General features: G+C 35.8%; 11 protein-coding genes, 1 long non-coding RNA gene and 1 pseudogene across 17 annotated transcripts; 7 read left to right on the forward strand and 6 right to left on the reverse strand.

Moving 5' to 3' along the window:
• Positions 1-3955: 3955 nt before the first annotated feature.
• On the reverse strand, positions 3956-5561 carry LOC148920097 (uncharacterized). The gene is made up of 3 exons (XR_016124492.1): positions 5291-5561; positions 4297-4476; positions 3956-4187 (listed from the first exon to the last, which is right to left on the reverse strand). It is a non-coding gene; the product is annotated as an uncharacterized LOC148920097 (long non-coding RNA).
• A 12068-nt stretch (positions 5562-17629) lies between these two features.
• LOC103323417 ((R)-mandelonitrile lyase 1-like) lies at positions 17630-20009 on the forward strand. The gene is made up of 4 exons (XM_008225413.3): positions 17630-17732; positions 18030-18689; positions 18867-19710; positions 19821-20009. The coding sequence occupies exons 1-4, from the start codon at positions 17630-17632 to the stop codon at positions 19852-19854; spliced, it is 1641 nt and encodes a 546-aa protein (XP_008223635.2). The 3' UTR covers positions 19855-20009.
• An 8560-nt stretch (positions 20010-28569) lies between these two features.
• Positions 28570-31094, forward strand: LOC103323418 ((R)-mandelonitrile lyase 1-like). Its single transcript, XM_089044358.1, has 4 exons — positions 28570-28715; positions 29004-29666; positions 29843-30686; positions 30806-31094. Exons 1-4 carry the CDS (start codon positions 28613-28615, stop codon positions 30837-30839), a joined length of 1644 nt encoding a protein of 547 aa, XP_088900484.1. The 5' UTR covers positions 28570-28612; the 3' UTR covers positions 30840-31094.
• A 13780-nt stretch (positions 31095-44874) lies between these two features.
• Positions 44875-48200, reverse strand: LOC148920098 (uncharacterized; annotated as a pseudogene).
• Positions 48201-51304: 3104 nt separating this feature from the next.
• LOC103323342 (large ribosomal subunit protein eL30) lies at positions 51305-53401 on the reverse strand. The gene is made up of 4 exons (XM_008225329.3): positions 53189-53401; positions 52956-53057; positions 51605-51673; positions 51305-51509 (listed from the first exon to the last, which is right to left on the reverse strand). The coding sequence occupies exons 1-4, from the start codon at positions 53250-53252 to the stop codon at positions 51469-51471; spliced, it is 276 nt and encodes a 91-aa protein (XP_008223551.2). The 5' UTR covers positions 53253-53401; the 3' UTR covers positions 51305-51468.
• Positions 53402-60752: 7351 nt separating this feature from the next.
• Positions 60753-62827, forward strand: LOC103323343 (EG45-like domain containing protein). Its single transcript, XM_008225330.2, has 3 exons — positions 60753-60969; positions 62246-62522; positions 62635-62827. Exons 1-3 carry the CDS (start codon positions 60861-60863, stop codon positions 62639-62641), a joined length of 393 nt encoding a protein of 130 aa, XP_008223552.2. The 5' UTR covers positions 60753-60860; the 3' UTR covers positions 62642-62827.
• Positions 62828-63933: 1106 nt separating this feature from the next.
• Positions 63934-65352, forward strand: LOC103323344 (EG45-like domain containing protein). The gene is made up of 3 exons (XM_008225331.3): positions 63934-64110; positions 64720-64999; positions 65151-65352. Exons 1-3 carry the CDS (start codon positions 63999-64001, stop codon positions 65155-65157), a joined length of 399 nt encoding a protein of 132 aa, XP_008223553.2. The 5' UTR covers positions 63934-63998; the 3' UTR covers positions 65158-65352.
• A 5400-nt stretch (positions 65353-70752) lies between these two features.
• LOC103323345 (RING/U-box superfamily protein) lies at positions 70753-73347 on the reverse strand. The gene has a single exon (XM_008225333.2). The coding sequence runs from the start codon at positions 72672-72674 to the stop codon at positions 71190-71192; it is 1485 nt and encodes a 494-aa protein (XP_008223555.2). The 5' UTR covers positions 72675-73347; the 3' UTR covers positions 70753-71189.
• Positions 73348-88257: 14910 nt separating this feature from the next.
• LOC103323346 (putative E3 ubiquitin-protein ligase XBOS32) lies at positions 88258-94372 on the forward strand. The gene is made up of 10 exons (XM_008225334.3): positions 88258-89452; positions 89559-89618; positions 89758-89829; positions 89923-90098; positions 90189-90349; positions 90717-90775; positions 90873-90919; positions 91834-91974; positions 92360-92451; positions 93689-94372. The coding sequence occupies exons 1-10, from the start codon at positions 89258-89260 to the stop codon at positions 94210-94212; spliced, it is 1527 nt and encodes a 508-aa protein (XP_008223556.1). The 5' UTR covers positions 88258-89257; the 3' UTR covers positions 94213-94372.
• Positions 94373-109017: 14645 nt separating this feature from the next.
• LOC103323347 (Acyl-CoA N-acyltransferases (NAT) superfamily protein) lies at positions 109018-111756 on the forward strand. Of its 2 annotated transcripts, XM_008225335.2 has the most exons (5): positions 109020-109329; positions 109421-109582; positions 109709-109804; positions 110288-110408; positions 111415-111756. In XM_008225335.2, the coding sequence occupies exons 1-5, from the start codon at positions 109087-109089 to the stop codon at positions 111582-111584; spliced, it is 792 nt and encodes a 263-aa protein (XP_008223557.2). In that variant the 5' UTR covers positions 109020-109086; the 3' UTR covers positions 111585-111756. The 2 variants fall into 2 exon arrangements, with proteins under 2 accessions (XP_088903562.1, XP_008223557.2); XM_089047436.1 differs by lacking the exon at positions 109709-109804 and having other exon boundaries at positions 109018-109329.
• Positions 111757-117138: 5382 nt separating this feature from the next.
• Positions 117139-121489, forward strand: LOC103323348 (Alg9-like mannosyltransferase family). Of its 5 annotated transcripts, none has more exons than XM_089046292.1 (10): positions 117139-117340; positions 117459-117763; positions 117884-118001; positions 118699-118803; positions 118966-119252; positions 119873-120154; positions 120250-120451; positions 120654-120805; positions 120901-121063; positions 121184-121489. In XM_089046292.1, the coding sequence occupies exons 2-10, from the start codon at positions 117519-117521 to the stop codon at positions 121265-121267; spliced, it is 1638 nt and encodes a 545-aa protein (XP_088902418.1). In that variant the 5' UTR covers positions 117139-117340; positions 117459-117518; the 3' UTR covers positions 121268-121489. The 5 variants fall into 5 exon arrangements, with proteins under 5 accessions (XP_088902418.1, XP_088902419.1, XP_088902420.1 ...); XM_089046293.1 differs by having other exon boundaries at positions 117462-117763; XM_089046294.1 differs by having other exon boundaries at positions 117474-117763.
• Positions 121490-122792: 1303 nt separating this feature from the next.
• Positions 122793-125605, reverse strand: LOC103323420 (auxin canalization protein (DUF828)). The gene is made up of 8 exons (XM_089046295.1): positions 125353-125605; positions 125210-125263; positions 124865-124933; positions 124425-124782; positions 124005-124172; positions 123810-123859; positions 123637-123685; positions 122793-123113 (listed from the first exon to the last, which is right to left on the reverse strand). The coding sequence occupies exons 1-8, from the start codon at positions 125530-125532 to the stop codon at positions 122893-122895; spliced, it is 1149 nt and encodes a 382-aa protein (XP_088902421.1). The 5' UTR covers positions 125533-125605; the 3' UTR covers positions 122793-122892.
• Positions 125606-138652: 13047 nt separating this feature from the next.
• P1R1 (transcription factor) lies at positions 138653-139883 on the reverse strand. Its single transcript, XM_008225337.2, has 2 exons — positions 139741-139883; positions 138653-139390 (listed from the first exon to the last, which is right to left on the reverse strand). Exon 2 carries the CDS (start codon positions 139387-139389, stop codon positions 138844-138846), a length of 546 nt encoding a protein of 181 aa, XP_008223559.2. The 5' UTR covers position 139390; positions 139741-139883; the 3' UTR covers positions 138653-138843.
• Between the last annotated feature and the right edge of the window lie 4296 nt (positions 139884-144179).

A 144179-nucleotide genomic window follows, 5' to 3' on the forward strand; every position in this document is an offset into this window, starting at 1 on the left:
ATTTTAAGCATGTTTTTAATTCATTACAATATGTTATGATGAGTTTGTATTATACAAAAGATCAGGGCCCGAAGTTCGTCGATCCTCATCATATAACTAGATTAGGACCTCGAGTCTTTTTGATTGAATCAGAACCTGAAGTTCTTTGATTTCAAATAATTGAGGGCGTGAAGTTCCGCAAATTTAAAGAGCAAATAAGGACATGAAACTCCTTGATTTTGTATTAATCAAAATTAGAATTCTATGAGGCCTACATATGTCAAAAACACGAACCACAAGTTTCGAGTGCATATACATCGATTTGAGTATGAAGTTCAAAGCACAACTATTAATTCAAATTATTTAGATCTACGTATTCAAACCTGTAGTTTTGAATATATGTTGATATGAACTTTAAGTTCACAGTTTTTCATGGATCCTAATACTATATATGAACCTGAAGTTTATTACTTATTTGTGCCTATATAAACCTGAATTGTTTGGAAATCCAATTCTTAAACTTGTAGTTTTATCTACATATTAAATCCACATTAATATTGGATTATCTTGGAATTTCATAGTCTTTAATTAATTTATTTTATTCCTCGTTTACACCCCACTTTACTCATTTTATTTTATTTTATTTTATTTATGTTGGGTTATTAGTTAATTTCGTTTTACAATGGTAATGTCTTATATTACCGCCCCAATATTGACAGCTAGAGGCGTCTATTGGAGAAACTTCCTACTTTCTTTTGTGGGTAGGAAGTTTATGATGTCATGAACCAGAAGTTCATGAGGCCCCAATATTGCACAACTATTACAGTAGTTGAAGATTATGATATCATGAACTAGAAGTTCATTGATTAGATAACTTTTATGTTGTGGCATGACTATCTTGGCAATCCATGTTCTACAATGATGCATAAGATTTTTATAAATTTGTAAGGACATCGTTTAAAGACTCAAAATATTGTCTTGTCCAACAAATATCATTACACATAATGCTCACAAATAAAAGTTGTCATAAGATCATCTCAGTCAAAAATTGACTTTGAGCCCTCTTTCCTTAAATAATTCAAGGGGATAGTTGTGAGCCTATAAAACATTTAATTATGGATCACTTCACCAGTTTTATTGAATGTCCCTACTAAAATGGTCAGATATTTGTCTCTTGTCAAGACGCTTACGAGCACAACTCCCATATTATCCAATCCAGTTAATTTGACTTGATAATGATGATGAGTTTATTTTCCTAAATTTTGAGACAATTTTCCCACCGTTAGGGGAAATAATGGCAGTTCCTAAAGAACGTCGTGAAATAGTGTTGAATCGGTCTGCTTTTGTCTCATCAAAGGATAATGCATATATAAGTTACGCATATGCTAACATGGATTGATATTCTCGTCTCACAATCCATTAACATGGTGACTATATATATAATGCATGCCTGAAGCATGACAAAAATATAGGTTCTAAAGACTTAACTCTCGGAAGTTGAGATTATTTGAAAAATTCATGCCCCATAAAAAATAACGCTCTATAGGAGTTTATGATCCACATATTCCACAAATCGATGATACATTTGGTTTATTAGTAGCTAGCTACTACAATCATCAAGGGCTATGATTATATTAAATCACGTTTCATGAATGTCGACAAGTTAAGTGATGGGCCAAAATGGAAATAGGCAATTCCATTTATCACTAAATATGAAGTGTGTGATATTCAACCTATAGCTCAAACACTGAATTACAAATATTAAGTATGAAGGTTACGAATTGGTGTTTGTGAACTGAAATAAGATCACTAATATGACATAAGGTTTCCTGGGAGAGACATGGTTTTAGTCTCCCATCTCATCATAGATACATTCACATTTCTATAAGTGCATTTGTTATTTTAACGCGAAACTTATAGCATGTGTTAAAAGCATATTTATTAAGACTGTATGGTACATGGAGATCCTCAAAGCTCATGAAATATTTGAGATATATCAAGTGAAGCAGCCCCTTGAAGGATATAAAGTGTCACGATATTTTTAATTAAGAGTTAACACTAAAAGTCTAAGTACTTTGAATTCAAATTTCATATTGTTGTAACATATTCTAACTATTAGAAAATTGTTGATGCTCCTAAAGAGTTCAATCATTTGAAAAGTGAAAAGCATGTTGAATACTGTGATAAACGATCATGTATGAAGGCAATGTTGCTTGTATTGCTCAAATCAAAGAAGGGTTAATCAAGGATGACATAGTTTCAAAAAAAGCCAGGAGATTGGAGTCAAACAAATTTGTTCACAAGATAATCTTGCGAACCTTTTTTTACCAAAGCTTTTCTGAAGCCTAAATTCTAGAAGTTAGTGAAAATCATAGGGATATATCAATCAGGGGGAGCATCCCAATTCTACTACATGCAGGACATATGCGCGTTGTACTCTCTTTCCCTTCAACTAGGTTTTTGTCCCACTAAGTTTTTCCTCGCAAGGTTTTAATGAGGCAACATAAGCGTGTCCAACACCAGATCAATGATCCAAAAGAAATTTGCACTCTTTTTCCCTTCTCTTCAGTTTTGTCCCACTAGGTTTTCCAAGCAAGGTTTTTAATGAGGCAACAATGTCATTGTGTGGTGGACATCCAAGGGGGAGTGTTATAAATCTATGGAATGTGGATGACCACCATAAACATCTATTACCTCCACCCCTTATTGCTTTCTAACCTATGCCCTTATTATTGTAATTAGTAGCTATAAATTGTGAATTAATACCTCTATTGTAAGCTTATAAATAGGCGCTTATCAAAGATGAATGGTTTAAGTTGATACAAGTTCATAGAACAAATTCTCTGTATTTCTCTTCCTCTTATTGCACTCTACAATTCCCCCTAGTTTTATAACAATATATATGTAAACCTAATCTTATTGCCATCAGTTTGCTGAAATTATACATACAAATTAACTTACCATATTGCAATGCTAGGAAAGAATATAAACTAAATAAGACCAAATTGAAAAAACTACCATGGTGCGTAGTCTTTTTGTTTAGAACAAGCGCTTCAACCCTTTTTGCATTGCAGAGAACTTCAAACAAGATTTTAACGTCATCCACTTCAGGCATCAGGAAAAGCTCAGCTTTTTCTAAACACCTAAATTTCCCAAAAATTACTTGGTGAATCGATACATCCCCTGACCATTTCAAATACTTCAGATTTGAGCAAAAATATTTAACAAATTCTTGCAAGTGGAAAGAAAATCCGAGTCGATAAGTATGTCTTCAAGTTTTTCACCTGAGATGCTAAGGATGAGGCCACAAGACATAGTGCTATGCACAAAACTAAAAGATTTCAAAGAGGAGCTTTCAATGGTGGCCTGTTTTATTCCAAAAACTCGTTCAAGATGTAATTCCTTGATGCACTTACATGAACACGAGATCCGTTTGAAAAACCCCTAATCATCTTCTATACGCATATATCTCAGCCTCAAGTATTCAAGATTAGAGGAAGAAGCAAGGGAGGTTGCTTTAAGAATCTGATAGCGATAGGGACCTCAAAGATCCACAAAGAAAGACAGACGACGGTAACAAATAAAGTCTCCCTACTGCTTCGGCATTAACCTCAAGAACTTCAACTTTACACCTCACAACATTGTGGATTCACGTAATAAATCGAAACCTCACATCTTCAGCGAAACATGGATTTTCTCTTGAAGGCAGGATGAATGAATAAGAACCTATCCAAAGAACTCATTAACTTTAATAGCTTTTCGCAGGTTAACAAATTTGCATAATACCCAACAAAATTCAGTGAGGGAGTTGACAGATAAACTCTCTGCATCTTTTGGAGACAGCTGAAACGAGTGAGGTCTTCTATAACAAGGAAGGCAAGAATGTTATGAGCAATTTCGTGTGAAAGGTTGCTGATTCTGTCTATCATTTTTCGGAAGATTAATTACTTCAATTTTTTGAAATTTGGGAAGTCAATCAAGTTCTAGTCACAGTGCAATGTTTCAAGATAAAATGGCCTAAACTAGAACAGACCAAAATAGAGTTTGGTGCCTACGTTACATGTCAAATACATATAGTTCAACATTGCAACATAAAATGCCTAAAAATTGCGGTTGTTGAGCTCAATGCAGGAGGAGAGATGCCCTTGTAAAGCTACATTATCGTAAATGTTTTGCAATCTGCAATATCTCATATTAAACCCAGAACACTGCAGGAAAGGCAACAATCAACAAGCAAATCAGTTGAAATTTCCGCACCCAAAAAAAAAAAAACTCATGAAAGAGAGGGGGAAAGAAATAGGCAACACTTTCACTTACATCAGTTTTAGGTTCAAAGAATTCTGGGTCAGACATTATTTCCAAAGTACTCAAATTACACATTCCTTGAAAAGTGGAGACAATTCCTGGGACTAGCATATCACGAAAACTTCCAACATGAAAAGACAAATAACAAACATTCTCTACTAGCAGTGGCATGAAATCTCCATAGAAGACAGCCTAAAAGTTATAAACACAAACATAAGGAAACTGAAAGACAAGAATTACGAACATTAATTAAGAAAAGAACGACCTGCAATATATTTGAGAGAATAAGTCGATGAAATAGTCATTACTAACTAAAAGTTGAAACTATCATGGTTTTTGAAGTACTTGATCTGTCAAAGTACTATTACAAAGTTTCAGACTGACAATTCTAAAACAAACAAGAAACATCAACATGAAATTTCATTCTAGCCAGTATAACCAAAATTAATGAAAAATATAACCAAATCTTATTGCCATCAGTTTTCTGAAATTAACTTACCCCTGTTGCCATGCTGGGAAAGAATATAACCTAAACAAGACAAAATTGAAAAAACAAAAACCATGAAATAAAAAGAACATCTTGAAGAATAGTGTCAAGTTACCATGGTGGTCTCTCTGTTTAGAACAAGAGTTTCAACCTTGTTTATACTGCAGAGAACCTCAGCTAATATTTTAAAGCAAAGGCGATTAGATTCCAGAAAAAACTTGGCTTTTTCTAAAGACGTAGATTTCCCCAAACTTTGGCCAATCCATACATCATCCCCTGACAATTTCAAATACTTAAGATCTGGAGCAAAAATATTGACCAAATTCTTGAGACAGTTATGATGATCCAAGTGAACAAGAACAAGTATGTCTTCAAGTTTTTCAGCTGAGATGCTAAGGATAGGGTCAATATACACAAGGGAATCAAGCACAAAACTAAAAGATTCCAAAAAGGAGATTTCATTGGTGATCTAATTTATTCCAAAAATATCTTCAAGATGTAACTCCTTGATGCACTTACATGAACATGAGATCCATTTGAAAAACCCCTCATCTTCTGTGAAAACATCATCCAACTTCAAGTATTTCAGTCTATCGCAGTGCTTGAAAAATCGGCCTAATAGGCGGCTAGGCGGTCACTAAGCGGGCGCTAAACGGGTGATAGGCTGGCGCTAGGCGGCTAGGCGATCGCTAGGCGGCTAGGCAGTAGCTAGGCGGGAGCTAGGGGGCTGGGCGGGCGCCTGGGCTGGTTGGGTCTTTTTCCGGTGCAGAACCTGGAGGACGAAGCAGTGGCTGCGAGTGCAAGTTCCGTCCTCTGCGAGTGGAAGCTGGAACATATTTAAAGAGTATAGCCGGTCGGCTATACCTTTCAAATGTATTTAGATTGAAGTATTGAAATATAACGCCGATCGACGTGCTATACAGTATTTAAAAAATTTCGGACATATTTGGAGAGTATAGCCGTACGGCTATACCCTTTAAATACACAATTTTGTCCTATTATTTTAGGGTTTAGGGCTAAAATACCAAAAACATGATAAGAAAGCTCCAATTGCACATCAAATCTCATTGAAAAATCTCCATTCCAAGCTGCACAAGTTAAGTAGCAACTAATAATCAATGGACACATGATTGAAAACAGAAATATATAGTGCTTGACTTCAAATTCCACAAGAAGCGTAACTTTTGTTCAAACTGGCTTTGATGCATCAAAGGGCATCAGCTAGTAAATAGCAATCACATATTCGTAGCATAAAGTCTTCCATACTTCAACCACCATCTCCTTCCCCTCTCTCTATATAACCTTCAAATATCAGTGAACCTCAATCCAAGAGCAGAGAGACATCGATTTCATCACTATCTTCCATTTGATGCAGCACAAAGTCATGAAGTAACAAGGAGTTGATCATAAGAAACATAAATATATAAGTTTAGAGGTATCATCTATAATAAGGTAACAAATCTTTAAGCAACAATAAATTTATTTTTATAAGTAACATTATATACAATGGTTTTGATGAAGTCTTACCTCCTCGGCAGTCTTCTGCTTATGAATGTGGTCGTTCTCAAACAAAATTATTAATGATTCATGATCCAGGGAATGGTGGTACACAAAGCATCAACCAGCTTTTGTAGCTTTGTACTTCTTTTGATCCTGGAGAAAACTTCACTTTCATCCTACAAGTGGAAACATAAAAATCACAAGACTAGAAATTGCAAGAAAAAGCATGATGCTAGATTGGCCCAAGAGCTTTGACATTATTAATGGAATTGCTCGGGGGCTCCTCTATCTTCATCATGTAGGTCTTTCAAGTGTGTAGCGTAACCCGGCAAATAGGCCAAGCATGCCAGCTGCAGTTGTAATGTTGAGTGGTGAAGGGTCATTGCCTCATCCTCAAAAACTTGGTTTTTATAGTGAAAGAGATCTCAATGAACTGGAAGTCGATTCTTCTTTTAAAGCATTTTCAGCTAATGAAGTCACAGTCCATTTACACTAATGGAGGCTCGATAAACAATATTTCATGTTGGTGTGTTAATCTGGTGCTTTTTAAGTCAGTTTGAAAAGTTAACTATAATTAAGAGATTCCCGACTCATGCGTTAGCAAATGCACCCTCTAATTTTTTTTTATTTTTCTTTGGAGTTGAGGTGGAGTTCACACTGCAGAAACACATATGCTGGTACAAGAACTAATACAAAAGCTTAAAGGAATTAGATTTTTCACTTGAGGTGGTGTAATATTTCAAAAATGTTTTCCTGTTCTTTGGTGGGTTGGTTTTGTGTTCTGATACAAGAGGAGGAGGAGAAAAATCTTTTTTTTTTTTTTTTTTTTTTTTTTTGTCTCTCATCAAATGTCAAAATCTATAACAGAAATGCAATATCCAAAGAATGAAAAGCAATCCAACCAAGAAGAACCATACATGGATGAATATTGAATGCATAAAGATTTATCAAGTTTCAAGCAAGAAGAACCAAACCAATCAATCTATTGCTTAACCAAATTAACCAGAAATAAATAGTCAGAATTTGAGATTGGGGCCTAAAAACCGAACCTTGCTATTGGCAAGACCATAGAAACTCCATGATTTCCTTCCACTGAAAACAGACACCAAGTCAGCAAATTTTGTATTTTGGGTTAATTATTTTATTAGTCCCTGAACTTAGACTCGATTTGCATTTGAGTACTTCAATTTTCAAAATGGTTCTCGTGGCCTTTTAACTTCACTTTCGTTAGGACAAATGGTCATGCCGTCAATTTTGTTTTTTTTCTATTAAATGCAGGAGCAAAATTGTATTTTTATATTTTTAAAAAAATGAATAAAAAATTATATCTTTCTGTGTCTCCTCTCGTTCAAAATAATACTTCAATAAAAAGTAAATCAAATATAAAAAGGGGTGGGAATAGCCACCAAAAAGAAATCAACTTATTGGGGGAGTAGTTAAATCGGGATTTTTAGGGTTTAATAGGGAAGGAGATCGGAGAGTTTGTGTCCACAATTTTAATTTTTTAATTCATATTTACTAATCAATTTTGAGCATACAAAAATAGGAAAGTAGGACCCGATTACTTGTCGGTTGATTGGGATAAAGTTGTATCCCTTACACATGCACCTTTTGATGCACAGAAAAGTTAACTAACGAATTAACTGCAAGATCATTTGTCCTAAATACCACGGTCTAATTATTTTTTTATTTTTTTACCGCGAAAGACAACATTATTCGGGATAGGAAGTTAAAGCTTGTTGAAGGTGAAGTTTTAAAATAACAATAAAAAAAATCAAATAAAAAACCACCAAAAAAAAAAGTTTTGGGGGAGTAGAAATCGGGATTGGGGGGGGAGAGAGAGTTTAATTTTAATTTTTTAATTCATATTTTAATCAATTTTGATACAAAAATATCATTTTGCCCCTACATTTAACGCAAGATCATTTGAAAAGTGAAGTTAAAGGATCACGGGAACCATTTTGAAAATTGAGGTACTCAAATGCAAATCGGGTCTAAGTTCAGAGACTAATAAAATGATTAACCCTTATTTCTTTTTCTTTTTTTATTCATTTTTTATAATTTTAATATGATTTAAAAATTATTTTTAACATGTACATAATTTTTTATTAGTTGTTTGTCCACGTGCAAGTCCACGTCATAAAAAAGGGGTCCCACTTTTGACACGTCAGATTTAACAGATTCACTAACAGTTTGGCTAACGGAGAGGGCAAATTGTAGGGTTTTCGCGACGTTGAGTATGTACTGGTAAATGTCCCCAAAATTGAGTATGAACTCTTAAATGACCCTATAGGTTGGGGGTTTATTGTAGTTTTTCCTTTGATATTTTTGTGTTCAAATTTTATTTTGTGTTAACGTTATAAGATTAATTTTTTGTGTATTAAGTTAATTTTATTTTTTTCAAACAAATAGACCTAAAAATATTTAAATTCGGAGAAGATATGACTTCATCCAAAAAAAAAAAATTAAAGCTGGCTATTTTTGAAAATTAAAGCTGTTGGTTCAGCAATGTAGCCGTTTTGGGGAGCATAAAAAGGGTCCCACTTTGACACGTCGCATTTAATGATTCATTAACAGTTTGGCTAACGGAGGGGGCAAATTATAGGGTTTCCGCGACGTTAAGTATGTTTTGATAAATGTTCCCAAAATCGGGTATGAACTCTTAAATTATAGGGTTTCCGCGACGTTGAGTATTTTTAAAATTTTATTCTTGTGAAGGTCCTCTTTTTAGTTAACTCATTTACTTAACAAGTTGTTTTATTTTTTATTCAGTTTGTTCATTCTCTCTGTCACGTCTTCATTCTTCTTCTTCTTCCTCTCTTCTTCTTCTCTTCCCTTCCTCCCTCTCTCTTATTCCTTTCTCTTCCTAGTCGTCTACAGCCCACAGTCCAAGCCGCAAAGCCGTCGTGTCCCTGTTCTCTCTGCACCTGAAAAACCGAAACAAGCCGATCCAAAGCGTTCGATCGGTTAATTGAGGGCTTCAGTGTTTCAAGTTGGTGGTTAGCGTCGGTGCCGAAAATGGATCCACCGACGTTTTGAATATATTTTGAATATAATTTTTCATGAGTTTGAATACATTAATGATATGCAGGGTGTCTTCAGAAAACTCCCAACCATGGCCTTCGAGATTATCCCAATCATCAACATTCCTGAATCTCGAAGGGCACCGAGTAGGGTATTAGATTCAGAATCATTAAGTTGCAGAACATTCAAGTTGAAGTTTTTATATGTCATATCTCAGCAGACAGTTAAAATGCTTGTAAACCTCCCAGTTTCAAACGCTTCTACAATTTTAGAATTCGGTTTAAAGTAATATATAAAATTTCAAGACACATTTTCTTTGTATGAAATATGAAAAATAATGTGTGTCACGAGACACAGCGAGATCACACACCTTGGTATTCATATTATGATTTTATTACGAATCTTTTTTTCTTTCTAAGAATCCAAGTACAATATGTCTGAGAGGTACACATTGAGATCAAATACAATGTTGTCTTGTTGCTCAAGTAGTTTGTGATTCTGAGTCTTTTTGAGCTATGAAGTCCTTCATATCATTATGTTCACAAGTCATTATATGAATTCAAGTACAAGGTATTACGCTTCTAACTTAATAGGGGTTTTCTTGATGGAAAATTGTACTGGGTCGACGCGTATATGTATTACGGTGCCACTAAAAGATATCAATGGATATGGGTATCCATGTCCACAAAAGGGATCTGTATTATTAAGAATTTTGGCTATAAAACACTCCTTTAATACCTTCGGCACCAAAAGTGCCAATTCAAACTCCTTTTGTGGACACCAATATTGTTGGAAATATGGCTTGGAGTTAAGCAAGTGGTGTAAATTTATGGATATTTCATTACCTTTTATGGTTAATCATAAGGGAAATTACGTCCATTTAGGTAATAGTCTCCTTAATACTTATTTACTAAAACGACACGTCCATGACATGCGGAGTGAGGAAAATCATCTAAAGAAGTTAGGTCTAGGATACCTTTCCCTATTGCTCACACCCTAAATAATTCCTAGTCATAGGTTCATTCAACTGAGCATGGACGATCCTTAAAGACTGAGATATACTATATATGCTCAATTTGGAGGATGACTGCTCTCAGGTCAATTGTGTAGGTGACACTACTGAACGTGATCAATCAAGAGACACACTATATAGGCCTATTAATGCGTCATTGATCTTACATTATGCCATACATTCCAACCCAATTTAGGATATTTCACTTAAGACATCGTCAGGGTCCTCGATTGATTCTTGAGGGCATGTAAGTGTATTACAACAAGGGACTCCACTCTCAGTAAAGAGAGAGAACATTTTAAGATATGATTTGAAATCGCATGCTAGGGTAGTGAGCTTGACTGACGGCGATGTATATAATCACACTCAAGTGAATCATATAAGTCCTGGATAATCACATAAGTTGACACGAATTATGTATCATATTATTGTGATAAAAAAAAAAGTATTGGAAAAAAGAGAAGGATCTTATTGCATTGTAATTTCAACTAAATAGGTTATCCGCCATTTATGCTTTAGCTTGGGTAGCCATGACATACTGCTAGATGTCCTTCATTGTTTGTGGAAACCCTAAGCATACCGTAACTAGGTCATCACAAAAGGGAAAATTAATAGGGGGTTTTTATATAGAGGTCCGATACCTCTTCATCCAACAGTTGTCATAATTGTTTAAAAAATAATTTGAATTGTCTGTTATATGGATTAAGCTTCAATCTAGGGTTAAGGCCCAATTTCCAATATACTAGGCTCACTTTCCATTTTGTGCTTCAAGTGTGTTAATGCTTATAAATCATGTAAGGAAGCTACTCCTTTCTAATGTGGGACAAAGTGAAAGTGAATTTTTATACAAATTCTAACAATTAAGTGCTTCAATCCTCAAGCTTGAAATTTCTTGAGAAATGATTTTTTTTAACCCATGTTTTAAATCCGAAGTTTTCGTTGCCATATTTATTTGTAAATTGCATTTTTGTTCAAATGATCATTCCAAAAACATAAGGTATTTCCATTGGTTTGTTTTTTTAGAAGTGAGGGTTCATGCTCTCCCAAACACACCTGACAAATCTTTAGCCCTTTGACAGAGTTGGTAATCAAGGTTTGAAGAGAGAGGAGAAGACTCCTTACTGTTAATTGCAATGTTCGTACACAACTGAATACTTCTGGTTGTCAATTGCACTTTCATGCTCATGCAACATGGAAGATTAGGAGGCCTCAATGTCAATACACACAAATGTGAAATGAACAGGGGATTCTCCAATAAGTATTAAAATTAAGGATTGATTATGTATTTTTAATCTCGGCCGTTGGATTGCATCTAATAGATTACCAACACATTTAATGAATGCATAAAAATCAAATTCAATCAAGAATATGTTATAAAAATTATAGTTTTCCTTTTCCATAAAGCCAAATACAAAACATTTATATTATAAATAACACATAAACAAATTGGAAAACTTTTAAGGTACAATGAAATTGAAGAAAAACAAATTAATAGGTAAGTAAAAGCAAAATAAATAATAAGTAAGAAGGTGAGTTTGGTACAATGAAGCACGTCAAAGACACTGTCCTAAAGCCTTTGTAGCTCCCTATGTGCAGGTATTGGCGTTCTACAAGACTCCAAGATACGACCCATTGTACACAAACTCAAGATCTACTATGAGCACGTTCATAGATGGATATAGGTATCCAAGTCACATAACCATTGTCGGTGCGTTTGGATGAGGGAAATAAACTTGGGATTTTGACAAAACTCAGAATTTCTAAATTGACAAGAACCAATTCCCGTGTTTGGATTAAAAAAATATAGAAATTTAGAAATTTCACGTGGGAAAAGACATGGAATTTGGAGATCATAAATCCCAACTTTAAATTCTATCTAAAAGTCGTCATTTCTAAAATCCCAAGAAAGATTGAGTTTTAAAAAAAGATAACTTTACAAATAAAGGTTAAATTCCGTGTTTTAAATCCGTCACTCAAACAAGAAACTTTACAAATTTTAGAACATTAATTTTCGTCATTTTAAATTCCGTCATTTAAGAAATTCTTTGTACTTTTAAATTTCTTGATCCAAACGCATTGTAAAAGTAGAAAAGGAGAGAATTAGTTTGTGGTGGTGATTGAGGTATGTGATATTCTAATGATGTATTGTGGTTGTTCAAATGTGAAGGAGGAGTGGCCTTTTATAGGCATCCAATAACATGTAACTTCACTAACTAGAAAATTAAGGCATTTAATATAGAAATAAAACCTGAATATTAAATATTTATAACCCCACAATAAATAAAATAAAACAACCAAAATAATAAATAAATAAAAACCGTTAAATTTTTAAAACCTTTTTTAAAAATTCCAACAGAATATTGATATAACTCATTAACAGAGTCAAAGGTTTGGAAAAGAGTATAAGAGTCCTTGTTGTTAATTGTAACACGTGGGGTCATTAACGCGTTGAGCTGAGTATGTGGATAGTTTGTTTTGATACTATATTAAAATTTGAGCATCTAACCCAAAATTAATTGACAATAAATAGAGAGGCACAAGATCTTTTTAACTATTGGACAAGACTTTAATTCCCCGATTTGGGATTTTCACAACTCACCGATAAAGAAGTTAAAGTACATATCCAAAAAACAGAACAAATAAAAATATGCTATAAAAGCTTACGTACAACATGAGGATTTTGTGACTGAAGTTAATGAGGATTTTGTGGCTGTAGTATCTAAAACCATATGGTTTATGATATTAAGGACTAGTGGATTGATACAAATGCTACTAGGCACATTTGTGGTGACAAAAAATTGTACACTGATTACAAACAGAATTCTAGTGGTGAGAAACTGTATATGGGAAATGCCTCTGCATCTACAATTAAAGACAAAGGCAGTGTGTTGCTGAAGTTCACTTCTGTGAAGGTCTTAAGGATTCCACAAGTCATAAGTAACACCATCAATATATCATGATTACCCAAACCAATATTAAGAGGTGGAGAACCTATTCAATTGGAGTTATAATATAATAAGGTCATTCTCTAAATTAATACTCTTGATAACATCATTCATAGTTGACCACTTGTATATAATATATTACATTGAGGTAATATGACCTTCTTAATATAACATGTATATAATATAATAATCATTATCAACTTTCACAATTTTAAGTGCTGTGTATCACATACCACTACTTAGGCCATGTTTGGGATCGCTTTTTGGCTAAAAATCAACTTCACTTCAAAGAAGCAATTTAAGGTATTTAATAATTGAATCACACTTAAAATCACACCACAATCAGCTTATTATTATTATTATTATCCTCTTCTCCCAGGTGTGGGTGGGATCTTAATCACACTCAAACACATTGGTTTCATACACCACGAGAACATGGTAGGAGCATATGTTGGGTGGACAAAATAAAATTAAGTGTGGTAGTGTCAACCATAATTACTTAGTTGGACTAAAATAATTATCTCCTCTTAGCTTTCTTTGTACTTTTTTCATAAATAAATAAAAATATTTTATTTGTACTGTTGTTTAATTGCACAACCAACTTGTTTGGTTTTTATTGTTTTTTAATATTTTTTTGGTTGTATGTATCTATATATATAAAGCAAAAGGCAGAGAATGGTGAAACATTCAAAATACTAAAAAATGCCCTTGGTTAATGCATTAAAAATTGGAATTATTAATTAAATGAGGATAATATGGTAAATTTACACTTTTTTATATTTAAAAAATGAAAATTAAAAGAAAATTCAGATAATGGATCCTATTTTTATGGAACACAGCTACCCATTATCTTTTTTAATTTTAAAATAAGTTTTAATTTTTTTTAAGCCTCTCACAGCGCGCGTGCAGAGAGGCTAGTAGATAGATAAGATCTGTTTGATTTTTTAGCTCAAATTCAGCTGAGTTGGATGTGACTTTTCAGAATCTCCCTGACCATTCTGTGTGGATTCTGATTTCAGCCACTTATTTGTATCTTCCTATACATGCTTGTTTTTGTAGTGCAAGTGGACATAGTAGATATATATGCAAGAGCACTACACTAACATAACTGTTTGCCCAGTTTTTTTTATTGCAAAACGTTCTTGAAATTCATGAAACTATTACGTTGTGCCTTTTTAATTTTTTTTGGTGTCATTTATGATCACCAAGGTTAACAAATGTGCTTACTATAATAGTCCATGCCATCATATTCCGTCTACAAGTCTGTTAAATTGATGACGTGACACACATGTGAGCTTCACATATCCAATAATATGATGCCACAAAAAATAAATAAATAAATAAAATTTTAAAAGTAATTTCAAACCGATAAACCACAAAAGAACACTTAAAAAAAGAAATAAAAGAAATAAAAGAAATAAAAACAAAATCACCACCTCCTCCATCGCACGCCAATCCCTCACCCACACCCAGCTCCCCCTCCAGCCCCTACATAAAAAATAATTATAAAAAATAAAAAAACAGCAGCACCAACCATGGCCCATTCAATACGAACCCATCACAACGTATGCCTCTCTTCCATCTCTTCGATGAATCAGTCAAGTGGATCTGCAATTGTATTCAAAGCATAGTTTCAGTATGTATGCCCGGTTCCCAAAATTCTCAAGTGGATCCTAATTTTTTGGTTAGCAATCATCCCATAGGGGGAGGCGAAAGGTGGGGGAGGTGGGTGGGGATGGGGGATTGAGGTGCGATAGAGGAGGAGGTGATTTTTTAAAAAACTTTTTTATTTAAAGTTTTCTTTTATGATTTATCATTTTTAAAAATATTTATTTATATTTAATTCACATAGCGTTATATCATTGGATATGTGAGGCATACATGTGTGCCGCGTCATCAATTTAACAGACTTATAGACAAAACAATATAGGGGACTACTTTATGAGCACATATATTAACCTTAAGAACCACAAATGATTAAAAAAAAAAATTGCAACATGATAATTTCGTAAACCTCATATACGTTTTGCAATAAAAAACATGGAGTTTCACTAAAACACCCAAAATGGAGGTTGAAATTATAAAAAAACCCAAGCACTATTTAAACATATAAACACACCCAAAACCCATCATTACACACACTCAAAATCCATTTATAAACACACCCAAAAAGTTGACTTTGTGGTTGATTTTGGGTGTATTTCTATGTTTAAATAGTGCTTGAATTTTTTTATAAATACATGTCTAGAATTGGGTTTATTTATAAATTTGTATAAATAAAAAAACCCCAAAAAAAATCGGAAACAAAACTGAAAGGAACTCACGAGCAGTCCCTACACGGATGCTCCCTCTACAAACCTTTCTTAAGTTTTATGTTCATTTTTTTATTTATTAAATTGCAGATCGTTTCTTCCACTCAATAACAAAGTAAAAAAGAGGAAAAAAATTGAGCAATTGGCTCTTGATATATTCATTTTTAAAGAATCACTTGCTTCAATTCATTTTTAAAGAATCACTTGCTTCAATTCATTTTTAAAGAATCACTTGCTTCAATTGTTTTATGAGTCGAGAGAGAGAGAGATTACAGAGTTCTGTGGAAAAAAGCATTATGTATGTTGGGAAAATGCTTCTAATGAGTGATTCTATTTGTACCACATTTATTGTCCACATAGAGAGGTGGTGTGCAATATGATCAATAAATATAAAATCCCACATCGAAAACTTGACAAATAAAAATACAAGATATATATGAATGGTTCCACTACTAATATCACGAGGTCTTTTGTGATAAAACCTCACACCTATTGGGCTTTGTAGGTGGTTAAGTTGAGTTTAATATCGATGTTGCTAATAGTGAGCCATTAGCCCAGGGGGAGTGAAAAGGAAATGAAGATATTGCCTATTTCTTGGCTCCGAAGACCCCTTCTCTTTAGGAGAAGAGGGGGAGTGAAAAGAAGTTGTGTTTGCATGAATTAGCTACAATTGATATGGAAGAATTTGTTAATTCCCATTTTCTGCTCATGTTGTCATTGCCACCGTTGATGTTACCTTTGCCCTTGCCTTTGCCTTCGCCTTTGCTTGCTTCTTTTTCCATTGATGTGGTCAATGTCGTTGCTATTGTTGTGACCGTGCCCTTTGTCTTTCCTTGTAGTTGCCTTGGCTTTGCCTTTATTTTTCTTTGCCTTGGCTTGCCTTTGCTCTTGCTCTTGCCTTGTTTTTCTTTTGTTTTGCCTCGCCTTGTTTTGTCTTGCTTTGCCTTGCATTTCCTTGTATTTGCCTTGCCTTACCCTATTTTTAGTGTTTGGTTTTGCCTTTGCCTTTGTCGTGCCTTACCCTATTTTTAGGGTTTAGGTTATCCTTTGTCGTGCCTAACCTTATTTTTAGGGTTTGGTTTTGCCTTACCTTCTGTCGTGTTGAGACGGTTTTTGTGTTCTATTGTGTTCACATAGTTTCTATGTTCTGCTGTGTTCATACGATTTATGTGTTCTACTGTGTATAGTGTTCTATTGTGTGCCCTATTTTTAGGGTTCATGTGTTTTGCCGTGTGCCTTATTGTTTAGGGTTTGCTCTTGTGTTTCCGCTGCAATCTTTGCTTTAGTTTGCATGTTGTTTCACTCACGGTTTACGATAAGACCTTCTCTACAGTTTTTTGATTGGTCAATGTCAAGTATGGTGCTCTATGACTTGCTTTATCAAGTTGGGCATGTGAAACATTTTTGAACTAACTTGAAGGGGAGTGTTGGTGAGTCCTTATTGAGTTAGGATTTTGGTTCCTTACTAAGTTAGGATTTTGATTACTTACCTATTTATTTAGTCCTAATGTAATTGAGATTTATTCTCTATTGTAATTTAAATTTATTTCCGATTGTATTTAGAATTAACACATTTTTGTACTTCTTTGTAAATATCTCCAAATTTGAGAAGAATATAATACACATTTAAAATATCTGAGCATATCTAAAAATTCCCATTTATAAAGAGCATACTGGCCATGGTATCAAAGCATACTGGCCATGTCAAACAACTAAGCTCTGATACTATGTTAAACAAAGTAAATTGGAATTTTCAAATATTTTCAGATATTTCAGATATGCTCAGATTTTTGGTTTTTATAAAGAAGTATAAATATATGTTAACCTAAAGAAATAAATCTCAATAACAATAAGACTAAATAAATAAGTAAGTAACAAAAATCCTAACTAAATAATATCTTGCCAACATAAATGTGGTAAAGAAATTATATTGGCTTCTGATTCATGCAATTCACTTTAGCTATATTCTTTGGATTGTGAAAAACATGACAATTCAACTCAACTTTACTGAGTCTGACCCTCTATAAATTCTTGAGGTGTGCGAGTGCTTTGAATATTCAAAGACATGGAGAAATCAACAATGTCAGTTATAGTATTGGTGTTGCCCCTTTTTGTCCTTCATCTTCAGTATTCAGAGGTTCACTCGCTTTCCAAGAATCATCCTCATGGTAAACTACTTCATTTGAAAATTTTTTTAAATAAAATAAATAAATAAATAAAAAGGGCACAGAAAAGGAAACGGAATTTGTCTCAGCTTCCGAGTTATCCTCATGCATTTTTTCTTTTCTTTTTTGAATGCGGTGTTATCCTCATGCTTACTTACGTTCGTTTTCAGCACTTTTATGAGGGGGCTTTTGTCTGTCTAGGTGTCAGTTGTTCGCTCCTTTGATAAATTTCCCGCCTACAAGTACATATATGTGTTCATGTATGTATACTATAAAGAAAGCTCTTCATACATTTTGCAGATTTTAGCTACCTGAAATTTGTTTACAACGCCAGTGATCCACAATTGGAAGGAACATATGACTACATTGTAGTTGGTGGAGGAACATCAGGGTGTTCATTGGCAGCAACTTTATCAGAAAAGTACTCGGTGCTTGTTCTGGAAAGGGGCGCTCTTGCTACAGAATATCCAAACCTGTTGACTACAGACGGGTTTGTATATAATCTCCAGCAAGAAGATAACGGACAGACACCAGTTCAAAGGTTTGTGTCCGGAGATGGTATCGATAATGTACGAGGAAGGGTCCTCGGCGGCACGAGCATGATCAATGCTGGCGTGTATGCCAGAGCTAACATTTCATTCTATAATCAGTCAGGAATTGAATGGGACATGGATTTGGTTAAAAAGGCATATAAGTGGATTGAAGACACCATTGTCTTCAGGCCGAAATGGCAACAGTGGCAAGATCTTGTAGGACATGGATTGTTCCAGGCTGGTCTTTCTCCACACAATCGATTCAGTTTGAATCACAAACCAGGAGTTAGACTCACCGCCTCAACTTTCGACAATCAGGGAACAAGACATGCAGCTGATGAACTGCTTAATAATGGAAACGCTAACAACTTGCGAGTTGGAGTTCATGCCACAGTAGAGAATATCATCTTCTTGAACAGTAGAAGAGGTAACGTTGTTGCATTTAATTCAGATATTGCACTCCAAAATTGATATTTTATATGTTTTTTTAAACACTAACAGAAGGAGCAATATAAGTTCAGGTATTGGCCCAAGTGTGATCTAAATTTCCATATTTCCGTTGGATTTGTATGTCATATTAATTCTAAGCTGTTCTCCGATGCAGGTTCGTCAGCCGTAGGAGTCATATACACTGATGCTAAAGGACAGCCTCATCAGGCATTTGTATACACTAAGGGAGAAGTTATATTGAGTGCAGGAACAATTGGGAGCCCTCAACTTCTACTACTCAATGGTGTTGGGCCAGAGTCTTACTTATCATCTCTGAACATCAAAGTTTATCATGACAATCCTTTTGTTGGCCAGTATGTGTATGACAATCCTCGTAATTTCGTTAACATTTTGCCGCCAAAGCCACCGAAACCCTCGTATGTAACGGAACTGGGCATTACAGACGATTTCTACCAATGTTCTATCTCGATGTCGAATTATTCCACTCCACCCTTTAGTCTTTTTCCTAGTCCATCTTATCCCTTGCCAACTTCGACTTTCGCTCACATTGTTAACAAAATTTCAGGACCTCTGTCATATGGTTATGTCACATTACGATCATCCATTGATGCGAGAGTTCACCCAAATGTCAAGTTCAACTACTTTTCAAATCCAACAGACCTATCTCATTGTGTTAGTGGTATGAAAAATATTGGAAATTTCCTAAGGACAAACAATTTAAAACCATATAGAGCTCATCCACATTTACCGGATATAGAAGGTTTCAATTTCTTCGGAAAACCTTTGCCGAAAAACCAATCAGATGATGCATCTTTCGAAAAATTTTGTCGGGATACTGTAGCCTCATATTGGCATTACCATGGTGGATGCCTTGTTGGGAAGGTTGTTGATGACCGTTTGCGTGTTATGGGGATCGACTCATTACGTGTTGTTGATGCCTCTACATTCCCTTCCATGCCAGCAAGCCACCCTCAAGGCTTCTATATGATGTTAGGCAGGTATGACCACTAGAAATTCTGAGGAATTATTTTGTTGAAATCACTTGCTTGAAATGAATTCTATGCCATATTTCCCTTTTTCACCCCTTTCAATTTTTGTGCTTTGGCAGGTATATGGGCATTAAAATTATGCAAGATAGATGAGCTTCAAGGGAGGCTATTTATAGTAGTTCCACATTCCAACCAAAAGTCCTGGACTTCCATATGGCAGCAAACTAATATGTAATCAATAAACCCATGAGTTTTGACTCAAATGGGATAAGGGTTTGGTTGGGAAAAAGGGTTTACGCACTTTTCAAACCCCCCCTGGGTACCTCTTTGTTTCATATTAAATAAATTTCCCTTGTAATGCCGAGTTATGTAAATAATAATAAAATAAAAACACTCATTCATACAGCTTGTCCTTCCAAAACCCAGTAGATACCTGAATTTTAATTTTTATCAAAAATAAACTTCAACAGTACAATCAAAAACATTGAAAATATCAATCCTTAAAGAGCAACAAACTAATATGTTAAAAATAAAACTAAAGCCATACTAAAACTACTATCTCACAACACCACAATTAACCATAAGCTCAAATAAAGCACACATACCCAAAATAACCAAAATCCTAAAGCAACCTATGAGCCTAAACGAACTCTATCACCACCACCTGAAGAAGTGCCGTCGTGGCCACACCCACCACCTGCGCATAAGAGCGAATAGATAAAGGAAAACAATTACCTTTTCAAAGAACAATTGGGTGATTTGCAACAATCTCCATAAAAAACGATGCATACCCAAATTTATAGAACATGAGTAGTGTTAGAGAACGGGTTTTGAGAGAAGGATTTGTTTGAGAAAGCCTAAAAGGAGTGTGGGGAACTTCAATATGAGCATAGCTCAGAAGAAATCACCACAAAAGAAGCTTTTTATTCAAAACACCTCAATGAACTTAATCACTAACCCCAAAAAAAAAAAAAAAAAAAAGGGTGGGAGAGAGGAGGGGAGGAGGGGCGATGACGCTTCTTCCTCCTCCCCCTATGTAGAGTTTTTCTTTGAGACTCACAGAATGAGAGAGCGGCTAGGGCAATCCACTGTACTCAAGAATGGAGAAAGTTCATACTATTGTACTCAAGTATGGAGAGAAAAAAACCCTAGCCGCTCTCTCCTTCTATGAGTCTCAACTTCAATTAGCGCTCCTGTTCACGCTCATCTAATTTGCATTGACGTTTTGTACGTTTTACGTGTTCTGGTCATCAACATCTTGTTCGTTTGGATGATTCACATTATGTTCATTCTGGTTGTTTTGCAAATCTTGTAACACTGCTGGATGAGTTCTCAGGATCCATATCTCTGGTTTTATGTTGTGCACGGATTGTTTACTAACAACTTGTCAACAAGAAAACGAACTGTCAAAAAAAAAAAAGACGAGTTCAATATCGAGTAGAAGGAATACTAAAGAGTATTAAAATCAGAAAAGATTTTAGATGAGACTCGAAAATTGAATACTTAGGCATTTTATATAATTGTATTTTTACTTCGGTCCTCCTAACTTTACAATTCTAGCTTCACCCCTGCATGCAGGTATTTTGACAGAAACTAGCTAGTGGCAAGATATCTATAGTCGAAGTGAGGGGCACAGCTGCGTAATTAATTAGTTTTGTATAAATTATGTTTCCCTCTTTTCGACCGAGGCGGCTAACGGAAGGAACTTTTGGTCCTTCTTCTTTTGAGTGCGGGGAGTGCCACCACCAAGCCACGAATTTGGATTTGAATGGAATATGAGTAGATGGATATGCTGCGCTTCTGACTTCTGATCAAGTAATTGATCGGCCAAGCAAGAAACCTCCTCTTGGCCTAGGTTCTTTCACTTCCTCGGGCTCGAGGATGCTTAGGCTTCATATGGATGTTTTTGTGATTTTTAGGTTTTTTAGTGAAAATGGTGCAATTAAATTAAATGTGCGTTTAAACGTAAATACAAGAATAAAAGTGTGATAAGATTGATCAAAGCAATAAATAAAGCAAGAACGAAATAAAATCGATAAGAATGATAAGAACGATAAACTAAATTATACTTGAAATTAAACTTAATGAAAATGCGATAATAATAAAATGTAAAGCAATTGAAATAAACTTGAATCTAAAAGACAAGAAAATGTTAATTGAACAAGAATTTAAACTTACACTAGGAAAAGAAAGAGCTTGCTACACTAGGTGTTTGAAAAGTAAAATCCTAAGTATAGGGAAAAAAAAGTGCAAGACGAAAAATAAGTTTGTGTGTCTCCTCTACCTTCGTTTGGTGAGGTTCATATAGGTGGCCCGTTGGCCCATGGGCTGGCCATTGAATGACCAAATGTCAAATCTTTAAAATTCTTTTCTTTCGAGGCCCCCTAAATCTATAGGATTTCATTGGTGTAGATATTCTGATTGCTTGATTCTCTCTTATTTTGGAATATTCTGAACTATCATCAATCTCCTTAATTTCTTTCCTTGTGAGCCCTCTTCCACGTGCATATATTCTTCTGGAAATCCTGGGCTCAAATCCATACCTTGGGCTTGGACCTCCGAGCTCCATTAAATAGCCATTCACTTTTATGATATATATATATATATATATTATATATATATATATATATATATATATATATACTCGCCCGCGTTGTTTCAAAACTCCAATAAACCGGCCGCATTTTTACAAGACCCCAGAGCTCCAAACCCGGCCTCCAAGTTCCTCCAATATGGCCACCTTCGAGTTTCCAACTACTGCAAGTTCGACTGCCAAGCTCCCTCGATCATCTTCAAGCTGTATTCGAGTCTTGGGTTTCGGTCGGCTTAGCTCCAAACATCCCGACCGCTTCAGTCTCAATTCCGGGCACAACTTCTCGAATCCGGCCGCCATTCTTCACGCCCAGCCATCAGACTCCTCCAACCCGACCATCTTCTCAAACCCGGCCGCTATTCTTCTCCAGCCCGGCCGGCTGCTATTCTTCACACCCCACCGTAACTCCTAAAGCCCAACTGCTTGTGTTTTCGAAAGGTGGCCAGGTTTGGTGAATTTTCACCACCCCCAAACAGTATATGAGAATAATTGTTATACAAAAATATTATGTTTAATTTCCATATTTATTCATAGAAAAATTCTAAAACAACTTATATACTTTTTTTGGGGTCAAAGTGGTTCTATTCATTGATTGTGGGAAGTATTACAAAAGTTGAAAGCCCAAACAACGTAGCCCACAAATAAGCAGAGCAAATAGGCTCAACATAAACGTACACAACAGAAATTCAAACCAGCTAAAGCCGAAGTGCATAAACCAAAACTCTTTTAAAGCTCAATTCAAAAACTAGAGACGACAACGGGCTGGTTCGAGACTGGTTATGGCAATATCATCTCCGTCTCCGTCTCCACCTCCATCCCCAATAATAATTTTCGGGGAATCCCCGTCCTCATTCCTGTTGTGGAGCTTTCTACCAAATCCGACCCAAATCCCCATTTTTTCCCTAAAGATTGCCCTTCTTCCTTTCCCTTTTCCCCACCTTCCCAACCATCTTGTCGTCTGCTTCACAGAGCCACCAACAACGCAAGCAAAAAATTGTTTTTCTAATCAAGAAAAAAAAAAAAAAACCACATTCAAAAGATGTTGATTAGTGTCATCAAATTGAAATACCATGGGAATATAGACACTACTAGGTTTGTTTATTGGGTTCAAACGAAGGACACTAATGGAAACATAAAAGCCAACAATAAATGTTGATGGGTCCTCAAGCATTGCTCAGATCAATCTTTCCTCTTTGTGTTCTATTGGGTCTTTGGTGTTCTTTTTGTTTTTGGGTTTAAATTAGGGCTGGACTCGGTTTGGGTTGGTTCGGTTTTGGGCTCAACCCGACACCGAATCGTAGGCTTTGGTTTGGCTATTTTGAAAACCGAAACCAAACCATAATTTATGAAAACCGACCACTTCGGTTAACCGGACTTGGTGGTTTGATTTGGTTCGGTTTTGGTTTTTTGGCTCTTAGAGAGAGAGAGAGAGAGAAGAAATAAAAGTGATGGAGAGAGAAGAAGAAAAAAGAAGAAGAGGGAGAGATGGAGAAGAAGAAGAAGAAGAGAAGGAGAAAAAGAAAAGAGAGAGAAGAAGAAGAAGAAGAAGAAGAAGAGGGAGTGAAGACAAATATAAGAAGAATGAGAAGAAAAAAATAGAGAGAGATGGACTGATGAAGACAAGACAAAGGGAGAGATTGAGAGAGAAGAAAAAGAAAATGTTGAAACTATGTATCATATATCTATATATACATATATTTCTTATAATTTTTTTTAATATCTTCAGTTTGGTTTGGTTAAACCGTGGTTTTGAATATTGCAAACCGTACACCGAACATATATTTCGGTTTGATTTGAGTTCAAACTGATAACCAAAAAAAAATTGAAAAAAAACCAAACCAACCCAACTCATAGGTTTGGTTTGGGCGGTTTGGCCGGATTTCAGGTCCAAATGCCCAACCCTAGTTTAAATCATGGGTGTTCGTCTTTTCTGGTTTCAAATTACAACATATGCATAGATATATTATATATATTATTAATTGACCTAAGAGCCAGTTTGAGATTGTTGTCTTTGAAAATAATTACTTTGGATTTACTGTAAGAGAAATCAGCTGTGAATGAAAGTAGTTTGGCGTTTGGTAAACTTTATATTGAAAGTGATTTTGATACAAGAATCAATTTAAAAGTGTTTGGTAAATATTTGTGTAAAACAGTTATGAAGCTGTGGAAATGACTAAAAAGGACATGATGTTGAAATAAATTTTTTATTCAAGTGTTTGGTATTATATATATTTAAAATAAAAAAATAGTCGCACTTCTTTTTTTCTTTTTCTTTTTTTGCCAAAACATTGTCACTTTCAAGTATGCAATTCTTTTATTAAATATTTTTGTTGAGAGGCACCTAAATAAAATAACATTACAAAATTAACTCACCCTCTCTGCACCCCTCTTCCTGCCAGCCCACCCTCCCACAGATCCACCCTGATCTTATCAATCAACACCCTGAAAAGCTCCCACACAGTCAACAATGTCAAAGTCAAGATCCAATACAAGGAGATTATTCTGCCAAACCAATAGAGGTCTATCTTTGCTCGCAAGCAGCTCCAGGATGGCTGCACCATCGCCGACTACAACATCCAAAAATAATCCACTCTCCACCTTGTGCTCTGACTTCGTGGCAGATAGAGAGAGTTACCTCTCTTTGGCTGATTGAAGCTTAAGGACGAAAATCCTTCTATTGCTCTATCAAATTATTCAAATATTTCAATTTGTTGTGTGCAATAATGCTTTGTCAATGAAAATGGAAGGAGTTGGAATGGGTTGCTTTATCAAAACATTCCTTGGAGGTTTGAGAGGTTTTCACCTTTGAAAAGTTGTGAGAAGAATGAGATGGTCTATGTGGGAAGAAGATGAGGGATAGTTGGAACGTGCTTGGGTGGAAGAAGATGAGGGACAGATGATGTAAATTAGAAAAGTTAACAAGGATATTATAGGCAATTCATTAAAATTCATTAAACAACCCGGTTCCTTGTTGAACTTTCAGCGAAAGCTGAAATAAAACCAGCCCTTAACCTGCTTTCTAAAATCATGGTCGCTGACAGCTATTTTATCTCAAAAGTGATTATCTCACGTTTTACCAAACAAGGTGAACTTCAAAAACTTTATCAGAAATCACTTTTTAATCTAAATAATCAATGCCAAACAGGCACTTAATCATCTTGATTAACTTTTCAAACTTTTTATTTTAGTTAGTGTGCAATCATTAGGTTCTAATTACAGTGGACGATTTCAACTCTTCCTTAATTAGTTGTGAATTAAAACTCATTTTTAATTCTTCCTTATATGAGGATTTCATTGGGTTTATTGTTAAGGCTTCTACAAATCATAAGTGACACCATCAATATATCATTCTCTAAATTGATGCTCTAGATAACATATCATTCATAGTGGTACATTACATTCAGCTGTGTGACCTTCTTAATATAACATGTGTATAATATAATCATCATTATCGACTTCACTATTTTAAGTGGTTTGTATCGTATACCACCTAACACTTACCACTTACCACTTAAGCCTTATTATTATTATTATTTTATCCTCTTCTCCCGGGTGTGGGTGGGATCTTAATCACACGCAAACACATTGGTTTCATACACCACGAAAACATATGGTTGGAGCATATACTTTGTTTTCCATTGGGGTTGGGTGGACAAAATAAAATCAAGTGTGGTAGTGTTAACCACAATTAATTAGTTGGAGTGTTGGACCTAAAATAATTATCTCCTCTTAGTTTTATTTGTATTTTTTTCATAAATAAATAAAAATAATATTTTATTTGTACTGTTGTCTAATTGCACAACCAACTTATTTGGTTTTCATTATTATTTAATATTTTTTTGTTGTATATATAGATAGATAATATCTGTTGATTTTTTTAGCGCAGATTCAGCTGAGTTGGATGTGGCTTTTCAGAATCTCCGTGACAATTCTGTGTGGATTCTGATTTCAGCCACTTATTTGTATCTTTATATATGCTAATTTGGAGTGGTGGTGTCACTCTAAATGATAAATATATACATATGCAAGAGCGCACTACACTAAAATAACTGTTTGCCCACTTGACTTGGTTGGTTGTGATACTATTTTAGTTGAATACATGGGTTCAGTTCACACTAATGTACATTAATAGGTTCTGTTTGTAACAGAAACAAAATAAAAAGATTTTTTTTTTATCACAAAACGTTTGTGAAATTCATGAAACTATCAGGTTGTGCCTTTTTTATTTTTAAAAAGTTTTCTTTATGTTTTATCATTTTTAAATTATTTTTAAAAATACATATTTATATTTAATCCACATGACGTTATATCATTGGATATGCGAGGCCCACATGTGTGCCACAATTTAATAGACTTTTAGACGAAACGGTAGGGACTACTTGTAAGCACGATATTAACTTGGAGGACAGGACCACGAATGACAAAAAAAAATAATAAATAATGCAACATGATAATTTCGTAACCCACCCAAAATTGCAGATCATATCGTTTCTTCCACTCAATAACAAAGTAAAAAAGAGAAAAAAATTGAGCAATTAGCTCTTGCTAAATTCATTTTTAAAGAATCACTTGTTTCAATTGATGAGTCGAGAGAGAGATTAGAGAGTTTTGTGGATGTACCATTTTTAATGTATGTGTGCTTCTGATGAGTGATTCTGTTTGTACTACATTTACTAACCACAAAGAGAGGTGGTGTGCAATATGATCAATAAATTGTTGAAGAATATAAAGTCCCACATAAAAAACTTGACAAATAAAAATACAACATATATATGAATGGTTTCACACCTTTTGGGATAAAACCTCACACCTACTAGACTTTGTAAGTAGTTAAGTTGAGGTTTATACTGGTGTTGCTAGTAATGGATTACTGGCCCGTCTCTCTGAAATTTAACATGGTATTAGAGCCATGAATTAGCAACAAATGATATGGAAGAATTTGTTAATTGACATTTTCCACTCATGTTGCCGTTCCCTTTGCCTTTGCCATGCCTTCGCCTTTGCCATGCCTTCGCCTTTGCCTTTGCCTTTGCTTGCTTCACTTTCCATTGATGTGGTCATTGTTGTGGTCGTGCCCTTTTTCTTTCCTTGTCATCATTGCCTTGCCCTAGCTTTGCCTTTATTTTTCTTCGTTTTGCCTTACCTTCCCTTTGCTCTTGCTCGTGCTTTGTTTTTCTTTTGTTTTGCCTTGTCCTAACTTTGCTTTTATTTTTCTTTGTTTTGCCTTGCCTTGCCTTTTCTCTTGCTTGTGCATTGTTTTTCTTTTATTTTGCCTTGCCTTACTTTGCGTTGCCCTATTTTTAAGATTTGGGTTTTACTTTGTCGTGCCTTACCCTATTTTTAGGGTTTGGTTTTGCCTTACCTTCTGCTGTGTTTAGGGGATTTCTGTGTTCTGCCGTGCTTATATAGTTTCTGTGTTCTGCCATGTTCACATGGTTTCTGTGTTCTGTTGTGTGCCTTATGTTTAGGGCTATGTGTTCTGTCGTGTACCTTATTGTTTAGGGTTTGCTCTTGTGTTTCCATTGTGATCTTTGCTTTGGTTTGCTTGTTGTTTCACTCATGGTTTACGGCAAGACCTTCTCTACAGTTGTTTGATTGGTCATTGTCAAGTATGGTTCTCTATGACTCGTTTATCAAGTTGGGCATGTGAAACATCTTTGGGCCAACTTGAGAGGGATTGTTGGCGAGTCTTTATTTAGTTGGGATTTTGATTTCTTACTAAGTTAGGATTTTGATTACTTACCTATTTATTTAGTTATATTGTAATTGAGATTTATTTCCTATTGTAATGTAGATTTATTTCCGATTGTATTTAGGGTTAACATATCTTTGTACTTCTTTATAAATACCTCCATATTAGAGAAGAATACGCATCTGAAAAAATCTGAGCATATCTGAAAATTACCATTTACTTTGATATTGGCCATGTAAAACAACTAAGCTCTGATACCATGTCAAACAAAGTAAATTGGAATTTTCAAATATTTCAGATATGCTCAGATTTTTCATATGTGTATTATTCTCTAATATGGGGGTTTTTTTTTATAAAGAAGTATAAGATGTATTAACCCTAAATATAATAGGAAATAAATCCCAATTACAATAGGAATAAATAAATAGATAAGTAACAAAAATTCTAACTAAATAATAACTCGCAAACATAAATGTAGTAAAGAAATTATATTGTCTTCTGATTCATGCAAGTGACTTTAGCTATATTCTTCGGATTGTGGACAACATGACAATTCAACTCAACTTTACTAAGTCTGACCCTCTATAAATTCTTGAGGTGTGCAAGTGCTTTGAATATTCAAAGACATGGAGAAAACAACAATGTCAGTTATAGTGTTGGTGTTGCACCTTTTTGTCCTTCATCTTCAGTATTTAGAGGTTCACTCGCTTTCCAAGAATCATCCTCATGGTAAACTACTTCATTCGAAATTCAACAAAAAATAAATAAAAAGAGAGAGAGAGAGAGAGAGCATAGAAAAGGAAACGGAATTTGTCTCAGCTTCCGAGTATCGTTTTTGTAGTTTTTTGCTAGGTTTCATTTTATAGTAATTTGCATATTTATATTGCTTACCTAGGTTTGTTTTTTGCACTTTTATGAGGGGCCTTTGATAAATTTCCCGCCTACAAGTACATATATATGTTCTTGCATATATACTATAAAGAAAGCTCTTCATCTAGCTCTTCATACATTTTGCAGATTTTAGCTACCTGAAATTTGTTTACAACGCCAGTGATCCACAATTGGAAGGAACATATGACTACATTGTAGTTGGTGGAGGAACATCAGGGTGTTCATTGGCAGCAACTTTATCAGAAAAGTACTCGGTGCTTGTTCTGGAAAGGGGCACTCTTCCTACAGCATATCCAAACCTGTTGACCACAGACGGGTTTGTATATAATCTCCAACAAGAAGATAACGGACAGACACCAGTTCAAAGGTTTGTGTCCGAAGATGGTATCGATAATGTACGAGGAAGGGTCCTCGGCGGCACGAGCATGATCAATGCTGGCGTGTATGCCAGAGCTAACATTTCATTCTATAATCAATCAGGAATTGAATGGGACATGGATTTGGTTAATAAGACATATAGGTGGATTGAAGACACCATTGTTGTCAGGCCGAATTGGCAACAGTGGCAAGCTCTTGCAGGAGATGGATTGTTCGAGGCTGGTGTTTCTCCACGCAATGGATTCAGTTTGGATCACAAACCAGGAGTTAGACTCACCGCCTCAACTTTCGACAATAATGGAACAAGACATGCAGCTGATGAACTGCTTAATAAGGGAGACGCAAATAACTTGCGAGTTGGAGTTCATGCCACAGTAGAGAAGATCATCTTCTCGAACCGTAATCAATTAGGTAATGTTGTTGCATTTAATTCAGATATTGCACTCCAAAATTGATGTTTTATATGTAATTTTAAGCACTAACAGAAAGAGCGATATAAGGTCAGTATTGTCCCAAGTGTGAACTAAATTTCCCTAATTCCGTTGGATTTGTATGACATATTAATTCTAAGCTGTTCTCCGATGCAGGTAAGCCAGCAGCTGTAGGAGTCAAATACAGTGATGCTAACTTACAGTCTCATCAGGCATTTATACACAGTAAGGGAGAAGTTATATTGAGTGCAGGAACTATTGGGACCCCTCAACTTCTATTACTCAGTGGTGTTGGCCCAGAGTCTAACTTATCATCTCTGAACATCAAAGTTTATCATGACAATCCTTATGTTGGCCAGTATGTGTATGACAATCCTCGTAATTTCGTTAACATTTTGCCGCCAAAGCCACTGAAACCCTCATATGTAACGAAACTGGGCATTACAGACGATTTCTACCAATGTTCTATCTCAATGTCGAATTATTCCACTCCACCCTTTAGTCTTTTTCCTAGTCCATCTTATCCCTTGCCACCTTCGACTTTCGCTCACATTGTTAACAAAATTTCAGGACCTCTGTCACATGGTTCTGTCACGTTACGATCCATTGATGTGAGAGTTGCTCCAAATGTCAAATTCAACTACTTTTCAAATCCGATAGACCTTTCTCATTGTGTTAGTGGTATGAAAAATATTGGTAATTTCCTAAGGACAGACAGTTTAAAACCATATAGAGCTAATCCAGATTTACCGGGCATTGAGGGTTTCAATTTCTTCGGAATACCTTTGCCCAAAAACCAATCAGATGATGCATCTTTCGAAAATTTTTGTCAGGATGCTGTAGCCTCATATTGGCATTACCATGGTGGATGCCTTGTTGGGAAGGTTGTTGATGACGGTTTGCGTGTTATGGGGATCGACGCATTACGCGTTGTTGATGCCACTACATTCCCTTCCATGCCAGCAAGCCACCCTCAAGGCTTCTATATGATGTTAGGCAGGTATGTGTTGCAAACCACTAGAAATTCTGAAGAATTATTTTGTTGAAATCGCTTGCTTGAAATGAATTCTATGCCATATTTCCCTTTTTCACCCCTTTCAATTTTTGTGCTTTGGGCAGGTATATGGGCATTAAAATTATGCAAGATAGATGAGCTTCAAGGGAGGCTATTTATAACATCCTAGACTTCCATATGGAAGCATTATCCTTTTACTTTATATATATTTAATCAATAAACCCATGAGTTGTGACTCAAATGGGATAAGGGTTTGGTTGGGAAAAAGAAGGCACTTTTCTACACCCCCACCACCCCAACTCCCTGTGTATCTCTTTATTTCATATTAAATAAATTTCCCTTGTAATGCTGAGTTATGTAAAAAATAATAAAATAAAAACACTCATCCGTACAGCTTGTCCTTGGAAAACAAGGAATCGAAAGTATCAATTCCTAAAGAGCAACAAATTAACATGTTAAAATAAAATTAAGGCAAGAAGATAGGAGGGGAGGAAGGGCAATGACGCTTCTTCCTCCTCCCCTATGTAGAGTTTTTCTTTGAGACTCATAGAAGGAGAGAACAGCTAGGATTTTTCTACTTTCTCTTAATTATAAATTACCTGAAGTTTATATATGGCATTTTTTTTTTCAATGTGGATTTTTAGGATCAAAATATAGTGTTGGGTTGCCAATGGGGTTTAGGTTAGAAACAAATGGCCTTGACTTGCAAATTAGAGATTTCAAGTTTGAACATGATTGACATTTTGGTAGTGTGTGAGGGAGAAATTCCCCTCTCCTGTAGTGTTTAGACTATTGTTTGTATCATAAAAATAAATAAATAAAAACATAGCAGTGGGTTCAAGACTGAAAAAAATTCTCTTACAAACCCTCTTAATCACTTGAGGTACTATATTGTTTAGGTGCATATGCCTCTAGGTAATCAAATAAAAATAAATTAAATGCACATATAAATGTAGGTAAATTAATGTAATACACATTATACGTAAATATTTAGACCAACAAAAGATAAAGAAAAAAACTGCAAAACATAGTAAAAGAATGTCAATATCAAATATACGTAATATTGCACACATACACAATACACTAGTATAATACATGAACAAAATTAGTATAGTACATAAGCATGTAAGTTGATCTACCTGTATGAATGTTGCCAAACCTAGGTGCATTAAAGTTTAAACTAGTTTCAAAATTAAAGAAAAATGTATTGTCCAAGGATGTGGTAAATCGCCAAAACTGATTTGCAAAGGACCCACTAGTGTAGTGGTTTGGAGTAATTGCTCCTCTAGGCAAGGTCTTGGGTTCCAATCCTAGCATCCGTGTAGTGTGTGTGAATTTAGTATATTATCGCTTCTCTCAATAAAAAAAAAATCCTAAAAAATATAAAAAAATCGCAAAAACTGACATATTGCTTCTTGTCATTACTCATGAACCTACCAAACAACTCAATAAATTTAATTTACTTAAACTGATATGAATTAAAAACTAAAGAAATGACTTAAAGTAAGGAATTTCAAAGGAAAATGAACAGTCCTATGGCATGCACTGTAAATAATTTATAATACATGGCAACTCGTATTTTTCGTGGCACTCAATTCAAATTTTTAGTTGGAGTTTGAATTGGAAAAATAAGTGAGTTTGTGTCTATACTTTTAATAGTAAACCCTAAAGTGAAAAAAAACTTAACTCTCCACCTAGCGCATAAAAGAATTCGTTTATGTAATACCATTACTACAAAATTGGACTAAAAGCACGATCCAAAGGCCACAAAAAGAGGGTTTGAATCACATTGGACACATATATGTAGTATTTGTGTCAAATGTAGAGAAGATACAATAATTTTGTTACCAACTTGAAAAAAAAAATAATAATAATAATTGTGCTTAAGTAATTTAAACACAACTTGTGTGGCTTATAAAGAGCACAAATAGACAGTTTTATATTCTTTTCTTCTCTCTTTCAAAGTTTTGTGACTTATATAAAGCACGAATACTGAAATTTTGTGCCTTTGTAGCAAAGCCACCAATCCAAAGTATAAAGCACACATTCCAAAGTATGATGGCCTATAAAGCACGAGTACTGCAATTGTGTCTCTTTAGGTTACCTATAGAGTGGAGATTTCCCCACTCCAATTTTATCCACTTACAATCCATTTTATAACTAAAAAAGGAGTATAAGTGAATAAAATTGGAGTGGAGAAATCATTACCCTACATATAAAGCACCGGCAAATTGTGACTATTTAAGAACTAGTTTTGTGGAAATGCCAAATAATGTTTTTTTTTATCAATATTGCAAATGACTTTAGGACACTACTATAACAATTTGTGCTCAATATTATATTGAAAAATAATATTTCAGTTAGATAATACGGCACTAAAAACTTAAAATTGTGCCTAAAGCTCTCTCTGTTTCAAATATCTTTTTTTTTTTTTTTTTTTGGCTTAATTACATTTTCGGTCACGGAGTTTGGCTCGAAATCAAATTTGGTCACCGTAATTTTAATTTTCCCGATTTTGTCACTGTAGTTGCAATCATTAACAAATCAAGTCCAATGTCTTCAATCTGTCAATTTGAAGGCACATGCTAGATGCATCCAGGGGCTTTATTGTCAACACAATAATACTTATTAAAAAAAAACACACAAAATATAATCCTTTGTGAATTAAATTAATTTAATTAAATTTGAATTTCCAATTTTATCCTCGAGAGTAGGGGTAATTTGGTCACTTTGTGATCCGGAACGATTTTGGAGAAGTGAGTGGCACCATTGCGTAGAGCTTGTCGATATGAGGTCGTAGACATGCGACACGCCCAATTCCGAATTGTAACGAAGGAGGAAAAGTTTGAAAACAAAAGGACGCAAAGGTAATTTTAAAATTTGTGTATGTAGCAAGATTCTGATGATCGTGCCTTCTTCTTTTCTTCTTCCTCCCTCTCCCTTCGCAAGAAACACCACCCTGTTTCACCCGCGGGATTTTGGGCCACCACAGCCACGTCCGCCACCAAACCGCGGGATGGTGCCAAAATGTCAAGGTAGACTTCCTCTACCACCCCATTTCGCCTGGTACCCCATTTTTCACCGAAATTGAGAATCCGATCGATTTTGACCTACTTTTCTCAACGCTCGTTCGGGTGATTCCGGGGAACCAAATCTTTCGAATTTGGTATGTTTTCTCATCCTCTCAATGTGTAATAGCTTCTGGTTGTGATATAGATGGAAAATTTCTGCGTTTTGGGGGTTAAATAAGAAATAAGAGTTTGGCCGGTTTTCGGCCTCCGATTCCGGTCACTTCCGTCGACTTTTTGGGGTAGGTCCAAGAACAAAAGTTGCTCCACTCTATGTGTTGAACGTATAGGTATAAGTCTTGACAGGCAGTTTAGAGATTTTCCGATCGCCTGAATCGCTTAGGGCACCCACGTGCTGCCGGCGCATGTGGCGGCTCGAGGGCCATTTGTTGGCCCATCCTTGAGTCCTAAAATCATCCTCATGTTGTCCTGAGCACGACGGTATGCTCGGATATGAATTTGGATATTGTTTAATCATTGATCAGATGTCGCATATTGTGCGTTATCCGAGTTTGACATGTTCAGACTGTTGGATTGACTCCATTTGAATATATGTTGATCTAAGATTCCATAGGATCGTGTAGGATTTCGCGGATCGAGAATCGGAGCCAAGATGTTCCAATTCAATAACTTAAAGTTTGTGTTTTACGATAACCGTTCGATCATGCAATCACGAGCAATCCGACTGTCTGATCCGAACCAAACTCACAGGATGTGTATCCTAAACCTTGTAGAACTTACAGAATTTTTCGGATCGTAAAACGGAGGTCGTGGACCCTGTGGGCCCGGTTGACCTAGTTTGGGTAGTTTGTCCCCTCGGTTGACTATGAGTCTTCCGAGGTAGCTTCACCCTTCGAGAAGTACTAGAATGACCGTTATTTGAGTTATAGTGACTATGTTGGGATTTTTTAGATTGTTTTTATTATCGTATGAAAATTCTTGGATATTATTTTAATAATTGAAATTATGGAATGCATGAATATGGGTTAATTGAGTTGGGCGAGTTGAAAGTGAGTTTTGGGTTCGGCTATGATTTTAGTGAGTGGACGCTGTTTTCAAATAAATAGCATGGCTTTATGATGGAAATTTTATGCATATGAATTTAATGGTTTATTGAATTTCATTTTATATCTGATAGTTGAATTTATTGTTTTCGTAAAATGTTTGTGATATATGTGAGTTTTGACATATTGGAGTATCTTGAGTTTATATATATAATATTTTGAGAGAGAGCTATCTATGTTGAATATGTGTGGGGTACTTGTGAGATGTTGGGAAAAAGTGAGATTATAGTATGTCAGTTTGAAGTGCTATACGCACTACCCTATGTACCTCCCCAGATATGAATTATAGGCTTGAGAGTCATTGTCTATATTATGAATGGATTTTTGGAACAATTGAATTAAGGAAGGAAATATCATCTTTAAATATTGTGGTAAAGGTTACGAACTCCACCATCATACGTACCTTCCCTGGTTACTATACACACACGTGCCGTGTTTCGGGCGTGTGGGCTTTCTTGGTCACAGATCCTGAAATTGTGGGATGCCGGAAAATTATGGATATGTTGGCACTCGGACACCCTTAACGGGATGTTTTGTGGACCCTGAAGGGTGGTAGTCTGCGAGCGTAGGACTTGTCCAGCGGAGTCTTGAGGGTCTCGGTTGTACGTGCTGGCGGAGAGTTCGTCCCCTAGTTGGACGGCTCATCCCCTAGCTACATGGTTGTTCTCCTTGTGGTCTAGTTAAACGATTCCCAGTTGGATTGTTTTCCCCCAGTGCATGATGTGCATCATCATATGTACCTTCCTTTAGATACATGGATATGGATACGTGGGTATGTCGGAACCCAAGCATACCTTAACGGGGTGTTACCATAGACCCTTAATTGGGTAGTCTGTGCGCGTAGGACTTGACATAGGCGTAAAGTCTTGAGGGTCTCGACTATACGTGCTGATTGAGAGTTAGTCCCTCGGTTGGACGGCTCGTTCCCTAGTCACATGGTTGTTAAGGACTCCTTTATGTTGTCTAGTCAAATGATCCCTGTATTGGATTGTTTTCCCCGGGTACATGATGATGGTGAGAGGTGGATGAGATTATATATGTATAATTATATGGACACACATATTACATAGGTATATGTGGATTTGTTTTTGGATTGAGATCCGTGAGGTTGTGCTTTGTGATTACCCTACATGGGTATGAATGTCTGAGTCCCGGATTGGGAAGTGTGGTTTGGCAACATATGCCTTGGATAGGGTATGTTTGCAGGGAAAGAATTGACAAAAGAAAGAAAATGATAAAGTGTTCAGGGGTTGCCTTGTTGAATTTGAGATAATAAGGAATCTGAAGTCATTCGTGGTTTTATCTTAAAAGGAAAAATATTGTATATTACTGGAGTTGTGACTATTGTTGGAAGAATTACGTGTGGCTTGATCCCTCACAATGGGTACGTAGGTAGTCTAGGGTCGTACCTAGGTGCAACTGCAAACTAAATTTTAATTATGTTGTTTTATTGAGTTTGGTTCTGACCTTGTCGTTGGTCCTGAAACTCGATTGAAACCGAGGTGCGATTAAATAATTATTCATACTCCCATTTGGCTAAGGGGGGGGGGGGGTTGTGTGAATGTGTGGTCAAAACAGGTATAAAACCCGTTTTGGATTGTTGTACGATTTGGGTTGAGGCATTAAACTACTTGCGTTTGGGTTAGGAGGTTAAAACCTCGCATGATGGATATTTGGGAAAGTTAGATTATGTAAATTGCAATTGGCATTCATAATTCTGTTTGAGTTTATTATTTGCCTTGGTTAAAGTATTATTTGATTTAAGAACATTGCTGGTGGTTCTATTTCGAATTATTTGAAGGCCGGACGCCTATTACGTAAAGTTGCATGTTATTATCTTGTGTATACTGCTATTGGGATATATGAATTGTGTCTTTAACATATTAAAAATTTGGGAAGTGCTCAATTTACAAGGGAGACTGCCGAAATTTTGGCAGAAAGTCTCGTACCCTTCTTTCTTAATTTTGGAAAAGAGGTTATAGTTTCGGAGTGGGTCTGGTATCGGTGTGATGTCGGAAATTCCACAGATTCGTCTCAAGTTCCAAGGAATTCGGAGCGGGTCCTATCATGTACCCTCCACCTCCTCTCTCTCTCTCTCTCTCTCTCTCTCTCTCTCTCTCTATTTTGATATGACATTGGAAGCTAATTATTGGTTAGATCTTGATATATATATATATATATATATATATATATAGGGCGCTTCTCCATTGCGAACTCCCACAATGCGAATTTGTTACGAAGTTGAATTTTTGACCGTGCGATTGATTTGAACGGCTCACATCTATTCTTCCTCTTCCTGAGTTCACTCCTCTCTCCTCTCTCCTCTTTCTTTTTTTATTCTTCTTTTTTCTTTCCTTTCCTTCTCTCTTCTCTCTCCCCTCTCCCTTTCCTTCTCTATTTTTCCTTCTTTCTCTCCTCCAGCTTTTCTTCTCTCTTGTCATCTGGCGATTTTTTTTTTCTTCTTCTCTCTTCTGGCTAGTTGGCTCTTTTTTTTTCCTTTATCTCCAGCAACACTAATTGTCACAAACCCATTTGCTCCCTCCTCCCCTCTGTTTTTTGGTCAATCTAGCTGCTGTGAGTGAATCAAAGAGGGCAGAATTTGAGATTGCTTCCTTGATATCTAGAGTAAATATAGTGGTCTGCATGTAGGAAAGAATATGAGATTGCTTCCTTGATTTCTGTTGATGGCAGAATTATAGGAGAGGGCTTCGTGGTATTCTTTTTATTCCGGGACTTCTCAGCAATAGCAAAAATTAGTGTTGCTGGAGATAAAGGAAAAAAAAGAGCCAACTAGCCAGAAGAGAGAAGAAGAAAAAAAAATCACCAGATGACAAGAGAGAAGAAAACTGGAGGAGAGAAAGAAGGAAAAAAGAGAGAAGGAAAGGGAGAGAGAGAAGAGAAGGAAAGGAAAGGAAAGAAAAAAGAAGAATAAAAAAAGAAAGAGGAGAGAGGAGAGAGGAGTGAACTCAGGAAGAGGAAGAATAGATGTGAGCCGTTCAAATCAATCGCACGGTCAAAAATTCAACTTCGTAACAAATCCGCATTGTGGGAGTTCGCAATGGAGAAGCGCCCTATATATATATATATATATATATATATATATATTTTGAGTTTGGGGTTTTGATCCTATGAGTTTACTTCTCTTAATAGAGTAGTACGGTACTACCACATCAACATGTGATACTCTTATTCAAATTTTGCCACATGTCATATTTAAAAGAAAATTAAAACTATTTTTACAGCTGGACTTTGACCTCCAATTTTGCCCTTTTTATTATAAATAATAATAATAATAATAAAAGCCAAAAAGGAAAGAAAACTCAGGCAACCAATATCGGCAGTAACCCTACCCTGCCTCCTCCTCCCGCTCTTTCCCTTATCTTATCTCTGCCAATTGAAGTTTTCTTCTTCTTCTTCTTCTTCTTTTCTCGGAAGTATCAATGAATCCCACCTCTCTCTCTCTCGAGCCACTACTTCATTTTATAGTTTGTTTTAGTTTCACATCCCAAAAGCACTTGGGGATTTTACTTGAGTTTGCTTTTCTGTAGAGTTTTTCCCTCATGGTAATATTCAGAGTGTGATGGTTGGAATAAAAAGTAATAAGGAGAAGTTGGAACATGAGGTTTTGACGGGGAGGAAGACAACTCAATGGGGAAACTGAAGGATTTGAGAGAGGGAAGAATATAACAGAGATGGGGGCGGAGGGGGACTGCCAGTTGAATGATTTTTTTTCCCTGTTATTTTCTAATTTTATTCTGAAGGGTAAACTTAGAAGTCAGAATCCAACTGTGTAAATAGTTTTAATTTTCTTTTAAATATGACACGTGGCAAAATTTGAATATAAGTATCATATGCTGATGTGTTAGTATTGTACTATTCTATAATCTCTACTTTTCTCTGATGCAATTACATCTTTCTGAAGATACAGAAAGATTTTGAAGTTTTAATTTTGATTGCCTTTCAGTTTCTCAACAACCAAACAAAGCTTTGAGGATTTAATTTGTGTGGTACGTAAAAGGAAGGCGAACTAATTGGTGCAGATGGTACTATGTTGTTCATACTGATTCTGAAACTTGAATGTAAAGCACTAATTGTTTGATTGACAAAGGTTTTGAAATTTTTTTATTACACATATGGGTTTTATTTGTTTATGTTACATTGGTGCCTCTCTTGGGAGCTCCAATCAATACAATTGGAGCATCTTTTGGCAGTTGGTCATGTTCAAATATCTGGGTTTTGTAGGCATTCTAGGTTTCTACTACTGCTATGTTGTCCAAACAAATGTTGTTTGGAAATTAAATTTTGGACGCTCAAGCATTTCCCAAATCAGTGAAATACTTGTAAAGTTGCAACTGCATATTCATTATAGATATTCTCATTCCTAATATAAATTATTCTATTATTTAATATCGATTCTTTTTATCTCTACTTTTATTAATATGATTAGCTTTTCTATTAATACGATTAGTTTTCAGATTTCTATTAATATGGCTCACATTACTTCCGCCATACTTTATAATCACAATGCCCTAATCACTTATATTATCATCAAGTAATTAATTAAATTCATTTGCAGATGGGGAATGCTTCGCTCATCTTGTCTCTTTCTTTCTTTGTAAATCTTTTCAAGAAGCAGATTTATAGAAAAAGTTCAAATTTTTATTTGATAATTTTATCCTTTGTTTGCTTGCTTATAAATTTGTGAAATTTGTGAACAAAAAACGTCTTTTGAACACTTAGCATAATTGTTCTGTTTTGTCACATAATAAATATTGATGTTGTGAATGATATAGTGCAGTATAATTTATTTGTGGCAATTAAAAATTGGTGTGCCTACAATATTTCTAGGGTTTTAATTTTGTATAGAACATCCCCACGCCACCCAATGTAACCAATGGCAAGAGTTGAATGTGTAATTTTTTTATTTTTTTTTATTTTAAGAATTGGCAATGAGCATGATTTTCAAATTGTGTTTATATATTTTTTTTATAAGAAATATATACCCTATTGAGCATGATTTTAAAACTATGCTCAGCTCACAATTGTCAAATCAGTCTATCTAACACTTCAGTTATTTGTCAAAATAAAAGCACAAATGCTTCATTCGTGCTTTAATACCTGTTACAAAGCAACGCATTTGTGCTCTATAATCAATGGAAGCTGCTATAGAGGAGACCGACCACTTTAAAGTGGCTGCACTGTAGAAATCTTCATAGAGCACGATTATCCGTGTTGTTTGAAACAAAGAGCACAAATAAAATTCGTGCTTTTAGCCCAGTTTTTTAGTAGTGTACAGATAGAAGGAGAAGAAAAATGTCAAAAATAATGCCCAAAAAATATGAGCAGAGGATAATAAAAACAATAAAAAAATAGTGACAAAATTTATTTTGGATGTAAACATGGCATTGGTAGGAAAGGAAGAATGAGGAGCAGAAAACTGTCGAAAATAATGACAAAATTTATTGTGCATAAATAATAAAACGGGAGGAAGGGAAGGCGTTTTGTGCTAAGAAGAATAATTCAGAAAACTGAAACAATATTGTATTCTTCCATAAGTTGTGTCGTACATCTCCTACATTCAAATTTTGGTCAAAAATTAATCTCTTTAATTGAAGAATGGATTGGATTTTATACATTGTGTGGTAGCATTCAGCTATGGTTTTAATTTCAGGTCAGAGTATATGAAGGGACGAGGCCATACCAACAAATCATAGGTTTGAACTTTTAAAAGGTACAACGTTGTAATATTTTTTATCTGACTCTACTCCAAACCACACCAGCAAAAACAAATGGAGAAGAGATTCTGAGTAAGCTGAGCGTTCTTGCATGCCTTAACGTGTTGGATGAAAATAATGGGTGATCTAATATGACGGCCACACATGTATACATAAATTTGACGGATTATTTACTGTAGACGTCCCTGAACTTGGTCCCCATTTGCAATTAGGTCAGTGAATTTTTTTTTCGGCAATTACATCCGTTAGCTCGATAAATAGTTCCAATTGAGTCCTTCCGTCAATTTGGCCGTTAATTTGAGGGCTAAAACCGTCCATCTAAATTAAAATACTTTTAAAATTTAAAAATTAAAGAAAAAAACTGAAAAAAGTGAAGAAAAAAAATTAAATTAAAATAATAAATAAATAAATAAACTTAAAAATAAAAAATCCAAATCCAAATCCCTCTCTCTCTCTTTCGCTCGGTCTCTCCCTGGCCTTTGGAGGTGTAACGCAGACTTCAGAATCCTCCCAGGACCTGCAAAGGTCGGTCTTGTCGAATCTTCCCCGAAGAATAAGAAGATGACGACATATTAGAAGTAGACCTTGAGCTCCTTCCTCCTCCGGCGACTGAAATACCATCCATGACCAGAACCTCCTCCCTCTGCACCTCTCTCACTAACGTTCTATAAACTATCGAAGGCTGTGACTCTCCATCAGATTCTCCAAAGGCGAGAGGGCGAGAGGTGGCGACGACGCTGCTTCAAGGCATCCATCGGCGACTGACTCTGAGATTGAGCGCACAAGTACCTAAACATTGGCGAGTTGAGGTCCACATTCTCCAAGTTTCCTTTGAGCAATTTTGTCATTTTCGAGTTGCTGTGAAAATCTTCCATCAATTTGCTATGCTTTGCTCTGTGCACAAACAATCAAATTACATTTCCGAAAAAACAAAGCTTCCAAGAAATTGCATATGATAAAAATCATTTATCGTTTCTAAATTGTACCAAATGCAATCACAGAATTAGGTTTTGGATGAAAATCGCAAAGGAAGAAGCGTCAATCCCAATCCCTCTCTCTTTCGCTCTGTCTCTCCTTCTCTCTCGCAACCCATTCCCCCTCTTTAAAAGGTTGAAATTAGGCCCAAGACCAAGAGTTCATTTTTGCTAATCACCTATAAGTCAAGTGCAGCGCCACTCCATTCTGATTATGCCACGTGTTTTATAAACTAACCACTGGTTTTAGGCAAAGTTAAAAAGTCGTTTCCTTATCACTAAAATAATGTGGTATACCTATATTGCAAAGGATAATGCTAGGGAGACCATCTATGTATACCATATTTGTGTACCATCTGATGTGGCTCTTGAGTTGTCTATGCCACATCATTAAATGAGTTTTTAACATTTTTAGTTTGTTATTATTTTTTGAATATACTACAGTAAACCCATCAAACTATAAAAGTGTCATTACAAACTCATACCCAACGTTTATTGACCCATTTGAGTATTTGACCGGTACATAAATTCCACAGAACCTTTCACAATACACCCTCCATTAGTCAAACCATTAATAAATATGTTAAATTTTGACTTGACAAATGTGGATCCCATTTTTTTTGCTCATGTGGCCTATATGTAGACCAAAAAATTATTTTATTTTAAAATAATTTAAAATTTTTATAAAACAAAACATAATTTTCTATAAGTTAGGGCATTAATTGCTCACGTGGCCTTTAATTTTCTAGATATAAAAAATAAAAAAATAGGGAGTGAATTGAAAGTACGACTACAAGTTAGGGGCATTTCACCAGTTCACCCTTGTAGAAATGAAAGTTGAAAATTATGCTTGTATTTGGTGTAAGCTAAGTTTTGTAAATGTGTCACTATTTCCTTATCTTAAGTTGGCACACAAGAAAATATGAATTTCCATTTTATGGAAATTGTGAAATGATGCCTCTGTTGGCGGAAATTAAACTTAAAAATCTCATGCCTTAATTTCCACGATTTTTTCCATGCGTCATTTATTAATTTCCATGTTTAAGTTGTCAAACAAGGGAATTATCAATTTCTCCATTTAAATTCCCGACTTAACCAAATTCCAAGTTATTTTCCTTCATCCAAATGGTGGTTAAAATGGGAAATTGAGAAATTGAAAAGATTTTGATTTTGATTTTGATTACTATATGAAAATTGAACATTAGAATGAATAAATAAAAAATAGTATTGATCACCATTATTGTCAAACTTTGAAATGATAATTATTTATTTTCATAAAAACATACATACTTGCACTGCATAAATAATGTGACAACTGTGTATATAGTACACGTGAGATACATCTATTATACCAACACATTATAGATAAGTTTTATTTTTTTTTCCCTAAATGACATTTCCAAAAAAAAAAACAATTTTTTGTTATAAAAATAACAAAAGCAATTTTGTTTCAACAAACGCTACCCGTACATGTATTGTTGAAGTAAATAGAGATGATTTTCCAGAGGGGAAAAAAAAAGATGAATTATAGCCAACAACAATGAAACATGAAATGAAATATCCTCATCATAATCTCCAGACAAGAATTACTAACAAACAAAAAAAGTTGAATTCAAATTCCCCCACAGTGAATGAACCTAGAGTAGATCTTCATCCTCATGAATAACCCACATGGAATTTGAAGGGACACAACTAACAATCTAATTACATAGAAACAAGCATATGGACATATAACTCACATGACCTACAATCAAAATTGACATGAACTGATTTTCATTTATGTATCAGTTTAGTTGTGAACATGCCTGATGGCTGGCACTGTGATGCAGGAGCATAGAATGGATCAAGATAGATATTTATCATTTAATTAGTTATTTCATGATATATTGTTATTTTCTTATTTAGGTAGTTTTAGGATATCTTTTATTATTTATGTGTGATTTTATAATTAATTAGTTTACTTTTGGACCAAGTAGTCTTGGTGCCCAAGTCTTGTAAAGCCTATAAATAAGGCTATCGTAATAGTTGTAAAAGGTGGAATATTGATGATTAATGAAATAGTTTATTTGTGGCATGGATTTGCTATGATATATGTGAGTTTGCACTAGCCCTAGAATTTCGGTGCTCGTGTATGTGGTTGGTGACATGTATCCTGATCTCGATCCTCATCAATTGGTATCAGAGCTATGACTCAAGATCTGCTTTATTGGGGAGGTTTTTGGATGGAGGGTCGTGTTGACAACTACAACGACATAGAGGAAATTAGGAGGATGCTACGGCAACTTATGGAACGCGTTGCTCGCATCGAAGCTCGAACCCAGATAGGTAAGAGTTCTGACGGGGAGAGATGCGTGAACCTTTATCTGAACCGAGTAGCTCGCATCGACACTCTAAGCCGTGGGAGTCTCGACGGGGAGTACGAGGAGGATAGCCCTTTTCATTATTGCGCTTCGCTGTGTAAGTCAAGTGAAGAGGGGCACGGTTATTCTCATTGTGTCTTTGAAGGTATAAATAGATTTGGTAATTTTGGTGCATCTTGTTATTCATCAAAGTTATTAAATTTGGATTTGCCTCCAATATTTGATCCTTGCAACTGTGAAAATTGCAATGAAAATTGTTTGGGTGTTCAAAGCAATTTTGATAAGCAATTTATTGATCAGAACAGTGAAGAGATGAGAATTGAGAAAACTTTCAAAGATATTATTGATTTTCTGGGCATTAATGTTTTCACTTGGAAGGTTGCCAAAACTTTGGTTGATTTTGTCAATCGGTTGAAGATTCTAGAGAGAAACATTTGCATTGTTAGAGGGAGTAAGAAGAAGCTAAGAATAACGAAATATTCCAAATATCTTTTTATTTGGAAAGGAAGGTTTCAATTGGATGCTAAAAGATCCAGAATTAATATGAAGCAATTGAAGATTCTACTCGGATTTTCCTCAATCAAAGGCTTGAATTCGAGGACGAATTCTTTCCAACTAGGGCAGTCTGATGCAGGAGCATAGGGTGGATCAAGATAGATATTTATCATTTAATTAGTTATTTCACGATATATTGTTATTTTGTTATTTAGGTAGTTTTAGGATATCTTTTATTATTTATGTGTGATTTTATAATTAATTAGTTTACTTTTGGACCAAGCAGTCTTGGTGCCCAAGTCTTGTAAAGCCTATAAATAAGGCTATTGTAATAGTTGTAAAAGGTGGAATATTGATGATTAATGAAATAGTTTATTTGTGGCATGGATTTGCTATGATATATGTGAGTTTGCACTAGCTCTAGATTTCGGTGCTCGTGTATGTGGTTGGTGACCTGTATCCTAATCTCGATCCCCATCACACTGGCACTCCAAAGATGCAAGTTGACCCTCTTAACAAACCATTGAAATTGAAGCATTTCCCTGGTGATCCCCCAATCCCACTAATTGCTTGATCCTCAACCACACGATCGTCGTTGTCGTCGTCATCATGATCATAAAAATTTTGGTCATGATCATCACACTCATGTTTACGTATCAGTAATGGAGAAACTAAGGAATCAAAGAATTTATGAATCGGAGAACTACTGAATCGGTATGGGAAGAATCATTCCCATTAAGCTGTTTACTAAACATATGGAATTAGCAATGGAATGGGATTGATTCCCATTGTTATTGTTTACTAATTTGCATGAATCAGAATCCAAATTAATTTTAGAATTATGGTAAAGTGATAAGGGTATTTTTGGAAGTTATTAAGAGAAAACAGGAATGGGAATCGTATCGACTACTCCCCCCTAGTTGATCTGATTCCTAATTTTGAGGGAATGTGATTACGGATTTTGAGGTGGGGCCCACTTATTTTTTCATTCCTGATTGCAAGTAAACGCAAGAGAAGTCAGGAATGGAAATCATTCCCTTTCCTTCCATACTCATTACTGATACGTAAACATGCATTCTCAATTCCATTCCCATTCCCATTCCCATCTTTGTTACCCTTATCACAAACAAATGGTGGAATCAAAATCTCATCATCAAGTGGCACAAGCTGCAAAGTAAGCCTTCCATTGGACCTATGAGCCCTAAAGTACTCATGATGCCTAACCTTCTCCTTAGTGAGAATCAGCCTCCCATCACTAGTGTAATGCCTCTTCAACACCCAAGGCATATGAGCAGGCAAATTCTCAGTGCGAGCTAGGAGGAGGGAACTCTTTATTCTTCATAGCCCATTTTTGCTCTCTCTTGCCCCTTAATTTCTGACTAAAATTACATCCCTGCCCATCAGCACAATTGGTCACATTTGGTACATCACTATCCTTGAGCACATTAACAGAGCTCTCCATTCCAATGTAGTCACCAAACAATACAGAAGAAGAAGTTGGGGAGAGAAAATCAGAGAGCATCATGGAACAACTTTTGTGAGATGTGTTTTTTTGGGAGTCAAGAGTTAAGGCCTTGAGACCCAATTCTAGAGGAGTTTGGTTTTGGCATGGGTGAGGCTCACTGGGGATCTGCATAGTATTATACAATAGGGCTACAGTGTGAGAATGCTCTCTGGTTTGTGTTTATATGATTGTTTGGAATTTACAGAGTTGAGTGTCTTGGCTAGAGAGGAAGATAAGCGGGGCCAGCTAACATCTGATAAACATTGCTGTGCTGTGCCGGGGACTTTGCCTGGAAATTTTGAAAACAAAAAAACTATTTTTTTTTTTTCATAAGAATAAGAAACCAAAATAATTATGTGTTATTGTCAACATATATAATTGTTAAGCATATAAATGTTTTGTAATTGATAATAGGTCAAATAAGGTAAAACTAGGTTGTCAAGATAATGTTAAAATTGTACTGTTAATCTAAACCGCATATTAAAGTTTATTTTAACATTCAATGTATAGCACGGTAGATTGTTAATATTGCACATTTAAATTTATTTGAACATTTTTTATATGGCAATATAACACATCAGATTGTTCTGTAATAAAGTCTTAGCTTTCACTCATGGTTTGGTAGATTGCACCACATGTTGTTTTCAAGTAATGTATAATGCATGTGTGTATATTCATGTTGTGGCTTGAACGCGACCCCACAAAATTGAATCTTGTGCACCGTTGAGGTGATTGAAGTACTTAGTGTTATTTTCAGTTTAATCTAGTGATGGAAAACATATGACAGCAGTGACCGTGGAACAGCTTGATGGGCATAAGTTCATAAACAATGAAGGATACTACTTGCCTCCTTATTAGTAAGGATATACTTTTCTTTCTTGCGAATCACTATTTGATTCATATATAAAAATAATTCATCAAAAACACAAAAATGAAAAGAAAAAAAAAAACCTTATATACACATGTCACATTGATATTGATAGGAATATTTGAGCTCTTACTTACCTGGTAAAGATGAAAGGGAAGTATTTTCCAACAATATGAAATCCAACATTTGTAGATTTGGACTTGAGCTCCAATTTGGGCCCATGACCCGCTGTTTCAAAAAAATAAACAAGCATATAGATTCAAGAACATAAAATGAACTCCACCAGCATTTTAAAGTCGAAGAGAAAATATGAAAAATTCTCAATAAATTTGATAATAATATGAATAAGCTTAAGATTACAACTTCATAAGGTTGTTTTAATGATAAACTCAAAACTCTAACAATTATAGGAAATAATAAAATAACGAAAAATATTATAATCTATATATATAAAGCAAAAGGCAGAAAATTGTGAAACATTCAAAATACCAGAAAATGCCATTGGTTAATTCAAACATTAAGAATTAAAATTATTAATTAAATGAGGATAATATGATAAATTCACATTTTTTTCATATAAAAAAATTAAAATTAAAAATAAAATCAGATAATAGATCCTACTTTTATGGAACATACCCATATTATCTTTTCTTAATTCTAAAAATAAAATAAAAAATAAAAAATAAAACCAATTGGCACATGCGTGAGCATGTCTCAAGGTGCTAGTCTTAAACTAAATAAAAATAATAATTATATTAGGGAAATAACATTCTAAAAAACTGTTTATTCTATAATTTGAAAAGGAAAAAAAAAAGAGAAAAAAAAAATCTAAATTTTGCCAAAAGGAAGGTCTTTCTTTTCTTCTTAGCGCTATGCTCACTTTAAGCGTGGTTTCCATCTTTGGTCTCTGTTTTACTCAATTTGAATAGTCTCTTTTTGGTATATTTTCTCCACAAGATTTGAACCCGCCTCACAAAAAATCTTGTATTATATCAGACCTCTTTACTTATAAACACCAACTAGTAAATTTAGGTTTTAGTCATAAAAAAACTTTCACTTTTGACCAAAGTTTTTTAAAAAAAGACATTTCAAATCAAAGAATCAAATGTAAAGGATTCTTGGAAATCTAAAAATAAATAAGGGCAATTTTGTCCAGAAAAAATTTCAAAAATCTCCCGAAGTCATAAGTAGACAAGATGAGATGTAAATATATCGGCAACTTGTTAAGTCTCAACTTTTTGAACATCTGTGGTATAAAAATAAAAATAAAAAGGGTTTTATCAGCTTTGGTCCTTTCTGTTTTTTTTATCCTCTAAAGGATGACAGTATAAAGGTGTCCCACAAATAAACTTACTTGTTGGATCCCACAGATGAACTTTTGTATATATTAGTCTCCTCTCACAACTAAAGGAACGGAGTACCAATAAGCATGGTTGAATGCCCAGTTGTCTTTATTTCTCAGTTGTGGGAGTCTTTATGTATATTTATAGGAAATATTGTGTTCATCTATTTATTTGATCATATATATTTAGATGGCTGTGTCATCTCATTTGGCTGATTTTTTCCAATATGAATATTGTCACATTTGTCTCATATAAAGCACATTCCTTATTGTATTTTAATGATATGAAACGTCTATCTTTTAGGTATCCCTTCAAAGATCATCGCAAAAAATCACTTGAATCCAAAACTATTTGACCACTCAATTAATTGTAGTCATTTTAGTGTTCTCTTGAAGCACAATGCCCTCTATTTTGATGGTCATAACTAAATAAATTTATGGTTTTCAAGTGTGTAATTTTTTGCAACGATAATCTATGAATAAACATTTAAAAAATAGACCGTTCAAATCATTGAAATAAAATTTATAGTGGACCCCACAATATTTTCCTCAAATAAATTAAGGAAAATTTGCACAAACACCACCTGAACTATTAGGGGGTGTGTGCATGTACCACCTAATAAAAATTTTACAATTTCCCACCTAGACTCTACATTTAGTGCTAATGTCCTCCATCCAAATCTATTAAAAAATTTGTTAACTCAAGGGCAATTTCGTCAGTTCATTATAATTAAAAAGGCAAAAATATTAAAATTTCTAAACAATTAAATAAATAATTCACCATCATCCCTTAGGCCTTCTCCAACCCATCAGGGGCTAAACCCAAATTTTCTCCCTCCAAAAAGTAACTATTTGGGATTTTCCCTGACTCAAATCGTTTTTTCTCTCAACCCTCCAAACTCAAATTTTAAGTCCGCAACTTTATTAAATTGTTTAAGAATGGTTTCAGTCTAATTTTCGTTTATGGATAACTTTTCTTCATTCAATCTTTTTAAACAACTTCATAATTAAAAAATTTGAACAATTTGACCTAAAAAAATTGAAATTTCATAAATATAATTTTATTCCAAAAGAAAACACACATCATAATTCTAAAAGAAAACACACAATACTTCAAATTCACTATACATGAAACCCAACAGTAATAAACTAATAACCACCATGGTGGGGGCTTGGATAATAGTCCGCTGAGTTTTCTTCAAGATTAACGATAGATTGTTGACCATGTGCATGCTCTTGCATAATTTCATCTTGCTTATCCCGCCCAATACTTCTTCTTTCTTGGAGTAAATTTGGACACATCCATGGACATTATTTTTTGTTCTTGGGCTTCCTTATCTTGTTGCTTCTTATACGCATAAGCATCAGCTTAATCTTGGACAAACTTGTCAAATATGTTGAGCTTTCGTCTCCTACCCTCCTTGAAAGCAATACATCGCTCAACCAATGATTCTAAGTACTTATCCCTTGTTTGTTGAGAAGGGTCAACCATCTTTCCTTTTTTTTTTTTTGCAGCCTTTTGTTTATCTCGCCCCTCAGGCCTTGGACTAGGCATGGTGATATCTTCTGTGTCGTTATCCAAATTCACCATACTTGCACTAGCTCCAGAAGAATGTTGTGTGGGAGGCTCATTTATATCGTTCCACTTTGAGGCAATCTTTTAAGATTTCCCAAGCATGGTATAACTTGAAAGGCCTATTTGGAGGCTTATTATCATTAAGAAAGATCGTTTTCGCATACACGTCCTACGCATGAAAAAATAAATTTAAGTTTGGAGTTGAATAAAATTACAAATATAAATTTAAAGCTTTAATAAAAAGGGTTACTTACCACATCATGTAGATTTGAGCCACTTTGTGGGTTAATATTGGCCTTAGTCAAGCATGCCTTCCAAAGAGAACATTGTTGGTTGATAGTCTTGAACAGAGAAGCAATGGCTTGATATGTTGGGTCCATTAATGCTTGGGTCATTTTCCAGAAACTTTTGATATACACACTTCCAAAATGTGTCACTTGCTTGATTGGTGCCAATAGCCCCATCTTCACTAACAGAAACCTTTGCACAATGCCCCATTTTCTTCAAGCCTCCAATTCACACCTCTTGAGATTTTGTGGACATCTTCAACAAAAATGAAAGGAGATTGATGAGATTGACAAAGGAAAAAGAAATTGAGAAATAAATAAAATGTTTTTTGTAGATTATAATGGATAGGTATTTATAGAGTTTGGAGTGAGTTTTGGAGTTGAATTTGATCTATATTAATTTAAAATATTATTTTAACTGTTTGATTTAAATTTCAGCCGTTTGATCTTTTTTTTTTTACCTTTAAAATAGCTTATATTTAATCTAGATCGTTAATTTAAGTTACATTTAGAATACCAAAAAAAAAAAAACAAATTAAACTTCACAACAGCATGACATGTGGCGTGACAAGCTGCCAAAAAGCAGCAGCACAACTAGAGCTGGGGCCCACATAAGATTCTTTGCACATGAGGGCTGCTTCAGATGCAGGCGCGCTCCACAAATAGTTTGGGGTCTAGGCAATACTTGGACTGCTATTTGAGTTCAAATTTGGGTTTTCCCTAATTTTGGCCCCTTCATTTTCTTAGGTTGGAAGACTTTGGGCTATAATTTGGGATATTTTGGGTTTAGCCTCATGAGTTGGAGATGGCCTTACCTTTCCCTTCTCCTTCCCTCGCTCAAGGCAGCCCCTACCTCCTCCTCAGCACCCTCCTCCCTCAGCTCTAGCTTTAGCTTGAAACCCACGGTCTTATTATTCTACGCCCCACCACCTTCCTCTATGTTACTCTCTACTTACTTTTCATTTGGTCAACCGGGGAGGAGAAGAGATCTAACTGGCAAAGGTTGTTAGAAAAAGGTGCACAAGACTCCAAATCAAGATTCAAATACAGCATAGGATTAAAAGAACTATAAAACAAAGCCTAGGAGCTTAAACTGGACCAAGTCAGAGACCAATGGGTGCACGAGCATTGTGCTTTGTTCCTAGTTTAAATTATAACCTATCGTGTGGTATTTAAGGTGTGCCTCCTATTATGACAATTCACTTAAAAGAATTATTGAGCTATATATGTATACCCCTTTTGCGGTCAGGGTTGGGCACCCGGTTTGTTGAATAACATACGTGAGTACCGTAGAAGCACAAAAAAGAAAAAGCCCAGAATTTGAGCTCTCTGAAGTAACAAACAGTAACTTTAAAATGGTTATCAAAACACCATGCATTAGGTCACTACTAAGATAACCTCACACATAGTACAAGCTAAGTATCCGCAAACTTAGTAACAAAAACATCATTGAAAATAGAAAGCAAAGCCTTGAAATGTAGAGGCTACAGCCGCTCACTGACCACCAGGTAGCGTCTTGATAATATCCGAGTCACCTGAACAGTAACAAATGACATGTCAGCCAAATCAAATTTTCATATCAATTAAAACCTAAACAGATCTCTTAAATCATAATAGAACTACAGAATACCTGGATCAACGATGCTAAGGCACGATACCCGGAAATACTTTCCACAAGCTGTACCCAGATCAACATTGTCTGAAAACAGAAGAAATGGTCAGCCAAATGAAACGGAAAAAGTCTAGTAAACAAAATTATTTCCTTTGTTGACCGATATTATCAAAAGAAAAGCATTCTGCAGCATACATATATCTTTACTATGTTATGCAAGGGAGCAGAAAGACAAAATCCTAAATAAAAGCTCAGAAAATGGCTTCCTCTTCCATTTGCATTGGAGGACAAAAAGGAGTTTCATGCACGTACAAACATTGAACATTATGAGAGGAGTGCAACCAGCGAGCAGCTCATCCAGGCAACACAACAAATTACGACTACATGAAACCAATATCTTAGGGGACAATAGTATATGTTTCTAAGTCACATCAACACATTGAACTAAGAACAAGAAACGTGAAAATGTTTAGTGACACTATGTCTACTAACTCCAAATAGACAAGGTGAAAGGAAGAACTGCTGGATTACAAGGGACAAGACTGATATATAAGCATCATTTCCCATGAAAATCCACCAGCCAAGAAGATCACCTGGCAAGGAGGCTTAACATTACAAAGTATGTTAGCGAACAATCAAGACTAAGACCAAATGATGGTTTAACCAACACACTGAGACAAGTTCCCACACCTAACAGCCAATAAATATCACATTAATTTACACTTTCTAAACACCAGCCATCACAGTTTCTATGAGATTTTGAAACCAGAACCATCTGGATTTGTAATCAAGAGGCAACAAGCAGCCAAGTGAGATTCAAGAACAAGAATCATATTCCATGTTCTACTCCTTTTTCATATTCCATGTCGATCCTCAAAGTCAACAATCACTCAGACAAGTTAATTCTTCAACTAAAGAATCTCTTAGAGTGCGTTACTCAGTGGTTGAAAGAACTAATTGGAAAATTTATCAAAGGCCGCTGCACTAAACATGCAGGCATTGGATATAAATAAAAGGTTGATATGCATTTCAAGCTTGTCCAAGGGTGCACCCTTATTTTCCACCATTAATCCAACAGCTATTTACATTCCTTTTATTTACCAAACACTTCCTAACATCAATTGATGTTTCTTTGACATTTACTAGTAGAGAAACTACCATTTCGGTGAGCTGAACACAACCCATCAAATATTGCAAAAATTGTTTTTTGTTCTTATCAATGTTAGTTAAAGAAAAAGGCAAACTATACAACAAAGACCCTATACAACATCCTACAAACTGATAATAACAAAAGCAGTTCAAAGTTTTATGTTCTAAATACATAACAAAACTGAAGCAAACCCAAATGTTATGGCTGCAGAGCACTTACTTCCATTGTAGTGGTGAACCCCAACCTTGGCAAGCATAGCATAGTATTCGATTTCGGACTTTCGCAGAGGTGGGCAATTGTTGGAAATTATAATCAGCTTCCCTGCATTTTGTTCCACAACAAAAACAAATCCCAATTACAAAACTTGAAATTAACCCAATAAAAATAAACCAAATCACAGTAAAAGGGAAATAATAGACAGATTGGAAATTGAAAGAGATATGAAAGCTTGCCTTTGGAGTTACGAAGAGAGTCAATGACGGTTTTGTAACCCAAGGTGTATTTTCCGCTCTTCATGACCAGAGCGAGCCTGGTGTTGATGTTTCATGGGTCTTCTTGGTCTTCTTCACGGCCACCATTTTTGACAAATTTCAGATTCTTCGCTTTTGGAGCCCAAACGTTCGCTCTCCTCGGCGGCCGAACTCGAAAGAGTTGAAGAAGTAGAAGAGCACTAGAGTTTGCTAGGGTTTTAGTATTGGTGCCAATGAGAGATGGTCTTACACGCGCAACTCACGTGGGTGTGTTTTTTCTTTTTTTTGTTTCTTTTTCTTTTGGAAACGGGCCTGAAACGAAAGCTTATATTGTCTACAAAGTGGATAAGCCCACTAGAAGCAAGTCTTAATTATTCATTTGCCCTTTAAACACAATTGAAGTCTCAATTTGCTTTACTTCCGTCTACAAATTTGTAGGTAATTTCTACCATTAGTTTTTTTGAGAAGAAGATCAATTCCATTAATATTTTAACAACATTACAAAAGAACATGTTCTTCATGCATGAGTGTGGCCTCATTAAAGCCTTATTGAAAAAGCACACCAACGCCTCTCAGATTCTGCCTATGTAAACATAGTCCTTTGTACATTGCAAGATTTGTTCAGTCTGCTCTGAATGAAAAACAAAGGAACACTGGCACGAACAGCCACACAAAAGGAAAAAAGAACTACCTCGAGGCCCAACGTTGGCTTCTTATCTTCAAGAAGCAAACTTCAGGTGACAGAACGCTTCTTCGGATGCCAAACCCACGAACGCTCCAACCACACACTAACTGTGAGTCAGTGGAGACCCCTCGAGGCCAGTCTCCTCCACCTTATCAGTTATTGTGACAACATCACCAACCCCTTGGACAGAAGGACCTACCTCAAAAACTTGGGTGCCATCAAAAGCCCCTATGCCAGCACCATCCCTTACACTCCAAAAACTATGCGACACAATTTCTTGGACAAAGACATCATCCTTGCCCCGCCTTAGTTCTGAAAAAAATTTCACAAACATATCCCAATTAGCCTCTTGGCTAGACAAAGCCCTAGCCACAAGGCTATAATCCAGCAAGACAATTAAAGGCTGCAAAATTGCTGATCAACACCCCCACTCCTTCACAATAAGAGAGAAACAGTCGGGTTCTAAACGATTGGTCAAAGTCATCAACCTCTATACTCCAAACAGATCCAAATAATAAGAAAACGATCAGCCCTAGTTTTGACACCAAAAGAGCCCACCCGTTAAAGCATCACAGAGAGAGGCAATGATGCTTGAACGTTGATCGGACAAGGCCACGCGAGACCTCTGTTCCACTAGGAAGACAACTGCAAGACACCCTAGTACCCAGCTGCCATAACCCACTAGTTTTGGCTCCCTTGTGGGAAAACGAGAAAGTGACCCCTAGCCCCAGGATTTTCATGATTGATTAATACTACGATCGATAAACAAGGTTTGATTTCTAGCATTAGTTATTTACAGAAACACCGCCTGAGGTTTTCAGAATTTGTTCGTCCAAAAATTTATGATTTTATAATAAAAACTTATTCAAATGATAAAATTAATCTCAATGAATGAATGGACAATCTAATTTAAAAGCCTAACTTTGTCGTTTCAAAATTTTATATATATTAAATCATCACTCTTTGCACTAAAAATCAACTTAAATGGGTTTTGTGAACACAATTTAAAACCTCAAGGGTGTTCGTGTAATTTTTGAAACCTAAGGGGTTTAGTAGAAAAACCAAAAACCTCAAGAGATGTTAATGTAAATAACTATATTATAAACAAATAGTAAAACATGTTTTTTGGAGAAAGAAACAAAAACCAAAACGAGCAAGTATCCAATTTGAATTTAATATTTTATTTCGAAAATAATATCCACTATGGTTTTTAGAGGAAAAAAACTCAAACCTGCCCTAATTTAATTCAAGAGCTTAGTTACCTTTTCACGAGCTCCGAGCTCGGTTCCTCATCTCCAAGCTTTGATTTCAAGTTTTTATCTTCGATTTTTTGTTTTGAAATTGCAATTCTACTTGGACTGTTTGTGTTTCGACTGAATTATGGTTCATTTCCACTGTATATCGTTTGATTCTAAGTAAGTGAGAATTTTTGTTTTTGTTTTTGTTTTTTTTTTAGATTTTAACTCAAAGTATTTAATCTTTTTTTCATTAATAAATGATTTTCTGATTATATTTAGTTATTTTAGTTAGATTTTAGAATTTTGATATGTGTTGTGTTTTGTTGGTTTTCGATTTGTTTTATTGATTTCATTTTTTCAGATTCAATTTGGTTTTGCAATCTCATGTTTCGTTTGATCTGTGTTGTCTTACTTTTACTCGAATTGTTCTGATTTTTCATTCAACAAGAGCTTCGAACAAAGCTTAAATTCTGTTTCACAAGCTACAAGCTTTGTTCTTCGTCTTAGAGCTCTAATTCTCGTTCATTTGATTTTGCTTTAGGTCTACTGAACATATTGAAACAGAATTTATTATCTGCCTACAAGGAAAATGGCAATCATTATGCAAATTGTAATGTTGGTCTTGGGATAGAGTTTTCAAATTGTAATTGCATACGTCGTTGACAGAAACCTAGCAAAGGAGCAAGGTCCAAAGAATAGAGGAAAAATGCAACTTTCTGCCAACCTCCCTATATTCGTAAGTCTATATACATTTAATTACGTAAATAAAAAAACATTAAGATATTATTGAATTAGAACTATTATGGTGAACTTGAGTTTTACATGACATATGCTTTTCAGATCAGAATAAATTTGGGATTTGAACAAAAATTAGAATTTTCATATTCACATACACAAATTCCGTTGTTTAGATCCCTATACAATGAAAATTTTAAATTTCATGTAGAAATTCCACCGCCATCGTCACCACCACCACCTCCTCTGCTACCACTGCCTTGTCATGGGCATCATCACCATCACCCCAACCATCGCCGTGACCGCCACAACCACAACCACACCATCATTGAACACTACCACTTGCCACCGCTTTACCACTAGCCCACTACGTACCAACATCATACATGATGATACTATCATCACTACCACTATTCAGACATCTAACAGTCGCCGCCTCTAAAAAAGATAAACATTAGATTTGGTGTTTAAATTCCATTAGTCGAACAAGAAAATTTGGCAACGGGTTCTAGCACAGTGGAAAAGACCCTTGACTTGCAAGTTGGTGGTTTCACGTTCGAACCCCCATGGCACATTAGCAATGTATGTGTGAGAAAAAATTTGGCAAAAAAAAATCAAAAAACTTTACAAATTCTATATCATTAATTTCCATAATTTTTTGGCCCTTTTACGAGACATTTCCTATAGGTGAGTGAACAAGGATTGAAGAACAAACTTTAGTTATAGTAAAATATTTTTACATATTCCTATATGATACTTGTTTGAGCAAATTTACGCACGGGGAATATTTGAGGGTTGATTCTTCGATCTTAAATCTTCCTTCTCTTTCTTCTCTCTTGGTTCTTGTAAAATAAATTTAGGTCAACGGACCACACTTGGGGGGTGTTGGCCAAAGGCCCTTCAATGCCTAAGTTAGCCCTCAAATGCCTAAGTTTGTTCGATTGGATCTTGAGAAATTTTGGAGAATTTTTTGAGAATTTGCTTGGAGAAATTTTTTGGAGAATTTTTGTGATTGCATTTATAATTTAGCCACAGAAAAAATATTGGCCACAATAGGACATTACAATAATGGAGCGATCTAACATCAAAATCAAGACAATCTGGTGCGCCTCTGCTAACGATTACGCATGATAGAAGAAACTCTGGCATAGGCATCCCAACTAAGATTGCAAACTCAGAATAATAAAAAAGATATAAAGCTTGAAAAACCCAAGCTATAAAAGCATCCACAATGGGGGGTGTAAAGCCACTTTTACATTCTTTTTACACCTCCGGAGGTTGTAAATGTAGTTTTTGCTCAAATGGGAAAGATGTATAATGATTTTTTTTTTTTTTGTCTTAATTCGTTTTTGTGTTAAATTTTTATTTTGTGTTAACTTTATAAAATTGATTTTTTGTGTATTAGGTTAATTTTATTTTTTTTTCAAACAAATAGACCCAAAAATATTTAAATTCAAAGAAGATATGATTTCATCCAAAAAAAAATTAAAGCTGGCTATTTTTGAAAATTAATGCTATTGGTCTAGCAATGTAGCCGTTTTGGGGAGGGGGAGATGACAACCAAAAAATGGGCTCACATATGAATTTTGGTCCAGCAACTTTTTTGCTGACTTTTCTCCACTTTATCTCACCTTTTTTTAGCTGGGTCCCACTTGCAAGAGATGTAAAAAAAGATATACATGTACATCTAAATTTGCATCTCATAGTGGTGATGTAAATTTACACTTATTTACACCTCCCCATTACGGGTGATTCCGATAACAAATGGTGTATATTTAACATACACCCCATTATACACCCCCCATTGTGAATGCTCTAACAATACAAATAAAACTCTCACAAATGATAGATGAAAAGCTCTCACTAAGGAGAGGTGAAAAGCTCTCACAAAATGATAGATGAAAAGCTACATAAACGGAGACACAGAGAACCCAAAGAGTCTTTATGACTTATTCCAAACCGAAAGAAACCGCAAAAAGGATGGTGGTGGTCGGAGTAAAATCATAATAAAACGAAAACAAATAGGGGAAGCCTTTTGTCTTTGAGAATGGGGAAAGAGGAGAAAGGAGGAGGAGAAGAGGGGAGCTAGGGTTTCTCAAAGTAATTAAAGCCCCTTTGGGGACATCAACAACGCTAACTGGACCATTCAAGGGCTTAATTTCTTCTTCAAACCAAGTATATAAGACTCTTTGGATAACTTTGAAACTTGGAAAGTTACACATAAAAATAAAAACTAAATTAAATTATACATTAGTACAACTACAAGAAGTAATAATGGCCTTTAAATTACTACCTATAGGTGTTTATAATTCTAAATAAGAGTCAAAGTGACGACATGTTCACCTACAAGAAGTAATTATACTATATGTAATAGATTTAGGCTTCTTCGTTTTTGTAATGATGGTGTGGGGATACGTTTTGCAAGTTGTAAGTACATATTTTTTTTGTTATTGAAATAACAATTTTGAAATTTTCTTCTAATTGGATTCGAAAAGCTTTCTATAAATTTCGAAGAACAATTTGATAATTTGGAAGACTTCTAGATTTCTGATATAGAACCACAAATAACGACAAGTAAAAGCTGACAGAAGAGATCATTTCCTAGATTGTAAAATTTCATTTGATTAGTCTAATTCAAATTTAAACAAGACTTGATCGATGTGTAATTAAAAGGATCAAGTCTCACGCTTAAAAACATTAGAAACCAAAGATCAAAGAACCTCTTCTTTTATATTCTTTCTCCTTTCTCTTTTTTTTTTTCCGTCTATCCTCTTTCTTCTTGCTTATAGCAATATTGTACAGGAGTTTATAAACCCTCAATTTTTTTTTCCAATGAATTCTCCACCACAACGCGGTTAGGATAATATTTAAGTTAAAACATGACTAATTAATCACGAAATGACGATGTCGCATATGACATGGATGACATAGGGTTGCCATGTCATGTGCCATATAAGTTCATACATACCATTAAGTTGGTAAACAAAGTTGGTTTCCGTAGAAGTAAACTTAATTGAATCCAATCCTTATAAGACCTCCCTGAATAGAATCCAAAGCTCTACGTCCACTGAAACTCAGTTCCTATTAGTTGAAAAGGATCCATGTGTTTCAGTTAATTGAAGTTAGCCTAACTTCAAAATGTAAGATTTGGCTATCATGCTAAGCTGAGATGGCTCTGCGCTGGCTTTGTTTTGCTGCTGTGGCTTCTTGTGTTCATCTGTGCTCTTCTGCCGGCTCATACGATCTTATTTCTTATCGTTATGTGGCCAGTCTTGAGATTTTGAAGGTCCTGTGCAAACCTTAAATTGGGGCCTCACATAAGCTAACACAAACTTACACCATTACGTAATGCCATACAATAAATGTTTTTTTTTCTCGTAAAGTGACCAAAGTACCCCTACTCCCAAGGACAAAATTAAAATTTCACAAAAGAATTAAATTGGATTAAATTGGGTCAGGGATGTTACACCTTTTAAATAATCACCATGATTGTGATGATGAGTCTTTGTCATCATAGATCATATTCATATATTACATATTTTTTAACACCTAATTTATTTTGTATCAATATTCCAAGAACATCATTAATTCGATTCAATTATTTTGGTTGAGTTAGTTGGATGCATTATTTTTTGCAAAATTGAATATCTGAGCATAGGGTTTAGGGTATTTATTATTTCAGTTTGTGGTTGTTAAAGTAGCTGGGATATTGAGTGTTGGTGTTGACATCGGACAAGCCTTTAACACAAGCTGGTTTTGAAGTTGTGCCTTGAATAAAAGTTGAGGCCCTACAAACCAACACAACTAGGAATGTCTTTGTGTCAACAATTTGCTCACTCGGTATATATATATAACATTTGTTAAACATATATTATACACATACAAAAAATCGGAGCCCCTCAAAAATCAGGGGCCCTGTGCGGTGGCACCACTTGCACACCCTCGGGGCCACCCCTAGTACTAGTGTTTAGCACCTTGTGCAAAATAAAAACCCAATTAAGCGTGCATGATATCAATGTGACCCTTTTGTTTTCACCTGATGATATGACGAGTTTCGTAACATTGGGCATCAAAGATAATAAAAAGATGATGAAGGGAAGAATTTGAAGGACACGTAAAGTCATTAAACACACCTTGTTTTATTCATATTGTATATTTTTCTTGTAGTGACAAGTAGTACTCCATTTATAAAATAAAGAACAAGAACGAATCGTTGTTTATAAAATAAAGAAAAAGAACTACTCCATTTATAAAATATGAACAAATCCTCAATTTCGACTTTATTAGATCGCAACTAGTTAAATATGACAACACATAATTAAAATCGTTGAAATCAAGATCAAACTATGGTTTCTCCTAATGTGTTAGCTGCATCTAATGTGATGTGGTTAGTAATATGAGTAATAAATTCTTTTACAAATTACAAACAACATACAATTATTTAATGTGATACATACGCACATGGAATTACTCAGAAAATAATCATTTTACTATTTTTGTGATGTCCGGACGCCATTGCAGACATAGAGGAAAGTAGGAAGGGATAATATAAAATACATGGTGTATGCATGGTAATAAAGTCCGAAGCCCTACACAGGAGAAAATCTTTTTTTTTTTTTTTATAACTCAAGAAGTATTATTAGCCACTGGCCAACCCTCCTTATTAATACGAGACTTTTGTGCAATCGCAGTTGATGACAACTGTATTAAACTGAGAATTTTTTTTTTTCTAACCTCAATTTATTAAAAAAAGAATCAATTGGCATATTCTTCTGCGACCACTATATTATTGACGTAGAAGTGACGGCATTGGATCCCTTGCGTTAGATAGAAAGTACCGTGACGCATGAAACATGACGATCAGCTTTTTCTACTTTTCTTCTATAAAATGGAGAGAAGAATTTTTGTTTTTGCTCATCACAGACGAAGCCTTTAGTTTTGCTCCACAAAATATTGCAGACTAGCTAACACATACTTGTTATTTGGTCTGGAAACAATGGGATTGGAAATGCGAGTTCTCCTTGTGCTTGCCATGGCTATATGCCTCCCCTCCGCCGCATATGCAGCCGAGGGAACAGCCACTTTTTATACACCTCCTTATGTTCGTAAGTATATAATTTCGCCGTTTCAAATATATTATCACAAGCTGAATTAGTTGCTCACAGGAAAAGTGGTGTTTTTACACAACCAGTTTTGCCCTGGTGAGGCGACATGGTGGCTCATGAGTCATTCTTTAACCTAATATGTTCTCAATACTCCTGCTGGTATTCTTAACATCAGCTCAATACTCCTGCTGGTATTCTTATGCTAGAGGAACGTAACGAAGATGGCCCTCATGGCTACTATCTTTTCTTTAAGCTGATGTGCAAAGCTTCATTAATCTGAGTATTACATTAATTTCTTAATTAGGTTTCAAAGAGTAGGAGAAATTTGTTTAATCGAGTGTCCTACATCTTTCGGAATGATTCAATTAGCGTGTTTATTCGAAACAATGTCAACCTGTGTCAGTTTCATATGAGTTTTATAGTATAATTAAATTGATGAGGGTTTAGTAAAATGTTTAAAAGGGTTGGAATTTTACCATTTTACCCTCTTAAATATAATATGTTTGTCTATATGTATATAGGAAAATGCTAGGCATACCACATGTCTTTGTATACATGTATATAGGAAAATGTTAGGCATACCACATTTATATACCACCTTATGTACGACATTTGTAACTTTGCATGTATGCGCACATACCCAGCTAATAAATTAAAGTAAAAATAGACAATATAAAAAAAAAATTATATAGACCAACTGAAGAATAAAATCATCCTCTACCTGTAGAAGGTGCATGGAGGTGTAATAAGATGGCGGAACTACACTATGGGCTGCAATGAGCCATAACCCAGACTGGGTTTTTGGGGGAAAAAATCAAACCAACATATTTGATTTGTTTTAACTTATTAAAGTTTTAAAAAATTCAATTCTTTATGTATTTAGTTGCAGGGCAACAATAAAAATACACATTAAAATACATAGACATTGAATTATGTTGACATATTTCAATTTTGATAATATGTATGTTTTTCGGTCGCTTTTAATATGTATTTGTTTTATATTAAAGCTTATTGGAAATTAGTAAAAAAAGCTATGAACTATAGTGATTTATATAATTTAATGTATCCTTTTATTTCTAAAAAAAATATAATATAAGTAAAACAAAATATCGTTAGATTAATTTTAAACTAATAAATTTAACTAAGTCGCAGGTTCATAAATCAACCTATAATTTATAAACATTTCATGACGTCAAACAGAATCCAAGTTGATCCTATATATCAAAAGAGAAGCCCTAACTATACATCCATTAATAATTTTCTCGTTGACGTGTAGCCTCCTCATGCTACGGATACCAAAACAATGGAGTGATGATAGCCGCAGCAAGCGATGCCATTTGGGGCAACAGAGCAGCTTGTGGAAGAAGCTACAGAGTGACATGCACCGGAGCCACTAACCAAGGTGTCCCACAGCCTTGCAAAGGAACCAGCGTTGTCGTTAAAATTGTCGACTATTGTCCTCCCGGATGCAGAGGAACCATTGATCTCTCTCAAGAGGCCTTCGCCGCCATTGCTAACCCCGACGCCGGCAAAATCAAGATTAGTTATACTCAGTAAGCACATATTAACACTCTCTAATGAATTTTTTTTTTCCTTAGTAAAGTTTGTCATGTATATGAAACTATGAGTTCAAATTTAATTTTCCTTATTTTTTATGGCGTGCAGGGTTTGAAGCTCTCTAAGAATAAAGTCATTAGGACTATGAAGAAGGAAGAGGCCACTTGTAATGGAATAATTAAAGCAGCACACACTGTATGAAACTGTAATTATGTTTCACATGTGATGAGCTGATGTTATAACTATATGATTATATGATTAAATAAAGAGGGTCCTTAAGTTACTATTTTTCAGTTTAAAACATCTCATGGTTCATCAATTGAAACAAATTTTGATCCTTCGATAGTAACTTACAAGCCTAGAATTGCAAAAAGTTCCAAACTACAATGATAAACTTGAACTTCACCGAAACTGTAACAATAGACCTTCTTTTTTGAACAAAATTTGGCTTGGAATTTAAATGTTAGAAACTTTTGTCAAGTGGTTCGTCAATCCATCCATCCATGCACCAAACTCTTGAATTTTCCAAATAGTAGGTCTAGTCTTGACTTGGAATCTTCAATTCCAAACAGGCCAAGAAATAAGAGCGTGTAGGATCCGGGAATTTATAAAAAATGAAAATTGCATAGATATTGAAAAAACCCCATAGTCTATAGATACATCTATAGATACATCTGGAAAAAAAAAATATAGATACATCTATAGATACATCTGAAAAAAAAAAATATAGATACATCTACCTGGAAGCTACCAACGGAGGCCATATCAAGACGAAAAAAACTTACTTGTAATCAGAATAGCACTGTTTTGTTATCCCGCCAATAACTACACATGTAAAAGTTATATCACGTGTCATTATGTTATTGAGAAGATAACAAAAAGTGATATCCCGTTGCATGAGAGTTTCTTTCCATAAAGACTCCTCATCCACAAGTTAGCTAGATGGTCCACAAAACTTTATCATTCCCTTGAATTTTCCAAACACTAGGTCTTAGTCTTGATTTGAGATCAACATCCAAACAGGCAAAGCTGACTTACAAGAAATAAGCGTGTAGAAAATATGGGATTGATAAAGAATAATTTTGTCTCCGCAATCTTCTGCCTCTTTGGCTTGACCAAAAATAGCATGGGCGATAATTCGGGGCAATCGCAGTTGTATATGAAAATAATTTTCTACTTTTCCTATGCAGAAGACAAAATAAAAGGAATCAAGAACCGGCATATTCCTTGTACAACAAAATATTATTGGTCTCCAGTGGTAGCTCTAATATTTTCAAAGATGACAGCAAAGACTGGCATTGACGCAGGCAGGACAAAAAATAATGTGCCACGCAACATGACGATGGATATAAGGTACAGTACGTAGCTATACCTACGTTTGCTCTATAAAAAGGAGGGGAGCCTTCCACTTTACTTCACAAAATACTGCATTATAAATAATTATTACAAGTTATTTGTTAGGGAAAGATTTAATGGCATTTGAAATGCGAGTTCTCATTTTGGTGGCGGCCATGGTTGTATGGCTTTCCTCGGAGGCATATGCAGAGCAGGGAACAGCCACTTTTTACACGCCTCCTTACGTTCGTAAGTATACAAGTTTGTCTTGGTAGTTTTTGAATGTCACAAGCTAAATTAGTTTCCAAAAGGAAAACTGGTGCTCATTAGCTTGTTTTGCCAGTGGCTTTACTTAGCAATATGCTCTCACTCTACATTCCTTATATTAATTTCGGTTTAGGTATTTGCTTAAACTGATAATGTGTGCACGGATGTGTACTAGTTTCCTTTAGTTGATAAATTCCTCAAATATAACACGATTTTAGGGTGTGACGTGGGACTCACTCTGCATTTAAGTAAAGTTTGATGATCTATTTTTAAGTTTTCGTGGAAAGATATATTGTTTTAGGGTGTGACTTCACTCTGAATAAATAAAGGGTTTTCGATTTAGCTGCAAGTATCACCATTTAATCAAAGCTTTTTATATGATTTTCAATTTGGCTAATTCATTGTAAAGATGAATCTTTAGTGGAGAATTATTAAAATAAAGAGTTAAGTTTCTAATTCAAAATGAGATTTCTCCTATTTTCCTTGCTGGAAATTTGAGTGAAATTGTGCAAAATTTAAGGAAAAAAATGGGTCGATGGAGGAACTATGACCTCTTTGGCTTACCTCAGTGCATTTTCGGTGGACTTGCAGCCTCCTCATGCAACGGATATCAAAACGATGGTGTGCTGATTGCTGCAGCAAGCGCTCCCATTTTTAACAATAAAGCTGCTTGTGGAAGAAGCTACAGAGTAACATGCACCGGCGCTACTAACCAAGGTGTGCCACAACCTTGCAAGGGTACCAGCGTTGTGGTTAAAATTGTGGATCTCTGTCCTTCTCCTGGATGCCAAGCAACCCTCGATCTCTCTCAGGAAGCCTTTGCCACCATTGCTAACCCCGACGCCGGCAAGATCACGATTGAGTATAATCAGTAAGCACCCGCCACATTAGTTTCCCTATCTATATTTTATTCAGCAACAAGGCATCTGTTTCATTCATGCAAATTAGCATCAAGTTTTATTTATTTCTCTTTCTTTTTCTTCTGAATTTTTATTTATTTAAAAGATCTCTCTTGTATGCAGGGTTTGAAGCTAAGCTAGCTAGTTCTCTAAGCCACTGGAGGAGCAAATTATTATGCGACGCAAATTTTATGCCACAATTTGTGTGAAACTTTTATGTTTCGTTGAAGTCAAGTCAATGAATAAGAAAGCAGCACTTTGTGTGAAACGTTTATGTTTTGCACGTGATAATTAAATAAAGAGGGCCCTTGCTGTTTATACAAAATGTACATCTTGCACTTTCTTATCGTTTTTCCAATTGAATGGGGTTTAATTTGGTGTGTTCGAAGAACATATAAGAGGAGGAAAAGTCTCGCAAGTTCGCAACGCCAAATAACCATATATATATATATATATATATATATATATACACTCGATTTATGGAGAGATAAGGTGAAAGCAGATGTGCGGCCGTTTTGCCCTGATACTATGAAAGAAATTGAAGTTACACCTCAAAATCAATTGACAAGGAGAATAACTCAATTTTTATCAAATTTCTTAACTTTTCAATGTGAGACAAAACTCTCAACATAAACCAAATCAATGAGATAGATTGCACATGAATGGATGCCATCATAATGACATAACACATGTTACTTAAAATGCAATACCGCATCTCATAACACAAGTGCTCTAGGCCACACAAGTATGGTATTTATTAAGGCAACTAATTTATCAAAAAATATTATTGCTTATTCTTAAATAATACATAAAATCCATCACAATATCACCCCTCATACGTGTGGCGTAGAGCACTTTTGCGACTTGTTGCATCCAATGTAGTAGCCAATTCTATAGGGAGGGCCTTATCTAAGGTCTTTAGATGAGACCCTATGTCTTAACTATTGAATCAAATTGGTTAATTTAATTCAACCAATTAATAGATAAGGCCTCATTCAAGGGCCTTAGATAATGCTCTCATTATAGAATGACTCATCCAAGGTGAGTGTTAAGGATAGTCAAGCTTGCTGGAGTTCTTGGCTAGACCTACTGTCACGATGCAAGGGCAATTATGCTTTTATCTCTAGCCTTACTTCATTTTTTGTTTTTCATAGAAAATAACTCATTATCTCACGATACTTGGGATGAAATTGGGGACACCAGATCCTCTCCCCTCAAATTCGGAGACCCAAAACTAGTACATAACCCCAAAAGGTGAGGTGTTCCCCTACAACACCCTTCTCATACATATCATCCAAAAAATGGGAAAAAAGAAATCCATGGCATAACTAGAAAAACCATTGTAAATTTGGGGTCATTTCTCACTTCATTTTTCCCCCTATAATGGTAGTTCATGTGTTCGAACTTGTCTTGGATTTTGCTTGGGAAACCCTATGTTGTTGATGTTAATAGTTCATAAAGATAATGAGACAAAGGTGAGTGTTAAGGAGAGTCCTGAAGCAGTGAGAGGAAAAGAGATAGGGATGAAAACATGTGAAGTAGAGAGGGTTAGGAAATAACTAGACGAAATTTCCCTGAAGAAAGGACCACATGTGACTAACGGAGAAGTGGATGGAATGTGACTTGTAAGACAGGTGGTACATTGCTCCATGGTGATGAGTCTTGGTGGCACATCACCAAAACAAATATTTTGGGTGGTAATTGCACACACCCCTGTAATTCATATGATATTTGTGCAAATATTTCTTTAATTAAAGGACATTAAGTATTTGGGTAATGGGGAAAACTCAAAATGTTGGGCCATTTTGACTTGGGCTAGTTTTTTTTTTTTTTTTTTTGTGGGTTAGAATCAAATTTTATTAGATAGAAGGCAAAAGCCGGTTACAACAAAGTGAGCTAAACAAAGGAATTCAATGAACTGCAACATAAGAAGGCATAAAACCTACTACATCATAAAACTTGAAGAGGACATAAAGCCCATAAAAGCAAAGTGCACACAAAATGCAGTGAATACAAAACAGGGAAATGTCACACCACCCATAACCAAACAGCAGCATAATCAACACAAGCCCACACCCACCGGAGAGGAACCAGTAACCAATGCTCGAGACAGAAAATGGTGGTGGACAAGCCACCGAAGCTACGAAGAGCGATACCATAATCCAAGCAATAAGTGACATAAGCACTTTAAAGGCAACCACAACTGCATAAGAGTCACCAAGGAGAGGAGACCCTCATGTGGTCGAGGCGCTGAAGATGGTGGTGAAGGGAAGGTGCCGAGAAAAAGCCGCCAGTGGTAGAAGGAGAAAATGCATATCAAGCACTAGAGGCTCTTACAAGTAAAAACTAGAAGAGAATGTTGATCAACACCACAAAATTAGTTGAAAGCAAAAGTAGAACAAAAGACTGAAGAGAATCGCACAACACGCTTGGTCACCTGTTTGCCACCAAATCACAGATAGAGGCGAATAACAAATATGAAGTAGTTCCCAGCATGAATCAAATCTCAAATCTACAAAAGAAACAAACAAAGGAAAAACCCGCCAGCATGAATCTAAGATGTTTGTGTGTCTCTTATAATCGACTTAATTTGCAAGTCCTATTATTGACTTAAATAAGACACGCAGGGCCATTGCCTCACTAGCTTTCTCTCCGGGCAAGGCTTGTTTCTCGGCCTCACCTGCAATTTGATTAGAGCATTCATAATGGCAGAGAGACTGTAATGAGGGGGTTACTGTGAGAGGAAATGAGGGGGTCCTTAGTAGCTATTCTATCAATTACAAAGTTAATATTGGACGGTTGGATTGAATCTCTCAACACACTCCTTTTGAAGACCCAATTAGAGATCAATAAGAATCTTTGGAGCTCTAAAACAATTGCTCCAGTGAAGGGTGCTACACTATGGGGTCTTTACATTTGGGGTGCTATAAATTTTTATTTTTTTAATGTTGTAGTTTGATTATGTGTTTGTTCTTTTATTTTGTTAACTTTTTAGAGTTATTTTTTATGTTATTTTATGAACATGTGATTGACAAATTGGAGAAATGTAAAGAAGAGTGAGCATTGTTGATGTTGTAAAATTTATGAGTACAAACAATTGTTGTAAAATATTTGATGTTGTTACATTTATATACAGGCAAAAATGCAAAGATTTTGTGGAGAATGAACACATATAAGATAAATTTGAAGAAACAAAGAATACAATTAGATTAAGTCATGACATTGGTTAAACTTAGGTTGAATTTGGGCAGTTAATTTTATAGTTGAAATTATAAAAAAACCCAACACCCAAAACACTTTATAAACACACTCAAAACCCATCATTACACACACTCAAAACCCATTTATAAACACACCCAAAAAGTTACTTTGGGGTTAGCTATGTTTAAATAGTGCTTGGGTTTTTTTATAAATACATTGATTGGGTTTATTTATAAATTTGTATTAATTTTATAGTCGTTATAGCCACTTAGAGAGCTTTCAATTTGGCTTTTCTCTTCATATATTGTTTTCTGAACAAATGTGAATCGTCCAAATTGAGCACCATTATCAAGTAGTTCCCGCAAATATGATTGCTTGACGCAGCTCGCCAATCTTGTCTCACGCTCGCCATGTGGACAACGGTTCATTGTGAGATATTTTTCCCTAAAATGAAGTGTTGCATGGTGGTTGAGCCTCGTATAGAGATCTCATTATCATTACCCTAGAGGTGAAGTACGCAAAATGTGAAATTTATATAATACGGTGGAAGTTGTTGGAAGTTTGAATAAAATCCGAGACCACTTGTCCCACATCGATGGAATGGAGAAAGACATAAATGGAAGGTGGGCCTAATGGAGTGACACTTGGGCCTCACTTATGGATTGGGCTTGTTTGGATTTAAATTAATTTTTTTAATTTTGAATTAATTAAACCTAGATTAACAGCTGTTTTAACAATTGTAAACATTTTGAAAAGGTATCAGGCCTATTTAAGTTAGAACAACCCTAACCTACATGCACATAAGCATTTGAACGCACATTCATTTATACACTTCCAGAGAGAGAAATATACAAAGTTTACCATAATTAGAACTTAGAATATAGATAGTTGAATCTTGGGAGGCAATCATTAGAATATAGATAGTTGAATCTTGGGAGGCAATCACGTGTAGAACTTCAAACACTGAGAATGGTTGAAATTACTGTCTTTAGAACATTGCATCAAATCTACAAGCTTCTATCTCGAATACAAGTCAGTCTCTTTTATTTTTGTTTACTGTATTTTAATTTACAATTTGTTGTCAATTTGATTATCGTTTAAATCAATTTCCTTGGTATACATATTGTCCTATTTAGATATATTTTATTTATATTAGTCATTGATTGTTGTTTTTTCCAACAGAAGTGAGAACCACCACAAACGGACCCGTCTCAAGCCGAGTAAGTTGAATAGTTTTTTAAGCTGTATGTACATAATCTTGCTAATATGATAGCAATGAAGGTAGTGGCGGACCTATTAAGGAGTAAGGAGGTGCAGCTGCACTTCTCCTCACCGAAAAAACCATTGTAGGTGCTTCAAATTGCTCATTTACTCAGCTGGTGGTGGTGCACAATGCACAAATTACCTTATTTCCATTTTGAGCATTTGAGTAAATGTCTTTATCCTTTTACTTTCATTTATTTTTATATTACTCCATTTACTTAAGTTTACAAAGTAAATAAGAATTCCCACCAAATCAAAATATGAAAAATCGGTTTTAGTGCAAAATACGATTTAGGCTAAAAATGATGGCACATTAAGTCAATATATACTTCATAATAAAATCTCATAAAATCAAGTTTTCTTATTTGATGTGTAAGGAATAAAAGCCGCCAAAAATTATCTCGAGAAAATGATTATTTCGAAGAACATTTTTCATACTTAGACAATATTTTTACATAAAACAATTTTTCATGTATGATATGAATGCATGAAGGGATCTAAGGTCAATCTAAGTATTAAAAAAAAAAAAAATTAGATGTTCAATCCACAAAGAGTTTTTAGTCTTTCAAAATTGCACCTCTGCTAAAAAATTTATGGGTCCACCAGTGATTATGAAGGTTTTAACTTGTTTGTTCTAACCATAATCTTACTTAGGTGTTTTATATACTTGTATTTTCTACTTGATTCTTCCTAACTTTATAATTCTAACTTCGCCCCTTCTTCTTTGCCCTCAATTCCACTCGACCTCATCAAGAGCCGCTGCAACTCTCCTAATTTCATGATGTCTTTATTGGGTTAGGTATTGGGCTGATGAGGCTCCACACTCAACTGCGTGAACGTAAGCAGACGATGGTGATTGTTAGTGGGTTATGTGCCATATATGTTACTAGACAATGGCCTCCAACCGCTCCCGTGAATTTATTTACATCACCCATTAATGCCAATCCCCAATCCTTTACGTATCAAAATTGAGTCTCTTTAATGCAACAGCCTGTAACACATTGACCTGCTTTGCTTGGGAGTTTCTGCTCAAAATCAAATGAAATTTGTAACATAATGAGAGGGCACAGATACAGTAATTTCTCATTTCAATTTCAAAATTGACTCTCCACCCTTTTTACATTTTACTGTGGGTCATAATAATCTCATTCAATGATATGTGAGTCATGATAATCTTATTTAATGAAGCACATGTAACTTTCGTCAATTGATTAGGACAGTCAGCCCGATTCCTTGCATCCGAGTTCGTAAATTAGATTGCTGGTATAAAAAATAATCTCATTTAATGACACGGATCTAACAATTTGCCACTATAAATGCCTAATCAAAGTCTGACATCAAACAATGACAATTTAACAAGGCATAAATCCAACTGTGTTGACCCACCCCATATAATATATTATTTTTGTTTTGTTTTTCTACTAAGGGGCTACATTGTTGGACTTACAGAGAGAGCAGTCCAATTTTGACCTTTGAATATGCCCTATTTTCTTCAACACATGCTATAATCTGGAAAGAAAGCATTTTGCATCTCTCCACAAGAGAAATGCAGAAACTGATCTGAGATCCCTATCCAACTATTGCTTCTTCAATTTTCCAGTTACAAAACATCCAAATTTACCTTCCAGGAGGATGAGGAATCATAGATAATAATTTTCTATCTAGATAAGAATAAAAATTAAAGAAATTAACAGAAAACTAAACACTAGGATCAAATGATGAATGAACAACTTTGTTCTGCTGTCTACCCATGAGCCAAAGCAGTGTCCTCCTTGCAAAAGATGGTGGATTTGCTTGAGAATCCAAACTGTTACAGCTAACACTAACATTCTCCTCATCACAACCCAATTCACTCCCTCCATTTTCCCACCTGCCAATGTCAATCTCTGAAATAGTCCTCCTACTCCCACTCTCAACATTCTTGGCCTTCACTTCCTCTCCGGCAGCCACGCCACTCCGGTGCACAGGAAACCGGAAGGAAGAGGCCAGTCTCGACGAATCTCCTGCCCTATTCGGCTTCTCTTTCTTCCCGCGGAGCCAAATCTTCGATATAGAGAAGCTCTCCCTCTTGCTCCTCCCAATGGTATTATTGCCATTAGTAATACTAGCACTAGCAGTCCCTTGAGTATCAAGGCCTCCAATTGCTTCAACCCCACTGAACTTGAATTCTCTTCTGGACTCACAATCACATTCAGACATTGCTTGCCTGTGACCTGGTGTTAATGGCAGAGTAGGCTTCTTGCTTGGTTGCTTTTTCATTGAGGCTCTAATGGGTACTTGCAACGAAGAATTGTCATCCATTACATATGCAAATGACCCCATAGAAAAGCACCTTCTTGCATCCACATTGCTGTCACTAGTCCCTTCACCACCACCATCCACATTTCTGAACTTTCCAAGCTTCACAGGCACTACCTTTTCCCCTGAATCCACCATTACCGTTGGATTAGCCTCTTCTTTCGTCACAATTTCGCACGATTTGCGGTGGGACAAGCCCAATTCGACGTCTCCATGAAAACCCAGGTGGGAATTTGGTCCCAAAACTGAGTTGGTTCTGCCAATAGCAGCCTCTCTATCGGAGACCATCTCTCTTGAGCTGTCACTCCCAGATTCAAGAACAAGAACAATGGGGGAACAGCTACTGTTTGGAGAGAAATCAGGGAGCAAAGTATCTCTACACAAAGGGCAAGTTGAGTGAGACAAGAGCCATGTGTCTATGCACTCCATGTGAAAGGCATGGCTGCACTTGGGCAACAATCTGAGCTTATCTTCAGTCTCAAACTCACACAAACACACAGCACAATCAAATGGATTTTTCAATCCTATGATGGCTTTGTAATGGAAGACAGGGAGAGTGTCTATGAAAGACTGGTCAACCCCAGCATCATGGAGGTGGAACAGTTGCTGCAATTGTCCTTGAAGAACAGTCACACTCTCCAAGTCATCTGCATCTCTGCTTGAAGGTCTCAAAAGGAATCTAACAAGGAGATGAAGCAAACCAGAAACAAAGAAAATAATGGCTAGAATTATGATTATGAGCAGTATGCTTGGACTGACTTTGTTGCCAAAACTGAAACTATCTGATTGAACATTGGAGGGTGGGGGTGGCTGAGGAACAAAGTACGTTTGCAGAGTGGTAGTGGCAAGGCCTTTTTCTTTGATTTCAAGGAGGGACCAGACCATTTTTCTTGTCTTTGCTTATTTCCAAGGAAAGATTGAGAAAACTTACCAAGATTGCAGCTTTCAGCTTCGGGTATCCAATCTGAAGAATCTCATCTGGTATGCAAACAAACCCAAGTCCAAGTCCAAGTGAAAGTGCAGAATCCCAGACAGTTGTTTAAGATTGGTCTCATGTGGTTGTGCTGGATTATAAGCAGGATTTCTGATAGAGACTCAATGGTTTACCCTCAATTTTGTTTTTACAGTAAGAGAACTTGCAAATTGAAATGTCCTCTTCTGAGGAGAGAGAGAGAGAGAGAGAGAGAGAGAGAGAGAGAGAGAGAAGGCGGGTTTAAAAGATGGAAATAAATGGTGACACAGGTGAGATTTGAAAAGCAGAAGCCAATAAATCTAATAAAGCTACCACCCTGGGCAAAAATTAAATGACTTTAGGTCTGTCATTAGCCTATTTAAAAAATTTGGAGAACATGACTTCTATTATGAACACTACTTCATCAAATGCAAGGCTCTTCTTCTTCTGGTTCTGGTTGACTTCAAAGCAACCCTGCATCAACCCCAATGCCCATTTAATACCCTTCAGATAAAAATAATGATAAAATCTTGAGAAAATTATGGAAATGTGAACCCCCTAATGGGTTTTTTCTTGTTGGTTTTATAGTTTAATGTCCTTGTTCTGATTGCATTCTTTCCATTTCTTCTATTCCATCTTCTATCTCAAGAAACCCTGAAAGTTTAGTTAATATGGAATGGATTACTTTTTTTCTGGGTAAAGGACAAGAAACACAGATGATAGTCACAAAGTCTGAAGAGAGAGAAAGAGTGAGGGACCAAAATATTACGCATTTGGAACTATTAGAAGTGGAAGCGTAGGGTACTGTGTATTTTTGTAATGTAGAGACAGTTCAGGGGAACCCAAAAGCAAGGCAATTGACTGTGAGACTTTAGTTTGTTTAACTTTTCCTCATGGATTTTTGGGGATGGCTTTTTGTGCCGCTTAGTCACTGATACACTTTCTGTTTACAAAGTGACACAAACATGATCGATATTGGGTTTTGGATTTGGTGCGCGAGGCCAAGAAAAATTTAAAAAGTACAAGACAAGGTAGTGATACATTATTGTTAGGATCAAGTAAGTAAACTCCTTTAGAGGTGTCGAGTAAAAATTGAAAACACCACACACTTACGAAGCGATATCGTTTACTAGGAATTCATTGGATATCTTCACATGTGAGTGATATCCTCTTGGACCACTCGTTGTGTGAGGAAACCTATTAAGAACCCGAAAAACTATTTTAACTAAAATTGTTTGAGCATGTCAAAACTGTTATTAATCTATGAATGTTCATTATTATGCTTTGTTTTCAACAGTTTTATTATATGTTAGTAACGAGATGTAGTTAACCAAATAGCTTTCAAACATGGTCGATGCGCCCCTGCATATGGAACGTATGTGATGCTCACTCTACATTTTGGTGTAGATCACATACACATTAGAGTACAAAAATTATGGTAAAAAATTGGCGAACATCATGGTGGGTACTAGGCTCATTGCCCATAGCTGCAACATTAATATAGGATTTAAAACCCCATGGTCCTAACATTGTGGAACAGTACCTAAAGTGTTGTCTTCGTCAATGCCTTAATTTGTAAAATCCAACATTTCAACGGAAAACCAGAGCTATGTAACTTTTCACACTTACAGAATTCATCAAAACTTAGACTCGTCCCGGCTCCTACCATGAGACTGGATAGATAGCAAGGATATTTCGAAATGCCAATGCATCATTGATATCATTTATGTCACAAATTGACAGAAAAAAATCAAGTAGCGATTTCAATTGAATGGTGTCAATCGCTTAACTTGTCACATGGCAAGGAAATTGATGCGTGTATATTTCGGTTTCTTCTATCGATTTAACAAAGGAAGTCTTTAATTATTTGCGTAGTTCACATTGTGAACTAAATGCTTTCACACACACAATCATACTAACTAATTGTTTTCATATTATCGACTTTATGCTAAATTGATGTCACAACTTTATTAGGTTATCATTATTGATTAATTAATTGACTCCCTCAACCCTAGAAGGGACCAATTTAATTTTTTTATTTATTCTATAATAATTAATATGGTTGTTGGTCTAGCAAAGTATATACAGTACTGCATGACTTGGGTGGTTGACTTAAATGCTTCCTTTTCCTGAGAATGCAAGCATGGGATATAGAGATAAGTGAGGCCTATGCTTTACCCACGTCTCTAGAATGTTTTGCTTTTGCTTGAAAATCTAACTTTTTGGTGATTATATAATCTAAGTTTTGCTTTTGAATTTGATTAAAGACTTTTAGCTTTTATCTTCTTCTTTTTTTTCTTTTTTTTTTGTCGAAGTTCCAATTCATTGCAATCCCCAAAAAAGGCAGAGAATAGTACAAACAAAGCCGAACAAAACACCGCTAGAAAAACCAACATGAAACAAACAGGAACAAATTTAGTTAAAACCATCACAGTATAGCATGAAGATCATGCTCCCAAACATAAAAACTAAAATGGCAAAAGCCAACATAAAGACATTTAACCCACATAAAGGCATAAAGCCTACAAAGAGGTACTACGCCCACATTTAGCATAAAGCCCATATTAAACATAAAATACATAAAATAAAACATAGGAAAGCTAGCCACCACAACCAAAGAGAAACACCAAGCCAACACCAGCAAAAAGAAACTCCATGATTGTAAATTAACAAACCACCAATCACCCATAAATCAGCAACCAGCCAAATATCCCTAATTAGGAAGCACTTGGTTATTCTACGTACAAGTCACCGATGCTTTTCACAAAAGTTGAAGTTGTGGTCCACCTCCCATATCCATTTCAACTATTAGTAGGAGCAGTGGCGGATCCATGAATTTTCATTTCGAGGTCAACATGTAAAAGGTTAAAAAAAATTCTATGCAAAATAGACCCTTTGAAATGAAACAATAATACTCTAATTCGTAGTTAATAGATAAAACCATACAAAATACTCATGTTCATTATCAACGAGAACTGCATCAACTTCAAAAAATAGACACACATTGTAATACACCAAAGATATCTCTAAGAATGTGATAATAAACCAAAAAATTAGTGCAATCCTTACCGCCTCCCAAGGCATTTTGTCTTATTCGACATAAGAACTAGCATATCTTAGCGCAATCATGCTCATTTTAAGGCATTTACGTCATTTTTAGGTCCTTCGTAGTTTTGATTCGGGGCTTTCTCTACATTTCTTTTGGGTTCTAGCTCTCAAACTTTGGACTATTATGAGTACTGTCTTAGGGGGAGCTTATTCAAGCAAATATTTCTTCAATACGTAAGAGTTAGGTTATTCTTGTAACTCTTTGTGGACTGAACATCTAAAGCTTTTTATCTAGATTGACCTATGGTTCCTTCATGCATTCATATCATACATGAAAAACTGTTTTAAGTTAAAATATTGGCTAAGTATGAAAAATGTTTTTTAGAATAATCATTTTCTCAAGATAATTTTTGGCGGCTTTTATTCCTTACACATCAAATAAGAAAATTTGATTTTATGGGATTTTAGTATGAAGTATATATATTGACTTAATGAGCCATCATTTTTATCCTAAATCGTATTTTGCACTAAAACCGATTTTTCATATTTTGATTCTGTTGGAATTTAATTTTCTAGTATTTTTATTTGAATCCAAATGAGGGGTATTTCTTTTATTTACATTGTAAATTTAAGTAAATGGAGTAAAATAAAAATAAATGAAAGTAAAAGGACAAAGACATTTACTTAAATGTTGAAAATGGAAATAAGGTAATATGCATGTTGTGCTAGTGTGCTGTGCCCTTTGGAGCATTTCATCAAGCAGTTTAGGGGTAATTTGCAGGGGTCAACATCTTCTCCTTTAATGGTGGATCAATTGACCCCTCTTGTCCCTATGTGGATCCGCCCCTGAGTAGGAGGACCTTCCCCACTAAAGACTAAAACAAGTGTTTTGTTTAGCATATCTTAATCAAATTTATCGTTCAATGATTAATATATAAAAATTCCATATATCGTGTGTATAAACATAATTTCTATTTCAACATTTTGCACGAATATCATTTTCGTTTACCAAATGCGTGCAAACAATTTTTCAAGTTCCTTCAAAATCAAGGGAGATGATCACCAACCTAATGGTTGTGAGGTGGGATTTCTGATTTCAATGGTTGTTATTTTCCGTAAGGAGTAGAATTTTGCACTCCATATCTCACCTACTTACTTTGTTTTATCCCATTAATACATTTTTGGGAAAATAAAAATTAAATATTTTACCAGACTCATTCACCTACACTTTTGTGGGTCATAAAACCCTTCAATTTTCTTTTGGATAATAGTAGTACCGGATACAAATTTACAATATTTGAATACGAAATGCAGAGACTTTTGGTGTACTTCAAGTAGTCCTGGATTACAAAATGCTAATCAAATATTTAGATTGATACCAAACAACTCTTTTCTGTTTTCTTCTTTTTCTCTTTTATTTATTTTGAAATAAACTAATTGTTTGTTAACTTTAAATTTGTTGTTCTGGGATAGTGCCCCATTACCCTCTCATCTCGTCGTTGCCTCCATCCTCTTTCTAGGTAGCGCCCCTTGTTTTAGGGCACTATATATGCTTGTTATTTATAAGCTTGCATTTGTATTCTTTGGGTCTTAGTTGTATAATATCAAGGAAGCTTACCTAATATTGTCCAGCATGTGTGAATTCTAGCTCCTATATACCAAAAATAATGAATATAGTGACCATTGAACTGCGACCACCACAACTAATCCAATAAGAACGTCTTGAACCAATTTTTGTCCCTGCAGAAGAAATATGTCTCTTAGCTAGAGAAGTCACTGTTATTTACAAGGAAAATACTTGTTTCGTTCTCCTGTAAGTAGAAACTTCTATTTTCATACCAATCATAATTTGATATATATGTACAAATTTTCTTGTCTTGTGTTTTTGATAAATTATTTTTACGTATGTATCAAATTGTAATTTGCTAGAAGAATGAATGTCTCTTTACAAAAGGAAGCAGACAAGCAGTGTTCTATATATAGAATTTCGACACGTAGTAACTTTTTAAGGTGCTCCTACACTTTTATTGTTGCATGACATTTGAATTGAAACTGAGTGAAAAATAGTCAGACGATATGGTGATGTGAATGATAGAGAGATCCTTAATCACGACTTCCTCATCAATTATGTATTATTAACAACCCCATGTGGCTTTAATGTCAAAGATTAGTTTTCAAAGCTTTACCAATACAAGAAAAATATTCCCAAGCCAAAGAAGAAATGACATAACTGCTTCACATAATATTGAAAATAATGGGAATTTCCATGTGCATCCGTAAGATGTCAAATCTATCGTCAACGGTTGGACAACTCACGATCCCCTAATGCTTCTTGCCCGTGCCCTCTAAAATCCTTAGACTTGTTTTCTTTTGCTAAAATTTCTACCTACCCATCGGATCCTAACGGTATTTTATTCATGTTTCCTAAAGGAAGTTGGAAAGTCGAAACATACACAGTCATCCGATCACACCACCTGACTTTGCATGGATAAAACAAAACCACCTGTTTTGGTTGTTGAACTTACTAAAAATTTGCATTCATCTTCATTATCTTTTCTAACTCAATAAAATCACTCCATACCATTAACACTCACCATCTTATCTCATTCCTCAAACCCTAAATATATACATTGTGTTTTTACTTTGTCGATGGAGCAGAAAATCATCGTCTATGACGATTATGAGAACGTAATTATTATTATTATTATTTTATTATTATCGCATTATTAAGTTCACAAGCATGGAATTTGCTGTTAGACGATGCAAAACACACACCGTGTGCTAGTGTGATATCAGACATTTTACATTGTCTAACTAGAGATAGTCTAATTCGAATGTACTTTGAATTAAGGATGATTCTATTCCATGAACACCGAAAAGTTTTCTGGATAACTATGTTTTTTTTATGACAACAATTAAATCAAGGTTTCAACACACCAAAACAACCCCCATTTTACATCCCAAAAAAATGTTGGAAATAGGCCCAGCCCATTTATTGCCCAAAACCACGAGTCCAGACCATTTGTTGTGTGAAGTTTTGTTTAGCTAACGTTTTTAGCTTTTTTTGACAAACATGTAATATCATATGTGTTTAATCAAACTCAAAGAAATTAGGCTAGATTAAGTTAGTGCAAAGATAATCTACTATGGCTGAGATCAACTTCATAATAGCCCGATGCACTCAAAGCCTATTGAAGGTAATTCATCTTTGATTGCATTGCATGTATTGTAGTGTTCTCTTGTATAACTAGTCAAGTTTTGTTTTTTTGTTTTGTTTTTTTCATGTTTATATTTTGCATGACTAGTCATCATTTGCCTACAACCACAGTATGAAAATCGATATTTTAGCCGATATTTCGGCAAAAATATCGTTTTTTTGGGGCAACGATATTTTGGCACCTTTCCATATATATATCGTCAATTTATCGATAATTTCGCTGATATTTCGGCTACGATATTTTCGTTCAATTGGCAGTGCAAATAGTCAATATATCGTGATATTATCGATAATATCGCGATATGAACTTTCAAAAATTAATTTGCTAAAACCCACTCATGCTCGCGTGCAACCTCCAAAACCAAAGCCTCACGACAACGTCCATAGATGAAAGCAGTAAAAGTACCTTGCTGGGATTATTTCCCATCACTGGGTCACTGTGGGTCCCATTGGAGGAGTCCTGGTTGCCATAGTCCTCGTACGAGCAGAGAATGTCGTCCGACGCGAAATCGAAGCCCTGTGTGCTTGGGTTGGCCCGACCCAATGATCCAGACGCCATGTTGGGAGTGATCGGAATTCGGAAGTGTAGAGAGAAAGTTAGGGTTTTCCAGAGAGAGAAAATCGAGGTGAAGAAGATAGAGAGATGCAGAGAATTATAAAGAGAGAGAAAGAGAGAGACTTTGATTTTTGGTTTTGGGTTTGCCGACAAAAGCAAGTTTCGTAATAATAAAATGGGAACATGAATTTTTTAATTTATTTTGCATAAAAATAAGGAAGATAGTGTTGGAGTTTGCGGTAAGATAAGGATGAGGCTCACCGACCATGCTTTTTGATTTTGCAGATATAGGCTTGTATAAAAGTCCACTTTTCAACTTCTCTAATTTCTCCCCATGTTTCCTTTTATTTCCATAAAATACCCAAATCTCAAAGTGTTATATCACAATACATTGACTTTGTTTTTGTTCTTCTCTTTTCTCTTTTTTAATGAATTAATTACACTTTTGGTTACTAGAGTTTGGCTCAAAATCATACTTGGTCACAATGATTTAATTTCTCAATTTCGTCACCGTAATTGCAGTAGTTAATAAATTCAGTATAATGCCTCAATTTCATCAATTTATTTAATTAAAAAATATTTGATATTAAGTTAAAAATAATTAACCTCCATATAAAATTAACAAACTATTATGGCTCAATCTATAACAAAGTCAGAGATGATAGCTTTAGTAATGCCTAGTGAAAGCAAGTTGGTTGAAAAACTTACGATATCGATAAATTACTATGGGGTGTTTAATTCTCTTCATTAATTACTCCATATTTTCTAAGTCACAGAGTTTGTCGGCTCGCAATATAATCAACTTAAATCACTCAAACCCACTATGCAATGCATTTCCTTCCAATTTTTTGTGTCAAAATAATAGATAATTGACTAAATAAACTTCTTCTAAAGTTTCACTAAAAATTTCCATGTATTTATCACAATTTCCGTGGTTTTTATCCAATTTTTATCGATATCGATATTTTCTCGATATTTCCATCGATATTTCCGTATTTTTGAACCACCGATATTTCCGAAACTATCAATATTTAAGACCTTGCTTGCAACATTACTAGTTTTCTGATGTGAGCTTGCTGCCAGCTGTAGGCGTTTACCTAACCATTTGTCCTATTCTAGCTCTTATAATTAGTTGCCAACTATCTTTGTCTTGTGATGCCCTAATTTTGTTGTGAAAAATATAGTTTTTCTTTTCCGTAAAGCCAAATACAAAAATATTTATATTATAAAAATAAATTGGAAAGTTTTAAGATACAATGAAATTTAAGAAAACAAAATAATAGGTAAGTAAAAGCAAAATAAATAATAAGTAAAAATGTGAGTTTGGTAAGGTGAAGCACGTAAAAGACGATGTCCTAAAGCCTTTGTAGCCTCCTTACGTGCAGGTACTGACGGTCTACAAGACTTCAAAATATGACCCATTGTACACAAACTCAAGATCCGCTATGAGCACGTTCATAGATGGATATAGGTATCCAAGTCACAGAACCATTGCCAAAATAATAATATAAAGTAGATAATATATATAAAAGTAGAAAAATGAGAGAATTAGTTTGTGGTGTGATTTTGGTATGTAATATTCTGATGGTGTATTGTGGTTGTTCAAATGTGAAGGAGGAGTGGCCTTTTATAGGCATCCAATAACGTGTAACCTTCACAAACTAGAAAATTAAGGCATTCAATATAGAAATAAAATCTGAATATTAAATATTTATAACCCCCACAATAAATAAAATAAAACAATCAAAATAATTAAATAAATAAAACGGTTAAATTTTAAAAGCCTTTTTAAAATTCCAACAAATTTATCAAAGGGGTGGATGATGGTAGAGTGTAGTCAACACTACTAATATTGCATTGATAGTCTTCATGGATTTTGAAATGAGATTTCAAATCTTTTTTTATTTTATTATTTATTTATAATTTGCTTTCGTTTTTTAGCGAATCTGGATATATTTTTTCTTAGTTTTGGGGTCCATTAAGTTTCCTATTCCTTATATAATTGTACTAAAGCCCTATGACATATAAATAGGTACTTTAGCACTAGGTTATTGTAACGTGAGAAATCTAAGGCATCAAATTGGGTTTTAGCCAAGGGTGAGACAAAAGAGAGCTAGGGTTTGTGAGAGATCAAAAGAGGTTCTTTCATATGAGCGAATTTCACGGGGATCACCAAGAGGACATAGGCATAACGCTTGAACTCTATAAATTCTTATGTTCTTTGTATGCATGTTTACTTTTCAGTTTGTGTGTGCTTTATCTTTGCATGGCTTGTGTGTGATAGTTGCGTAATCCATCAATGACAAAGTATTGGAGTGGTATCAGAGTCGCGGTTGCGGCGGGTATCCAACATAAGTATCCAAATAAAAAGTTTTGAAACGAATTTGTTAGTTCAAATTCTCATGTCACGGGTAATACCTACATTTTAGCAATCTTGCCCAGTAAGACTCAGGCTCAATTGCAAGCCTCCAGAATTGTTTAGCTAGTAAAGCTTTATTGAAGTCGTGTAGGTTGCGAAAGCCCATTCCCACTTACTCTTTTGACACTCCTAGCTCCTTCCAGCTTATCTAGTGAAATCTTCCTAGGATCTCTTGTTTGCCCCTACCAGAAGTTAGCGAGAACACTATCAACTTCTCTGCATAGACTCCCTGGGAAAAGGAAAACTACCATATGATACATAGGGATAGCTTGCGCCACATATTTTATTAACACTTCCCTATCATCCTAAGAAATGAGGCTCTGACGCCACCCTTGCACTTTGCTCATAATTCTATCTTTCACGAAACACATGGCATCCTTTTTTTATCTACCCCACATGGTTGAAAGACCCAAATACTTCCCCGGGTCCATCATAGTATTGACTCCCAATATGGCATGCAGCTGAGTGCGAAGAGGCATAGGAGTGTTAGGACTAAAGAACATGTTTGACTTCTCAAAATTCACCAATTTTCCAGAGGCTTGACAATAACACTGAAGAATTCTCTCCATTACTCTACAATTCTGAGTTGTCACCTTAAGGAAGAAAAGGGAATCGTCTGAAAAGAAAATATGTGATAACGTTGGGCCTCCCTATTAAATTTAATTCCTTGAAGGAAGCCTCTGCTCACGACACAGTTGATCAATGTGGACAACACATCAGTTATGATTATAAATAAGTATGGGAAAATGAGATCCCCCTGTCTTAGGACTCTTGAGGGTTTAAAACTATACCTGTCTTGCCGTTGATAAGGATTGCAAGCTCCACCGAAGTGATGCAGCTCATAACCATTTGTACCCAAGCAGTGGCGAAACCCATCTTCTCCATGATAGGCCTCAGAAAATCCCACTCAATTCTATCATACGCCTTATTCATATCCACCTTCAACCCCATTTCACATTTTTTTTGTCTTCCTTCGGATCTTCAAAGAGTGGAAGACTTCGTGGGCAATCACAATGTTGTCCTGGATTTGGCGTTTTTGAATAAAAGCTCATTACTGTGGGGAAACAATATCAGGCAAGAGCATCAAATTGACGGAATGTGTAAATTAATTGAATCTTGAAACGTTGAGGTGCAAATTAATGAAATTGAAATCTCGTGACCCATTTCGATGATGTACTCAAACCTATAGGGAATACAATGTCGTTAATTCTTAATATATTCCAGCTCCTTGATGCTTGTTTGAGTCCATATATGGATCCCTCAAGCTTACACACCCTTTGGCTTTCGCATTAAACACAAATCCTTCGGGTTGATCCATGTACAGTTCTTCTAAGAGGTGGCCATTCATAAAGGCATAATAGAATTTGGCATGCTATTTATGATTTTTCATAAATAAATAAAAAATTTAAAAAGAAATTTTAAGGAATACTTTGAACAAAGGAAAAACTTATGAAACTCTTGTTATGCTGCAAGTAGTGGAATGAACCCAAATTCAAAACTAGTAGTCAAAAATGCTTATTTCCGCACAGACATTTGGGGCTTGTTAGGTAACGGTTTCGGAGAATGTTTTTTGAGAATATTTTATGAGAACGAAAACAAGAAAATGAATTTGCATTTTCAGGATTCGAAAATGTGTCTGGTAAATTAATTGGAAAGTATATTCAGAAAATAAAAATAGTGAAAACATGTCTAGTAGGCAAATTTGAGAATAATAATTTGTGAGTTATTTTTCAAGTATATTTGTTGCTAATTTATGTTCTAAATTTTTTATTTTTTAAATTATGATATTTTCAAGGCTAAAAGTATTACAAACAATGAAAAATGTATACCTTGAGAATAATAATGGTGTAATTAAAATAATAATAATAATTCTAATTTTAGAAAAACCTAGATAATAAAATAATATTATCTTTAAAAATAAATATAAAATTGAATAATATATTATGGTTTTATCATAAAATTAATATACACTCATGTAGCAAAATAAAATAATGAAGTGGAACGAAAAAACTGAAAATTGAAAAAAAAAATGAAAAATGAAAAATCAGACCAACCAAAAAAAGAAAAATAAAGCAATCAGACCAATACCTTGGGTAGAAAATGAAAACAATAATTTGGTGTTTTTTAGTTTTTGTACATGAGGTTGAATTTGTTTTCTGAAAACAATTCTTATGAAAATGAAAATGACATACCGAACACATTTTTGATAGAAAATGAAAACGGGACCTTGAAAATGTTACCGAATAGTCCCTTATGAACTTAAGAGCTGACCTATTCCTTAGGCTATAAATATTTGGGGTAAATATATATTGGTAGACCCTCTGATTATAAGACCTCTAGATCTTTTAGATATTGAAATTCTTTCAATAAATACCTTTCTGTTTCTTGTAAATCTCTATATAAAACTCTTAAATCCTCACCCAAATAAATGTTTGATAAATTAGATTGCCCAAGAGCATGATAGCAGTCTTTAAGAGATGTGATCTAAAAGTCAGATAAACTCCTCCCATCCAACAACTCCTGTCAGGAACTAGATTTTTTTGCTTTTAACGAGTAAGGGAACAAATCTTATATATTGAAGAAAATAGTCGAAAACATATTGAAGTCCAATGAGTACTTGATTTGTATCTCTACGGCATTTTGATAGTGTGTATGTGAAATACTCCTATTCTTTTTATAAACTATCGCTTGTATTTATAAATAAAAAAACCTAATGAATGCAGAAAATGAGAAGATTCCAAACACCCCTCCATAGGACACCAAAAATGCATATTTTAGCTCATTGTCATGCTTTAACACGCTGGATCACACAAAAAGCATTTTTAGTTTAGTTAATGGAAGGCATAGTCATTAAATTAGTATTTGCTTTCTAAAATGCTCATCGCGTCACATGATTATTATTGGTCAATAACTGGCAAAAAAAAAAAAAAAAAAAAAAAACAATGCATATAATAAGTCGTCGCCGGCGACCTTTCTGCCCAACATGGCCACAATGTGATATCATGACGTGATTCCTTTAATTTTATTTATTTTTAAGTTCTCAAATCATCTTTGAAAATAAATTCGCTGAATCAAAAATCATTTAGACATCAGCTATAATTAAACCAATAGATGAACATTGTATTTTTTACAAATACTAAAAAATAATCACGATGATTATCAAAGGGCTAAATGATTTTAGATTGATTTATTTCTGCACGAGTCCTTGAATGGAGAAACATTTCTGTGCCGTTTTTGGTTAATTGTGGTTATGTGAGCCAGTAATTTTAATGCGGCTTTTATCCGAGTGAGTTTTCGCTTTTAACATGTTAGTTTGTTGCCTTCTTGGAATTGGTATTTTAGATGTCTTGTTGATATCTTTAATTGTACTATTGAAGTTTATCTAATGAAGTTTTTATTTGATACCAATTTTTTTTGTTTTTTGTTTTTTGTTTTTTGTTTTTTTGTTTTAAAGCACTTGTGTGAAATGGGGATAGCACCCGATCAATCACGGCACGCCACAAATGATAACTTTTCCATGTGACAATATATAATTGGTTGAATATAGTAAAACAATTATATTCCCGTTTCATACAAGTTTTGTTGCCTTGAATGGGTCATTGTATGTTGTAGTCCAATAATCAAAATGGTCTATGTTTTATGTCTTAATTTAAGAATCGTTGTAACAAAATATTAGCTAACTACAAATTATTAATACATATAATTGTGATCAAATAAATATATAAAACACAATGTCTCTAATATATATTGAAATTTTGTGATGATATTCAAAGGGTTAAAAGTTTTTATTTGGTTGATTAGTAGTAAGGGAAGATCCTCAAATGTATATATATATATATATATATAGAGTTATTTTCTTATCCCAATACCATTGTAAATAGAGAGAAAAGCAGGAAATGGTAGTAGAAAATACATGGTGTCTGCACAGTTTGGATTATTAAACTACAGTATGAAGTAGAACTCACGAAGACAGTGGCTGGTTGGATCCTGAGCTGAGCAAGTGCCTGGTCCATTTACCTAGGAATTGGAAATCGGAGAAATTGAAAGACTATGGATTTTGAGAATTTTATTTTCACTTTGGAACTTGCCCTGAATTGCAAGACTTCAATTTAAATTGGCGAAGAAGAAGAAATGCATGACTTTAGGTTTTGTAATTTTTGACTTTCTTATGTAAATTTGGGTTTTGTCTCTTCCAAGATCCACGATCCGTCCTTCTTGTTGAGGTTGCAGAGATGGCGAGACAAGGCCTTCGTTTTGGTACAAGAGACAGAGAGTTATGATGGGGTGGCTGGGCATGGGGGCGATGAAGGTTAGGATGTACGATGTGGTGGCTAGGATTATGGATGTCAAACAGGCCATGTCGACCCTGCCTGGCCCATTTAGAGTCAGTCTATTTAATAAACAGGTTATGTTAGGTCCGTCCATTTATGAAAATCATCAATGTCGGCTCAAGCCTACAACCCTAGCCCATATGGGATCGGGCCATGCTCGTGTCGAACCCTATTATATGGGCCGATATGCACCCACCCAAATTTGACTTAGGTATTGTATTTTTTTTTTGTAAAATTTTTAACAACTTCATTTAAATCTTTTTTACAATTATGTATATACGAATAAGATTTATTATTTGTTGAAAAAAGAAGGCCAATAACTTCTTTTAAAGTTCATTTAAATAGAAAATGGCTAGATTATTGTTTGGGTTTTAAAAATTAAAACTTCAAAAATAAAACCATTATTTTATATATAAAGAAAACATTACATTTTAATATATATTATTAGAGAAAAGAAATAAATTAGAATTTAATATATAAATATAATAATGTATTATTTTTATCTAAAACAAATATAATTTAATAAATGGGCTTTAAACGGACCGATCCATTGGGTTTCTAGTAGGCACGGTCCACAGCAAACCACTGGCCTAGTCAGCCCATTGGGCCTAATTACCTCGTCTCGGCCCACCAAAAGATACAGTATGTGCCTTGTCGAGTCTTACTTAAGCGTGTCATGCTCGAGGCGGCCTAGTCTGTTTGCCATCTCTAGCTGGGATAAGGGTGTGCTTTGAAGGTACGGTGGCTGCATGGGTTGAGGTTGGCAGTTGTCGTGGCTGCACCAAATGGGGATGGAGAACTGAGGCTAGGGGTGAGGGTGGGAGCGGCTAGCAATTGGTGAGGTTCTCGGTTAGTTTTTATTTTTTTTATATTTTTTTAATGAAATTCATTTTTATTAGTTTTTATTAATTTTGTGTGCCACATCAGCATTAAAAAAATGGTATTCACATTTCCTACATCAACATTTAATATATTGGGTAACAAAGGGTCTCTTTTGTAGGATTTCTATAAGTTGCGATACCAGTCAAAAGAGTCTCCAAAGGTTGGTGGGACACGTCATCCTTCAAGAGGAGATACATCATGAGCCAAGTAATTTTTGTTTTTGACCCTCAACAATACACCATGTGCCATGCACATGGTCAAATGTAACAGAAAAAGGTAACAAAATTAACGATAGGACCATTTTTCCTGATTTAACTGAAGTTAAAGGACCATTAGGAACTATTTTTGAAATTGAAGGACCAAAATGCGAAGTGGTCAAAGTCCAGGGACCATTGAACCTAAAAACCCAGTTTGTAATGACCCTCATAGTTTGGGAGGTTTACTGTAGTTGATCCTTTTAACAATAATGTACCCTACTCTTATTAATTTTTTGTGCAATCTAGTTCCGTCATTAACTTTACTGTCAAAATTTATGTTAATTGCCTATGTGGCAGGGCTTAGCCATACCCATTCACTTCTTTTGATTCCAATTGAACGACATTTTCAGGCAATAGATGTTTTCCCACCCAAACACATTTTACACACAAAAATCCCGCCCAAACCCATTTGACATTAATTGTCCTAAAATACCCTTCAACTAGCATTGCAAGAAACGAACATGTGGGACACAAGCCTACTACGTAGGCAATTAATGGAAATTTATCTTGTAAAGTTAACGTTGAAACCAAATTACAAATAATTAATAAGATTATGGTACATAATTGCTAAAAATTAAAAGTGCATAAGCAAACATATCTTATGGGTGAAAATTTAGAGTATAAAATTGAAATTAACCCTAATCAAAACTAGAAAGCACAAATAATCGAAAAACAAAATAAGGTGATGAGTGTATTTTGTGGGTGGGATTAAATAAGTCCATGAGGATGAGGTGAGTCAGCTGCCCTGCGCGGACTAGTAACAGTTGTTCCGGAAGTAAAAAGGGCAGGAGGGTACGGACAAAGCCAACTACTAAGTTGACTGCCTAATAATATCCAATCATGGAGAGTCGCAGACACGCTTTTCTTGCAGGCTATTGTTGGTTGAGGTTGAGGAAGAAGCTGCTGTCTTTGTCCCTAATAAATCACCCACTTCTCTCTATCTCTTTTTTTTTTCTTTTTGTATTCTCTTTTTTTGGCAAAAATTTCCCATTTGAAGACAATCTTCATTTCATTCATTCATTCATTCATTCCTCCCTTCCTCTTGCCAAGCCCGTTATAGTGTACATTCTATCTTTGATCAGCTTCCTTTAAAACCCAGAAGGAGATTTTCCATCTGGGTTTTGAAGATTTTGATTCTTTACAGCTTATCTGATATTGGGGATCGAAGATTCTGTGCTGTTGCATGTGGGCAGTGAAGATTTTGGTTCTTGGGGGAATATCTGAAGTGGGTGTTGGAGATTTTTATCTTTTAAGGGAAATTTGGGATGTGGATTTTGCCGCAAGGGAAATTTTTTTGATTCTTGGAGGAATGTATGGTAGTGCTGAAGTTGGTTTGAAAGATTATGATTCTCTGGAGACGAAATTGGATTTTATTGGATAAGGTTTTAACGTTCCTGTATGTCTTTGTTGGTTTTCTCGAAGTTCACGAAATGTTTAACTAATCTGTGAACAGTAACATTCGTAATCTTTTTTGTTTATTGTTAGTTCGAGAGTGGTTTGTTGGAGAGTGATTTATAGTGAGATACTGACCGTTACAACCAATTTGCTTTTGAGAAATCTGTCATTGGAAGGAGGGTAGTTGTTTCTAGTTTGGTGCAGGGACGACCTTCTACTTTTATGTATAGAGAAGATAACTTTTTTTTTATTGCTCTCGATATCCTTTTTGTATATATTTTGGATGGATTAAGGATATGATGTCCTACATTTGAGGAAAATAAGGGAAGTTTGGAGAAAACAAGCAAAATTTTGGTTTAGCATGTGCTCATTGTTATCTCTCAGTTTTTGGGTTGGTAGTATTTTGGGGTCATGAAATTTCTCAGCGTTATGGGAAATTCATTTGGATGTTCAGCATCCGGAGAGCGATTAGTTTCAGCAGCAAGAGATGGAGATCTTCAAGAGGCCAAGGCCTTGCTGGAATGTAATCCTCGCCTGGCAAGGTACTCGACTTTTGGTGTTCGTAATTCCCCTCTCCATTATTCTGCAGCTCAGGGCCACCATGAGGTATAAAGTCTAATACGCATCTTCTTAAGAAATTGGTCTAATTTTGTTTTAAGGTTTTGCTTATCTTTTATGATTGATTGTATTTTTTTGTTCTCCATGTGTTTAGATAGTCTCTCTCTTGCTAGAGTCTGGAGTCGATATCAATCTCCGGAATTATCGTGGTCAGGTAAAATGATCTAATATGGTGGCTTTAGAAGTTTTAGCATTTGCAGCATTATATATATCAAAACTTGCTTTGTTATGGATTTAGAAATGAAGTTTTCTATCAAAAAAAGTGAAATTGTGGTCTATGTCTTGGTGAACAGACTGCTTTGATGCAAGCTTGCCAACATGGTCATTGGGAGGTTGTTCAGACATTGGTTCTTTCTAAAGCCACAGTAAGATTGTTACTTCCAATTCAATTTTTTCAATATTCCTTTGACATTGATAGGGTTAAGAAGTATGACAAATTTTGGAAAACTGGATTTCAGATTCACAGAGCAGATTATCTGAATGGGGGTACTGCACTCCACTTTGCTGCTTTGAATGGTCATTCTCGGTGCATCCGGCTCCTCCTTGTTGATTATATTCCCAGCACTCCGGATTTTTGGAGTACCTTAAGGAATGCATCAAGCAATGAAGAATCAATTGCAGAGTTTAACCACGAGTACTTCCACTTCCAGTTCCTTTTGCACCCTCTTTTTATCTTTTCCAATATTCTCTATTGATTTATTTTTCTCTTCTTTGCGTGCACCAGTGTTTTGGTCCAGATAATTAATAGGCCTGCTGATGGAGGAATCACTGCGCTGCATATGGCAGCGTTGAACGGCCATGTTGAAAGCGTACAACTACTTTTGGATTTAGGGGCTTCTGTTTTTAAAGTTACTGTGCAAGATGGAACTACAATTGATCTAATAGGTAACTTTAATTTATAATTATCCTTTTTCAGCAATTAGCATCATTCACTTGCCTTAGCAAATCTACTGAGTTGTTTTATAATATAGGAATTGGATAATACATAGAATACAACATACATTCATTCATCTTTCCAAGTTTTCAGCGAACCTTGTGAGTGTATTTCCTTTTCTGCTATTGTATAGAAAGTTATAGCCCAATCATATCTAAATTAATTCCTAAGACATTGTTTAACTTCGTGTTAATTGTAATTCCATGTAATGCTGTTGATTAACCTCTTGAAACATTAATGTTCAAAGACTCCCATCATTCCAATATGATTTTGCACAATGTATTTCCTAAACCCTAATTTATACTGATCATTTTGCAGGTGCTGGAAGCACAGCCCTACATTATGCTGCATGCGGAGGAAATGCACAGTGTTGTCAAGTATGTTCTTCATTTACACAAAAATATGTATTAATGTTGTTACATCCTTACACGTATTTATGCTCTGCTATTACTATTTTTATATGCTCTGGTTCAGATTTTGATTTCCAGGGGTGCCAGTCTGAATGCTGAAAATGCGAATGGGTATGTACCCAATGCCTGTTGTGTTACTTTTGATTTGTTTCAAAGTCTATTGTAATTTTCACTGGGAATATTTATTTTAATAATACTTTGACCTGTGTTACATGGATTCAAGTGAGTGTCATGATTGAACCTATATACTGCCCCCAAGTGTCAAATTTTCTTTGTTTATTTGAGCGATAACTGCATGTAATTTTGACATTATGTGATATCTGTTTAAATTTGGATGACTGACCACCTTTGGAATCCTGTTAGAATTACTTATCATCAAACTAGTCTTGCTCATGATAGAAATTGAATTCTTGTCTCGCCTTCGCTCGAAGTGTTCCTTTTTTTGTTTTTGTTTTTTTTGTTTTTTGTTTGTGTGCTGGTTTTTCTTTTCTAGCTTTGTGTTTTTTGCCTGGGAATCTGCCCCCTTGTTGTCTTCCCCTTTCTTAGCCTAAAGGGCCATTGGCTCCGTTGCTTTTTGGCACCATTGCTGCAGTGGCCTATGATTCCGTGTATCTGAAGTAGTGTGGTGCTCTGCCTGTATGGGCTGCTTTCTTGCTCATAATAAGAATACTACTCTGCCAATCCAAACTTTAAATATCTTCTCGACCTGGTTATCAGATTGTAGTGTTTGGATTAGCAGAGTTGTATTCTTATTTTGTTAACTGTGCCATTGGACCTGAAAATGTGGATTATGAAGTCAATAATTAGATAGATGCACGGTTTTAAAATTCAACCATTGGCCAGTAAAATTTAGGTCTTAATCCCATGGATCATTATATTTGGTTCCTTGAAGTGATATCAGTTGTTTCATGACTTCATTCTTTTTCTTTTTCTTTTCTTTTCCCATCTGCAATAACTTCATAATTCTCTTTACTCAACTACAAGTCTTTAACTTAACCCTGTTTTATGTTTTTATTTGTTCAAAGATGGACTCCCTTGATGGTGGCCCGTTCATGGCATAGAGACTGGCTCGAGGAAATCCTAAGCACAGAGCAGCAAGTCCAGTCACAAATTCTTCCTTCACCGTACCTATCCCTTCCCCTTATGAGTATTGTGAAGATTGCTAGGTGAGTATGTTTTGTTAAATCTATTGACTTAGTACTCTACTACAGAATTGTTTGTAATTTCTAAATTGGTTCAGTTCATGAGTATCTGTAATTCTGACTGCTGCAACTAAGAAATTAAGCATAGCCAAACTTCTCTAAAAGAAAGGAAAGTTATGTCATATGGATGCGTTCAGTCTACTTTAGCACCCCTTTCCCCAACCCACCCCAAAATAATAAATAAATAAAACTAGAAGAAACCTTCTTATTTGAATTGTTGGAGCATGTCAAAGTCAACAAATACTACTGCATTCCACATGCTCTCTGCCATCAGTTTGTTGATGTGGTTAGTTTTATATACATTTAGAAATGCTTCAACCTTATTCTCTTCCTTTGGTGCCATTTCCAGAGAATGTGGATGGAGGAACAGTGCTTCTTTATCTACATGCCAAGATCCATGTGTAGTCTGTTTGGAACAGCAGTGCACAGTGGCTGCAGAAGGTAAATTTCTCTTAAGAGTGCATATTATCACGATTCTCTATCTTTAGTAAGTTAACATGAAAAAACCACATAATTTGATGTATATACATGTGGGGAAAGTTTTTGGATTGTAGAAGTTAATGAATTTTTTTTTTTTTTTGGGCACCTGCATCTATGCATTTGAATATGTTCTCTGGGAAGAAAGAGATATAACACTGGAGAATGAGTGATATGGAACAAGCATCATTTTCTTAATCCCTCAATGTAGCAAATGCAACTCCAAAAGGCTCCCTGGTGATGGTTCATGTGGGAAAATTAAGTAGCGGTGAGAGTGTAGAATTAGAGGTAATGCTATAGCATTGGTTTGGGCTGAAGGAGATAGATAGATGCATCTAGTGAATGCTTTGTTCAGTCCTCAGTTCCCATTTTAGGGGTATTGAACATGATAGATGTATTTACCTAAAGTAAGGATTTTGATGTCAAACCTTATTATTGTATGCTTAGAGGAAGTATTTTTCCATTGAACTGGAAAATGTTTGTCTAGCTTCAGCGCTTCTCTGTTGTCACCCTCTTGTTGCTGGACAGCTTCTTTAGGCATGTTCCAGGAATCAATCATCTGATTGTGAATGTGTTACAGCAGACTGGTATTACATCTGCGCATGCAGTTATGATGCATTTGATCAAGTGTTACTACATTATTTCGTTCTTTGTTTAGGTACATTTGTATGTTTTTATGTAATTAGGTTTTGCACATTAACACTTTTTCTATGGCTTTCTTATCTCCAGAAAGACTGGTGAATCGGTACCAAGATGCACCTTGGTAGTGATAATTATTTGTTATATAGGGCCGCATTGGTGAGATGGTGGAAATTGCAATCGTGCCCTGTGCACAAATTAGATCATATTTTCTTATTTAATTACAGTAAGAATCTAAATGAAGTATTATAAATTGGGTACATCAGAACTATACCCCTTAACCGGTAGACTTGTTATGACCAATGGGCAATCCCCATATTTTGAAAATTCTGAGTTAATTGTGCAGTAGTCAACATATTAATAATTTCAGATTGGTTTTTTTTTGTTTTTTTATTTTTATTTTTATTTTTTATAAATAAATTTAATACATTGCTCATTTTGATTGTTTCATCTGTTCTCTGAGTTCTGAAATCCTTTTCTTCCTACTGGCTTTCTGCATGCTTGATGGTACAATCATGCATATTGTTGGTTGCCAAGGACAATAACAAATCTCGTGGTGCAGGTTGTGATCATGAGTTTTGCACAAGATGTGCCTTGTACCTTTGTTCCACAAATTGCACTACAACTGTGTCTCATGGTCCCCCAGGCTCAATTGCATGTCCTCTCTGCCGAAGTGGCATAGTTTCATTTGTGAAGCTTAGAGGAACAAGATCAGTGGTTAAGGAGAATCCAAGAACAAGTTTATCCCTATCATTGTGCTCATGTTCAACTGAGGAGCCAGATTCCGCCTCAATAACAACCCCATTATGCAAGCCTGAGTTCCGATGCTCCGGTAAAGCTCCTCTCGGATCTTTCCGGTCCTTAAGCTGCCAGAAGTTCCCATCATTCAAGATCAACTACAACCTTTGCATGGGAGCTCCAAATATTAATCCTTGTTTGGTTCCAAGCTCCAGTAATAGGAAGTTGCGGAACCATTTGGCTAGGTGCTCTAGATCCGGCTTTAGACGATCAGCATCTCAACCTGAGGGCAGAAGGTCGTGGTTTTCTGCACTCAGTCAAAATGTAACGACTGGCAGTGGATGCTGAATGGCTTTTAGTCCTTTGATTTTTTGTTGTATTCTGACTACTTTTGGATGTATTTTTTTCCACCTCATTTTTGTCCATAATGTGCTAAATCATCTTCAATTTGTGATGATTCTTGGATGGTGTAACATTGTAAATATAATATTCTTTTTTTCAAAATAAATGTTCTGATTTACAGAATGATCTCTCTCTCTCTCTCTCTCTCTCTCTCTCTCTCTGCTCATTGTTTGAACATAAATTCTGAACCATGTAACAGCTCTTCATTATGTTAAATTTATCTATCTTTTCTTTCTCCACCTTCTTGCCAAAAATATGGAAATACAAGGTGAACTTGGGAATCTTACAACTGCTTTGGCTGGACTTAGGATCTAATTATTCTTTTGAAAATAACATTACACTCATTCCAAAAGAGCATATCCACTAGGCTCACTGAACTCAAGTCAGTTGAGCATTTTATTAATTTAATTTCTGACACTGCAGTTTGGACAAAAAGGTCATGAAACACTGTAAATATATTTAGTATGAATTATTCACAGCCATCATGAAACACCCCCATGAAAATTAGGAAAACACATAATCTGTTGGCCCTTTTTCACTTTTTTTTCTTCTTCTGGTAATGGTTATTATATCAGAGAACATACACAAATTTGGTAGGCGACAAAAATGAAGAATAACATAACCTTCTTCAGAAAAATATTATTCAACAAACCCTATAGTACACAGTACATGGAGATAATACAAATCATATAAAACTAAGAACAAACTGCAAATCCATAGTACTTAATCAAGCTCAAGAGGGATAGATAAGGATGGTTAAGATAGGAGGGTTGATAAAGATGGAGGAAAGAACACAAGACAAGAAGTCAATGGAGGGTGGTGAGGATGGTTATGCAAAGACATAAAAGTCTTGCAAGATCAAGAAAGAGAGAAAAGACACGAGAAATGTAGGATGACACTAGAGAAGGTATGAAAGAGATCAAGTAGATGATGGTGAAGTGAAATTAAAAGAAAGAAGAAAAATAAAATAGAGAAGCTCAGTTAAGATAGCACCATGAAATATCAAACGTCCTCGGCGTCATTCTCCATTTGTGATGGAAGCCTAAGTGCTGCTGGTACTGGCTCCCAGAAGTTGGCGATGACTTGATGATCAAGTGATAGCAGCAGGTGCTTCTTCTCGACAAGAAGAGGGCAAGAGCATGTTGAGAAAGAAAAGACAGGCATTGAATTGAAGATTGAATGGTGTTTGTTGTTAAGGTGTGGGCTATGAAGTGATGTAAATGGGAAAGAAGACATGGTAGTTCCTGAAGAGATGGATGGATGGAGGTTATATATATAGAATGTGTGGAAAGAGAAGGAAATAAATGAGAGAAACAGAAGAGACTGACATTCCTAATATGTGTTTGGTTTCAGCAAATGGTCAAAAGAGAGCACCAGATTAGGCACTGGTGGACCCAAAAACCATGAAGGATTAGAATCTGCTGTGTGTGTACATGAGAGAGAGAGAGAGAGGCATGAGATATTAGTGACAGCTTGATTTGAGAGAAGGGAGGGGAGGGGAGGGAAGAGAAGTACAGAGAAAAAACAGAGGAAAAGCAGAGTGAGTGATGAGTGAGTGTGACTTACCATCCGTGCCTTGTTTCTCTGACTCTCTCTCTCATCTGTCTCACATCTTTTACCCTCTCAGTTACGTAATTCACTCAGAAAGAATAAAAAGGGATTTTGATGACTCGGATTTTCAAGTTTCTGAGAGAGAGAGAGAGAGAGAGAGACGAGAAATTAATTAAAAAATATTTAACGGAGAGAAGATCTTCAAAACACTCTATGGCTGTGCATGCAATGCAAATTGCAACGAATACTTTTTTTGTACCAAAAAGGCTTGTTTGACTAATAGCAAATCCTTTACTAATTTGTCTTTTTGATCTCCATCATTCTATTCTCTCTGCTTTCTGAAAATCTTTAAATGCAAAATGACATAACCACTTGTTTGAATTCATTAACGTGCAAAACTTTCATAAAAATGAAAGAATCAACGGTTATAATAGTAATCATTTAGAAAGCGACTCTAGCTAACAGCAACAAATCTGACCACCATGGTAATGACATTTCAGCATTCATTGACTTTTAATTAATATTACAGACTTGGTACACTTACTGAATTAACCATTCTCAGCAAAAACAGACATAAAAAACCAAATAAGCAATGAGCTAGAAGCCTAGAACCAAATGTTCATATGGTGAGGAAGAGTCATGGGCCTTCCTCTTGTCACTGCCATCTCCCCTAAATATGCACAGATCATGGCACTTCAATTCGAGATGAAGTTTGCTCGAGATGCTGGCTTTTCTTCTATATTAGTTGAGTCTGATTCACAAGCAATGGTAAACGACTTAAAGAATGGTCATGGGTATCTCATTGACGATATTAAAAGGAATTTGCAACAATTTGATGATGTTACTATTTCTTTCAATCTACGGAGGTGCAATCAAGTAGCTAATCTTCTAGCAAGGCATGCACTTAATTGTAATATTTTTGCAACTTGGATTGAATCGTACAAGATGATACCATTGTATTGTATTCTCTTCATTGTTATCGATGTTTTCCTCTTTCGCAACCAAAAAAAAAATGATAATAGGGTATGGGATTTTGGCAACAAGGTCCAATTAATGTGGAGATATAGAGTCTGCCAAACAAGATCTTTTGATGCTAGGATGGGGGAGGAGGAGGAGTTGAGAAAAAACATAAAACAGCATTGCAAGTATAGCTGGTCACAAAATCCTGATTGGGGGAGGGATGGGTTTTCCTTTTTAAATGATCCTCAATCCATCTACTCTCCTTATGTTTTTATTTTTTATTTTTTAAATGTAGTGTTTGTAGGATCTTTGGGGCAATAGCTCCTACAGCTAGGGTTGGGTTTAGGGTTAGTTTTTGTGCTCGCCCTTCTGTCTTGTTGCTTCACCATCACTAGCGGTGAAAGGAGAAAGGAGAGACGAGATAGGAGATAGGAGAGAGGAGAGGAGAGCAATTATTCCAATCTGACAGACAATACAGGACAAGAGAAACTTTTATTTTAAACTAAATTTTTAAACCCCATGAAAAATTTAAAAAAACAAAGAGAAAAGAAAAGGCAAATCATCATGACCTTTGTGATGGGACAATACATGGTCAATCAATCAGTCTCTTTTACTGTCTGATCAAGAGAGAGATTTATTTTTTATATTTTTCCTCATGGGTTGCAGCCGCCTACGTAAGGCAAGACCAAGATAATAACATGCTACAATTCATCCAACCATAATATTCAATATATGCACTCTGCTATGCTCTATGCTACGCTCAGCTTCTGATGCACACTGCAGGCATGGCATGTGTGCCTTGCCTCTCTCTCTCTCTCTCATATTGTCGAGGCTTTGCACTGTTGAGGGTGAAGGGGTAATTTAGGAGAGGCAACCAACCACCCGTTTTCGTGTTTGTGTTTGTGCCTTGCAGTTCCAACTTAACCAATAACCTAAATCCATCGGAAGATTGGTTGAGTTGTCTATTAAATATTGTTACCTTCATTGTCTTGGAACTATTGGCTACGCAACCTATCGGGTCCCTAATAAATATGTACTAAACTCAAATTTTGTTATAGGGTCAGCCTTAATTGGTGGTAAATTGATTTAGGCTTAATAAATTATTGTATTATACTGTAGTACGATCACGTGAAATGACTTGTACGCCTGTAAGACCATATCCAACCACTAGGGTGGAAACCCAAATCTTCATTTTTGAACCCAAAATTCTTCTTCAATTCATGTATTTTAAGAGGTGGAAATTTGAGAAAGGTGAAATTTGGGGTGGAATTCCAGTCCAAGTTTTGCTTGGACTGGTAATTTGTGTGGAGCTCAAAGCTCTATTTTTGCAGCTCATGTGTAGAGAAAAAAGAGGTTGTACTTACTTTTATTTTTAAGTGAAATTCTATTATGTTTTTGAATTTTAAATTTTTTTAGGTTAAAATATTCACAAAATTAAATCACGAATGTTGAAACAAAAATAATGTCAAGACAAATTAACGACAAAAAAAATTTATGGATTAATCATTCTTAAACAATTTAATAAAGTTATGGATTCAAATTATGAGTCTACAAGGTTGGAGGAAAAAAAAATTTTGATTCCTGAAAATACATAAATAGTTATATTTTGGAGGGTGAAAATTTGAGTTTAGCCTCAACATAATTGGAGATGGTCTAAGAGCACTTCCACACATTTGACATGGCAAAGGACAAGGGCTATTAATATTCACATAAATAGTAGCAATCCTTGCAAAAAGCAAGGTGTGTTTCCACTTATTGTCATGGCAAAGGGCAAATATTATTCACTTGTAGTTTTTTTTATTTATTTATAATTTTTTTACCTAAACAATTAATTTGGAGAATATTTTTAGTTGACAAGTGTCATTTTTTATTATATAAAATTCTAATATAATATTTGAAACGTCCTGACCCAAATTCCACTTTGGAATCCGGGTCGAATCTCGTGCAAAATCGACACCTAGTGCCTGTGGGTCGTAAATGACCAAAATGCCCGGAAGCGATAACACAAACTCTAGGGCCTATCTCGTGGCTGCGCTAATCGTAGGCCGCCTCGCACTTTCTCGAGGATCAACTCACACGTAGTTCTTTCAAATGTTCTTGACACAGTTCGTTATTTTGTAATCTTGGTTTAATTTCATCAGAAACCCCACTCTAGGGTCGACATTTTTGGAGTAACCGGGGACTCCGTTTTACGATCCGTCAAATACTACACGATCCTGAAAATACCTAGATTAACATACTTGGAATTAACTATGATCCAATGGTTCAAATGTGTTGAACCCGGAAATCGCATACTAGGCAAGATCCGTTCGGGGTTCAAACGATATCCGAATTAAGTTCCGCGAAATCCTACGCGCTCGTGAGGGCTAGGAGATCATTCTAGGACTGACTGTGGTTCCCACCTTATTGCCCACGCGCCTCAAGACTCAAGACTCCTATCCTAGGTAAAACACCCTATTTGGAACCACTTTTGTTCTTGGACATACCCCAAAAAGTGGCCGGAAGTGGCTGAAACCGTGGTCTCAAAACCGGCCGAACTCTAGGTTCGAAATTAACCCTTTCACGCTAGAAATTCCTCAAATCCTACTCAACCATCAGCTAGAGCATGAAAAATAGCTAGAAATCCATACCTTACTCGACTGGTTTCGTGGCCGGAGGAGGGAGAACGGAAGCTCGAAAATTCTGCTAAAAATCGGCTTTTCTGGGCTAATTCCGCGGTTCCTGTCGGTTTCGACGTGGGGTTTGACCGGAAAGGGAAGGGGGAGCTGCCCGGTCTGTTTGGGTCCGGTCCCATGGCCCGCCGTGGCCTGTGGTGGCGACGGTGGCTCTTGGAAGCCACCGCCAAGGGAAAAAATCGGGAGAGCTCGCGTCCCAGAGAGAGAGAGAGATGAAGGTTTTAAAAAACTGACCCTCCAAATTACTATTTTGCCCTCCAACTTATTTTGACTATAAATCCTTCAATACAACTCGGATTTGGGCCCACTACGTGTCTACGAATTCATCTCGCTACGCTCTACGCAACGGTATAACTGAAATTCTCAAATTCCCTCTTGGTCAAAAAGTCAACCTTTGACCTAATAAAAATTCTAAGGGCATTTTAGTCTTTTCCTCCAATAAATTAATAATTAAATATTAATTTTAGGTTTGGGTTGTTACAATCTTCCCCCCTTATAAAATTTCGTCCTCGAAATTTACTTTCCCTCTATCGAGGGGGTGAGGGTACTGGACCCACAACTGCTACTCGTTTACAACTATAAGTCCGAGTATCTGCATCTATAATTCGAATAATAAAATCCGGGAGCAACCTATTTATATTTGTATACCCTCATCTTTTCGAGTGATGGGTATTAAGCCTACATCTATTACCCGGGGTTCTCAAGTCTGTTTCTTCTAGTACTGTACTCACTACTTGCATCTCAATAATGATCTATAGGGTAATCAATAAAATCTGAGGGCCACACATTTATATCCGAGTACCGAGCTGGCTTAAGGAAATATAAAACTCAAAAGATCTGTTAATTTACTTGAATTTCTGATAGACTTAAAACTCTGCTGCCCTTAACTGATAATCACTAAAACCCCTTTTTCCCTCTGAGTATCTGACACTGCTAATGTTGGGCACAAAAGACTAATTTGCCCTTCTTAATTGTAATTAATCTGAAATGCAAGTGCGACTTCTACCAAAATTCGCGTAGTCTCCTAAACTGTGAGCATTCCCAAAAATATTCGGCCTGTAAAACAAGAATATATATATTTATATAACTCATCTGCCAGCATGCATTAAATCATATCCAAATAATCAAGCATCATAATATTTTGGCCTCAGGCCCCAACAATTCAAATAAATCAATCTGCTAATAAAATTCATCTCAACTTCTTGATCAACAAAGATACTCTGGCAATTCAACATGCTAACTTGTGCATTCTTATTCATGCATGACTTATCAAATAATAATTCTACTGAAAAATACTGAATGTATAACTCATCATGTTCTGTAATTCTGGCTGGACTCAGAGACATCCGTCAACTTTGATCCGCATATTCGCTCCCACGGTCTGGATAACTGTAAGATTCGTGGGGCAACATATTTAATACCATATCCAATAATAACAATTAAAATCATAGATAAATTAAAACAAACTGGATTAAGAGAAAATAGGCAAGCTCTGAATATCTTTATATCGACCTCACTTAAGATTTATAAATAAACATATATGTGTATATATATATATATATATATTTGTAAAACAATTGTGATACTGAAGCAAATAGTGGTAACTGTATAAAATCCTTAATTTAGTTTAAAAGCATCTCAAAACTGAAATTCTTTCCACCTAGGCATACCCCCATAACTGATCCGTCAATTCCTGATATCCATCAATTCCTCGATAACCGTCAATTCCTGGCAGGTCTCGAGGATACAAAATCAACCCGAGCCGAATCGATATCCGTCAATTCCTGGCAGGTCTCGGTGACACAAAGTCAACCCGAGCCGCATCGGCGGACTCGGGGACCGTAGTCGGCATGATCCGCAAAGCGGCGGTCTCGGAGACAACCTCTCAATCCGAGCCGCAACTTTGGCACCACACGGCGGCGCCCCGAACTCGTGGGGCAAAATAATCGATCAGACATCGGCATCACACTGCTCAGCGCCCTCGAACTCGTGGAGCAAAATAACTGTCTCAAGGCAACTGGGGGGGTATCCTATGGTGGGTTTGAAAACCATAATCTGTTATTTACATAAACTTTCAATAAACTGGTTTTCCACTGAACATAAAATATATCCATATATATATACACACACACACCAAAATCTGATGAAAAACCAAAAATTAAATTTCTTCCTTTTCAACCCCTGAATCTATGCATCAACTACTGTATACTCTGACAACACAATAAATTACCCGAACAAATATAAATAGGGGATAAAGAACAGATAATTAACTACTCACTTTGCTAATTCCAATTCTCGACATAGGTGTGTATATACAATAACATGTATAACATGATTTTTATATGAAAACCTCAACAAATTTTTCAAATCCTTCTGGATATCTGTTTCCCACTCACACCAATGCAATAAAATAAAATAACATAATAAAATAACAATTAAAATAACAATTGGAGTAAAACAACCTAATAATTGTCCAGCAATTCTGAAAATACGGATGCATAAGTAATGCAGTGTCTACAGGAAGTTAACCTAACGCTCTGATACCAATTGAAACGTCCTGACCCAAATTCCACTTTGGAATCCGGGTCGAATCTCGTAAAATCGACACCTAGTGCCGTGGGTCGTAAATGACCAAAATGCCCAAGGCGATAACACAAACTCTAGGGCCTATCTCGTGGCTGCGCCGTAATCGTAGGCTGCCTACATACCCTTCGAGGATCAAGCCACACGTAGTTCTTTCAAATGTTCTTGACCAGTTCGTTATTTTGTAATCGATTTAATTTATCAGTAAACCCCACTCTAGGGCCGACATTTCGGAGTAACCGGGACTCCGTTTTACGATCCGTCAAATACTACACGATCCTGAAAATACCTAGATTAACATACTTGGAATTAACTATGATCCAATGGTTCAAATGTGTTGAACCCGGAAATCGCATACTAGGCGAGATCCGTTCGGGGTTCAAACGATATCCGAATTAAGTTCCACGAAATCCTACGCGCTCGTGAGGACTAGGAGATCATTCTAGGACTGACTGTGGTTCCCACCTTATTGCCCACGCGCCGCCACATGCGCTGGCAGCACGTGAGGCCTAAAGCGATAAAGCTTCGTCGGAAAATCTCAACATCTCGGCTCAAGACTCCTATCCTAGGTAAAACACCCTATTTGGAATCACTTTTGTTCTTGGACATACCCCAAAAAGTGGCCGGAAGTGGCTGAAACCGTGGTCTCAAAACCGGCCGAACCCTAGGTTCGAAATTAACCCTTTCACGCTAGAAATTCCTCAAATCCTACTCAACCATCAGCTAGAGCATGAAAAATAGCTAGAAATCCATACCTTACTCGACTGGTTTCGTGGCCGGAGGAGGGAGAACGGAAGCTCGAAAATTCTGCTAAAAATCGGCTTTTCTGGGCTAATTCCGGCGGTTCTGCGGTTTCGACGTGGGGTTTGACCGGAAAGGGAAGGGGGAGCTGCCCGGTCCGCTTGGGTCCGGTCCCATGGCCCGTGGCTGTGGTGGCGACTGTGGCTCTTGGAAGCCACCGCTGGAGGGAAAAATCGGGAGAGCTCGCGTCCCAGAGAGAGAGAGATGAAGGTTTTAAAAAACTGACCCTCCAAATTACTATTTTGCCCTCCAACTTATTTTGACTATAAATCCTTCAATACAACTCGGATTTGGGCCCACTACGTGTCTACGAATTCATCTCGCTACGCTCTACGCAACGGTATAACTGAAATTCTCAAATTCCCTCTTGGTCAAAAAGTCAACCTTTGACCTAATAAAAATTCTAAGGGCATTTTAGTCTTTTCCTCCAATAAATTAATAATTAAATATTAATTTTAGGTTTGGGTTGTTACAATATTTCTCATAAAATTTTCCAATAAATTTTCAGATTAAATTTTCGGTTGCCACGTGTCCATATTTATTACAAAATTCACATCTTAAATTTTAGATAAAATTTTTGTATAAGATTTTCGATTGCCACATGTCCATATTTATTATAAAATTCACATCTCACTCATCATTTTATTTAGGCTTGTCCAATATAGATTCCTACATTTTCTATTTCCTAGACATATACCCATCACTCTATAAATCTATGTGTAAAACCCAATTTCAAATTTAAATGACCAGTATGATATAAGATGTCGTAGTATTTCTATGGTTTTACATCGTTGCCACTAAACTTCATATTTTATTTATAATTTATTTCAAGCATTTAATTAACTTCCATAATTGTAATTAATATACTCCCTATTAATAGCATATCAATCACCCCATTTCTTTTAGTTGTCATTCCCTCTCACATCTCGCCCCTTAAAATTGCAAACAAAAAAAAAATCTGTAAATTACATATCCAATAATGTACCTATGAAAAATAGAATATAAATATAGGTATATTATTTACCAAAAAAAAAAAACAAAGTCAGTTACTTTGTAATTGCGTATATTTTTCATAATTAAAAATAGGTACACAATAATTTATATAAAATACAGGTACATTATTTACCCACAGGTAAATTATTTTACAATATACCTGTAAATGTGTATATGTAAGTTATTTGGAGAGAGAAAATAGGTTCATTTAAAAAAATTACTTTTAATAAAACAAATAATAGGTATATTGGATGTCGTATAATGTAGGTATATTGGAATAGAGAATTATGTACACTTTTCATACTAGGTAAATTATATTTTTCATAAAACAAACAAGTAATAGGTACATTATTTTTTCAAAATAATTAGTATGTTCAGTTTTATAAACATTTTATTAAACAAACCGATTACCCAAATTTGAATTTATTGTTAAATTTTTTTAAAAATGTTTCAAAATTAATTCCTACATCCATTACAACCATTTGGAGATCTTTCCAAATTCAAAATCTGTCATTATATACAATCCAATTAAAAACTGTTTTCATATTGATTCCTACATTAATATACAAAATGCAATAATGGTTTAGTTGGGGGTATTTTTGGAATCTGAAAAGTACAATAAATTAGATTTTATGCTTAATTAGGTAACTTGCTGAGTTGGATCCTAGTCATGGGTTTTTATTTATACAAATTGGGCAAATTGAAGGGTTTTAGATACGGCAAATTGAATTTAAAGGGTGTAAGTCAAATTTACTATAGAATTAAATACCTACTCACTTATCATACAATTGAAATACTCATGGTCCTCATAGTCCGATATAATCGAGTAAAAGGACGACTCAATCATTGGCGGAGGCAGTTCTACCGGAGCACGACGTGGGGGAGTATTTTCCTTCGGATGACGTAATAGTGCCATTATTTCCGACACGGAACGCACCAAGAGAACCGACTGTGAGCATTGTTCACTTGAGGAGCCATTTGTAATAGTTTTCCTTTTTTTTTTTCTTTTTTTGCCTTGAATAATCTATTAAAAAAATTAAAGTGGAAATGCAAAAAAATATAAAAAAGAATGACATTAAATTGAATGAAATGGCAATTAAATTTTTACCTCGTCGTCAAGATTTTGACCTCTTCGATCGTTTGTCCACGACCCTCCGGCTTCGATGGAAGATGCCATAAGATGATGAATAAAAATTAAAATTAAAAGTGAAGAAATTTTTGTGTAGAAAGTGAAAAATAATATAATGAGAAGAAAATGTATGAGGATTTGATGTTGAAAGTGATCAACATTGGTAGGTATTTCTAGATAAAAATTCCAAAAATTTTGGTAATTTAAAAAAAAATCGAATTTTTTAAGCCTAAAAAAAGGGCAGCCGTTGGATTTGAGGGAAAAAGCGATCGGAGTGACCAAAACACGCCACGTGGCTTGTTACCATTCTTGGACGTCAGGGTTGAGGGCTGACGTCAGCGATGATGTCACCTCCCCTCGGGCTGCCATAGTCACGTGGGACCCACACCTTGCCCGGGCAACCTTGGCCAGCTAGAACAACTTGCCGGGCTTGGGCCCTGTCCTGCCCGGGCTGGAGTCTACCGCTGGAAAAGCTTTAAGAGTAGAAAAACTTGTAGGAGGCTAGCTCATCTCCTATAAGGTTTAAATTGATGCTCACTGTGGCACGTTGGATTGAGTGGGTTCACTCCCAAATTGTTTTAATCATCTTGTTCGATTTTTTATCCTAATGAAATATAAACAAGCTAGCATAATAGTATAATGAATTGAGACGAGCTAAAAATCTATTTCTAACAAAATCTGCATGAGTAACATTGAACAATTTTTATGTATGTGCGTTCAAAAATGTAAACTAATAGTTTAGGCATGCCTCTTTGGAGAAATAATAGAATACGACGGTAGTAAGATCACATGGTATATTTTGTACACGTGTTATAATATGGATAATCAACAAAGTTTATTTTCCCCAATTTTAAGGAATAATATCAATAAATATCCTCTTATATTATAACACATACACAAGATGTACCACATAGCTGTATTACTATAGTATTATATAATTACTTGCCCTTTGAGCACTTACTGCAATAAACCTACTTATTGCACATGAAATAACTTAAAATCGACTCATGGATTTATTTAAAAGTTTTACTTTTGAACGCCACAAATTAAAAGTTGAAACAAAGAAAATCACATGTATTATTACAACTTTTACTCTTCTTCTTTTTCTACTCAATTCTGACATGTTTAGGAATGTTACCGAGTAGGCTAAAAAGGATACGAGGGAGCCCTATCATAATAGGGATCAACCAAAAAGGAATACACAAAATGTTATGATGAATAAGGAGATTTTAAACATCCAATTTAAAACAAGGATTGAAGACTAGTGGAAAATTATCTTGATTTGCAAACTAGTAATCTTAGGTTCGAACTTTCATGGCACAATGACAATGTGTGTATGTGTGTGAAACCTCCCCAACTCTGGAATTTGAGGAATATAATTCCAATCAATACCAAGTATTTGCTTTTGGGTGTGATTTTATAGTGAGCCAAAAAAAATATGGCTATCGTTTTTTTTTTTTTTTCAATAAGTGAAGCGCAATGTTTTTTTTTGCCATCGTCACCAAGGAGAACCAAAATATGAAGGGGGTCGAGTGTGTAGCCAACACCAGTCATGGCAAGTTTGGTAGATTAATTTCGAGTTGTGTAATTGACCCAATTAAATAAATTCACTTGTCATAATTTTATTGGACAAAAAGGATTAAGCAATTAGAATTTATTGGCCTCCAAGTAAGTTGATAGTGAGCAAACCCCATACACTTTCCTCCCTCTCTTGCGTTTGGGCAACATAGGAGAAAAATAATTTCTTTTGTCTGACCAACTACCGATGAACTAATCAACAACCTTTCGAGACTGAATCCAAACGAGCGAATGAACGAGTTAGGCTTTTGTAAAGAGCAAAGGATTATAATTAATAATTAAAAAAAAAACTGCAAGAGATTTGGTGATAACAGCCATAATAAAATACTATTTAATCGTGGAAAAGCCATGTCGTGATGTGTGATGCCCAAGAAGCAATAGCCTTTTCTTGCTTGTTCCAGATGTTTTCCTGAACTTTCTTGAGTGATCCCATCATCACACCATCATTGGAACCTGTTAGGGATGTAAGAGTGCAGGTCTTTAGGTTGAAGCTCTCTCTAAGTTCTCAATCGAACCAAGAGAAGAGCCCAATGTTGATTATATACAAAAGGAGGAGAAGTCACAAGAACACTACTAGTACGAGATCCAATCTCAAGAAGCTGTTTGGTCTGTCAATCAATTTGCCCCAAGAGAAGCCAATTGTGTTGCACATAGGCTTGCTAAACATGAATTACTTAATGTTTTTTCATGTATTTGGTATGAGGTACCCCTGAGTTCATTCAGGATGCCCACCATGCCCACACCACACCCTTCTCTCCCCCCTCCCCCTGCCCCGCCATCCCAAAAAATATTGTATTTCTTAAGTATTCAATAAAGTTTACTCGTATCGTCATGGTTCCCGTAAACAAAAAAAGATCTACTAAATAGCTAGGTCAATATACTAACTTGAGCTGAAGGTACATTACCCTAATAGTTTGATTGAAGGCTTAATTATGTACATGCCCCCTGTGCTTTCCAACTTATCTCAGATTACACACTGTGGTGGAAAACGTCTCAAAATACCCCCAACGTGCAAAAAACTGTCTTACGTTACCCTTTCCGTCAGTTTTTTGAAGTTCCGTTCTGAACGTTATCTGTTCATCTCCCAAAATTCGAACAGCAGCTCCTCCCATTTGTTACTGTTCATCGCACCAGTTTTTGAGCTGCCATCGCCTCCTCCGGCCACCCCAAGCGACAACATGGATATCAAAAGAACCAGACGTTGTCCTCTACCACCCTCACATCTCACCGCTGCCAACCGTCGTCTGGATCACTGAAAAAAGCAAGAAATTGGCCGGTTTTTACCCAAAATCTCCATTGCTCGTTCGGACGATTTCGAGCACCATTTTCTTCGATCCAGGTATGATTTTTCAACCTCTCGAGTTGTTCTTGCTGCTAGTTGTGTTGGTTAGGAGAAATTTCTTAGTTTTGGAGGGTAAATAAGCGATGAACAGTAACAAAGGGGAGGGGCTACTATTCTGGAATTTTGGGGGAGATGAACGTAATATTCGTAACGGAACTTCAAAAAACTGATCAAAGGGTAACGTGAGACAGTTTTTGCACGTTGGGAGGTATTTTGAGACGCTTTTCCACCACAGGTGGTAATCTGAGATAAGTTGGAAAGCACAGGGGGCATGTACATAATTAAGCCTTGATTGAATGATATATCCTAATGAAGCATGTTAATTATATCCTAATTGGGGTTTAAAATATAATTTTAAAAATGTTTTTTAGCTGCGTAGGTTCAATAACATGTAAAGGTAATCTTTAGTATGCAAGAAAAGATAATTAGTTCCAACAACTCAACATAGTCATAAGCTTTACTTATATTATCAAGTTACAAAGCCATCGTGAACCCATTTGTTGTGTTTCATTTCTCATGACTGTTAAATTTGAAAGTGCGTAAATGCAAGGTTTGAAAATCAAGTTACATGCCAAAACTACCAATCAGTGATATGGTTTGGTTTGATATTTCCATTAGCTTTAGCTCAAATTGGACCAAACCGTGAGCGAGTGATTCAACTGCGATTTGGGGAAACCTAACCAACAAAAAATATGGTCGAGTCTGCCTGCCCAAGGCTATTGGGCCAGATGAGTTTGGTCCGATCCAAATCTACTTGTGGACTAAATAATGATCTCAACCCAAGCCTGCCTCAAAAATAACGAAGTTTTTTTTGTTGTTTTCCAAACAACACTAATCAAGGTCACTCCAGTGGTTTCTGAACTTATATCCGAGTTTCAATTTTATCGTTGAACTTCTTTCTTTAGGCAATTTGTTTTCTCACTAAAGCACTAGAAATTCTCTTTGATAACATAGAAATGTAATCCTCACCCCAAGGAAGAATTCTCTTTATTTATTTATTTCGTTGGGTCTTTATTTTCTTAATTGAGAAAAAGTAAAAAATCACTTTTTTTTATTTCTCCAATTGATAATTGGCACGTATGTGTCATGTATGTGGTGGAGTAAAGCACCCCAATAAGCTTACTAGATTCTTTATTTTCTCGGTTTAAAGCCAAAGGCAAAGACGTGAAGCATAAAGAAAGGATACAGTAAAAATAACAAAACCAAAAATGGCGCTTCTATCTTCCCCTCATCCTCTCCCAACCCAGTTCTCTGCTTCCCCCGCCTCTCTATGTGTCCGCCGGCGCCCTATCACCGCCTGCCAGCTATGCACCCACAAGCAATCCGTACGCCACTTCGACCAGTCAACGCTGACTGTCGCCGAGGGTTCGTCGGAGAGCGAGCTCTGGGCCGCCGCTTGTCTCCGCGTTCGCTCCTTCTACCACTTCAAGCCCTCCATGTTTGGCCTCCAAGTCTGCCCCTCCAATCACGTAATTAAGCCTTAATTACTGTAATTAATTAAATGTATTGATGGTGTTTTTGCCTTTTGTCAAGTTGTATTAGGATCACAGAAGGTACTTGGCGGAACGAGAGTTGGAAGCCATGAAGGAACGTGTGGGAGGAAAGAGGAAGGGCTTTAGAAAAGTTTCTTGCATAAATGCTACCATCCCATTGTCACAAATTTCAAGCCCTTCGGTTTCAGATGATTTTTGTTCTTCATGTAAGGTTTGTTTGCTTCAATACCCATGTTTCAGTTTCAGTTTTTTTCTTTCGTTCTATCATCTGTTAATAGAAATGAAAAGGTTTAAAAATTTAAACTTTTTCTTTTTTGGGTTTTAAATTCTTGTCTAGTTTAACAACAATGGAGAAGATCGGGTAGTTGTTGGGACCCTTGATCTTAACCAGTGTGTAAGTCTTCCAGACGAGATTACAGGAAACAGACCAGAGGTATTTCATATCATTTTCAACTTTTGAACTCAACCCATTTAGTAGATGCTCAAATAGAGCAACAAGTAGATATTCTTACATTCATATTGGATTTATATCTCTTTCCCATGATATTATTCAGTAAGTTTATTTTTCAAATAAAATTTGGGAAAGAAAGCAACAAGGGATGTGCTGTAGTTGCTAAATTGTGCATGTATGTAATGGTCTTTTTGTTGTTGTTGTAGTGTTAGACAATATAATTGGTAAGATTTGAGCCTAATCTCAGTTTTGTTGGTCTACCTAGATTAGATAAATAAAATAAGTTTGACATTCAATGACCTTAGGTGAATGGTTTAGAATTTAGATGCAAGATTAATGGACTTCTTGTCTTGGAAGGCATTACCAGATTGGTCTCTACACTTTTGCAAATGTAACATAATTGCTATTATTTTTACCAAAAGAATGTTACAACAATGACTGAACTTTAGGAGCGCATTTCAACAGGGGATCGGAGCTGATTTCACAAGAGCATACTTGAGCAATGTATGTGTTGCCAAGGAACTGCATAGAAATGGGTTAGGTTATGCTCTTGTTGCAAAGTCAAAGTTAGTTGCGCAAGAATGGGGTATGAATTTTGACATTATTTGTTCTATGCCACTGCCTCAGTTAAACACCATTCGCATATGTTCAGTTTTCTGGTATTATGCATCCTTTTGTTCTCTCTTGTTTTTTGGCTTAGAGATTTTTATTGTCCCAGTCTATTTCCACAGCAGTGACAGATTTGATTAAATTTTTTCGTTTGATAGATAATGCTCTCATATTCTTATGCTTCACTTGGTGTGCACACTCATGGATAGTTTACCCTAAAGGAAAATGAAGAAAATAAAATGCTAATTTATGAAAACAATAGAGCTGTAGTGCCCAACCCAAGAGAAGGGTAACAACATGCAAATTATCAATGCTAAATGATATTTATTTTCTTTCTGAAACAATGATGGTGGTGATAATTTGATGAGCACTTAGATAATGTCATGTACAAGAGGATAGACAAATCAACCAGTTAGAAGAGGTTAAGATTTGCTGGTATTGTCTCTTACAATTTTAGAGCAAGAAAAGTGAAGAGAGACTCTTGTATAAAGGATCATAAATCTGTAACCTTGGTATTTGTTCAAGAAACAAGAAATATGAGAAGCCATCCATTTTGAAAGAAAGTTCCATTTTTCCTGTTGCGATGCTAGGCCGAGTGTTACTTAGGAGCTTAAACTGTGACATTATGTGAGAGAACTCTGCTGGCTATTACTTGCCCTTGGTTGGTGAAAATGAAGCTCATATCAAGAGTAATTCTTTTTCCTTCTTTTAGGCTGTGGGGGGCGGGGTTGGGCTCTCGCTCTCTCTTCTTTCGGCTTGTGTAGGGATTCTGAGGAAGCGCATCTGAATGCATATGGACGGACTCTTTAGTTTTTGTGCCTTTGTATTCTCTAATATATATGTTTAGTTTATTTCTTGTCGATCTAGATAATTTTGAATTTAGCATATGCTTATTTTGGGTGGCATTAACTTTACATACACCTTATCTTGTAAATAGATGAGCTTTATGTAATGTTTTAACTGGGTTTCATGAATTTTTACAGGCATAAGTGATCTATATGTTCATGTCGCTGTGGACAATGAGCCTGCAAAAAAGTTGTACATGAAGAGTGGTTTTGTTTACGAAAAGGATGAACCTGCATGGCAGGCCAGGTTCCTCAATCGGCCCCGAAGGATACTTTTGTGGTTTGGCATCCCGGGCGTGCAACTATGACTTGCAATGCCTCAATATCAAGCTATCATTTAGATATATGCCATGATTGTTCCTCTATTTTCTTCAGTGATGTAAAGCATTTTTAGACTGTCACAAGTCAGGAACATAATTGTTCTTTTCCCCTTTGAAATGTAAATGTATGTCAATTTATTGGTTTGTAGGTTTTATATTATCTCATGACTTTGCAGATAAATCAGGATTGCTGTTGGAGTGGGGAATGTGATTGAAATAAGGTTGCAATCGAACAGATGGAGCAAGCTCGAATTAATGTAATATGAAACCTATTAGTCTAAAAAGCTTTGTGCAGAGTAACAACATTCCAGACTGCCTAATCGACACCGATTTGTGCTGTAGGATCTCAAAGTAGCAACAAATGGGGTTAGACTGCCTAATCGACGCAAGGTAGAAAATGCAGAAAATAAATTTTTTTCACAACCTGTGTTAACTTGGAATCCTCCATCCCATAATATCCCTTGTATAAAAAAATTTGAAAAAATGACAAAAATGACAAAGAAGTAAATGGCACACCAAGGAATTTAAGTATAGAGATAATGACACTTGTCGACCGAAAAGAGCTTTCGTTTTATGGAAATAAATAAGCTGCACTGAAGGCATCTTGAAAATTCATTTAAAACACCGGCCCAACTGTAGCAAGAGAGGGGTCGTTTGACTGCTTGTGTAACAAACTCTTATTTATAAACACTTTCTCAATTCAATCACTAGTCTAAACTACGGGTTAGGGAGAACGCTCATCTCTAGACCTCGTTAACATTTATAAACATTTTTATTATAAGAAAGTCATTTTAGACTTTCAAGCACTCCCAAACATGCTCTAAATTACTATATATCTTGTAGTCTAATAAAGATTACGTTGTATCTAGATTTATGCAAAAAGTCATTTTTTGTCCCTGTAGTTTACTACTTTTACTACTAAAGTCCCTGTAGTTTCAATTTGATCAATTTTGTCATGTAATTTGAATTTCAAGCAATTTAAGGAAAAATCTATAATTTCTATAAAATTACTCTAATTTGTGTTCATATGAGAATATGAACCCCCAGAAAATTTCAAAAATATTTGTTATGCTCACTATAAAAATTGCACAGCCCAATTTGTGGTCATTTGCATTTTCATGAAATTTTTTTCATGAATTAAATATTGGTATATTCAAGGAAGAATTTAATTCCTAAAAATTTGACGTTGGAATTTTGGTATTTTGATGACATTTAAAAATAGCAAACGTTGCCACCAGCACGTAGTATTTTTATGAGATTTTGTCAGAACTCGAAAATATTTTTAGTGAATTTTAGAAGTTGGAAAATAGAAAATTAAATTGAAATTTCCACATGGCAGCATATGATTGGCTGGAACACCTTATCCACCACATGGCACCACCTAATTGGTTGGAAGACTTAGAAGACTTTAACTCATACTATTATTTAGAGTTTGATTAGGGTCTATAATACTATTATGTGAGCTCATTCAAACTGAACCATTAATTTGATTCTATCAAATCTTGATCGTTAACCAAATCAAAGACTTTTGACTTGATATAGGCCTTTGGATTGGTTGTTGGGCATATGGACTGTCCATCTTCAAGCTATTAAGCACCTCCCCACACATGATCCAAACTCAATTTTTTATATGAACCTTTGAATTAAATATTCAAATTAATCCAAGACGTTGGAGGCTTCTATAAATACCTCCCCTATTGTTCTTCTTCCTCACACCAAAATATTCAGGAGAAACTTTTCCTCTCTTTCTCTCCCACTCCTCCACCATAGTCACTATTCTGGCCAACCTCCACCGAAGTTACTATTCATATGAAATTTACCATTCACATACGGAAGATAGTATCCGTCTTTTCCTATTTATGTTGTAAGTTACTATTCATGTGTACTATTCACTTCCAGAAGCTAGCAACAGTCGTTCCCTATCCTTTTCGAGAAGTTACTATTCATCGTCATATTTTACTATTTATCGCCGTATTCTACTATTTCTCACAAAGGTATTCTAGTTCAGGAATAGTAGAATACCATTATGAATAGTGAATTTCATATGAATAGTGCATCGGATGAATTATAACTCTAGTGGACTGTGGAGGTTGGCCAGAATAGTGACTATGGTGGAGGAAAGGGATAGAGGGAGGAAATTTCTCCTGAATATTTTGGTGTGAGGAAGAAGAAGAATAGGGAGGTATTTATAGAAACCTTCGACGACTCGGATTAATTTGAATTTTTAGTTCAAAGGTTCATATCAAAAATTGAGTTTGGATCATGTGTAGGGAGGTGCATGATAGCTTAAAGATGGACAATCCAGATACATTCCTAACAACCAATCCAAAGGCCTAGATCAAGTCAAAAGTCTTTCATCTGGTCAATGGTCAAGATTTGATCTAGAATTAGATTAATGGTACAGATTGAATGAGTTCACATAATAGTACTATCGACCCTAGTCAACCTCTGAATAGTAGTCTGAGTCAAAGTATTACAAGTGTTCCAACTAATCAGTACTGCCATGTGGTAGATGAGATGTTCCTCCAATCATATAGGTACATATTAACATAGCGCATATGATTGGTCGAACACCTCGGCCACATGGCAGACCGATTGGTCGGAATACTTTAACTTAGACTACTATTCAAAGGTTGACTAGGATCGATAGTACTATTACGTGAGCTCATTCAATCTGTACCATCGATATGATTCTAGATCAGATTTTGACCATTGACCAAATGAAAGACTTTTGACTTGATCTACGCCTTTGGATTGGTTGTTGGGAATGCATCTAGACTGTCCATCATTAAGCTATCATGCACCTCCCTACACATGATCCAAACTCAATTTTTGATATGAACCTTTGAATTAAAAATTCAAATTAATCCAAGTTATTGGAGGTTTCTACATACCTCCCCCATTCTTCTTTTTCCTCATACCAAAATATCCAGGAGAAACTATTTATCCATTTCTCTCCCTCTCCTTCACCATTGTCACTATTTTGGAAAACCTCCACTAGAGTTATTATTCATTTGATGTACTATTCACCAAGATCATCGTATTTAACTATTCCACACCATGGTATTCTAGTTGAGGAATGGTAGAATACGCCGATGAATAGTAACTTACCGAAAAGGATAGGGAATGATGCTTGCTACCTTATGGAAGTGAATAGTAAATTTGGATGAATAGTAATTTATGGTATGAAAGACGGATATTATCTTCTGAGTGTGAATAGTGAAGTTTAGATGAATAGTGATTTGGATGAATAGTAACTTCGATGGAGGTTGGCCAAAATAGTGACTATGGTGAAAGAGATGAAGAGAAAGGGAGGAAGAGTTTCGCCTGAATATTTTGGTGTGAGGAAGAAGAAGAATGAGGGAGGTATTTATAGAAAGCTCCGACGACACTGATTAATTTGAATATTTAATTCAAAGGTTTAGATCAAAAATTGAGTTTGGATCATGTGTGGGGAGGTGCATGATAGCTTTAAGATGGACAATCCATATGCATTCCCAACAACCAATCCAAATGCCTAGATCAAGTCAAAAGTCTTTGATTTGGTCAACAATCAAGATCTGATCTAAAATCAAATTAAAGGTTTAGATTGAATGAGCTTACAGAATAGTACTATAGACCCTAGTCAACCTCTTAATAGTAGTATGAGTAAAAGTCTTCCAACTAATCAAGTGGTGCCATGTGGCGAATGATGTGTTCCAACCAATCATATGCTGCCATGTGGAAATTCCAATTTAATTTCTTATTTTCAACTTCTAAAATTGACTAAAAATACTTTCGAGTTCCAAAAAAATCTCAAAAAAAAAAAAAATACTGCATACTGGTGGCAACGTCTACTATTTTTCAATGACATCAAAATACCAAAATTCCAACTTCTAATTTCCAGCAATTAAATTCTTCATTGAATATTCATGAAAATCCAAGTGACCACAAATTGAACTGTGCAATTTTTATAGTGAGCATAACAAATATTTTTGAAATTTTCTGGGGCCTCACATGCATTTTGGTCCAATCTTACAGCATTCCCCAACCACTTCCACAAGAAACTAATTGTGTAGCTTTTCTTCTACTTTCAAGTCCTCCAATCTTGAATAAAAAGTTGTGTGACTTTTTAGTCTTAGGGTATGTTTGGTACACCGTATTAGACTCTGGATAGGAGTAAATAGTCCATGTCAGTTGTTTGGTGTCAACTTGTATTATTTAATTACCTAACTATGTTAAACAGATTGAGCTTTTAATACTCTCCTTACTTGACTAACTAATACAACCCACACACCCCAGTTTAGATAATGCACACTTCATTAAAGGCTAGGGAAAAACAAAACACGTTTTCTACATGAAAAATCATACGCTCTTTATCTTCTTCTCCCTAGTGTTCTTTTTTGCTATTTTTTCCATAACTTATATTTTTCACTCTTCTCCAGGTGTCTCACACACTCTCTCTGACACTCTCTCCAATAAGCTTCTTCTCTCTTCTTCTCTCTTCATCTTCTCTTTCTTTATATATTTCCACATTTATGTTGTCTGATTATCTCTTCTTACTATTTCTTTTATTTATTCAATACATTTTATTAAGTTTTTTTTTTTAATTTATGGAAATTAGCTTATGAGTTTTTCTTCAAATTTTTGAATAGGCGAAGTGTTTTTCTTCAAATAGGGGTTTGTTTATCTTTTTTTTGTAGTTTTTCTATAAAGGTGTAGACTCCTACTTGGTATATGTGCTTTGATGCAGTTTAGTTTATGAATAACTTTCCATTTTGCTCTTATCATCTTAGTATGTAATCGCTTTGAATTATACATTATTTTGGTATTATTTTTATTATCGTATTTGAGGATGTTGGAATTTTTATGAGATATGAGGAGTTCTCTAGTATGTTAGTTATGTTTTTAGTTTGGAAATGATCCATAAACAAAATAAATAATATTATGGATAAGTAGTCAGTACTTTTCGGAACAAACTAATTCTATCCGATGAAATTAGTGAGTACAGTCCAACATACCAAACAAGCCCTTAATCTCTAGCTTTTGTTTTTGGAAATTTGGGTTCATGTGGATAAGTTTTGGGAAATGCATAGAATTAGGGTTGGAGTTGGATAATATTGAGAGAGGGGGGAGGGAGGGGAGCAAAATGTTGGGTTGGGAGGGGAGAAGATGGATGCGGGGGTGATTGGGTCATGGCTTTTGGGTAAGAAGCGGGCTGTGTCAGGAGGGGGAGGGGTGGGAAGTTGTGGTGGGTAGGGAAGGCTGCTAGGTGGCTATGGGGAGGGGTTGTAGTAATAGACCAAACTGCCCTTGAATGTAAACAAAAATTAGAATAATTTGACAGAAATTGGGAATTGTCCTTTAACTGTTTGGATTTCAAAATACACAGACAAAATTGATCAAATTAAAACCACGTGAATCTTAGTGGTAAAAATGATAAAATATGAAACTTAATGGTAAAAATGGTAAAATATAGACTTCATTGGTAAAAATAGTAGACTACATGACTAAAAATGACTTTGTCAATTTAAATACTAATTAATAATAATCCAAATAAATTTAACGACCAATAGAAAATTAAAACCCTTCCAGTTTAATCGTTCTCGTCTACGCACGCTTCTCGTCCCGATATAGAAGACGAGCCACTGCCACAGCCACCGCCACCGCCACCTTGCGAAGAAGATCAGTATCGCTGTCATGCCTTGGCAAAGCAACACTCACTGAGTAAGTACCGCCAATACCAACCACTGCCTCAGACGCCAGTAAGTGTCTCTGATTCCTTTTCCATTGCTTCTGCTTGCATCCATTTTCAGATTTCATTCAGTTCAGAACACCATTTCCATCTCCATCTATTTGTGTTCAAATTCTGTGTGGTCATAGAAGATCTTATAATAGTTTGAGCTTTTCCGTATCCAAAGAAGATCTTGCAATTGGGCGGCAATGAGGCAAAGGCGGATTGTTGCTGTTTCATCGGCAGCAGAAACAGACAGAACCCAAAACCCAATTCCTTCAAAATCAGACCCACAACAAAAGAAAGCGCAAAGCTTTGATTTTCTAGGCTCATCGAAGAAAGTCTTTGCACTCTGCTTCGCTTTTCGAATAGCGAATGCTCTGTTGGTTCAAACCTATTTCAACCCAGATGAACACTGGCAAGCCCTTGAAGTAGCACACCGCATCACTTTCGGGTAACCACTAATTTCACAATTTCTCTTTAGAAGGCAAAGAGTAGAGAAAAATCTTGATTTAAAGGTAAATCAAACTAATTTTGAATTGGGTTTTTGCTTTCATGGTTTTCTTAATGGCAGGTATGGCCATTTGACTTGGGAGTGGGAAAAGGGAATCCGTAGCTATTTGCATCCTTTGCTTTTTGCTTTGCTTTACAAACTGCTTGCAGTGTTGGGTCTTGATACCCCATGGTTCATGGTAATGGCTTTATATACCCCATGTTTCCTGCTAACTGTATGTTTGGCTGACTAGTGGAGATAAAGCTCATACTTGTTAGTAGTTAATAAATGATCATTGCATAGATGCATTACTTGAAAATTTTACTCGTGGGTCCTAAGGATTTTAAACAATGTTGAAACCAGCATTTCTGGACATTTAGGAGCTTGAATAGAATACTAGTTCATTACGAGTTACAAAATAATTTTACTTCTTTAAAGCATGAAAACTTAAGCTCCTTAATTATTCTTTTGTAGTATTTATTCAATATTAAGCTATCTTGTGACCCTAGTCTGCCAGTAATAAAATGAGGTATATTGGTGTCTAGTGCATGTAAGTATTGCTAAGGTTGTTTTGTGCCATGGGTGAACATAGGTATAGTAGAGTCTAGGGTATTTAGTTGTAACTATCAAAATAATCTTACTTTGATTTTGAGCTTTACATTATTGTCGTAGTTGCTTATAGAAGTTTCTGTGAGCTATTATCTAATGTTGTCATCAAGTGATTCAAAAGACTGAAAAGCTTTTTCATTTGCTTTGGTATTTCTTCTAGAAAGGTTTCCCTTGATTTCTTTCTACTTCCATTGCATCCGAAAATGACATCTAACTTCTGCTGCATGAAGTAATTGTATTTCTCCTCGTGGTTTTTGAACTTTTTATGGTTATCTTGTTCTATGTAGGTCAGGGCTCCACGGCTGTTTCAGTCCTTTTTTTCTGCGTTTGGTGATTTATACTTGTACAAACTCTCTGTCATCCTCTTTGGGCATTGCGTTGCAAAGTGGGCTGTATCCTTTTGTACGAGGGGTTTTTCACTCATTTAATGATAATATTTTATGTCCAACTCTGTGTTTACATTGAATAGTCACATTCAATTACTATTACTCACAGATGCACTATGGTAAACATCTTTTTGTTTGTGGTAGAGTATGTACTTAACTCAATTGCAGCTTTTTTCACAATTGACAAATTGGTTTATGTTTTACTGCCTCACTCGTACGTTATCAAATAGTTTGGAGACTGTTCTTACTCTTGTGAGCCTGTACTACTGGCCCTGTATGAGGCCTTCTTCCAGCAAACTTCCCTTGGAATCAAGGAAGTGGGGTTTGATTATTGCTGCATTAGCTTGTGCTATTCGACCAACAAGTGCTATCATATGGCTGTATGTTGGACTTCTTGAGCTATTTGTGACACGTGATAAACTGAGATTCATTTTTCTGGAGGTTGCTCCTATGGGGTAGGTATTTAGCCAATCTCCTGAATACCTTCTTTACGTCAAGTGCTTAAAATTATAAGGAACTTTATCGTGAATTGTTCGCGCTTCTAAATTATATCGTAAGTGATATCATGGTGGTTTTTGTCCTGTTTGTTTTACCTTTTATTTCTGTGTAGTGGACTAGTGATTTAAAATTAAACTTGAACTGTGGGTTTTTTAAATTAAGCTTTAATGATAATGTGGAGTTATAGTTCATGAGTGGCAACATTAGAATTAGAGATACATGCAAAAAGGGAAAAAAAAAGGGAAAAAACAGGAAACTCGGTGCCACACTAACAGGTTTTCATATGAAGGAGAGGCAGCTGAAAGGTTATTGGTGATTAATGAAATGTGATATGCATACGATAATGGTGATAAAAACAGTATTGATGATGTTTGCTACCCTGAAACGTCTGGCACATAAAGTCAATTCTGGGCTTCTATATTATTTCCACATGAGTTTTCAGAGTGAAAAAAGATCATAATCAATTGTGTACGCCCCTACATAATCTGCTCAAGCATTCATGTCAATGAGTGTGTATCTTTGCGTGGTGGAATTTTTATTATTATTGTTGTATTTACTTTTTAACCAATCGTTTCAGGCTCCTGGTGCTCGGGCTTACATTTTTATTGGATCGTTTGATGTACGGCTCATGGGTCTTAGTACCTCTTAATTTTCTAAAGTTCAATTTCCTTTCTGCTGGTGGAGATTATTATGGGACTCACAAGTGGCACTGGTACTTCACTCAGGGATTTACAGTCATGATATTCTCCTTCTTACCATTTTCTGTAGCTGGCATCATGCAGTCCAAACATTGGAAGCTTTCTGGCCTTATTGTATGGGTTTTGGGACTTTATAGTGTGCTAGGCCACAAAGAATTCAGGTACCCTTTCTATTAGTTTATTATAGAATTGAACATGGTTCTTTGACCTTTCATTCTATTTACAACTAATACTCCTCTATTTTGGCTTTGAGTAGGTTTGTTCTGCCTGTGCTTCCCATAGCTTTGATATTCTCTGGACAGTCATTAGCTGCATTAAGAAGTACGATTTCTGCAAATGGTAGAGGGAAAGAATCATCAAATATCCATAGAACATGCCCTGCAAAAATGCAGGTGGCCGTTTTTTTCTTGCTCGCTACCAATATTCCAATGGCCCTGTATATGAGTTTGGTTCATCAGGTACATCAGTTTGCTTTTTTCCTGGGTAGCTTTTGATTGTTCGTTTCCATTTACTCAACTTTAAATGCTAGACTTTTCTTCTGTCTATAATGTTTTCATCTAAGCTTTTATTTTTACTTTTGTTTAAGTTTTTATTTATCACTTTCCCTGTTTCTCTTCCTTTCTTTTCCTTGTCAATAATACTTCTCAACATGTTAGACAGAGAGGAACTGAGGATGTTACATACTATCTATCCAAAGAAGTGCTTGATGGAAAAGTGACAAATATAGTTTTCCTAATGCCTTGCCACGCCACACCTTACTACGCGACCGTGCACCACAACCTTCCAATGAGATTCCTAGACTGCTCACCAAGGTTTGATCCTTAGCAACTTGGATGGAATGATTTTCTTTCCTTGCCGCTTTTCATGCAATTGGTACTTCATACATTGTTGGAAATTTTTTCAACAGAGAAGAGAAAGGAATCCCAGATGAATCGGACCATTTCATGATAGATCCTGTTGGTTTTGCATCAGAATTTGCAAAAAATTGGTCTTTACCCAGTCACATTGTATTATTTGATTCGGAAGAAAAACTGTTGAAGGATTTTCTAATCTCACATTCTTTCAAAGAGGTACATGCTATGGCTCATATTACTGTTAAGTTTGGCATCTCAGCCAAAGAAGCAGAAGTTGGGTCTTAAATTTCTTCCTGAGCTATTACTGAAACTTATCTATCTGGCCTATGATGACAGATAAAAAGGTTTTTCCATGCTCACTTCAAAGTGGACCGTGATCTTCAAGCGTCAGTTGTTGTGTATGGTTTCACAGGCGACTGATTATTGTTTATGCAACAAACATTACTACAGTGCAATGAAACTGGAAAGAATTTATTGACTTTAGGTCTTGACGAATGGAGTGAATCGCCAGAGCTTGGGGTTATTGCAGATGTGCGCATCTCAGCAGATTCCAACTTCAGATCATCAATTAGTATGTAACAATTTTTTCCATTCATTAACCCCAGAATTTATTAATTATTTTATTTATATTCTTTTCTTGCCTTTTTTGTGTGTGTATTGCGTTAAACTTGGTATGTCAACTTGGATACAGCCTAGATGTTTCATATTGTGATATCCATCGTGCTAGACAAAGAGGCAACATGGACACAGGCTGTGCCAGTGAAAACCAATATCAACTTTGACTGACATAGCTATATTGCTTTCTATCTATACATATTCTTTGAATCACACTTCATTCCCTTAGTTTTGGCCCAAATAGGTAGAGTGTAGATGATTATAATCATATAATCATATATAATCACACTTCATTCCCTTTGTCTTGAATCAAATTTTAACAGAAGAAAAAAGTAAAAGAGTAGGGTATGAAATTTTCTCCTTGGTATAGGTAACTGTTTGATACATTTAGTTGCTACTGGCCAATTCATTTTCCATAACAGTGGAGAAGGGCCTAAAATGTTGAAATACAGTGCCCCTAGAATGTGTACCGTGAGTAAGCCGAAGTAGTGTAAGAAACAAAAAACATTGTAGGTACTCCTTCCTTTTCACTTCCCTTTCTGAATAATCATTTGCTTAGGAATTCTATAAAGTTGAAAGTGCAGCCTTTTACAGATTAAGAACTATATATTTTTCATCTGAAAAAAAAAAAAATTGAGGATAGCAGTTATGATATAATGACAGAATAGTAAAAGATAAAAGACACTGGATATTCAGAACTCCAGCATATTGAGCTTAAAAAGCTGCACATTTCCCAAGTGACAGGAACTCATCCATAAAGTCTCCTTGATCATCACAACTCAAAATGATGCCCTCAAAATTTAGTAATCATGAGTAGGCACTGCTTGTCACACACAAAAGAAGGTTACAGGATATTAAAGATGGCTCACTCAACAGCTGGATTTTATACTGATAAAGTCATTGAGTCATAAACAGGGCTCAGTATGACTTGGCTCACCACTCATCATTCCTACTTGTAAAATATGTAAACTGCATGTGCTTTGAACTTGCCTAGTCATGCGAGTAATGTTAGGACCGCATTGTAGATCACATCTCTAATAAAGATTGGGCTGCTGGAGATACGGTCTGAAATTGCAGTGCAAATAGTTAAATTGTGACCATATCTTTCATTTTAGACCCAAAAACTACTTGTATGGCAGTATGCTCATCTTTACGACACCTTTTTCATTTTACACTGTTCTCCTTAGAATGTTCTTTCTCTTGAAATAATTTTGTTCTTTAGAAAAAGAGTAAGAATAACATAATTCCAACCCATCTTTTTATCTCTTTGTTTTTGGGACGATGTAGCTATTCTTTGTGGATGTATCAGCTTGTTGTTTAGCAGAAATGATGAAGCAGGAATTGTGAATTGATTTATAATTACACAAGTAGAGGACAAATATGCACATGGGTGCAATGCAACACATTGATTATAGCAATAGCTGGCAAGACTACTTTTTGTAGAATTGAAGATGATATTTCGTAAATGAAGTAGAAACCATGAGCATATGGTTAATGGTTGTGGCCCATGTCTTGTAACGTTGATAGTCGTCTTCCATGTCTAGCTTGAATGTACCCCTACTCGTCGTTAACACGATAAGATAACCCGTGCCATTCTCATCTGCTGCCGTGGAATCTTTATACAGCTCCGCATACATGTCCAGTATGATACCTAAGACAACGCACATTGATTAGTTGTCCCATTTCACCGTGTTTGGTGGCTTAGACTGAATTGGACTATGTCATTTAAATTGGACAAGTGTTATGACCGCTGTTTGGTGAACTTATAATTGTTGAGATTTGACTTAATATGGACAACGGTCCGTCCAATTGAGGGGTCCATCCAATATTTTGTGTTTGACGAGTCCCATCTAGAGGTGGTGTGAGACTCAACTCTGTTTCAGTCTAAAGATAAGCCACCAAGTGAGACCTTGACTATAATCCTAATGAAGACATTTACTAGTTACTGTGGAAAAATAATGTAGGATTCAATTTTTCTCCGACATTTTTCCTTCAAACTCTCTCACATGAGATGAGATTCATTACACTGAGACCCATGTAGGAACCATGTGACAAAGTTAAGAAAAAATATTGGGGGAAAGTTTAGCTTTGTAGCATTTGTATGTGCTAGACTTTGTGCAAGTATTAATAAATCTAAATGAAAGAGAAAAGAGAGAGAGAGAGGAGGGACTTACTTTCCTTTTTGCTTTTCAACAGACTGAGCTTCCTCATTTTAAGAACAACCTATAATGTTGAATTATGAATTGAAGGTTAAGCTAAGGCTTTCTTAACCCCACAAGTAATACTTTTTAACCATACAGGCTTCATAACAAAATAGCAGTGGACAAGTTTAGCATGTAATGCAGACCTTGGCTTCACTGTTCAGGATGACGGACACTGATCTAACCATGTACTTCCCTGCAAACATATAATTTTGAAACTCATTAGCATACAGATGGATAGTAAAACAGAGTACAGGTTTAGGACTAGGAAACCATAAGCCAGGAAATAAATTTACAGAACACAAAATAAATAAATGAAGATCTAAGATTGGAGTTCAAACCATCTGGTGTTTCAATGCTGAGCTGAGCACCTATTGCAAGCATTGATCTATACTTCTCAAAGTCGAAGTCAACCTCCGGGTTGTCCTCGATGGGCATCACTGGTGCAGCCCCATTTAGTCTGTTCTTGCATCCTGATCTTTCTTTTAATGTAGCTGCGCCCTTCAATGCTACGTGTTTCACACAAAACCAAAAATCGAAGAAAGAAAGAGTTAAAGTCCTTCAACATCCCTAATAATATTCTACAGTCCGTCCACATGAGTGACTAACCGCAGCATTCTTAAATACCATATAACACATGCCTAATAATATTCTACAGTCCGGCGCACAATAAATGACCCTGCTCTTTTCAGAGACAACCCCAAGTGTAGCTCATTTTTGCATGAAACAATGGTAGAGAAGAAGGATAGTAGGATATTTACATGTCGTAGCTGCAGCTGTTAGAGTTAAGATGTCACTTGCACTTGTACTAGTCATGGCCGAACCTATCACACTGCTGAGCTGCTCCTTCTTTGCCCCCATTGCTTCTGCAACTTTCGCACACTGCGCCGCCACTAGCGCGGCTGCAGAAGCCACTGCGGCTTCCTTGGCAGTGCTTGAGCCATTGTTGTCTGAGCCTTCAGCTGCAATGGCTGCAAGAGCAGCTGCAACACCTGCCATAGATATTGCTGCATGGACTTCAGCTCTTTGCAGCCTGTGTTCCTCTTTTCGCCTTTCCTTAATATCTTTTAGCCATTTCTTGATTGACATATTCTTAAATGGGACTATCTTCCAAGACATCTGCATAGAGTAATATAAATTCTTGTTCTTGAGAACTATAGAAAATGAAGTGTGGTAAAAAGTATGAGCCAATTTGACTTACCCATTTCTTCCGGAAAAAGCTGTTGTAGTTCAACTCTGGATGCATGGCTTGTTGCATCCATATAAATGACTGAAGGAAAAAAAAAACCGAAAAATTACAGGATGTTATCAGTGAAATTGGTTTTAAGATATTGAATTAGATGTACTTACACACTATATATATATATATATATATATCAATTATTTTCTCATCTAGATGTCTGCATGTTATTACCGTGCGGATGTTATTGTAAACAGGGAGAAAAGCAGGGAAGGGTAGTAGAAAGTATATGACGTCCGAACGATAATAACGTCCGGACGTCCGCATAGAAAAATTTCAGTATTATATATATATATATATGTTCACCTTCACATCATTGGATTTCCAAGGTGGTGGAGGCTTGAGATCTGCATCATCCATCTGTGCAAAGTTGGGAAGCTTATGAAATTTCGTAGGGTCTGATAAATAATGGGATTGATTTAATCCTAGAAGAAATTAATTCGACCTACCATGTAAGGGGCCTCCTTGTGACTCTCAAACTTCACAATCGGATCGTCCAGTAGAACCACAGATTGGTCGTGTTGCTCTGGTTGGAAAGCTTGAACTGCAAAGTTGCACCATGCAAGGGAAAGAAAATCCATTGTCTCAGGATGTGCCTCAGAAGGACTTGGACTGAAATGTGAATCCATGCAACTGGTTCCTAAAGGTACTTTGGAGATGAGTTTAAGTTAAAGACAATGAGATTGGACTACTTAAAACTCAATGTATAGAAATCTGAATTTTACAAGTGTACTAACATGCATAAATCACCATCATATATAGCCATGTTATGATGTGAGTTCTCAAGCATTTTTGGGAATTAAATAATTAAAGGGCAATGCCTTGTAATTAAATTAGGTACATCTTGTTTCCCTGTCCTCTCCATGCACCGTCCCAAAAGCTTCCACCAAATTTTTTTTGGGCAGATGAGATATTACAGTTGGAAAGGGCTTTTTATTTTTATAGATATATAATAAAATAAAATGTAGAGGCCAACAAAGGGACCAAATTGATGTCATAAGTTTTTATTTATAAAAAAAAATTTAAAAAAAAAAAAAACAGATTTTGAGACATCCAATGAGAGAGAGCACATGCAAACCACCATAGAAGCATTGAGGCTAAAATTATAAAGAGAATCAAATGGGGCCTTGGTACTTTAAATGAACACCATAAGTTGAGGCTAAGCATGGGGGAATTTAAGATGAGGAAATGACAGGGTTAAGCTTTGGCTAGAGCTGGCTAGGGCCACCACATCAAAGCCTCTGTAAATATAAGAACAGCCAAGAAAAGGAAGACATAGGCATAATAACAAAGCAAGCATGCACTTGGTGACCTGGGCCAGCATTGGGATAAAGCAAGCAGACATATATGATTGATGTGAACATTGATAAAGGAGAAGTAAATAAACATGTATCATTGGATTTAATCATTATTAGATTAGAATAAGGCTACTGCTTGATTAACTAATTGTTAAGACACTTAACAAAGATTAGCTTTCTGAATTAAAGAAAGGGTTATGAAAGTTAGCTGAGTAACTTTAATGGTTATGGGGTCTCCTTACTTGATTTTTGTTCATCTGCATTCATGGACTTCTGAGGATTTGGTTAAAGGTGTGCTCATTAGGCTCATGTGACAACCAAACACTTAATCATGCTTAGATGCTTATTAGAGTTTCTTTAATGGTGGATTATACCTCCGACTATGAGTCCAGGGGCAATGCATGATTTCTTCATTAGTTTAATTTAATGGCAGATCTACATGGGGAAGAAAGTGTTATGATTAGCGGATAGCAGTTCGATATATTGTGTTTCCATAGAGGCAGGCTACTAGAATTCAAGAAAAATTGTAAAGCATTTATAAAAACATCCGAAGGGTAGCAAAACATGAAACACCACAAGATTAGTATTTCTTTACCACTACGGCTTCCTTTATTTTCCTAATTATAACTAAAGTTTGAATATGTTTCCAGAAAATCGTTGTTGGAGTTTTCTAACTCTAACCACTAAACACAAATCCTTCCGGGTTCAAAAACCTTGTTACGACTTCTCATTCCTATAAATAACAAGGTTCAATGGACTTCTCCTGACGTCGCTGGTAACGAACCACTCACGTTGCTACAATCCAAACAATTTACCGGACCATTCAATAGGTATGAGCGATGGGCGGTGTGTACAAAGGGCAGGGACGTAGTCAACGCAAGCTGATGACTCGCGCTTACTATTAATTCCTCATTAAAGACCAACAATTATAATGATTTATTCCTATCACGATGAAATTTCAAAGATTACCCAGGCCTATCGACTAAGGCCATCAACTCATTGAATACATTAGTGTACTGCATGTGCAGCTCAAAACATCTAAGCGCATCATAGACTTGTTATTGCCTCACTATTTGAAGAAAATGAAAACTAAAAATGGCCTAAAAGTTCAGTATGTTGATCCGAACCGAACATTAGTATACTGACTCGAACCAATGTGAATCCAAAGCATTAGTTAGTGAAAGATACTTTCACCTATCAAAACTTCGATACAATTAACGGGTTGAACTCTCTCCCAAACTGAATAGAGCAGTACCTATACCTAGGTGCCATTCAAGTGAAACACATGCTCTTTTTAGCGTCATTGTTTATCATTGATCCATTTTTTGTTACACAGTCCCTGGCCCATGAGCTTAGACCTTGGGTCTAAAATGGGGATGCCTATATGACAAGCCAACGTTAAGGTTCAAATAAAAAAAAATAAAATAAAAAAAAAAGAAAAAGAAAAAAAAGGAAATAGTCAATTGTGCCGTGTACATGGGCTTGTTATCATCATGTCGAAGAATATAAGGCCATGTTTGGTTGGTTGGATTGGATTGGATTGGATTGGATATATTCAATTAAAATGAACATTGTCTCTTATTTGATGGGCACAGACTAGATATTGGACCTGAGATCCAAGTCCCAAATAACTACAGCTCTAGAACCCAACCCCAAATGTGGGTTTAGAACGAACGCGAGCTCCTCGTCATCTCCCCAAACACGAGCTCCTCAACATCTCCCTCAGCCTTCTTCACATCATATGTTCTATGGTTTTGGTTCTCTCTCTCTCTCTCTCTCTCTCTCTCTCTCTCTCTCTCTCTCTCTCTCTCTCTCTCTCTCTCTCTTTCAAAATCTATGATTCTGCCAAATCCAATCTCGCAATCTCTTGGTATTTGCCTTTTGTAGGGGCTTTTTTGTTACAGCTATAGATGGGCTCTGGGCTGCAGTAAAGAGCAAATGGTTGGAATTGCCCCTGTGTTTGAGTTCAAGAATCATGCCCCAAGAGTGTTTCGAAAGGTTCGTGGAGCTTTAGGAAACAGTTGGCTTCCTTCACCAACAAAACTAACAGTTGCTTACAGATAAATATTATGGCTTGGCATGAGAAGCTTGTGGCATGGGAGCTGAGCATTCATAAGTTTAGCATGAGAGAGAGAGAGAGAGGCTTGAGTTTCCTATGAGAAACAGAGGCTCGAAGAAGGGAAAGAGATAGTTTTTGGGAGAATTTGTTGAGGGGAAAGAGGAAGAGATGAAGGAAGAAAAGTGGGTGGTTTGAGCAATTTTCCAACAGCTTGACGAAAGCTTTGTCATGCTCTGGAATGGCTTACCAGAAGAGAAGATGGGAAGAGATGGAGGAATAGGGCTCGAAATTGAAGCGTTCTAGGGATGAGAGGTGATGTTTGCTCTCTTTGGATGGGGTTGCTTGCCTTCCATGAGTTTTTTTGTTGGGTAGAAGGTGCCTCCTTTTATAAGCGCTTGAAAGCTCTTTCTTCCCAAGAAATCCTAGCTGGTTCTTCCCAAATCAGCCAAGTCTCCCTCTCTATTTTTCTTCTCTTCCTTTGATTCATCCCTATTTTATGAAATCCTTCTCAGTCCAAACATACAAAGACAAGATTTTTGTAGGCTCTAGAGCCTTCCCGCAGCTGTCTCTAAGACGATCTCCTATTTTGGGCTACCATTTCTCCTTCTTTTCTTCTTCATTTTATTGCAAGAGCTGGTGGGAGAAATAAGTGGGTAATGACGCTGGTCTGAAGGGTGTTTTGCTCAAGTATCCTTTGATTTTTTAGATGGCCTGTGTTGGGATTTGTTTTTGACCATGTGATGGAGATTCCAGCAGCCTGCGCAAGTCTTTATCCCTTGGTTTTCTATCATGGTTTTGTCTCTAGCCATGTGCTGGAGACTTTCAGATTTTTGACTTAGGCCATTCCTTAAGATAATTGACTAGTTTACTAAGGGAATAGGCCAACCTTCTAGAGTGATGGACTATTTTTTCACTAAGGTGATGAGCCAATTTTCTAAGATAATGGGCTACCTTTTTCTCTCTTTCATGCTTATCCATATATTTGGGCTCAAGAAATGGGCTCGAGTTTTTGGGCTCCCAAGCAGCCCAAAACTTCCATTTCTTAGCCCATTAATGGGCCTCGTGAATGCTCATAACCATCCATACCACAACTTGCTCAGAAGCTCCGGCATTCGCTTGGCTTGGGCCCACTTAAGCTTGTAGTGTGGCGTGTTGGTTATTTGCTTGGTATGTCACATGTGCAAGTGCATATGATGAACTCTTGCGTACCCAAGTTGGGTTTCTTCCTAAGTTAGGTGTAGTACTGGGTTAGAAATATATTTGGGTCCAGTTTTAGATTTTTTGGGCCTCAACACCTTTCTCATCCTTTTCTCTTTTATTATTTTTGTTATTTTGTCATTATTTGTGTGATATGGGGTTTTTGTTGATCTCGAATCGATGTTTGTTGTGCGAATAGAGTTTGGTTTTGGGAGGTTCGGTGTTGTTTTGGTCTTGTTTAGGCTCACGATTTGGGGTTGATTTGTTTGTTTTCTAGGTATTCATGTTGTGTCAAACGTTGTGTGTGCTTTTAACGTTTCGTCATTTAATTTATCGGCCATTTAGTAAAATTATTGATCAAAGCCCATGGTCGTCGTGTGCTCGTGCTTGTGCCATACTCGGGCCTAAGAACCAATCCATTTAATTTGAATTTTTTTCACTTCATTTTTTTTTTCACTAGATAATTCAAAAGATGCAAGAAATGATGAACTATTTTTAATCAATTCCAAACAATTTGGCATAGGGCAAAAAGTGTCAAACTCTACAAAGCCACTTCAAGTTATCTTTAAACAACTTATTATTTTATATGTTAATTCTTGCTTTGATTTCTTCTTTACTGATTAAATCAAGTCCAATTTGTGTAGTTTTCTTTTCCCTAAAATGTGGACATTAGATGTCATTATTGCTTTCTTTTGAGAAAGACAAATGTTAAGTGGGCATAGCTTCAATTTTTTTTCTTCTTTTGAAAATGTTCTGACAATCAAAATTTTCTTTTTTCATTTGTTTTAATTTACCTTTTATTTTTTCCCTCCTGTTTTCAAAATTTTCAAAATTATTATGTTATTCAATCCAATCCAAAGTAGGTATAGCATCAAACAACAAACTCAAAGTCTAATCCAATATTCTCAACTAGTCCAATCTCAAATACAAATTTCAATGCAGTCTTGTCCTATTTGGACCACCAAACGAGGCCTAAGTATCACACATTAGTTTTAATGAATTCCGTTTGTTAATGACAAATTTACATCTTTGTTGTGGCCTTGCAGCCTACTTAGGTATGAATCTAACACATGAAAGATGAATCCCAATTTAATGTTTAGGTCATCCTAATTACCAACTAGCAATTAAATGATATTTTTCTTCCAGATATTTATAAAAAACAAAACAAAACAAAACAAAATAAACGAACCCATCGTGTTCCATATATCATGAAACACCAAACGCATGAAGCCAATAAATCTGGTGAAATCAAGTCATCATTCAATATTTGTTGTTATATTGACATTTTTGCTATTAATTGTGTAAGCAGCCCAAAAGATGAGCTATGTTGGGCCAAGAGATATTAAATCTGAAAAATAGCATTTACGACTCCAGTCCAAATATATAAGTTCAGGATTAGCACTCTCAATAAGAAAAAGGACAAATTGCACAATGGCACCTAGGCTTTTCCACTTTTGTGGATTTACCACCTAGATTAAAAAAAAGGGAACTGATTTTCCCACTCCTCTTTTTTCCACTTACATTCCCTTCATCGAAAATTATATGTTCCCACTTATCTTTTGTTCACTTACACACTCTTGTATGTTATAGTAAATAGTATTTTTTTTAAAACAAAAAAGAGTGTAAGTGGAAAAAAAAAAAATAGAGTTTGAAAATCAGCACCCTTAAAAACAAATACAATAAACCATCCACTTGTAAATGTTTAACAATGCACCACCTCTGCCCACTTTGCATCCAAAATAGGGTCAAATATGATTACATGCGATGCAGGAGGCCACTTTTTCAGGTATTTTCATCAATTCATATTGTAAACAAATAATTTATTTATAAAAATCTTTAAAAAAGAATTATTATTATTTTTTAAATTATAAAAATACTGATGGCTCTTTCTCCGCTAGATCCACCATGTATATCCTCCTATCTTTCCTCTAGCTGCTAGCCTACCCTTTCAAACGGCTGCAACCCACTAACCACCCAACCTCCCCATCTCCACTTCGAGGTGTCCCTAGGCCCTCGAGCCCTGATCCACCATGATAGCCTCCTTCCCCTCACATCTCTCTCTCTCTGAGGCCGGTTGAGAGAGAGAGAGGAGAGAGAGAGACTCTTATGTTTAGAGATGAGGAAGTAAAAATATTTTCGAAACTAGCTAAAATAGACCCTTTTTTATATATAAAGAAATTCTAGTATTGTATTCATAATTCAGCCAAAAAGCTACCAACCCCAAGGGCCATTACAATAGGAGTGACTGTAGGGATCTTTTTATTCCAAGCAGACTTGACGAATGGGCTTGGGCTGTCTGAAAAGAGAAACATGTGTGAAATTGCCCATTGAGTCTGAGTTCAAGGATCAGGCCCCAAGAGTGTTCCGAAAGGGTAGCTGAGACCTTAGGAAACACCTTGGTCTTCTTCACCAACAAAACCAACAGTTGCTTACAGATAAATTCTTGGGCATTGACATGAGAGCTTGTGGCATGGAAGCTGAGTATTCGCGAGTTTAGCATAAAAGAGAGGGAGAAGGCTTGGGTTTCGAAATTGCAGAGATTTCAGAGGTGAGAGATAAAGCTTGCTCTCCATATGTGTGTTTATGGAAAGAGAGGAAAAAGATGGAAGCATGGGTGTCTTTAGCAGATTTCCAGCAGCTTGACGAAAGCTTCAAGCTTCTGGGTGGCTTGACAAAGGAGAAAAATGGAAGCAATGGAAGAACAAGGCTTGAAAGTGAAGGGTTCCAGAGATGAGAGATAATGCTTGCTCTCTCTGGATGTGGGTTTTGAGAGAGAGAGAGAAAGATGAATGGAGGAACAAAGCATGAAATTGCAAGGATTCCAGAATGGATGTTTGCCTTCAATTTGTTATTGTCTGTTCTGTCCATCGTGAGTTGTTTTGCTAGGAAGAAAGTGTCTCCTTTTATAGGGGCTAGAAGACTCAATTTTATCAAGCCCACTTTCTTCCATTTATCTAGTTTGGTTAAATTTCTCTAGCCTGAACCCATAGGCACACAGCTTTTTGCCTCAAGTAGCTGGACTCTTCATGTGGGTGAGGTGCCACCCACTTTTGCTTCTTGTTTTCTCACCAAAGCTTGAAGAGGAAAGAATGGGTAAGGGTGCTTGGTCAAAAAGGTGATCAGCACATGGGTTTGCTTGCTTTTGCTGGTTTGGCTTTGAACTGGTTTTAACAGAGCACGACGTTGGATATTTTATAAAATGATGGGCTGGGCTGTTTTGTTTCCAGCGGTTTGTGAGTTCCCTTTGATTTCGTCAGACTGCTGGAAGCTTTGGCTGATGTGGGATTTTTTATGGGCTATGGCTATTGGACATTTTTTAAAAATGTTTGGGCATTTTCTTAAGGTAATAGGCTATTGAGTTTTCTCTCATGCTTGCCCATATATTTGGACTCAAGGAATGAGCTTGAGTTTTGGTGCTCCCAAGTAGCCCAAAACTTCCACTCCTTGGACCATCAATGGGTCTCGTGAATACTTGTAACCATCTATACCACAACCCGCTCAAAGCCCCAGGCATTAACGTGGCTTGGGCCCACTTGAGCTTGTAGCGAGGCATGTTGCTTATTTGCTTGGCGTGACATGTGTGCAAAGCGTATATGACGAACTTTAGTGTGCCCAAATCGGGTTTCTTCTTGATAAGGTATCGCATTGGGCATTTATTTAGGCCGAACCGTGGATTTTTGGGCGACTAACATTAAAATTAAGACAACTGGAGCACCTCCACTAATAATCACATAGGATCGAAGAAACTCTGGCATAGGCATCCCAACTAAGATTGCAAACTCAAAATAATCAAAAAGAGATAAAGCTTGAAAACCAAGCCATAACAATACAAAACTCTCACAAAGAAAAAATGAAAAGCTCTTACAAATGAGAGATGAAATGTTCTCACAAAGAAGATGTGAAAAACTCTCACAATAACTACACAGAGAACCCAAAGGGTCTCTGTGACTTATTCCGAACATAAAGAAACCGCAAAAAGGATGGTGGTGGAGATCCAACGTCGAAACACAGGTGGAGATCCGACGCCAAGATGTAGCTGCTTGTGATGGTTGGAGGAAAATCATAACAAAACGAAGACAAATAGAGAAAACCTTTTGTCTCTGAAAATGAGGGAAGAATAGAGAGAGGAAAAGAAGAGGGGAGAGGGGAGAGGGGAGGAAAAAGTGACTTCCTCTCCCTTTAAAGTGAAAACAGCTCTAAGATGTTTTTTGGGAGATAGGGCTAGGAAAATAGTCCCTATAGTGCCTTTGTTTTTCCATTACTGAATAGAGGTTTTGAAAAGAGCCCATTTTAACATAAAACCGAAAATAATTTAGGGCGCATGAATTGACCAAAAGGACCTTAAATGGTGGCCTCGTGCATTTCACTTGATCTTATTTGATGGCATTTTGGATGGAAAATGGACAGAGGTGGTACATTGTCAAAACGTTCAAAAATGTAGGTGGTTAATTTAATGTTTTTTAATTCTATGTGGTAAATACACAAAAGTAGAAAAGTCCAGATGCTATTTTTGGGATTTTCCCTTTCAATATATAGAAGATTAATAACAAAAGATTAAAGTTGAAGACACTTCTGGCCCAACGTTGTGACAGGGTGGTACATTGTCAAAACGTTGTAGGTTATATGGTGGTAAATACACAAAAGTGAAAAGTCCAGATGCTATTTTTGTTTTCCCTTTTCAATATATAGAAGATTAATAACAAAAGATTAAAGGAAGACACTATAGTATACAAGCATTGCCATACATGCAGTGACCACTCTATGACACTCAATAGAAAAAATCCAAACCTTTTGGAAAAAGCCACTTTGACATACAAAGGCAAGATGTTTTTTGCTTGCTTTTTCCAAAATGTCCCAAAACTTTGGTGTTTTGGGTTTTGGGTTTTGTAAAAAGCTACTTTCCACAATGGTTACTATGGATGTGACAAAGTCACGAGAAATTATCGGATGACTATAAATCATGTGGCATGTTTTAAAATGATGCATATATTGAGTTCATATCACATTGGCATATATGTAGGGGTGGATCCACAGAGAAGTAAGAGTGGTCAATTGACCCCTGCAACCTCTGAAATCCTCCATTAGAGCAGCCAAAGTTGACCGCCCTGTGTTCAAGAAATGCCCCAAAGGGGCAAACTTGTGTCTGTGTGCAGTTGAAGGAGAAGAAGCGCAGCGCTTCTTTTTATTGTTTGCTCAACGTCAAAACGACGCTGCTCCACTCAAAGTTTTTTTTTTTTTAATTGTGCCAAACGCCACGCCTTCTTTTGGTTTGCTTGATGTCAAAACGACGCTCGCTCCACTAAAGGATTTTTTAAAAAAATTTAAACCCGCCAAAACGACGTTGTTTTGGCACAGTGTTTTTTTTTGTGGAAAAAACCGCAGCAAGCTGCTCTATTTTGCCCAATAATTCCCCCCTTCCCAAATGTTAAAACTCATTTCTCACCTCTAAACCTCTCAACCCTAAATCCCCAACTCAACCTTCACTTCCTTCCCTCCACAATTCCGGCGACGACGGGAGTAAAGTGGAGGTGGTGCAAAAAAATTACATAAGTGATTTTAAAGGTGGATTTGTCCCTCGTCGTGGACATTTGTAATGTGGTTTTTTCTATTAATGATGAATTATAATATTATCATTTCATTTTTATGGGTATATTTTGTATAAATTGTTTTAACCAAGCACTATTTAAACATATAAACACGCCCAAAACTCAGTTGACTTTGGGGTTGACCTATGTTTAAATAGTGCTTGGAAAATACATATCTAGGATTGAGTTTATTTCTTGTAGAGGTTGACCCTGGAAGGAAATTTCCTAGATCCGCCACTGCATATATGCTGACTTTGGTGTTACGTTCATACAGAAAAATTACTCATCCCCGTTTTCCTCCTTTCTCAAAATCATCTTGTTACATTAGAAGATGGATGGGTTTTGATGTGAAAGCGGTGGCCTATACAACCAGTGGCGGATCCAAATAGGGGAAGGGGGGTCAATTGACCCCTGCAAACCCAAAATCCACCATAAGAGTTGAAGAACTTGACCCCTGCAAATTGCCCGGAAGGTGTTTGATGAAATGCCCCAAAGAGAAAGCAGCCACAGCCCACAATAAGATGAGAGAATCTTGCTGCGCCCGCGCACAGCGCTCTTTTGTTTTTGTTTTTCCTGACGTCCAAACGATGTCGTTGAAAATAAAATAAAAAATATATTTTGCTGCCTGATAAAACAGAGGGGGGAATGGGATTTCCAACGACGTGGTTGAAAAAAAAACCTCTTTTGCTGACTGATAAAACAAAATGGAAATTTGACATAAAAAAAAGTTCTCTCTCTCAAAGAAACTTGTATCTTTAAACGTACACCATGCCTTTTCAATCTTTATATATATATGCCACATAACTGTTCCAAATTCATTGCCTTGTGTAGAGCATCCAAGAAAATAGCATAGTTTTTTTTTTTTTTCCGGCCATGGAATTTGGATTTTTAAAATTCATAAATTGTTAACAAAATAGGATAGTTTTTTTTTTCATCAAGCAAGCAAGCAGACATTATTAAAATATTACCTCATTAAAAAACAAGTTAACAGATTAAGCTTTTGACCATATATAAAGCTTTGATCATATATAGAAAGTTTTTGACCATATATAAAGCTTTTGATTGAATATATAAAGTGAAAACCCAATAGAGGATATCGAGATGACCAAATTAAAGTCTCATACTATGGAAAAATGAAGTTTATTTTCTTTGCTTTAGAAGTGAATGGTGTAGTTGAATATTGTTGTTGTTGTTTTTTTTTTTTTTTTAATGTGGACAATTGTAATGTGGTTTTTTCTATTAATTAAGAATTATAATATTATCATTTCATTTTTTTTTTTCTTTTTGTATAGAATTTATTACTTTTTAGATGTTGACTTCTGCAATCAGAAATCCTGATCCGCCACTGTATACAACTGAACCATACTAGAACTTTTGGTCGAATGTCGTATATGGTGTGCATAATGAGTTGTGGTTGGATATGGCAAGTTGTGTATGTGCACACGCATGTTAGGTCATGGAGTAGAGAATTTTAGCATAAAGTTATTGTTGGTGCAGCATATAAGTCCAGGTGATGGATCCCGCAAATTAGGGACGGATCTTAGAAGAGGGTAACCTAGCTACAGCCCAGGTGACTTGTATGTTTTTAAGCCTAAACTAAAACATTAGCCCACCCAAGTATAGCCTTTCCACACTTACGCATCCCCTTCTTCCCCTTTTTTTTTGGTTGTTCTGTTGCAATAGCCAAACATTTTCTTCAGTTTTATTTCTTTAAGACCAAAATAAAATATCATCCCACCCAAGTCCCACCCCACTTACTCATAAATAAATCCCTTCTTCCTTTTTTTTGTTTTTTTGTTTTGTTACAATAGCCAACCCTTTCCTGTACGTAGAGAAAAAAGAAAAGAGAGGCAGAAGTAGAATTAGGAGCATATATTCTCTTAGGACTACATAAACTAAAAGTAAAGGAATATTCATCTTGTTTTCAAATAAAACGTCGATTTAATGGGAGTCTTTTTTGTTTTACTAGTTTCTATTTATATGCACTCCTCACTAAGGTATTTTGTTTTATCAATGAAATTTATTTGTACCGTCGAGTTTTGTATCTTCTTAAAATATTTGTATGTGAGGTAAATTTTGTCCACCCCGTTCAAATCATGAATCCATCCCTGCCTCAAATAAGTTTATTTGGTTGAGATATAAATATCTCTGAAAATGACTTGGTGCATGTTGATATCTTGAGGAACAGCCTTTTGATGGCCTCCCTCCCAATTATGATTAATTGGTTGAGCTGCTAGCTGTTTGTGAACATGGCAGTATGGAGGATATATATATCGATCATTGTGTTGTCTATATCAACACCATATCATAAATCAAGTTGCGCCTAACAGGCCTTTTCCATCATGATTTCAAAATAATGATGCAAATAGATATATTACCAACTTCAATGTGGACTGGGAAATTGGGTAAAGATGATGATATGCATGCATGCTTATAACTGTTTGTGTTTGAATGTAGACAACAGATTATAGGTACATCTAATCATGGAAGCAATTTTTTTGATACGATAATCATGGAAGCATTGGCTGCCTATGACTACCTTTTTTTTATAATTTTGTTTTCTTACACTAGCGATTCCGAGGAGGTGAATTCGAACATAGGACCTCATCATGGATAACTGCTCTTAACCACTTGAGCTACACGCTTCTAGAGACCACCTTTTCAAAATGAACAACAATGCCACACCATAATTAAATTCTTTTGACTTGTAGCTTTTTGGCGGTAGCTAGCTAGCTAGCTAGCTCTTGTTGTTGTCATAATCTGGGCAGGAAGTGCATGCGCACGAGTGCGGAGTTATGGCCTTTCATTGTTATAATATGTAAGGCAACATCAACTTTTTCTGTATCACATCCCTCAATAATACGAAAAACTGTCAGTTTCCTAGCCAAAAATAAGCAGAGAAGAATTGCACAGCCTGTATAAGCAATGCTCAAATTGGTATTACATTGAATTGCATCCAAGGAGCACCTACTATTCCCCAACTCCAATATTCTCTCTCTCATTTTTTTCTTTTCATGAGGAAACTTTCTGTGTCATTGTTATAATAATATAATGTAAGCATATATGACTTTCTGATTATTCCCTTCATTCTAGTATTAAATTGCTAATTGGGTATTTCTCCTTGAGTATGGGAATTTTCCTGTTGAATACTGAACAGAATTACTGCCAGCACTTGAACAGTTCTATATAAATTATATAAAAAATTTGCTCTTATGCAGACATAAGTATCGGGATTTAGTTCAAATGTGGCTGCTGGTTGCACTGATACCGACCTATTATTTTGTAGGTTTCCGGGAGCAAGCTTCTTTTCGACATGGTTGATTACTTTAGGGTGTAAAACTTTCTTACGCTCAAAATTAGAGACTAAAAACCTAAAATCTAAGCACAAATTACATCGCCGGACAACCGGTCTATGGTGCCGGTCGATTCAGCGTTTGCATCAAAATGGAACATTTAGTATGGTAAAGAGAAGGCCCTAATATGAGAGTGTGTCTATATATTAATGTGCATTACGTTATATGTTACATATAATTACATGTATATCATTAGCAAAAAAAGGAACACATATAGAGTTGATATGCGCACAAACATTTATGTAGATGGATCGAGATAACAAATGAAAAAGTGAAATTTGATTTACTGATATGCATTGTTCATCTGTACAATATTGCTCCTTCCTTTTTAACTTCATCTCTACTTATAATAATATCTAGTAGCTAGCTATAGTACTCTCTTGCAAAAAGGAACAAAAAGAAAAAGAAGATCGATCGAGTAATTAATTTACTACCATTGATTATATTCTTATTTACCATTTATGAACTCAGTGGTGGTAGCAAGACACCGCATTACATCAACCTGAGCTCGCAGAGACACAATATAATCTAGGGTTTCTGCAATCAAACACATCTCATCCTCCATGAATTCTCCTCCGGGAACAAGACTCTTGAGCACTTGTGTTTTCTTCCAAACCAATCTCTTCGCAATCGAACGGGTTTTCTCCACGTCGCGCTTCCTCATCAGCACTCTACGGCTTCTGCTACTGCATACCCTCCGGCTCTTTTTCAAGATCTTCTTGTGCATCACCGACGACACTGATCTTGAGGATTTGTGAGGACCCAGTATGCGCTCAACGACGACTCTGTTGCTTTGCGTGGCGTTGGCTATGACGGCGCGGCTCCAACAAGTTGTGCCGTTTCTTGTTGAAGCCATGGCTATGTCTGCGGACATCTTTATAGCCTTCTTTCTCTCCAAGATGGTCATCTTCTTCTCCGAAGAGCTGTTGCATACTTGGAGACCCTTTATCCATTTCTTGAGAAATTCTTGCTTGAGAGAGGTAGAATTGCGCATTCTGCAAAAATAATTAAACGTAAAAATCAATTCAACAAGTAGGTTTTTTAAGTGGTGAAACTTTATAACTATATTCATGTTCTTAACCAAAAAAAGTTAACTGTAGTCATGTATACAGTATACTTATATAGATTGAATGAATAATTCAATATTAGCCACACATATAAATCAAATACAATATAACTAAAAGAGCATATGAAAGGGAAAATAGTAAAGATAATCTGGCCTGAAAATCCAACACTACAGAGGAGATTGTTCAGAAAATAAACAATTAATCTAGCTAGCCAGGAGATTGAATCATTTGATTTATACAAAAAAAGATGCATATATACAAGCTAGAAACATTAGTACCTTGCTTACAGTAAGGTTTCTCTCTTCTGCTGGATGGGAGAGAAAATCATGAGAAGTATAAATGACAGACAAGTTTTGCAGGTGTTCTAGTTCCTTTACAGATCCAAGAAAGTATGAGAGAGAGGGAGATGAAGAGAGAGAGGAATGAGAAGGAGAAGAAAGCGCAGAAACCCAATTTATGTGCTGAAAGGACAGGAGCTGTGGGCCTTAGAGAGAGACACAGCACATGGAAGCACATGGTGGAACCCACCACTTAAAACCTAGAGAATATAAAAGACAAATGCAATTTAATTTTTTTTAAGTAAAAGTAATAATCTACACTACAAGTAAAGAGATTTTTCATACACACGATCAAGATGTTACACGATCAAGATGTTACAGTAATTCGAACATAAGACCTTTTGAGTTGTAGATTAAGAGCCTTTTTCACTTAGTTAGAACCTATTGACAATGCAATTTAGATTTATAATATAGAATAAAGGTCTCTCTTTTTTTTTTTGGGCTTCATGAGAATAAGGGTTTCTTTAGTGCAATACAAATTTGTAACCTGTTGTCTGTATTCACAACATTTTTCTTTAGTGCAATACAAACCTAACATTTGTAACCTGTTCTCTCCTTCATTACATGGTACGTAATGAATACAAAAAAAATAAAATACAAAAAAATCAAGATTTTGTAACACAAAAAGAATAAAATTAAAGGGGTCAAACGTGCTATTGATAAAATTATTGGATGGTTCACTTTTTTTTTCTTTTTTTTTTTGTTGAGTAAAGAAAAATTTAGAAGGAGAGGAAGCTACCCGTTCTAGGGTCAGAATATGCTAAGACCGTTTTGAGAATGACTCAAATCTAGACCTTACTATCGAAGAGACCGCTCATTACCAACTCAACTAACCATCATTTGGATGGGTCACTTTGATTTTGCTGCCAACATGACTTGTAAGTTTTTTTGACAAGTCTCTCGTCACAAGATAGAATTTTGACTACTCTGCCGTACTGGTTTCTGGTCCGGGCATATAGAGTAGATACAAACTGGGGGGGCTATGGGAAAAAGATCTTGGCCTTTTTCTTATAGCCATGAAAATATCCTCGAGCCATTAATTTGACGAAATTTTAAAGAAATTTAATGTTACTCAAAAGAATTACCAACTAGGTGATCGATCAATAATATTTAATTTAGATTTGATATACGAGAAATGATTATGTGACAAAATCTCGTTTTCATTAGGCTATAGGGCATGAAGGGTGGCTTGAACAAAAGGGCAAAATGTTGGGAATTCCACTTTTTTAGGAGAAGTCAGAAGCTTTAACAACGTAAAGGAGACCGTAAGAGCTTTAACAACATGATTTGGAAGCCCACTTAAGTCAAAGACTTGAGTATACATTCCGTAAGTGCATTAGTAACCAACGACAGGTTCAACATTCCTTAGATTTGAACAAATGATTCAGATCACATGATCATATCATCACATTATGCAGTATCCCCAAATGAGTATTTAACATCTCATTACATGATACATGACCGGTGAAAATAAGTGGTTAAGATTGAGTGCTAGTGATATCATTCAATGGATATTTAAATTCCGTGGTAATAAGATTTTTGTTGCTTATGTTTTTGTGTGCTCGCATTGGGTTTTGTGAAAGCAGATGCATCGTTTTGAATTTGAGGTTTAGTATACAAGAAAATATTTAAATTCAGAATCTAATCTAACAAAATAATTATTAAATTTCGCTAAACCAAATTAATGAAAGTCATCGTTTATTTTTTGTTTCAGCGTACAACAAGTTTCTCACATACTTCTAAGTGTCATGGGGTTCAACTTGAGACCATTAGTCTTTTTTATTAGACTACAACCCATTGACAAGAAGAAGACGGAGGAAAAGCACACACTCGGAGTGTTCAAAATCGCTTGGATTATATGAATAGAGATTGAGATCTTAATCAAGTCCCGCCCTAGCCAGCTTTATCAAGTCCCGCCCTATGTAAGTGGGTCGATTGATATGGAGATGGAGGTAAAGAAAGGAGGGAATTGGCGGGATCCGGAAAACATGGCAATGCTAAAAGGCCAAATGGGTCCCACTAGAAGAGAAATTTGAGGCCAGTGTAATTTGGCTTTGCCTAAAGAGAAATTGAGAAAAGATAGTCCTCCACATGGGGGCTTTAAAAGTTTGCCCTTTTCAAGGAGGAATACTCTCATGAAACTGATAACAGTTTTTATTATTTTTTAACAATAACACAACGATCTGTGAACTAATTTTTTCACATTCATTGTGTTATTGACTAGAGATAACAAAACAGTGTTATTCTCATTATAAGAAAAGTTTTTTGCTTTCTAAAACTCTCTTTAAGTTCATCCGTAAATTGCAAGGGATTTGTATATCAAGTAATTAAGAATAGTTATCTCTGCACCTAAAATTATATTTTTAATCCATAATTCCGTCCAAAAAGTCACATATCTTTCATGTGCCTTGCTGATGTTTTTTATTATTATTATTAAATATTTAGAAAATATAAAAATGAAACAAAGAAGAAGAAAAAAAAAACAAAGGAACCCGGCCACCCCTCATCCCCACCTTCCCTTGGCAAGATTAATTTTGGTGTTGCTGATTGCAACAATAATGACAATCATAAGCTCATCATCTACAAGTTGCAGAAGTTGCAGCAACAATAGTTGAAAAATATAAAATCTCACGTTAGAAACTTGATTTAATAAATTATAATTTATAATAAGTGATTCTATTCCTAATAACACCAAGGTCTTTTATGATAAAATCTCACACTTACTGGGCTTTGTAGGTGGTTTAGTTGAGAAAAATATCGGTGTTTCTAGTAATGGGCCACTGGTCCGTCTCTATGAAATTTAGCACAGTATCATAGTGGGACTCTGACCTAGACCCAAACTCCGACCCAGACCGGCCATACCTTGATTGGGTGTGGCCACCAATCGCTACACCTTGACTAGGTGTTGACATCGACCCGATTGATACTCCGACTCCGACTAATTTTCCGCTACATGCATACCCAGATGATTAAATTCATTGTGAACTTGACTACACGTGTGGCCTACTATATCAGTAAACACATTAAAATTCCAACAATTGTAATTGAGCTTATTGTCTCTTTTTTCTTTCTTCTGAAAATTTCAAAATCCAAATAAGTAATCATAGTTAGCGATATATGGGTACATGCGTGGACAAATTTTTGGTGGGATTAAATTGGATGGACGGTTCCCTACTTTTTCATGGGTGTCTAAGAAAATTAGGGTTTGAGAGGTACATATCACATGTGCGTGTGGCCCTAACTTTTGCCATTTTTCTCTACCTCTCCATTAAAACATTTCGTACGTAGAAATCAATCTTCTGCAAATGTCTGGCAGCTTGAGACTGCGATATTTATATCATGTAGAAAATAATGCTGAGACCACATTGTCAACGGTTAGATTTGAATCTCAAGTTCGATTTCGATTTTGCTTTTGCATTGGCATTGGCAATTTGGCATGCCCCTCAATATCCGACTACTTAATTATTCTTTTCTATACTTTATAAAATTAAAATTAATGCCATTAATTTTATATATGTACTGGTACCAAAACATGCATATGTAGGTCTGTCGGGGAAAACAATTGCATATGCATGCACTTGCAAACGTTAGAAAGGAAGTGTTTCTTTTCTCTCTCTTTTTCCTAAATATTTTGTAGGGCACATACATTATTGCCAGAATATTCAAAGAATTTATAAGAAAAAAAAGGCAGAAGTTACAAATTAAATAATTTGAAAGATGTTTCACGTTTTTGTATACACATTGATCAAATCAAGAGAATCAAGTTTCCCTTCTTTGCTCATTTCATTGAACATGTTTTGATGTTTATACGTAGTAAGAGAAATATCTAGGGGTGGCATTTTAGACCGAAAAATCGTAAAAACAACTGACTATTTACCGTAATGAAACCGCGATCGCGGTAAACCGAACCGCATTTGCGGTATGAAGAACGGAACCGCATTTGCAGTTGCGGTATTTGATTTTCAAAACTTGCGGTTATCGCAAAACCGCAAAGTATAGCCAATCTATGTTGTTTTATTTGATCTTCTTATAATAAAATATACTAAACTATATTGTTTTATTTGTAGATAGCATTGGTGCTCAAACAACACAACGGTGTTCTTCAAATCCACTCACCACCAACACTTGAGTTTGTAACTTTAGTTTGTAACATTGGTGCATTGCATTTTTCTTTTAGTTTGTAACTTTAATTAACTTTGAATTAGATTTTTCTTTTTAGTTGTAACTTTAATTCATTTTGCTTTGCATTTTCCTTTTGGTTTGTAACTTTAAAGGATTTGGAATTGGAATGCTTGAGAAGTTTAACTTTAATTGGAATGCTTGGAATTGTAACTTTAATTTCCTTTAGGTTGTGAATGCTTGAGAAGTTGAGGAGATTG

The sequence above is a fragment of the Prunus mume genome, linkage group LG2 (genome assembly GCF_029339155.1).
Source record: "Prunus mume cultivar Tortuosa linkage group LG2, ASM2933915v1, whole genome shotgun sequence".
Taxonomy (NCBI): Eukaryota; Viridiplantae; Streptophyta; class Magnoliopsida; order Rosales; family Rosaceae; genus Prunus; species Prunus mume.

Excerpts from the sequence above, each read along its gene's own strand:
- LOC103323346 (XM_008225334.3), top strand. The coding sequence starts at position 89,258 with ATGAAATTTCTCAGCGTTATGGGAAATTCATTTGGATGTTCAGCATCC. Across the intron at positions 89,619-89,757 it reads TCCGGAATTATCGTGGTCAG|ACTGCTTTGATGCAAGCTTG; the intron begins GTAAAATGATCT and ends CTTGGTGAACAG. Across the intron at positions 90,099-90,188 it reads ATTGCAGAGTTTAACCACGA|TGTTTTGGTCCAGATAATTA; the intron begins GTACTTCCACTT and ends TGCGTGCACCAG.
- P1R1 (XM_008225337.2), bottom strand. The coding sequence starts at position 139,389 with ATGCGCAATTCTACCTCTCTCAAGCAAGAATTTCTCAAGAAATGGATA.
- LOC103323345 (XM_008225333.2), bottom strand. The coding sequence starts at position 72,674 with ATGGTCTGGTCCCTCCTTGAAATCAAAGAAAAAGGCCTTGCCACTACC.
- LOC103323344 (XM_008225331.3), top strand. The coding sequence starts at position 63,999 with ATGGCATTTGAAATGCGAGTTCTCATTTTGGTGGCGGCCATGGTTGTA. Across the intron at positions 64,111-64,719 it reads TTACACGCCTCCTTACGTTC|CCTCCTCATGCAACGGATAT; the intron begins GTAAGTATACAA and ends GTGGACTTGCAG.
- LOC103323347 (XM_008225335.2), top strand. The coding sequence starts at position 109,087 with ATGGCGCTTCTATCTTCCCCTCATCCTCTCCCAACCCAGTTCTCTGCT. Across the intron at positions 109,330-109,420 it reads CCTCCATGTTTGGCCTCCAA|GATCACAGAAGGTACTTGGC; the intron begins GTCTGCCCCTCC and ends AAGTTGTATTAG. Across the intron at positions 109,583-109,708 it reads ATTTTTGTTCTTCATGTAAG|TTTAACAACAATGGAGAAGA; the intron begins GTTTGTTTGCTT and ends ATTCTTGTCTAG.
- LOC103323417 (XM_008225413.3), top strand. The coding sequence starts at position 17,630 with ATGGAGAAATCAACAATGTCAGTTATAGTATTGGTGTTGCCCCTTTTT. Across the intron at positions 17,733-18,029 it reads TTCCAAGAATCATCCTCATG|ATTTTAGCTACCTGAAATTT; the intron begins GTAAACTACTTC and ends TACATTTTGCAG. Across the intron at positions 19,711-19,820 it reads TTCTATATGATGTTAGGCAG|GTATATGGGCATTAAAATTA; the intron begins GTATGACCACTA and ends GTGCTTTGGCAG.
- LOC103323348 (XM_089046292.1), top strand. The coding sequence starts at position 117,519 with ATGAGGCAAAGGCGGATTGTTGCTGTTTCATCGGCAGCAGAAACAGAC. Across the intron at positions 120,452-120,653 it reads ATATGAGTTTGGTTCATCAG|AGAGGAACTGAGGATGTTAC; the intron begins GTACATCAGTTT and ends CATGTTAGACAG. Across the intron at positions 121,064-121,183 it reads TCTCACATTCTTTCAAAGAG|ATAAAAAGGTTTTTCCATGC; the intron begins GTACATGCTATG and ends CTATGATGACAG.
- LOC103323342 (XM_008225329.3), bottom strand. The coding sequence starts at position 53,252 with ATGAAGAGCGGAAAATACACCTTGGGTTACAAAACCGTCATTGACTCT. Across the intron at positions 53,058-53,188 it reads CTCTCTTCGTAACTCCAAAG|GGAAGCTGATTATAATTTCC; the intron begins GCAAGCTTTCAT and ends AACAAAATGCAG. Across the intron at positions 51,674-52,955 it reads GGTTCACCACTACAATGGAA|ACAATGTTGATCTGGGTACA; the intron begins GTAAGTGCTCTG and ends TTCTGTTTTCAG.
- LOC103323418 (XM_089044358.1), top strand. The coding sequence starts at position 28,613 with ATGGAGAAAACAACAATGTCAGTTATAGTGTTGGTGTTGCACCTTTTT. Across the intron at positions 28,716-29,003 it reads TTCCAAGAATCATCCTCATG|ATTTTAGCTACCTGAAATTT; the intron begins GTAAACTACTTC and ends TACATTTTGCAG. Across the intron at positions 30,687-30,805 it reads TTCTATATGATGTTAGGCAG|GTATATGGGCATTAAAATTA; the intron begins GTATGTGTTGCA and ends TGCTTTGGGCAG.
- LOC103323343 (XM_008225330.2), top strand. The coding sequence starts at position 60,861 with ATGGGATTGGAAATGCGAGTTCTCCTTGTGCTTGCCATGGCTATATGC. Across the intron at positions 60,970-62,245 it reads TTATACACCTCCTTATGTTC|CCTCCTCATGCTACGGATAC; the intron begins GTAAGTATATAA and ends GTTGACGTGTAG.
- LOC103323420 (XM_089046295.1), bottom strand. The coding sequence starts at position 125,532 with ATGGATTCACATTTCAGTCCAAGTCCTTCTGAGGCACATCCTGAGACA. Across the intron at positions 124,173-124,424 it reads AACAGCTGCAGCTACGACAT|CATTGAAGGGCGCAGCTACA; the intron begins GTAAATATCCTA and ends TGAAACACGTAG. Across the intron at positions 123,860-124,004 it reads CAGCATTGAAACACCAGATG|GGAAGTACATGGTTAGATCA; the intron begins GTTTGAACTCCA and ends ATATGTTTGCAG.